Here is a 144179-nt window from a genome sequence, read left to right on the forward strand (position 1 = left end):
CAAAATGTATTGGTATAATGTTCACAACTCCTGACTCTAAAATCCATGTACATCCTCTACATATGTTTTATTCAATCACAAAACATCCTTTCGTAAAAGCATTTTGTTCTTTGTTCTTCTTTTGTTTTGCTTTCTTGTGCCTAATGGAAGCTTCCCTGTCTCTCTCCACCTGGGGAAATAAGTGCACTTCCACTGTTTCAGTGGGAATAATTACATGTGGAAGTATAAAGCCTTATTGTGTTATACAGTGGTGTTTTTGACTATAAAATAAGCCTTATGTATTCTGCCTCATTTGCTGAAATGCTAGTTACTGTATATTTCCACTGAGACTGGATTTAGTCTGTTTTATGGGATCTTTATGTTCAGATCTAAAGTCATTCTATAATTTAAGACATATAAAGCATCTGAAAGGTTTGGTTGGCTTGGGCTAAAAATAAACAAGACAGTTCACCATCAGAGCTTGTAGTTCTTACACAAATCCAAAAAGCAAGATAACATATGAAACTTGGAAGATTAAACATAATATTAAACAGAGTAAAACAGAATCTAAAATAAAAATCAGTTGGCAGTGTCCGAAATGTATTGCTTGGTTTTGGGCAGTGCACCGATCGATCCTTCAATGTGTCTTTTGAGCTCTTCAGTCAGTTTATCTTACCCCATTCACCGTGCAGAGATTAGCTTCAGTTGTTAAAATGACTATTGATGAAAGCGATTTTAGATAGCTTAAGGCTTGAAAAGGACTGCCATTAAACCTGACATAGTTGTTATTGCAATTTCTTTAAAACAACTTGATGAGATTATTCAACGTGTGTGTCTGGATATTTAAAAGTGCACTATATAACTTTTCTTAAGGTTAACATCCCCATGGAGATGTTATGCTTTGTTCCACAGTATGGCATTAGACAAACTATATGTACTGCAACTCCATGGAGACAAGCAAGTGACACCATCAAGCCAAGTTACATGAAATATCTATAGAGTCGGGCCTGAATGCATGTTTTTTTTTATATATATTTTGAGGAATAATAACATATAAATACATGTGCGATATAAATGTTTTATAAATTATTTTTCCAGACCAAGGTTTAATTTGTTTCCATGTTCGATAGTTGTGACTGCTCACTAGCGGTCTTCCTCTGAGTGGTCAGGTGATGTTGCTGTGACGTGTCCAATCAGCTTGTTTAAACAGGTTTTGGTGCCACCTTCTTGCTGGTGGAGGCAGGACGACAGCGCCACCTGCAATCTGACTTCTTCAGGACAGTATCCCAGGTGTGTGAGAGTAAAAAAGCCCCCTCGTCCCAGTTCAAAGTCCCGTCGACATGTTTTCTATTTCAGTTGCCTCCTTAATCCAGCCACAATGTTTGTTGTCCTCTATCTCAATAATGTTTGCTCTGTCACAGTCTAGAATGTGGTTCAGAAATGGTCGATTTGAGATGTTCGTGTTCTGCTTTGTGTTTTGTTGCTCAGCTGACCAGACATGTCACAGAAACATCATGTGACCACTCTAAGGAAGACCGCTAATGAGCAGTCAAAACTGTCAGCTATGAAAGCAAACTGAACCTTGGTCTGGAAAAAGAATCTGTTAAAATAAATGAAGGGAAGACCAGATGAACCTCATTTGACTAGATGTGTTTAATGCCCTACTGTTGGAGCATTCCAGGTAAAGTAATAACATTTCCATGGAGGCAAGCAGGTGCCAGACTCCCCACCAGAAAAGTTACATAGTGCACCCCTAACAGACTGTCCATATTTTAGTCACAGAGGCTTGTCCCCTTCTATAACGAAGCAGTGTGTAATGAACAGAGCTGGAGTCAGGCATGAGTTGCATTGTGCTTATCAGTGACAGCGACAAAGAGCCCAAACATTGGAGAGCACTCATTCTACAAAATAAGAATAAGCCACGAAGAGAGGCCCTTTGAAGTGTAAAGAGTCAGAGGAGGACACAGAGGTATTTGGGGTTATTGGAGAAAGGAATGAGATGATGTAACACAAGGAGGAAGTAAATTGGTGAAAAGGAAGGGCAGATAATCAGGACGGCACTGATCAAAGTCTGATAGTTAAGTGAAAAGGCTTGTCACTGATGCTCACGGCCATAATTTAGGAATAAGAAAAACTTCTCCCATGTATTTTTGTATTTTCATCTGAAGAAAAGCCAAATGTCACAGAAACATTCATGAGATGACTGATGCAAAATCAATTTGGGGTTTCAATTTCAAGTTATTTTAAGCTTGTGGCTATCATCCCGTCATTTTGCTACACAGACTAACCTTTACATTTAAAGCAACAATTACACAAGTTTTGCTCAATTATCCTACAGATTATTAAAAGAACACTGTTATTTAATACATTCTATTTATCGGGTATTGTTGTGCGTTACTATCAGGCTAACACAAATATGTCACTATTGTGGTTTAATTTGCATACAGCAGCTTACCTTTAGTAGTAGCCCGGTGATGACCCAAAAGACAAGCTCTGATAGTGTATTGCTATTTATTACAAAAACAGACATGCCATGGGTATTCTCTAAGCCAATGTGAGAAATACCACGAACAAAGAAACTCACCTAGATTTATAGTCTACAACTATAGAACTATAGGACGGCCCCTTGACACATGTTGTTTTCAGACGTTAGGTCCCAAGACTTAGCAATTCCCATATGTTGCACCCATACCTCTCAGTGTGAGCCTATGACCTTTGTCACCTCTGTGTCTTGACCCTTAAAAAAGGACAGGAAGGAGCACATGGAGCACTGATAACAAATGGCAGGCCAGATACCACACCATACACACATGTTGTACAATGGCATAGACCAGAATTACATCTAAGATTGTGGGCCAACCTGATCAATGTGTTTTTGAGAACACAGGTAGAACATACAAATTCCACACAAAAAACAATCAAACTCAGACGCTTCTTGCAGTGAACCATCGTACTACCCTCACACACACTCTCATTTACTCATCTACTCATCAAAATCCAAATATGGTTGAAGATTTCCGAGAATTTTTTTCATCAACAACACTGACTGTATCGTGCTGACTATTAGTGATAATGCATTACACAGTTTAGTTGAGTACTTAAGTGACTAATGATTTCTAATGAATCAAAGTGTTAAATGACAGACTTATCACCAGCCCCTGCTCCTTACAACAAATCTGTGAATGAGTAATCCTATACACACCTATGTGAGACATACGCACATCCCTACAGTTAATCTGCCAACATCTTAGGAGCCCATTATAGCTCTATCCTGGGCTGCCTGCCACCTTAAGTGAAAAAACCGAGGTGCAAATGAGAACATGGCCCAGAGCAGGTGTAAAGAAGTAGTTAGGGAATAACACAGTCATTCTGTTTGACCTGTGGTCCTGGGGGAGTGATGGTAGTTGGTATTTGTAAGCCAAGCGTTCATGGGTTAAGTCAAAGGTTGAAGTGCATTTCCGGAAGTCTTTCTGCTAACATCACCACTCAAAACGTCAGCAAGCATAGAATATAAGCAGAACTGTCATCTGTAGCAACGCATTCCTTCTCTCTCTGTTTCTGTATCTCTGTTTCTTCCTCTTTCTCTCTGCCCTTGAAAAATCCGCTTTCATTTGTGACAGAACCATACCTGCCTCGCGTCACTGTGCAAAATGAGATTTCTAGATAAGTATGCAGTTCATCAACATCAAGCAGCTAACATGTTTGGGTTTAGAAAAATAAAAAAAAAAAGTGAATATTTTGAGAAAAATATTTAGACTTGGCAAAGATTGAAGACATCTGTTCAGCGCTGACACATTGATGAATTGCGAGTGATAATTTGGGACTTTCAATGTTTTGACGATCTGAATTAAGTAGGATACAGTGCATTCATCACACAAGGTGACTTTGGCTATAGTGCGACTCTTTTATGTGAGCTGTCAGCCAGTGGACATATTACATTTGCCAGTGCCTTAATGTTTAATTTCTGCTACCATACAAGCAGTACTTGAATTACACTAAGGGCTATAATGTTGTCAGTAAGAAATAGTGAAAACTGCAAAGTAAACAATGTAATTCAGAATGCATCAGGAAAGGACAGGAGTGCAAGTGCAGGGGGATCTGCCGATGTCAAAACACCATCATGATAATCCCGGGTGGTCTATTTTAAGTACCTCCTATCATATCATTCACCATCTCGCTCATATTTGACGGTTAAAACTCTAAAACTGGGTTCATCGATTTTTGCGCCAGAAATGACATGAAAAAGTTAACTTGCAAAAACATGAACGAACACTGGCTGAGGCTCTCTCTATATTATGCAAGGCAACTTCTCGGCAACAAAGCAGAAAGCGGGTCTAGTTCCATCAATACTTTGCAATTGTGTCAGTTCCCTCTACATTTCATCCAGGTCAGACGCTTGTTAGAGGAAAGCCTATTTATTCTGCAGTCAGGTGACCTCTTGCCAGTTTCACGCTGCGTAAATTGCTCACAGTTAGCACTAAAAACGTGGACGGTTTGGCGACAGGCACCAACCGAGCTGATGGCGTTCCAGCTATTCCCTTCCCAGCTGGAGCAGAAACACATGCACAAAGTCATGCTGCTCACAGAGTTATCTGTAGCCTCAATTCAAATGTGACAATAAAGAAAAGTGTCACCAAACTCATCTCTGTCTCTGTCTTCAGCTATGGGAATATTATTTCTTATTATATCTGTGAACTGAGCCTGGACCATCTGCTTGAGGCCATCTGCGTAAGAGCCTGAGACAGAAAAGCAAATCCTATTTACATTCATACATACATTTACAATTATTCCCCAGTGTAATGTAATGAATTATACTGCTTAATTCTAAAGGGCCTATGTTTTACCCATTAAGACTTGGTATTTAGCATATCTCATTTCATTCAAATCAACTTTATTTGGTAACGCAGGCAATTGTTTCTGAATAATGAACACTGATGGCTTCTGTTTAACTTGTATTTTCATTTTTGGTATTAATACATTATTTACAGTTATTCATTACACATAAAGTTTATTTTCTAAGTAAAACTGGCTTTGTCTTCCAATGCATGGTGATCCAATTATATCTCTTGATTGTCTTCTTGCTCATCAGGCTTAGTGAATCATTATCCATTGATCCTTTTTCCAACCGCTTGTGCCTTGAGTTTCTGACTGCAGTTTGTAGTTCCAAAAAGAACACAGTGTTATGTTTTTACTATAGGTATGTTTGACTACAATTCCCCTGGTCTCATTAGCACAATAGATAATATGCAGGAAGCTTTTGTAAGCTTTTGTAAGTCTTTCTTTTTGCATCTCCTATTGTTTATCTTACACATTAAACACTTCCATTCATTTTAATCACATTACATTATTGTGGTGCATACAATTTGATGTAGAAAAATCATTTCCCCCAGGCTACATGCCGCAGTGCTGTGGACCTGTTTTGTTACAAATAAGCATCTGTGTGGAGATTCGTCTTGGCATTTCTCAGCAGGCTCCATCACGCCCAGCTGTTTCATGTTTCAGACCAGCACAAACTTTGAACATTTCTGGCCCTTACAAAGTTTATACAATCTTTAAAAAACTGCACGGCTACTCTGCGTTTTATCATGTGGGCTGCCGTATTCCTTTGGGTCGAAGCGAATAATGTCTGATGTTTATTTATAGCTTGTTTAATATTGTAAGGTGTAATCGCTCAGTTGGTGGTATTGAGTTATGTGTACACCAATGTCAGCTGGACTTGGCAGAAGAAAAGGCTAAGCTCTGGCAGTTTCCTCAGAGGGGCTGAGTCAAATGAGGTAGACGCTTCGCTGCTCAGGTCAAGCCTGGTCAGTCTGTTTGTGTTGCGTTGCTTTCATACATTGACTCCTGTTTGGGAATAGAGAAATGTTGTTAGTTTTTATGTGATTCAAACATTTACACTGTTGTTGCATTTTGATTTCAAAGGAAGCGTTCACATGACCAAATATGTCAGAAAACAGGTTCAAGACATTTGTGTTGTAATAGATATCGTATTTGAGTTATTTGAGGATGAAGATGAGAGAAGAATGGGAAATGCTACAGGCAGAACTCATTATTTTATTTTATTTTTTATTTTTTTTCTTTGGTTAGTTTGCTCTCTAAATATATGAGCATTGACCTGGAAGCAACAACACTGTCCAATTTACCTAAAGATGCTTTAATTGAATCAACTTGCATCAGATTTATATGGTACCTTGACTGTAGGTTCCAAAGCTAGTTTACTCAAATACTGAATTAGACTTCCAAAATATCTATTTTAAGAGGTCTATTTTTTTTTTTTAATCTAATTTGTCAACAATGTATGTAGGTGGGTATGTAAAAGAAAAATTCAAGTCTGTCAAGTGGACAAAAAGTTGTAGGAGTGAAGATGTTGCTCATCCATGCCGCCTTTTCAGTTCTGGTCAGATTACTTGTGGCCTCTGCTTTATACCCATCTGAAGGGAGGAGCTAACTGCACTCAAACTAACACTTCTATTGTTTACAGTATCTGTTTGTAGGCTGTTTGTAGGAGATAGATGATGTCTAATGTCTAATGCCCCCCATTCCTGTTCAGTATTGTCTTTCTTAACAAAAAATGCTCCTTTAACTGCCTTAAATTAAAATGTGAAAACTCTCCAGAGTAGGACATGATACCAAGAAAGTTTTGTCCTTGCAAACCCAGATAATCATTTTAAAGAACAGAACATATTTCTGCTTTGAAATGATCAGTACATTTTTAATATCTGTAATGTCTGTTTGGGGAAAACTGCTTCTATTTCAACCATTTGTACATTAAAAATAATTTCTTAGATGGGAGGGAATATTTCAGCATACTCAAAACACTCAAATGCATAATTTATTCTTACCCCACATTTGGAGATGAGGAGCTACTTATAGTCACAGCTGCCCAGTCTGGCTAGGAATACACTCCCAATGTGTGTCAATTACTCTCACACGCCACATGTTCATACAGGCTAGGTTGGTGATATTTTATGCTCAAGGACACAATGATAATGCTGGTCAGAGCTTGGATTGAAACAGCAACCTTCAGATTTGTTTGTGAGGGGTCTGTGCTGCCTATTGGATAAGCAGCACAAGTGCACATAGTGTATTGGACATTGACAGAGACCCCTTGTTTGTTCCAACAGTTTTTGCACCACACATGTCATATCTGTGATGCCAGTGCCAGCAGCTGCTTTCGTTGGCGCCTTGCGAAGATGTAATCCCCATTCGTGAATCCCAGCTCTCCTCAAGTAAATGTCTGAAGCTACACAACTCCATGGCAACACGTTTCAGAGGGGTCCAAAAGCAGCACCAACCCAACCTGTCCAACATCAGACAGCTTAGAGCGCACAGGAGTGTCTATAGATCACAAACTGCAGTGTCCTGTGGTGTACACGGTCAGTGTGGAGCAGAATTTACTGACCGAGAAATAATGTTTGTGTTCAAAAGCCTGTAATGCCAATATAATGGACAAATAGAAGGATTACACAATAGTAAAGGTCCATACACTCTCTGGCAGAGAAAGAACAAATACACATTGGGGTGGAAGAAAATTGTACTACAACCCAAAGACTCCTGTGTTACAGTACAGCTACAGTAGTGATATGAATTCACAATTAATACAATTTCTGTTAAGTATGGCCCCAAATCTCCAACATTCCATTTAACTTTTAATTTAATAAATAGACAAATGTGGTGTTGTTTTGAATATTATTTTGCAAAAAGTAATGTTGTATTCAGGTGATACCATTGTCTTGCTTATACCTACCTCTATATGCCTCAATTCCATGCTGGGTATTAATTATAACAGTTGAAGAGTTGAATTTATCTTTCTTTTAAAACCCATTGACAGGCAGACCTTGAAACAGCAGAGCACTTCAATTTAATTTACCAATCTCCAACTGTAACCAGCGTAATTTGATTCTCAACCTTATTTTTACAAGCACACAGAGGTTGCCATTTAAAATGTGTTCTATCTTGTTAGAGCTGCTTTCTTCATTGTGGCATATAAAATCAAATTATCCAAACAAACAAAATAAATTGACTGTTTTATTGTATGTGACTACTGGCAGACTACTGAATAGTTACTGTTCCACATTAGAAAGAAAAAAATGTAAATAAATTACAGTTACTTAGCGTAACTATAGCTCAATGAGTGTGTATGAGCCCACCTACAGGCTTCGTTATTGTTTACCTCTCTCTTGCGCCAAGCCAGCAGCTAAGAAAGAGGAGAAAGTGACGGGTCAGAGTGTCGCCACTTGTGCCCTAGACCAGGCCTGCAACGCTACCCAAGGATGAAAGTCCTCTGTGCCAGTTCTGCAGGCTGGGGAGGAATCAGGATCTGGGTGGAGACCACAGCAGCGAACAACCCAGACAGCAGGCGCACTGGTTCAGGGCAAGATGCCCTGAGAGATGGTGTAGAGATGTAGTAGAGATGGTGTCATCACAGTGGCTAATCCCCTCTGCAGAATATAAAGAAACACAGTAGCTCCCATCATCTTCTCCCCTCAGCATTGTCCAAAAGTGCTAGAGTGGTGAGCGAGTCATGTTTGGCACCCATGCACAGGGCCCATAAAAGTGGTGTTGAGCCTGATAGAGCCATACTAAACATATGAAACAGTGTTAATTCTGGAGTGGGGCGCTACAAGAGTGGCATCCGAAGTGCCTGGCAATGGCAGGTGATGAATTTCGGGCAGCAAATTCATCTTCAGTTTTCTCTTGAGACAAATGTTCCAGGTGAGTAGAATTCTATGTCAGAGGAGATGAACTTGGAAAGTTCTGAGAGGAGGAGTTACATGGCTAGCAGTCTGGTATTTATAGGGCATGGGGTTCGTGGGCATGTGCCAGGCTGTGGGCACGATTGGCGCGGGGACTGCTTTGATCTTTCTTTCAGAGGCTGGCTTGGCACCACAGAGACGTAACCAATAGTGAAGCCCATAGGTGGGTGGATTGGTTTACAAAAGCTAAAGGAAACACAGATATGTACTATAAATGATAGAACAATGATCTTTTAGTTCAAGGTTTAGAAGAGATGGGAGCACATTTTGGTCTATAACCTTTTTTTTAATTATTATTTATTTATTTATTTATTTATTTATTTATTTATTTATTTATTTATTTATTTATTTATTTATTTATTTATTTATTTATTTATTTATTTATTTATAGCGGACAGTGCATGTTGACCAACAGTAACTGTTTAACATGCCAGAATTAGCCAAGAGGCTAGTTTTCATCTGTTGTCCGTTGCCATGATGTACAGATGGCTCCTTGCAAATTTAAATAATTTAGAGAGGACACATAGAATAAAATAAAAATAAATGTGCATTTACAGGTGTGGTAAAAAGGTAGAAAAGCATTAAGTCTTGAGCAGTGAATTATAGCAAAGACAAGCGAAGTGAATCATAGCGGAGACAAACAAAATAATTAAAACATAATATTAAAACAGCATGCAATTAATAACAGTAAAAGATTATATTTATGAATGCATTTATAACTAAATGCATTCAAAACATTTAAAAATATAATGTTATTACTTAAGCCTATGCCTTTAATATGATATACTGTTTGCACAGTATATTCTTCCCTATTTCTCTCTAATGAAGCCACACAGTACATGTCAGAGATAACAACCTGACCAGAGCCGCTATAGTTCACTCTCTAAGCCCTGACACACAGTGTGTTTGGTCAGTTAGTCTATTTCCTGGTATAGAATAAGAACTAGACCATTTATGTTCAGCGTTTCATTATGAATATCCACACTAGCCAGACAAATTGTTGCATTGAAAGGCACTTACAATGGGATTCTCTCATCTATTTTTAAACCGGTCTGCTGGGCTACATTGTTGTGGGCTTGTGTATAGCAAAAGCCACAGAAACATAAATTTGTATGTGCAGCTTCTTTCCCTTTGGCCTCCACCTGACATCATGAAATACCAGGCTGCTCACTTGACATTTAAACTGGCTGAAGTCTTCACAGTTAACCTGAATGCACTTTTGTTATTGAAAAGCTAATGAGCCACAATAAAAAGCTAAATGCTAATAGCCCAGAACAGCACACTATTGTCTTTGCAGCCAGTTTCTTTGCAACAAACGGCGTTATCACTGTTTTGGGAATGTGTCTAACAACATAAGGTCACAAGCAGATAGATTTTGCATCAGAGAGTATATACCATGTGTGTCTTCCCAAAAAGGGTTATAGAGAAACAAGGATATACAATAAATCTAACACTAGTTAGAAAAATAAACAATATTGAGACTGGTTACACATAGTATCCTAATTACGTAGTATCCTAATTGCAACAAATCTAACAGAAGAAGTCACATAAGGTAGTTTCTTACTTTTTTGTCAGTACCAATCTTAGATAAATGTATAATGCAAAAATTTTTTTTTAAAAATCTCCGCAGCGTTGATATATTTCACCCGAAAAGTCAAAACCAAAATTAAAGAAAGACAGTGTGTGCTCAGTCCCATGCAAATAACTCTACAGCACAATCAAATTAAACATGAGTTAAATGTGAAAAAGTTATTGCTTATTAAAACCTTTTTTTCTGTAACTGCAGGCTCTGATTCTCTCCTGGTGCGGGTGAGCAGTGTGGAAATTAATACTTTCTCTGTGTTTCTGTTGGAGAGAGGAACACAGACTCACCCAGGCCAAGATAATCTAGCAATGCTATGATCAGACCTCAGTGAATCAAATGCATTTTTACTACTGAAAAAAACATTAGCTGCAGTCTAAACACAAATTGTGAATAGTCAAATATTCAACCAAGAGGTCAGCTATTTTTATTTATACGTACATTTAGAGACAAACCATCTCCCATACAGAGACGAGCTTGTCCGTTCCAATGAAAGGTGTTAATCCCTCTACAATGCAGTGCCTCCATCCTATTGAATTATAACAGGATTTGAGAAGTGCAGTTGTGCAGCGCTGGACTGACAGGGAAATGTTTGACAAGAGCAATCCACCTGTGCATTGTAGCTCAAAATGACTCATCAAACAAGTAAATAAGACTATGCCCTATGGGAAGTGTATGGATGTTTATGTTAACTAAAGGACCTAAAATAATTGAATGAATGAAAGAAGCTACTTGGATGAAGGGAGAAAAGTATTCACTATAAAACTTTGTCCAAATAAAAAAATGGCTTCTGGATGGGAGCTGAAATGTGTTGATCGCAAAAACAATGTCCAGATGACCACTGTTGACACTGTCTCTACTTTGCAGTTGACAAGATTCACGTATGGACATTACTGGATGACTGAAAGATTACACAGATATCTTGTAAAGCATTAAGTGAAAGTTATGTAACTTAAGCATGAAAGCTTTATTGCAACATCTGGGAGAAGAGATTTCTCCATACCCTCTTCATCAAGTACAATTAAACACTTCCTTATTTTCTGTAAGTGTGAACATTTCACTTATACTACACTTTGATGTTGATTTTCCTATCTGCTCCTTTCATCAAGCCCACACACATCCAATGTATATTAAGCATACTGTAGGTGGGGGAGCATTATGGAAAAAATATAAACTGATGTAAACTGGGTTTTGGTGCAGGGCCGTGCAGTACTTTAAAAGGTGCACTATGGTACTTGTCTATGGAGCTGTTATTGATTTGACTAATTCCACAATGTGGCATTGCTGTAAACAAAGCTATCTCCATAGAGACCAGAAGGTAACACCATGGGTAAAAACTGTGGAGAAGTGACCCCCCTCATGTTTTTCAAGGCAATAAACATACCTGTATTATAATAAATGTACCATACAGAACCTTCCAGGTTAAAGCAATAGCATTTGCATGGAGATAATTGTGCCATGCTGCAAGTAACTATGATTTAAATTTGCAATATTACCATTATCAGCTTATTCATTTAACCTTGTGGTTGCCTCCATTTTGCAGAAAACTGGTTTGAACTGTGAATCAGCAAACCAACTTAAATAGGCCATGATCTCCAATTAGCCAGCCCTCTCATACTTGGAAAAGTTCAACTGTTTACTGTACTTATTGTTATTGTTAATATACATTTCCAAACATCTTAAAATCAAAGTTTGAAGAAATTGACGCAAATGTGTAGGTGTCTTTTATTCATTGTACTCATGTCATTTTACATAAAGCCTCTTTCACTGTAACCTTTGAAGGATGATGTACTCAACAATACGCATGCTTATTACATAACCAGCATGATTCACACATACTCATAATGTACACTAGACCTTTTCTATTGTTGTAAACGCCATTTCATAAACGGTCACTGTTTCATGGCTTTAGAAATAGTGTCATCATTTGAACTCCAGTTAAATTTATGAAATATAATGGCAATGCACAGTAATTCATTTCAGAGGTTAGGTATTAATTAAATAGTTACTTAGCCTGGATCATTCTTAATAAACTTATCAGCTATTTGTGCATTATGAATCAAGTTGTTCTTAAGGCTAATTAGCTGTATTTATGGTTAAAGTGTTATTCAGCAATACCTTAATCCACACCAAAACCTATTCACCTCTTTAAAATAATGCACTTTGTTCTCACATCACACAGACTGCATTGTGGGACTTCAGTCTTACTTGTATTGAGACAATGCATGTACAATTACTGCAATTATCTGAAGTTCTTAATTACAGAGCACAGAGTTTGACTACACAGGAGGTCCACACTCCGCATGAAACTCAGAAGCAAAAGACATGCAGAGGTAGAGTGCAATGTATTTATCATCATAGACAAACGATCACTGGATGCCGTTGTTGAGAAAAGATTGTGTCCAAAGTGTGTTAAATTCAATCCACATGAAGGCTGATGCAAAATATTATAGTCACTTCCCCTGGCATTGTTGTCCCCTCATCCTAGTATACATACATGGAGTTGTATTTTTGCTTAATTTGTGTTTTAATGCTCTGATTGCATTTTGCTTGGATTGTTGCGTCACAGGTAAAAAATCCATACATCTCTAATGCAGTTTTTAAGCCCATAAACCATCTCCACATTCGTTCTGTGGTCAATTTTTGTTCACAACAAGCACATATCTTTATTAGCATAGCATGTGGCTTAAGGGCTTCATTTGTTTGTATTTCCATTGTTCATTCCCATTGGTGACAGCAGAGAGAGCTCCCACATCTAAATGTGTCATTGAAGACAAAGGTGTAGTTTATAAAGTATGTTTTCCAAATGTAGACATTTTTTTAATGCCTACATTTGGAAATGGGAAATACTGATACCCAGGTGACCATGGTGACCATGAAAAATGTTTAAAAGAGAATTAAAGCCACACAAATGCATAATATATTTTCTTCATATGTGTATATGAGTTCTTCATGGGCAAGTCATGTATAGTCAGGTCAATTAGCTCAGGGTTACATTTAACCTAATTACAATCTTTGTTGAACTGACCCTCCTCTTCAGATTCTACAAAACCAATTATGTTCTTATTTGATATCCCGCTATAATTATGCAAGTGATAGAACTGGTTTGCCTGCTGGTCACATTCAACCTCCCAGAGGAATTGGATCAATGCTGAATGTACCCAGGCCAACATGGGAAATGGCTGCCTTATCATAATAGTATGTTGATGAGTCTTTATTGGTGTTGCTGATACGGTGAAAGGTATTCGTGAAATGAATATTGACGATCATGTGACCAAGTTAGCGTACAAGAATGAAATGGAATGAAAAAAAAATTAAATGGATAAAAATTACTTGTATGTTTAAATTTTCTGTTGACGCAAACAGCACAATTTAAAGTCTCCTAGGTTTAAGAAAGAATTAACAAAATAAGCTACCTACTGGCCACACATTTGCTTGGACTAGGCCAGTGCAGCTAACATTTGACATAGCACGTAAAAATCAAAGCAGACTGGAAAATCATTTTGTTGTCATTTTAGCTGACCTAACTTTTGTAACTTTTATTTTAAGGTCACACAGCTGTCACAGAAAATGACAAGGTGTAGAAAATACAAAATGAAACTATCAGCCTGATCGCCCTTGACACTTTGACAAGTGTCCAGGCTCTACTTTGGTAAGCAGAGCCTGGTCTTCTAAATGCTTATCAGTCCTTGCTATGCTTATCATTGCATTAGGTCTGTATCTTCTGCCAGGCTCATGCTAAAGTTTGTCTTGCAGATGTATCAGTCAGAACTTGCATTGAGCTCAGTCAGCATTGCAAATTAAAAAGGATAAAGCTAATTAGATAAGGTGCTAATTAGCCCACTAAGTCTGGATATTAGTGCTAATCACTGCATCTAATGGCATTCAGCAAATGTACCGCTTTTAAATGCAAAAGTAGTCTACTGTATAAAACATGTATTTCTTGTATTTCTTTTGGCCCCTTAAAGTTAGGATTCTTTTTGATTTTTAAAGTAGATAGTAGATAATGACAGGATACACCTTGGACTGCACAAGCAATTACAGAAATAGCCAACAGTTCTTAACCCAGGATGTCACCTGACCAAAGAACTGCAGTGCGGATATGTATTTTCTTTTTTATAATTTTTGTCTTTGGACCCAGTACGCAGACACAACTTCTATGTCTCTATCTACCATAACAATCGTTGCTTCCTACTGGGACTCACTTTTCACTACAGGTTGTTAAGGGACTATCAAATGTCAACATTTGCGCAGGGGTGCTAAATGGTAACCACTCTGCCAAGATCGAACTTAACACACTATTGCAAATGTAAAAGCAGCTTGACTAATATGTGTATTTGTTTCTGTTTGGGATACATGCTCAGTTTGGCAAAAGATTGTCACGTTCAACCCATAAAGATGACAGATGTGAAATTATTAAGTGATCTAATTTTTGGAAGCAACAGTGCAATATATTGCTGAAGAAAATATATAAGATAAACATTATATTGCCAAAAATTAACCAAAAACATCCCACTAGTACAAAAAAAACATACCCATGATATATATTGACCCTCAAAGCGTATTGTTCTATCTATCATGTATTGAACAATAAGTCAATATAGTGATGATCGTGACAGGCCTACTCAACAGAGAAAAGATCAAAGGTTTACTGCTGAAACTTTATCTTTACTCAAGCATAGATTTCCCCTGGAGTACAGAGATGTAATTTCAAAGTAGATCCAGTTTTCCTAATTCAATGACAAGCTGCAATGAGCAATTTAATCTATTTGCTGCAGGAAGACTGTGTGCCCAAGAGCTGAGTGAAGTCTGGCACCGACCTCCAGTGCTCGGGTCCTCTCATAATGAAAACCTTCTCTGTGTTCAATGGCCGGAGTTACTAGCAGAGGGGCCAGGTGGTAGCAGGTAGTAGAATTAGGTAGTAGAATATCATTATAGCTCTCCATCCCTCCTTGCAGCCCTCTTTGTTATAGGTCCTCCATTAAAAAACAATCAGTGGGGATAGATGCCCTCATTTAAGCACTTAGGACAAGAGCCAAGAACAATGTGTTTTGTCGCTGCTGTTTGTCAGATACAACTGCATACATATATATATATATATGTATATATATGTATATATATATATATATATATATATATATATATATATATATATATATATATATATATATATATATATATATATTTATATATATATATATTTATATATAGGTCTATTTAAAGGATTTAAAGGTCTTATATTGCAAAAAAAAATGACTCTTGTGAGGTTTTAGCCATGTTAGAATGTTGTTACTTCCTCAAAAATATACCTGTGTTTTGTTTCATTCACAATTGAGTACACTTGAGTATCCCTTTATCATTAGTCTGTCTACATCTCCAAACCTCAAAATGCTCTGTTCCACCTTGTGATGTCATGTGGTAGTTTTTAAGTTAACAGCTACTTTTTACCTTTGTTCTGTAGAAATGGGCAATTCCAGGAGGGAAATTATCCAAATGATTGTAGTGAAGTTGTTTACTAGTTTAAAAACACACTGGAGCACTTCCTGTATTACCATATGACATCACAAGGTGGAACAGAGTGTTTTCTGTTTGAGGGAAGAACTCAGCCTAAATATGCAGGGTTTGTGTGTTAAACATGTGTGAATGAAACAAAACACAACTCCAGGTATGTTTCTGATGAAGAAACAGCATTATAACAGAGATCCCCCATCAACCAAAACATGAACGCCCTTCGAGACAACTGTTGTTGTGATTTTGGGCGTTACAAAAATAAATGAATTGAATTGAATTGAATAGATCAGAAAATAGCGTAACATGGGCCCTTTAAGATGTAGTTTATTTGCACTGCCAAGGACAAGATGCGTAACTGTTTTTCAAAGAGTGTTTTTCAAGAGTCACCCTTGAAAAACTTTGTCTGGGTGTTTTTCAAGGGATAAATCAACAACATAACTTTAACATAGACCTATATGATATGTAAGGATCTAATTATAAATAGTTTTTCACATTACCTTTATTTTTAAAGTCTAAATATTGAGAGTAGTACCAAAATAAACAGCCATGGAGGTGAGAGGAACACACGGGGAACACTGATGACCCCATTGGGAAATAGAGAGCAGTCTCAACCCACACAGTGGAAACAGACCAAAGTGTTTGTAACTCTGGATATGGGGAGCTGTCACAGAGCCCATAGTTTTTTACTGAAAATAATATAATATGTAAAGTTTTATTGGAAACAGGGCTCGTGTGTTCACAGCAGCCTAAATATCCCTTTCAAATGATTACACTTGTTTTTCAAGACTCACCCTTGTACTTAAGTAGATGTGTGCTTGTGAAGTCTATCTTCTACAAGTGTGTTCTCTGTATTTTAGTGTGATACCTTAGCATGTCGCACTTTGCGATGGTTTTTAAGCTGTTTGGCTGTAGAGAGACAGGGTGAGCAGAAGCCAAAGCCGGGGCAAGCGGATGAAATATGCCCACTGGCTCGGATATCTAGAGCATTCAGGCGCTTAATACCGGTGTCATATTTGGACACTAAAAACAACACATTTGTGAAATTTTTTCTGGCACATTTCTGATGTTGCATTTGATAAATAAATAAATACAGTATATCAGTATATAAACAAATACATACACACACACACACACACCCCCACCCCCACACACACACACACACACACACACACACACACACACACATATAGATAGATAGATAGATAGATAGATAGATAGATAGATAGATAGATGATAGGTAGATAGGTAAGTAGATAGGTAGATAGATAGATATAGATATACTCCGAGAGTTTCATGAACCTAAAACATGCATGCACATTGGCCACTTTAAGTAATTGATCTCTTTAAGTTATTCTGAACCAGGATTTTGGCTCTGACAGGTTTCCTCAGTGGCACTGGATGGATATTTCCAATGTAGGGGGAAAAATCCCTTTGGGGACCAGATGCATACCCTTCACAAATAACAAGCAACCCTCCACTTATCATGCTGAGTAATTAACTAGGGCAAAATTAATTAGTTATAACCTGTAAATATTTTCAATTCCAACTATTTTTGTTATGAATAGCTGTTCTGTTTACCTGGCCACCCATTCTCATACGCTTTGACATTACTTTACAAAAATAGTATGGTCTGGAACTGTATACTGACTCATCAATTTCCAACATGGTCTGTTTGTGTCAAAACAAAGACATAAAAAACAGAGAGAACACAAAGGACTGATTGGATTTCTGTTGAATCAACGAGTGAAGCACTAAAGTCTGCAGATTTTGTTTTGAGTATTATGAGGATATTCAAGAGGAGATGTCTTCAGCATTTGAGACAAATTACAAATTAGAGGCTGCGACTGGAATGGCCTAAAATTGGACACACTCTACATATAAACAGAAAGTATGAGAGGGTCCCTGTGTGTGCTAATTAATTCCAATTTATTTTCAATCAGGTTACAAAATGCATGATTTGGGTTGGTTGCCAGAGAAGGTTTCAAAGTTAGTCATCTCAACATGTTTCAGCTCCTCTCCAGAAATCAGTCTCAATTTGATGGTGCTAGTCTGAGACACGGGGAGGAGGAGTTTTCCATTGAAATGGTCCTGCGTTTTACATGCTACCTAGAGCAGCTTTGTTGCCAAGACAAACTGGAACAGATTAAAAATAAATGCAATCCATCCAAATCCATGCATAAGTGATAATATCTGAAGTTGCACATAAAGGTATGAAAGATGATTTTTGAGTGGAGCAGGGAACACCTGCTCCACTCATAATAGGTCCTTCACCACCTGCACATTGGCTTCAATATGATCACAGAGTGGACAATAAATGTATATTCTCTGTACCTAAGTCTCTGAGGTGAGGAGGAGGTATGCATTATAACATTACTGGACTCTGATCCAAAAGGTGTACCATTATTTAAAAGAATTAACAACAGTACTGATTGTCTTGAGGATCATAGATAGGACGATATCCGATGAAAGTTAGTATTAGATTAAACAGTGCTCCTAAAAAAACAAACAAACAAACAAACAAACAAAAGTCCCTTGGCAAATGTCTTACATCAGAGTAAATATGATTACATTTGTTTGTGTGTATTTTTAAAAAAATCTATAGTAGCAAAATATCTGCTGCTGCCTACATTTGCTTTTTAGCTGAGCATAGGTGTGGGCAGCTGTTTTACACCGGTGCAAGGTGGTTGAGGCAGCTGAGATACACTTGAATGTCTGTGTAATCCATGGATCTATGGTGTAATCCCTCAGTTGTATATTTGAATGGCTCTTTTACAAATTAGATTTAAAGTTAGTGAGCTTTAATTCATCTAAAGTCTTGGGCAATGCACCAAAAACACAAGACTACAGGCAACAGGTTGCTCCTGTTATCACAACAGTCACATTGATAAAGCACTGTCTCGTTTGCTGGACGACTGAATGGACTGTGAACGAGTTGTGACGTGAATCCATATTGTAGAGGCATATTAATATGTATTTATGAGAATTGTCTGCTAATTTTGTATGTAAATTTATGTTGCATTACTCAGCTGTTGAGTCTGGTCATAATATCTTGACCACATTTAGTCATTTTTTTTTCTCAAAGGTGGATAGTACACAGTTACTCCAGTCGGCCCTACGCGCCTCTCCATTTCATCATGTAAAAATAAAGCCACAGTAGCCAACTGGAACTGGACCTTGTGGTTATAGTAGATGTGAAATTCTGGATGTTTTCAGTCTGATCTTGGTCATATAAATACAAATACAACTGGTCGAGGTGATGAGAGCGTAGTCATAATGTTTCCAAATGTGATCAAATGTGAATCACCCATCGCTGAGCCAGAGTACATACACTGCAGAGGTCCTCAGAGACAAATTCAGCTTAGGGCCCCCTGAAAGCGATAGGCCCCCTGACTCAGTGCACTTGAGCTGAGAGAGAAGTGAGTAGTTTGCCAGGCAGTTCTACCTTCTGTGCTTTTATGTTTAGACCTGCTTTTCATAACCTGCTTTTTGCTTTGTCCATATTAGGGTTGTCAGAATTGATACCCAGATACTAATCAATACTGAAAACAACAGATCAAAATTAGACCATTGCTAAAGATTTCTATAAATGCACTGGTATTTCACATATAGAAATACGGCAAATTATGGTAACTACTAACATGATAATTTAAAGGTACACTATGTAACTTTTTTGGTTAGGTCTGCCACCTTCTTGTCTCCATGAAGATGTTATTGCGTTGCCTAGAATGTTCTACAGTATGGCATTAAAATAATATTCCATTGATTCATTGCTCAAAAATGCCTTGAAAAACATGCAGTTTACTTCTCCACAGATTGACGTGTAACTTAGCATGATGGTGCTACATGCTTGTCTCTATGATGATTGATAAGTTGAATGCCATACTCTGCAACATTACAGGCACAGGAGAAAGGCAGGTGGCAGACCCTCCAGAAAGTTCCATAGTGCACCTTTAAAAATAATTCCAATGTATTTAATTATTATTTAATCATTCTCTAATACTCAAACATGAGCTTTTGGAGCATTCAAAAATGCTTAACAATGCAAACAATTTAAAACACTTTACAGAACCAGTATTGTTCAGTAGAGATGGGAGCAGGCACAACTATTATGCAGATTTTTTATTTGTGTGCGTGTGTTTGCGTGTCTATATGCGTGGTTTAGTGAGACAACAGACCTTTTCACAATATAAATGATTAATTAATTAATGATAATTCATAATTTGTTTTGTTTTTTTGCTTTGTGATATTTATTATGAAAATCTGAAAATAGAGGTTTGTCAGAAAATGCCTTTTTCTTTCTGTTTTGCCAACTGAACATTGCAGTTTGTTGCATGTGGAGAGGCAGGTGGTCAAAACATGCTCACAAATTAGGATTGATTTCCAGCTCAATGCTGTAAATATAACACTTTTTAGTATAGGGAAAATTTGAGGTTTTCCTGAAGCTAGAAACAATTCCGCAGCCGGAGTGAACACCCACCTCCCCCTCACTACTCCTTAGTCATCTGTCATGATCCCAGCTCCTTACACATGTACCAGGCAACAGAGCAGAACTAATGAGAATCCATACATTTCTCTAAATTCAAACTCTGTTTGATAATGATCTTGTAATAATAATATCCTCAACAACACCATGCCTCGCACCACTGACTAACAGCTCAGGGCATAAAAGGAGATATTTTCTCTTATATAAAGTGTTATGACGGTCTACTGTTCACTACTGTTCCCACACCCTCCATCGAACATTTGGTTTGAATTATGCGTGCTTCTCTTTATATGCAGTCGTGTGGGTGGTGAAATAGCAAATTTGTTTTGGAAATAATAGTCATTGGTCAAACAAAATACTTGTCTCAATTCTTCATTTCAAGTGGATAGCTGTCATAATACAAATTTTGATTTACAATTGCAAAGAGGAGTGATATAGTTTTAGAAATTATAACTTTAATCAGGTATTTAAATGTGCGCTGTGTGACTTTTCAGGTTGACGGCATGCTAGTCTCCATGAAAATGTTATAACTTTGCTCAAAATAGTCCACAGTATGGCATTAAAATTGTCTATATTGACAGAGAAAGCAGGTGGCACAACCAGATTAAGTCTCAGGTCAAATTTGTGAAGAGGTGAACCAGCTCTCAATATAAATGTATGTTTTTAAGGTCAATAAAAACAGCCAAAATGAAAGTAATTCTAAATAGACACATTTAATGCCATACTGCGGAACATTCCAGGCCAAGCAATACAATACAAAGTTATGCAGTGGACCTTTTATCATGCGGTCATAAAGTTCTTAAAGATCAAGACCATTCTAAAACTATTAAGGAAAGGTCCAAAAATGTCTTTTTTGAAACCATTTATTTTTTCCAGTTTGATACTTGTTCAAATTAGTCATTAGTATCAAGTATCAATTAGTATCTGGGTATATCTTTGCCAGCCCTAGTATGCAGTCATTAAACCAATGTAAAGGCCGTAGGTGTGATGCTTTCACTATAACAGTTGCCGTGACAGACACATGCTGATTATTGAAATACGCGTCAATCTCAAATGTGCTGTGACTCACGGGAGGATGGCATCTCTGCAGGGGTGTCATTACAACTTAAGCATCGTATACCCCTCTGTGATATGTTTCAGCCCACACGATCAAAAGGGGCCCTGGTTTAACGATGCATCTCTATCGCTATACAGTACATCTTGGGTAATTACATCCTTTGGCGTGGTTCATACAAGACAAAAGCCTGTTAGATACAGGGTTGACACATGGACAGGCTGAACAACGATATGATGCAATCAAACAATCATATATGGTCAATTTATTAACTATCGATGGCGACGCACATACAGATATTTCTTGCTGGTCTTAGAAACCTTAGACTACTTTTCTGCTTGTCTCCATGGAGATATTATTGCCTTGCCTAGAATGTTACACAGTATGGCATTAAAGTTATACATCTCCTATTGATTCATTGCTCAAAACATGCAGTTTACTTCTCCACAGATTGACGTGTAACTTAGCTTAGTGGTGCTAAATGCTACTTTCTATGAAGATTGATGAGTTGAATGCCATACTGTGGGACACTCAAGGCAAAGCAATAACATCTCCAAGGAGACAGCATCATATATGACACCTATATGACAAACAATCATATAGAGTCAATTTATTAACTATAGATGGTGATACACATACAGATATTTCTTGATTGGAGTACCGATATACATAGTATTTAACTCTCAAACATCGGCTGCAATTACACGCACACTCAAAATCCTATTATTTTCAGATTCCTGGAGTCGTCCGATTATTAAAATGACTGAAAATCTGATGTGAGTAATCTGATTTCTTTCTGATCATCTTAAATTACTCATCAGATATTGTGGTTTGCATGTCATTTTAATAATCGGACGACTCCAGAAATCTCACAATAATCGAATTGTTATGTGCATAAAATGTACACGGGTGTGTCAGTGCTGTATAGTAAAACAGTTTGGATTCTACAAAGGTTTATTAGTTTGTAATTAATAGTGTAATTACTGAGTCTATTTGCGTGAAAATCAGATGTCGCAGGTTTCACTCAAAAAATAGCCTCTCAATCATTTTGTTTTAGTGCCACGTATCCCTGCAAATAAAGTTTTTAATTCTAGAAAGTGAGTCTAATGTCTGCCAAATTTTGGACAAACATGCAATGGATTATGGGTTTGTCATTTTATTAATCCTTTCAAATCCAAATAACAGCCTTAAATATTTTCCTACAAAATTAAAAGTGCTATAACTTCCTCTTTGATTAATTCATAAAATCTAAAAGTTGTTGTATTACACCACTGACAAGTGTTTTTGAAATATCATCCAGTCTTCAGGAAACCCATTATATTTTCTTATTGTATTTTTTCAATTGGAAATAACTCACTGACATTGCATTAGTTGTATTGGGTGCTCAAATAAAGCTGGCTCTAACAGTTATTATAATCTAGCGTTACCTTACATGCCCCTTCCTCTGCCACGTAACTACCAGTTTAAATCCACACTCATGTTAAACTGCTGCACAAAGCCAATACAATAAGAGTCCACCAAACAACACTGAATAAAACATTAGCTCCACAGAGAAAGGCCATCCGATGTAACCCACCATTTCCCTGACTTATTTTCAAACTATCTTAGTCAAATGCATTGACAATCCACAATGCAACACACTACTTTGCATGGCCAATCTGTTGACCTTGTTATATAATTTGCATGACAACATAGAAGTGAATAAAACAGGGATTGCAGCCGTGGGAGTACAGGCGTCAAATAATTGGCAGCTTTGCAGACGTTATACATCTTTGAAAGTTTGTCTGGGATATAATTTAAAGGGGACATTATGAAGTAAAAGTAGCACTTATGAAGTTTTAACCATATTTTAATGGCAATCCGTCATCATTAGGTTACTCAAAGTTGTATTTTGATTGATTCATGTCTTGACTGCTCAGAACATTTCTGTTTTCACCTACCCCCCATCTCAGCCCACTGCTCTGTAAATACAAAGCAGGGGGCTCAGTTGGTGGAGCGTTAGTCCACTGATCCAAAGGTGGGTGGTTCAAATCCTGCTCTCAACATAAACATCATTGGTTGAGTGGTCAGATCCACAAAATGAATGCTGTTGTCGTATCCTTGGGCAAGACAGTTAACAATGTAAAGTGCTTTGAGTACGTTGAAGGTGGAAAAGCGCTTTATAAAAATGTGATAATTTACTATTTAAGAGTGCCAATCAGTTCTGTAGATTGACCCATTTCTATTATTAAGCTGTTTTAGATCGATGTGCTATATAAATGAACTTGAATTGAAAATTGAAGTTGAATGAACAAAAAGTTAAATAATCATCTGTATTATAGTTTAATACATAGACGTAATAGTCTTCCTAAAATAACAGTAAACACACAAAATATTTAGAAGTGAGTGATCAGTGCAGCAAACGTATGCCTAATCACTTTGTAATGCACATGGATCATTAATCTTTAAGATAAAGCATAGCAAAATCTAAAAAAGCAATTTGGCTGAGTGCAATAAAGAGCCAGACATAAGGCAAATTGTGATCACAGTGTACTCATTTTGCCGCTTAATCTTCAAAAGTGACAAGCTAAAAAACATTAGTCATTGCTTAACGGCCTGACTAATTTCCCAATTAGGAGAGACTAATTATGCGACTTTACTGCAGAACGCCTGTACAGTGCTAGGGAAGCCACGGAGATTGCACGGGGATTATTGGAATGAGAAATGATGGATGAAATGTGTCTGCCAAGAGCAAAACTGCAGCTAAATAGTAACTCAATAGCCTCTTTCAAGTTTCGTTCATGGTGCCTCGATAAAGTGGGTAAATTCGGCATCGGACTGGAGTCCAACAGTGTCCCGGCATACTTCCTGTAGCAGCAGTCTTTTCAACCCGGCCTGGACTCTGCCTCTGCCATCATCATTTTAACAGCTGCAAGTCTCAAAGGCTGCAAATGAGCGCTATGTTCTGAACTGAATCGGCCAGTTGTTTTTTGAAGGCAAAGTTGGACCAATATCGATGTAGTCAGTTGGAATTCATAAACTTTTACTTTAGATGAGATAGTACCCGTGGAGGAAAGAGCACTGCAAAACTGTGTAAGTATAGCAACATAGCCAAACGTGTACTCAGTTACATGTAAAAGCACTAATTGAAAAGCTTAAAGTTTGCATGAAAAATATACATTTTAATACAATTTTAGTAGCATTTTAGGTCAGCCTTTTATACAAGAATTTATTTAAGTGTTAACTCTTAACATTGTCTGTGTAATCCCTCAGTCGTTCCGGTATGAGCCATAATAAAATTAAAAATTAAAAATCTATCAACTGGACTACAACTTTTTGTCCAGTTGACAGATTTTTATTTTTTTCTTTTACAATTAATTACAACCCAAATATTCTCTGAGTTCTGCAGAAGCAACTGTGATACAGAGTGAACTGGGAGGAATGGGACATGAATCGGTAACTCCCATGATTAATGCATACACTTTAAATCTACTCAAAAACTACAATTACCCAGAAGATCTACTCAAGTACAGTAACATGAGTATTTGTAATTAGTTACTTTCCACCCCCGGGTAAATTCGAGTTCATGTCATAACACTTGCAAGGGACCAAAGATACAAAACTCGGGGAAAGTTTAACAGTGTTTATTTACAAAGTGCAAAACGTGAACGTGGGTCAATTGGTGAGTCGGGAGCGGGGCGTGGACCGTGGTCCAGAGGCAAAGCATGAGGAGCAAAGTCTGAGACGGAACGGACTGTACCAGTTGAGAAGAGCTGGGTCAGAGGCGGGAGAGCTGAGCGAGTCCAGGGAGCGGGATCTGGTGGGAAGCAAAAGTCTCCAGTTTAGCAAGATCAAAAAACATAAAAACATGAACAGAGCCAAGCGAGGAATACCACAGAGGTACACGGACGATCTGGCGCTGAGTGTCAGGTCCTGGCTCTTCTTATTCTCCCCTGGTGCAGCTAATTGTCGATTAGCCCCAGGTGTGCACGGGAGGAGCCCAGCTCTAGACTCAAGACACATGAGGGAGATAGTACAACAAACAAGGCAGGACAGACCAGGATCATGACAGTTCAAAAGGAAGAATTTCTGATGAGGGTGTACTGACAGAAATTTTTAAAATGGCATAAATTTGCATCTCATTTGAGTCGAGACAAAAGATTTTCTCAAGTCAGGCTGCTGCATAAAATTAACCAGGAAGACTGTGTTTCCTAAAGTGTTCTGTTGCTGCCAGCCAATCACAGCCTGTCTATCAATCACTCGCCTTCAAGACACTCATTTGGATTCACTGACGCAGGTGGCAGCACTAAGACACATTACGGCAGGTCTGTGGAAAGGAAACCCTGTTCTAAGCAAGATTGAATTTTTTTTGAGCCATAAGCCACTAGATAGAGAAGTATAATGCCTTACTGATCCTTTAAAGTTTTTTTTTTGTTAAAGGGCCCATATTACTCTATTTTCTGATCTGTTATAATGCTCTTTCCTCATCAGAAACATACCTGGAGTTGTGTTTTGTTTCATTCCTGCATATTTAGGCCACGTTCTTCCCTCAAACAGAAAACACTCCACCACCTTGTGATGTCATGTGGTAATACAGAAAATGCTCCAGTGTTTTTCTAAACTCCATACATTTTCACTACAATCATTTGCAGGATTTCAGATCTGGAATTGACCATCTCTACTGACCAAAAGGTAAAAGGTAGCTGTTAACTTGAAAACTACCACTTTATGACATCACAAGGTGGAACAGAGCATTTTGAGCTTTGAAGATGTAGACAGACTAATAATTACTACATTTTTGATGAGGTAACAGCATTATAACATGACATAAAGCTCACAAAAGTCAATGTTGTGTAATATAGGACCCTCAAATATTGACTGAAACTATGCATGCAAAAACTGAAAGATTTGAAATGTTTACTTGAGCTGTTGTGCACACTAGTTACCTCCCTTACGGTAAGAATTGGATCAATCCACGCAACATTTGTCCTGTGTGGATTAAACTATTCCCTTGGTGAAGGTTCTCTTGGGGATCAGGTTAAAATAAAGTAGACGCTTGCTTTCATCAGTGTTACCTATTTTGCCGTATTATCAAGGGCTAATCCAAGTACGGGACAAATCAATGCATAAACAAGAGACGAAATGATGGCTGGCACTGACAGGTCTTGCATTTCCAATCCCAATCACGGCTCCCTTGTACTATCACACGTTCAGTTAGAAATTTATGAGGTGGTTTTCTTTAGGGAGGGCATCCAGTGCAAAATCCAAGCCAAAATGATTGTGCAAATGATTGAGCATGAAATGATAAATATTAGATCAGAATTTCCCTGAAGAGAAACAAAAAATCTGAAGAATATTGATCACAGTCAAACATGGTACTGAAGTATATTGACATTACGAATCAACATGTTGTGCAAGGCTTAATATTAACTTGTTTACTCAATAGTCACGGTGTCTAGTCTTTTTCAAGGTCTTATATGACACAAAATTGACTCTTGTGAGCTTTAAGCCATGTTAGAATGTTATTACCTCCTCAAAAATATACCTGGAGTTGTGTTTTGTTTCAGTCACACATGTTTGAGTAATCCTGCATTATTAGTCTGTCTACATCCGCAATGCTCTGTTCCACCTTGTGATGTCATATAGTGGTAGTTAACAGGTAGTAGTAGTAGTGGTAGTGGTAGTTAACAGTTACCTTTTACGTTTAGTTCAGTGCAGATGGGCAATTCAGAATGTTTTCTGTTTAAGAGAACTAAATAACCTAAATATGCAGCATTTGTCTGTTAAACATGTGAATGTGAATGAAACAAAACACAACTCCAGGTATGTTTGCGATGAGGATACAACATTATAACAGAGATCAGAAAATAGTCTAATATCCAGCCAAAACAACTGTGTATAATTTAGAATTAGAATATATACTTTAAGCTTTAGGTGAAAAATCATGTTAAAAAAAAAAAATCTGTATAGGGGGCCATAGCTATCTGAAAATATGGCTTATATAATGGTAGAAGAGCAGTTTAAGAAGATGATTTAAAGCAATTGTACTGTAGTTGCTAAGGGTGGCCTGTTTTAGTTCAAATCTACCAGTGTTTCCCTATATGTTTTATTTTGTTTGTTATATTATACTTGTTTCATTTTCATTAATCTTTATTTACACAGGGAGAGCCCAATAAGAGCACTCTGACTCTCTTTTTCGTGGGCGCCCGGTTAAAATACAGAAAAACTACATAGATCCATTTAAAACATTAAAAACAGATGTATGTGTGAGTATAAATGTTTACCACTAGATTATTAAATTGCATTAGTTACACCATGTATCCTTTTTTGCATGTCATTAAAATGTATTCCATTTTTGGGAAGCAAATTAACCAAAAGCTTTTTTTCCATTTCAGTTCTAGTGCTTTTTTAGACTTTGACAATCATGAGATCTTGTATTAAAAGTTCCCGTATCAAAGTTCAACGAGCAAGTGAGATATTCACGCAGCCCTCCCTTATAAATAAATCTTATACAGTTTAGTTCCCTTCTGACAGACAGTGATGGCCAACCTAGTTTTTCATAGAGTACAGTGATGGGTTATGAAATGAAGGGCTGAGAGAAAAAGTGTATCTAAAGGTTTCAAAGTAGAGGCTGAAGTCTGCATGTTTATATATCTCCATAACCTAGTACAGACAAAAGACTGCTTGAATAATTTATTTGCTGTAATTCTATGGGATACAAGATTTATTTCTATATATGTAATTATAATTTAGATTTTAAACTGTTACATAATTCCGAGAAAACATAAAATCCCACTATACCCTTGATGGTATTTTTCCCTATTGAAGAATGTCACAGTGCTGGAGGGGCAATAGTGCTCCAGTAAACATAACCTACCCTGAGCCTGTGAATGTGTGGGTAAATATTGTTTGTTTATCAGTCTATGTCTTTGGTGTCAGCCCTTTGACTTGACCCCTGACCCCTGAGGAAGTAGACATAAGAAGTCTTTTAATGTGTGCCTTCACAGTTCAAGGTTGAAAAGCAGGGTAAAAAAAAAAAAAACATGTTGCAAAATAATAAATAAATGATTAATGGAAAGTGTATAAGTGTAACGATACGATACCTCTATAGGTACTGAAAATCATTGATGGAAGTAAGTAAAGTACTGTATTAAGTACATTTTTTTAGGTATCCCTACTTTACTTAAGTAGATTTTATAGTGTATACTTTTTACTTTTACTTCACTACATTTGAGAGCAAATATCTGTACTTTCTCCTCCACTACATTTTTTAACTGGACTGAAAATTAAAAAGTAATTTTCATTTGATATTATGTTCATGGTAACATCCTGACTAAAGTTTTCAGGTTCAAACTTAGGCTTTGAGCAAACAAAAATAAATACACAAAATTCATAAGAAAAATTAAGAAACTGATTCGTACTGTTACTGTTGACCAAAATATGCATTGTGTGAAATACTTTTACTTTTTACTCTTAATCAAATCAAACTTTATTTATATAGCACTTTTCATACAAAAAAAAAAAAAAAAAAAAAAAAACACAAAATGCTTTACAAAGCATTAAAATCAGTCCCTTAAAGTACATTTATAAACAGGTACTTTTACTTAAGTAAAGGTTTACTTAAACAAAATTGAATACTTCATGCACCACTGCTGAAAATGACAAAGAACCATTGACATACCATTTTGAGCACTTTTCACAATACAAAGATAACATTTTCTTTTAAATTGTTAATTGCTATGGCAGCAATGTTCATTTTTCATCACTCTGGAACCACGAGTACAAAAAACAAAAGCTAGCTGGAAAGTAAATGAATCCTACTTTACTTATAGATGAAAATACTTTTTCTTCACCACAAAGTTAAGATATTTTGGTCATCTTATCAACACCTTTACAAGTGAACAGAGAAAAACATTTCTAGTGCAGCCCCCTTAATAAACTCCTATTATATTGTGCTTTACCTCAAGTGTCCGTGAAGTAGAACTCTCCATGGGAAGATAAGGACTCTCAACGCCCACTTCAGTCCACCGGGGGAGCAAGAACAACCACACGTGTATTTTAAGCACAATACAATTTTACCAGTGTCAAGATCCTGGCTGCCATAGAAAGGTATCAGTGCTTTAAACTTGTGAGTTGAAATGTTGAAGTTGTGGTATTTTGATATTCCTACATACATGAGTCATGATATCTTTTTTCAAATGTTTTGGAAAATAATTTTGTAAATCTGGGCACTGGATGGACATTTGGTTGAGTGACTAATATTATTGTGTTGCAGGCATCAAAACTTTTTATGGCTGTTAAAAGGTTTGGTCATGCTTCAAATTATCCCAAATGTGATTATAGCCCAGCTCATGTTAATTCCTTCCTTTACATTGAGTTACATAATATTCAAAATACAACTGAGTGTAAATGTGAAAATAATTCCTTATTGTTGTCTGCCTTTTTGGAGTTAGGTTGGCACCATAGAGTTTATAAAGAAGTGGACTAATGGACTGTGACATTACCCATAGCGTTCGGCTCCAGTCAAATGAACCTCATCCATGGAGAATTTGGAGCTGAGTTCCATATTTGAAATCATAGCAACCAAAGAGCCAGTCTGGAGCGAGACTATTGAAGCTGGTTTAGCAGGGAGCGGACGTTTAGCAATGGTGTCAATCAAACATGTTGCTAACGCTAGCAGTAGCAACCTCGGGGGAAGAAGGAGCCTGATTTGTCTGTTATTAATGTTCATATCTTGATTTACAGACACAATAGCAAAATAATAGGAAAATAAAATTACCAGGATCATGTAGAGCAGGTTAATATGAACATTTTAAGACCAAAATGACAAGCTCGACAGCAGAAGTTACAGAGAGAGGGGTGACAGATTTTCAGTAGAAAGTGAATTGGAGCCAGAGTCGATGGAACCGGAAGTGTGTCCATGATCACTTCCTATTTGAAATGCGGTGGCTAGTAGATTAACTATGTCCTTTTATATATACAGTTTATGGTTGCCGCATAAAAAACTGTTACTCAAGTAGATATAAGTTAGTGTACACCAGTAATCTGACCAGAACTGAAGAAGCGGGCGGATTGGATGAGCTGCGCAACGTCTTCACTCCTACAACATTTTGTCCAGTTGACAGATTTTATATTTTTCTTTTGCGATGGATCAGACCTGGATAACTGAGGTATTACACAGACATCAAATTGCTGCAAATAAAAACTAAAAAAAGTCATCACAAACTTTCACTCTGAAACTTTTGTCTAGTACACAGTATTTCATTTTGTTGCCATAAAACTTTTGTCGAGTAAATTTAGTTTTGCTGCACAAACTTTATACTTATTTGTCAAATGGATTTTTTGCCTTCAACGTTCATAAAGTCAGGTGATTTTTTTTTTTTTTTTTCAAAATGACAGCTTTTGATAACATTCAGCATCCACAAGCCAAACATTATAAGACCAATATACCCTCTTTCCATTTAAACTATAACAAATGTTCTTCATTAACAGCACCTCAAGTTCGGCACATTCCCCTAGCACCTGTTAATTGCCGTTGCACTTATTTCCCACTTCATATGAAACAAGCTCACTGGCATGTTGTGAACTAACTTTGCAAGATTCTCACTTATTCAAAAGTGCTGCACATTCACACAACCTCCTCAGTGGCATTCACTCGGGGCTGTTTTGCTCCAGTCAAAAGTCAATAATAAATACAGTAGCTCTTAAGGACTTCATTTCAAAACTAGTCATAAGCTTTACTAGATCTTGCAATAACGACTGTAACAAAGGAGGTGTCATCTGTGCACGTAAAAAAAAAATAAAATAAAAAAAATCAACGAATACGATCATGCAAAAAATATTACTCCGGTGACAGTTCACTAACAGACACTCCTTATAAACAATCTCCCTTCTGACAGATCTATGACAGTGACTTACCAGCATCCTGAAGCTACCTAGATGATAAAAAAAAACAAAAAACTAATTCACTCCATAACCTAGGCCCAGTGGATGCAATTAAATTCTCTTTTGTGAGTTTAAGAAATCAACACACACACACTGGCAAAGAGGAACTGTTGGAGTGTATATATTCTAAATGAATAATTAGGATGTTGAGCTACTTCATTGTAATATTGGAAGGCCTCCACATCTATCCATGTCAGAGGTAAAAACGAGACACGGAATTTTAACTAAGGCCCTTTGCAAATGAAAAGTTACATTGCTGATATGGAAATTATACTGAATTCCCCTAGTTTACAAGATGTCCATGTCTAATCCATAATAAAAGCCGAAGTTAAACTAGTCTACAAGGTTATACATGGACCGTTCAGGTAGGATATTGCTATTTTTCTATTTTTTTTCTATTTTTTTTTCAGTCAATTTGAAGTAGTAGTCTATGTCTATTCACTTATGTCTCTGAGAAGTCATGAACAGATGTTTCTCTGACTATTATCTATGGAGGTTTAAACTTTTATGAACTACTTTGAATATTCTCTTTGTACACGCTTAGTCCTTGGCTCCTACTGATCACTGTCACCATATGGGATCCTGATTTGGACGACATCAATTATATAGCGAGAAAGAAGAACAAGTCACAGAGTCAAAAAAAAAAAGGCTTTCGTCTCCGTTTGGGACCGGTGCGCCACAGCTTGTCTGCTTGTATTACAGCGCGGGATGCTACTGCGCGTTCATTGAAACCGCTCGTGTTCTTATTAGCCCCGGTTAAAGGAAAGCTGTTATTATTCTACCTCTTATCTTGTCTTCACACCTCCTCCTCCTGACTGACGCACCTCTCCCCGGTTTTCCGTCTATGGCCAAGAAGAAGCGCGCTCGCGAGTGTGGTGTGCGCGTAGCCGCTCTTCAGTCGAAACAGTGAACGGGTGTCGGCGTGAACGCATCTCTGGACATTAATAGGGATTGTAATATTCTCCGCTCTCCGGCTTCTTTCCCCTGTAATTTATTCACTCCTGTCTAAGTCTGGTAAGTTCATTTTCCTATTTGGTGATTGGCAATTTGTCTGATACCAGAGGGGTTCTTCAATTAAGAAAGCGAAGTAGTTTGAAGACGTGTCTAATAGCTGTATTACGCATGTGTCATTTTCACGTGTTCATAATTCATTCTTCCTTATTAATTGGGCGTGGTTTGATTTGGCACATGATGGAACGTGCATTTATTAAATCTAAATTTCCACTTTGTATGCAAAATCTCATCCTCGCCAAACTATTTTACGCGTAACTAAATCAAGTGCTCCGGTGCTCTAGTCCCTCCTGATCACGGTTAAATATTTATTAACGTCAATTTGTCTGTATAAAATGACTGATAAAAGTTTTTTTTTTTTCTTATGTGTTGTGAATACAAGTGTGCATCCTAATAAAGGGTGGCTTAAATTATATAAGAGTGAAAGACGCGAAAGGATGGAGAGAGCGGTGATTTGTATTGACCAAGGCAGAATTGAATCCAAATCAGTTTTAGAGCTTGGTAGATCAGCTTTTCTATAATATTAGGCTTCTATTTTCAACTTGACTGGTGATGCGTTTCGTTGCACCTTCTAGCCAATGGGCACTGCCTTTTTGTCAAGTATGTAATCCTTATTTGAATTGGAAAATCGACATCTTTTACCAAAATACCTGTTGGGATCTTCCTGTCTTGTCAACTTCAAAACAGATTGAGTAACCTTTTCAAGGATGGCCCCCAAGGATCAAAGATGCATCATTATATCATATGAGCGACAGGGGGGCTTAGTCTGTGATCAACATGCTTCATGACATCAAAATCCAAGGAGGAATTTTAAGGGTCAGAATTCAAAAGCATGACAGAATACAAGTGATCAACTGATAAGTCAAAACACCATGGAAATAAATAAATCCCCCAAAATATGAAAGAAGAATGAAAAGGAAATATCTAATTAGGGATGACTGTGGATGGCCTTGGATCACACTTCTAGTTGAATTTATGTGCCTTCTGGACTGGGATCAAGATCACAGGTGATCTGCATAATTTCTCCTGTTAATTAGGATAACTACGCCTTGCAAACAACAATATCGCTTAAATAATCCATATATCTGGATTTGGAAATGCTTTTGGGACAGCAGTGAGGCCAGCCAATAGAACTCATTCATAACAGATACACTGTTAAGTATCAATATTTTAACATGTTATATGTGTGTATAATGTGTGTTGTAACTAATTTTAAGTTACATGTTTCAGAGGAACAGGCATTCAAGTTTACCTTGCTTTTAAAAGCTAATTTGTTGAGACATTTTTAGAAACCATTTTAGTCTCTTATATGCTGAGATACCTGCTTGCACCCTCTTGTATTGATGGAGCTTATCTGTCCTGAGACAGGTCTGGTGATGCTAAAAAGTTCAGCTGCGTGTTGGGAATATGGTGTCTAAAAAAAAATCATTCAACCTTCTACAGCTCAAATATTATTGTAGGACAGAAAAATAATGAAAAAATCTGCACTAGTTTATTCCAGCTATCATATAGCCTATTGAATGATACATTGATTAATAGTAATTATTGTGACAGACCTTTTAAAAATGATTTTATTATTTAATTTTGTATAGCATTTGAGTTCAATATTTTGACTGATGTGCTTGACAAAACACTCTAAGCTGCAAGTGTAATAGTTTTCTTTTTCTTTCAATCTTTCATTATATGTTAACATAGCAGGGAGTCCTTTGTGGTGGTCCCAAATTTGGATACACCGATAGTATTGTGTTAAAGAAAGGGACTGGACTGCAGTCTTAAGGCAGGCAATTTGCAGTGGCCATCTTTGTCCATGTCTGCCAAAGATATAATGTTGGAGTGATTTTTGGCATATGTGTTTTCTAATAGTTGCATCTGGATTGCAGTTCTATTTTGTTCACACTTTGATACTACAAATTTGATACTACATCCTCACACTTGTAATACTTATCTTCCTCTTTTTTGCATGCCTTGATCTGGTGCCATATTGGTTTTGCTTTGGTGTTTTTAAAAACTGAAAAAACGAAATCCACTCTTTGTTTTAAGCTATTCACCACCTCCATCCTACCTGCTACGCTAAACCTGCTAATCATTTGAAGAACTCAAATTCAAAGCTAATCAAACCTGGGTTGTTGAAGCTCTGTAGGGGGTACAGGGGGGCTGTGAGCTGCAACATTCTAAATGCACACACCAGCTCATTGATGGTTACTTTGATGAACAGGAAAACAGCAGGAATGACAGGCTTGGTGGACACCAGACTCACTTCTAATTGAACACTTCTTGGTGTGTTTGATTTTTAGACAGCCACAAATAGGAGCAGGGACAGTGGTTTTCCATGATCAGCCTATTCTAGGAAAATATATTACACTGGCAGTGGATTTAGTATTGGGAGATTTAAAATGTGATTCAGGGTTCCGAGTTTAACCTCGTAAAGAACAAATAGATAATGGCAACTGACTATAGAATGAGCTGAGCATACATATATACATGTGGATGTCAGTTCATTATTTCCATATATTAAGTTTAGCCCTCTGAATAGTTCTACACAGTCTGGGATGGTTCTTGCTGAAAGAGATTTGAAAGTTAAATCTGCCAACCGGACAAAAAGTTTTCGCTGCTCATCCCTTCTTCAGTTCTGGTCAGATTGCTGGTGGCCACTGACTTATATCTATCGGAAAGGAGGAGCTCACTACACGGAAATTGTAAACAGCTATTGTTTACAATAGGTCTATTGAGCAACACTAAGTGTGCACGATGCCTTACTTAGCATAAACATTCAGCTCTTAACCTATTGGCATCCTGGCTAGCTCTATTATTCTCTTTGTATCCTTTGTTTGCTTTGGGTCTGAGGATGGAGTTGTACATGGGGGAAAAGGTGATGTCTAGGCTTCTTTAACTCCCTTCTCAAACCATTTCTTTTCTCTGGCTAAGATCTGTACCTCACTGTCTTCAAAAGAGTAGTTAGTGGCTTTGAGATGATGTACAGTGGACTGTGGTCCTGAAGAGATGTTGGTACATTCTCTTATGGAGTGGCTGTTTAGTTTCTCCAATGTAACGCTCTCTGCACTCTTCATTACACTGAATGGAGTAGACCACATTACTTTGTTTATGGCTCAGGGGTTTGTCTTTTGGCTGAACCAGTTTCTGTCTTAACCTGCTTGTAGGTTTGAAATAGACCGGAATTTCATATTGTCTGAAATTTCTCAAAAGTTTTTCAGACACACTAGCTATGTATGGAATAGTTACACCTTTCCTTATGGGTTCAGATTCGCTGTTGTCCTCTTTTTTAGCTCTCTTAGATCTATTGAAAGGCCCATTTTGGATATCCACAAGCCTAGAGTGCTTTCTCCACATGTTGTTCCTCCTTCACTTTTCCCTCTGTATTTGTGGAAACCACTTGAGTACTTGAGTGTTGTAGTGTATGGATAACTCCTTAGTTTTAACTCAAATTGGCGCTGCAGTGGTGTGAATCAAACAGCAGGTATTGGTCAGTGTGTGTGGGCTTCCTGTAGACTTTTACCTGGAGTTGCCGGTCATCTCCTATAGTTACTGCACAATCTAAGAAGGCCAGTTTGTTCTCATTGACCTCTTCCCATTTGAACTGAGGATGTTTGGATCCACAGCAGTAATATGTGCAGTAAAGTCACACTAATACTTCACGCTGATTGGTTGAAGCGTCACAACAAGGCAAAAAATCGAACTTTTGTTAAATCCAGTTTGGAGAAAAGCACGGGCATCTTACCCATCCATGAATGCACAAAGTACTTCCCTCTGTGCGTTTGAAGTCGTTGTCAACGTGTTGTTTTTGCTCGTTGGGCCAGTGCTGACCTGCATTATGACACAGATTTCCTGAAATAAATGTGTCTGAATAATGCTTTACTTTGCAGATACTCTACATATTTGTGATGGGCGATACCAGTGTTTCAATTCAATACCAAAACAATACTATGGCAAGCATCACAATATTGATCCATTACCAATTTTAATGAGTTTTGTTTTAAAATGAATTAAAACCCCTGTACTATAATGAAGTTTACACTGGTGTATTGAGGCCATCATTATTTGTGCTCCACCCCAGCTTGAACTGATTTACAAATGTGAAAATATAAAGAAAATAAAAAAAACAAATATTCAGTTCAATGTTTTGAGACATTTTAAGTATTGATACTAGTACATCAGACAGATTACATCCAGGTGCGTTTATTGTAGATTTGTCAATTCAAAATTGACCAAACTTCTCTACTGTTTAAAATTCTGTCTGGATGCACTGTCATCTTAACACACCGTTAATTGTTAATGTACTTACAAAAGCACCTGGTGCTACCATGCATAGCAACTAAGTTTTCACATGGAATATTAGTGATGGCACGTGTGGTCAGGGTAATCACGTTTTCTTTATGTTTCTTAATTACTGTGGGGCAGTTATCTATATAAAATAAATAATGAAATGAACCTTAGTGAGGAGGAGCAGAGTCAAGCCAAGGACACACAGTGGGAGCTGGAGATATGTGGGGCAAAGTGCAACACACATGTAACATTTGAACTGCTCGCCAAAGTGGACTTCACACGAGTCTAAATTAATTTCCTGATTGGTCTTTTTACAATTTTCAAACATTAGCAGTCACATCCTCCTTGAATATTAATTTATGCTCATACAACAGTGCTGGTTCCGCATCACTTCCAAACTCTAAGTGGGAATATTAATACCAGGCTCAAATGGTTGACTGTGGTATTTATATTCAGGACACCTCTGTGACAGGCTGCTTACTCCTGTTTATATTGTGCTCCACACACCTCTCTCTTATTTATATTGCCTTCCAGTTCAGTGCTACTATGCTTTTCCCCAGGAGATCACAACTCAACAAGCACAAGACTATGAAAGATTGTCAACTGACTTACCTATTCTTACGCAAAAGAATATCTAGACAAGTGAGTCAGTATAAGTCCTTACCAATTCATGTAGAATGTTTCCAAATTAATGAAAATACAAGAACTTACCCAAAGTGCTGCAAAAGCAATGGTGAAGATAAAATACCCAGACAGGCCAGTTGTAATTCAGGGTTAAATACGTCTGACAATATACTATGCAAATCAACTCTTTTAATTCTTTTGCCTTCTCATTGACCTATTCGAAGTTGTCATAATGATTCAAGCATGTCTGAATACTTTTTATTCTCCTGCAGTCAGAAATTCCAGTTTTCTCCTACCCCTAATACATGCCCAGTGCTACGCTTACTTCGTTCTCCCATTTTTTGTCTTAATCATTGGTAAACATAGGATTCAGCAGCGTCGCATAGTCATTTTCCTCCAGCAGAATGGTCCTTTTCTTCTTGTGGGGACGTTTGCAGTTAATGTAAAGAGGCAGACAGAACGTACACAGAATTATTTCTATCATTATGTGGTTTTGGATCAATTTTGCAATTTAAAATGCCATTATAACTAAAAGCAGAAGGCAATTCTATGTCTACTCCAGATTTGCTACAGTGATTTATAGGCGCATTTTAGTAAAGACTTTAAAGCTGAAATTCTCCTTTACAATGGACTAAAATCAATTGTCTCCTTCACTGACATTTGGTCGGATTTTGTAGCTCAAATTATTAAACAATTCTCTCAGTTTCGGGGATCATTTTTCTTGTTTATTTGATGGGGACAGATTTTCTTTTGAGAGCAATCCAATGCTGATATGAGTCCTCCTTCGAATTCTTCTCCTTAAACACAAACAAAGAAAATTGTAAATATATAAATAGCCCAGTGATAGACTGTGGAGAGTATTTAAAACTTGTGTAAATCGGCACATGACCTTAATATTTGCACCTCAGTGACTCTGGAGGACAGGGCCAAATGGAAAACTGTGAGGCTGACAAATCCTCTGCAGAGAAATATATTTTACATATAAAGCTATGAACTGCAGATATTAAACATAGAATGACTTGAATGTTAATGTCAAATCTGAATCTCAACTGTCATGGCACTTTAAACGAACTATATTATGGATTACATTACACTATAAGTTCCACTGAGTCAAATGTGACAAGGACACAGCTCAGGATTTGATTAGTAGCTCAATTGATAGAGAATTTGTCCACTGATCCAAAGGTTGGGAGTTCGAATTCCACTCTCAACATAAACATCATTGGTAGAGGTTCAATTCCAGCTTCCACATATAAATACTGTCATTGTGTCCTTAGGCAAGACACTTAACCCAGTGTCTACGTACTCTGATGTATGAATGTGTGTGTGAATGGGTGAGTAGTTCCTTGATGTAAAGCGATCTGAGTGCCTTGAAGCCACTATATAAAAATGTGACCATGTGTTTACTATTGTAACATTCGGCTTTGTTTCTTTATCATATTATTATACAGACACTGATGGTGAAAGGCTATTTTTCCCCTGTTTGAAAGTTATGTGTTTTTTTGACCCATTCTTCAATTTTGCAAGGGCCACCCATCAGGAGCAGTGGGTTTTTAAGATATCTAAACATATCTTATCGCCTATAGGAAGGCATTTTATTAGTTATCAATTCAAGTATAAATTTCAGCTGGAAATTGAGGTGGGCAGCTTTTTTAATTGGTTGAATCAGTCTATTGAATAATCAGTTAATTGCAGTCCATGATTATAAAAAATAACACAAACACGAATAAAACAATGAGTTATACTTTAAACTGTGTAATATTTTGTGTGTTTGTCTTGCATGAGGGAAAAAGTTGCTTGATGTTTGGAAGTTTGTTCTTGTTGAATACTTTCATTACAGCCTGTTGATACTTTGCAGTGACATCATGTTGGGGGTGTTCTACGTGGATCTCTATGGTTCAGCAGTTACCATGAAGACACAATGCACACATTAGCAAACACACTGTCAAAAATTTTAAGATAGCAACTCAAGAAAAAATACAGAATGGATGTAAACAACTTTCAGGAGACTGTGATCAATTTGAGTGTTCACCCCCCCCCCCCAAAAAAATAAATAAATAAATAAATAAATAAATAAAAGAATCAGAGTGTTGGTTAGTGTTAACTTATTTAAGAGCACAAATCATCTCACCTGTTGTCGTTCCATCTTAATCCTCTCTTTATGGTCAGATTATGTCAAAACTAAACTCAGATTAAAGTCTAACTGCAGAGCTTCAGTCAGAGCATTACCTACAGTCAGTATCACAACCCCAGGGTATCTTGATGGCATCAGCTACAAAAAATACCACATTTTTGGTACATAGTCCATCTCCTGCATGCTTTCATTTCATCTGCTCTTTAAAGAAGCACTACTACCAAGATTTTAGGTGGAGGGTATGAATGTTCCATGTTACAGTCTTTATAAAGACAAGCAGGTGATCACTGTCAAACCATGAATTTAGTTTAATGCCATACTGTGGAACCTTTCAGGCAAACCAATTACATTTTTAGGAGACAAGTAGGTGACAATCCGTCCTCCAGAAAACCAGTGTACCTTTAAGATCTGATAGACGTTGCTTCACCAAATTATGTCTTTTCTTTTCAAGTGAATAACAGTCCACAAGTAGCAAATTGGTTGTAGAAGTTGAAGCTACTCAATGAAAAGTCTTGTTCTCAGAAACCTAAGATTACCCTTAAAACAAGTTTGTAGTTTCTCCTTGTTCTTATGCCCCTGGCTTTTAACAAGACTCTGACAGATATCTGCTGCTCTGCTTTTCACTCAAATGTCAAAAAGGACAAGAGCTTCAATCACATTCTGACTGCATACATTTTACTTACTCTCCTCGAAGATCAAAACATGTATTTCCAGGCTTGCCCGTGAGTGTTGACAACTGTAGAAATAACACAATAAATCAGCTTGGCAATCTTAAGAAGCCCATAGCCAGTCATAACCAATGTTTGATTTTCACCAATCCATGACAGATGCGTATTCAAATTAGTGTCAACACAAGTGCCTCAAAGTATGTGAGTGACTGGCTGCTTTTATTGTTTTTCATGGATCTTTGAGAACATATGATCAAGATTGCAAACTAGCTTCCTCAAATTGTTTTGACTTGTTTGTGTTTGTCATGTGGAAGCTCATACAAAAACAAACAAAGGTAGAAGACATAAATTATTCAAAATACTGCCATCTAGAATCACTCAAGTCAGCTTACAGAAGTAAAAATCTTCACAAAACTACTTTATTTTCTTACTGTATTTTAGTTGTAGTATTGTCACATGTTTTTATGTCAGATGCCCTTATTGATGGGACACTAGGCCTGTCTTGTTGCTTTGTGACACATATGGCTTTATCATAGAATGTATAAATAGTGTGTAAGGGAATGTGACGTCACCCATAGCTTTCGGCTCCAGTCAAATGAAGCTCATCAAGGTTAGCAGTTATAGGAGTGAATTTGGAGCCGAGTTCCATATTTGAAATTCCGACTGCAAGTATCATAGCAACCAAAGAGTCAATCTGGAGCAAAGCAGTTGAAGGTAACGCCCCTTCACAGGTATGATTGACAGTGTTGCTAAGCGCTTGATCCGTGCTGAACCAGCAGTGTCATTCAAACCTGTTGCTAACGCTAGCGGGAGTGACCTCGGGCTAAGAAGGCACCCAATTTGTCTGTTATTGTTAATATCTTGGACACAATAGTGAAATAAAAATACCAGGATCGTGTAGAGTGGGGTAATAAAAACATTTTAAGAGCACAATGATGAGGCTCACTCCAGCAGTTACAGAGAGAAGGGTGACTATTTTCCAATGTCAAGTGAATTGGAGCCAGACTCGATGGAGCCAGAAGCGCACCTATTATCATTTCCTATTTGGAACACGACAGCAGGCCGGTTAGCTACGTCCATTTATATATATATATATATATATATATATATATATATATATATATATATATATATATATATATATATATACACACCCCTCCCCGAACCGCCACCTTAACGTGGTGGAGGGGTTTGAGCACCCGAATGATCCTGGGAGCTATGTTGTCGGAGGCTTCATACCCCTGGTAGGGTCACCCATGGCAAACAGGTCCTGGGAGACGGGTCTGACTAAGAGCGGTTCAGAAGCCCCCATGAAGACAGAAACAACAAGGCAAACTACGTCGCCCGGACTGGCGTTACCGGGGCCCCACCCTGGAGCCAGGTCTGGGGTGGGTGCTCGGCAGCGAGCGCCTGGTGGCCGGGCCTTTCGCCACGGGGCCCGGCTGGGCCCAGCCCGAAGGAACAATGTGGGGCCGTCCTCCCGTGGACCCACCACCTGCGGGAGGAGCCATGAGGGGCAGGTGCAGAGAGATCTGGGCGACAGTTGAAGGCGGGGACCTCAACGACCGGATCTCCGGACATGGAGACTAGCTCTGGGGACATGGAATGTCACCTCGCTGGGGGGAAGGAGCCTGAGCTTGTGCGGGAGGTTGAGCGTTACCGGCTAGATATAGTCGGCCTCACCTCCACGCACAGCTTGGGCTCTGGAGGGGTTGGACTCTCCATTTCTCTGGCATTGCCCGCGGGGAGCAGCGGCGAGCTGGTGTGGGCTTGCTCACTGCCCCACAGCTCAGCCGCCACATGTTGGAGTTCACCCCGGTGAACGAGAGGGTCGCGTCCCTGCGCCTTCGGGTCGGGGACAGGTCTCTCACTGTTGTGTCGGCCTACGGGCCAAACAGCAGTGCAGAGTATCCGGCCTTCTTGGAGTCCCTGGGAGGGGTACTAGATATTGCACCAACCGGGGACTCTGTTGTTCTCCTGGGGGACTTCAATGCCCATGTGGGTAATGACAGTGACACTTGGAGGGGCGTGATTGGGAGGAATGGCCTCCCCGATCTGAACCCGAGCGGTGTTTTGTTATTGGACTTCTGTGCTAGTCACAGTTTGTGCATAACAAACACCATGTTCGAGCACAAGGGTGTCCATCGGTGCACGTGGCACCAGGACACTCTAGGTCGGAGGTCGATGATCGACTTTGTTGTCGTGTCATCTGATCTCCGACCGTGTGCCTTGGACACTCGGGTGAAGAGAGGGGCTGAGCTGTCAACTGATCACCACCTGGTGGTGAGTTGGATCCGCTGGTGGAGGAGGAAGCCGGACAGACCTGGCAGGCCCAAGCGCATCGTGAGGGTCTGCTGGGAACGTCTGGCTGAGCCCTCTGTCAGAGGGGTCTTCAACTCACACCTCCGGGAGAGCTTCTCCCTGATCCCAGGGGAGGCTGGGGACATGGACTCTGAGTGGGCCATGTTCTCCACCTCTATTGTCGATGTGGCTGCTCGTAGTTGTGGTCGTAAGGTCTGCGGTGCTTGTCGCGGCGGCAATCCCCGAACCCGGTGGTGGACACCGGAAGTAAGGGATGCCGTCAAGCTGAAGAAGGAGTCCTATCGAGCCTTGTTGGCTCGTGGGACTCCCGAGGCAGCTGATGAGTACCGGCTGGCCAAGCGTGCCGCAGCTCGGGCAGTCACAGAGGCAAAAACTCGGGGTTGGGAGGAGTTCGGGGAGGCCATGGAGGAGGACTATCGGACAGCCTCAAAGAGATTCTGGGTAACTGTCCGACGCCTCAGGAGGGGGAAGCAATGCTTCACCAACACTGTTTACAGTGCGGGTGGAGAGCTGCTGACCTCGACTGGGGATGTTGTCGGGCGGTGGAAGGAATACTTTGAGAATCTCCTCAATCCCACTGTCACGTCTTCCGAGGAGGAAGCAGAAACTGGGGACCCAGAGGCGGACTCGTCCATCACCCTAGCTGAAGTCACCGAGGTGGTTGGCAAGGTCCTCGGTGGCAAGGCTCCGGGGGTGGACGAGATCCGTCCTGACTACCTCAAGTCTCTGGATGTTGTGGGGCTGTCTTGGCTGACACGTCTCTGCAACATCGTGTGGCGGTCAGGGACAGTACCACTGGACTGGCAGACCGGGGTGGTGGTCCCTCTGTATAAGAAGGGGGACTGGAGGGTGTGTTCCAATTACAGGGGAATCACACTCCTCAGCCTTCCTGTTAAGGTCTATTCTGGGGTACTGGAGAGGAGAATCCGACCGATAGTCAAACCTCGGATTCAGGAGGAGCAGTGTGGTTTTCGTCCTGGTCGCGGAACTCTGGACCAGCTCTATACTCTCCATCGGGTCCTCGAGGGTTCATGGGAGTTTGCCCAACCAGTCCACATGTGTTTTGTGGATTTGGAGAAGGCATTCGACCGTGTCCCTCGTGGTGTCCTTTGGGGGGTGCTCTGGGAGTATGGGGTCCCGGGCTCTTTGGTAAGGGCTGTCCGGTCCCTGTATGACCGGAGCAGGAGCTGTGTTCGCATTGCCGGCAGTAAGTCAGACCTGTTCCCGGTGCATGTTGGACTCCGCCAGGGCTGCCCTTTGTCACCGGTTCTGTTCATTATATTTTTGGACAGAATTTCTAGGTGCAGCCAGGGGCCGGAGCGGGTCTGGTTTGGGAACCACAGGATTTCATCTCTGCTGTTTACAGATGATGTTGTCCTGATGGCTTCTTCGAGCCAGGACCTGCAACAGGCACTGGTGCGGTTTGCAGCCGAGTGTGAAGCTGGGATGAGAATCAGCTCCTCCAAATCCAAGGCCATGGTTCTCGACCGGAAAAAGGTGGTTTGCCCTCTCCGGGTGGGTGATGAGTCTCTGCCTCAAGTGGAGGAGTTCAAGTATCTCGGGGTCTTGTTCACGAGTGAGGGAAGGATGGAGCGTGAGATTGACAGGCGGATCGGTGCAGCGTCTGCAGTGATGCGGTCGCTGTATCGGTCCATTGTGGTAAAGAAGGAGCTGAGTCCAAAGGCAAAGTTCTCGATTTACCGGTCAATCTACGTTCCTACCCTCACCTATGGTCATGAGCTCTGGGTAATGACCGAAAGGACAAGGTCGCGGATACAAGCGGCTGAAATGGGCTTCCTCCGTAGGGTGGCCGGGTGCACCCTTAGGGATAGGGTGAGGAGCTCGGTCACACGGGAGGAGCTCGGAGTAGAGCCGCTGCTTCTACACGTCGAGAGGAACCAGTTGAGGTGGCTCGGGCATCCGCTTAGGATGCCTCCTGGACGCCTCCCTAGGGAGGTGTTCTGGGCATGTCCCACTGGGAGGAGGCCCCGGGGAAGACCCAGGACACGCTGGAGGGACTATGTCTCTCAGCTGGCCTGGGAACACCTTGGGGTCCCACCGGAGGAGATGGAGGACGTGTCTGGGGTGGGGGGAAGTCTGGGAGTCCCTGCTTAGACTGCTGCCCCCGCGACCCGGGGGCAGCAGAAGAAAATGGATGGATATATATATATATATATATATATATATATATATATATATATATATATATATATATATATATATATATATATATATATATATATATATGAGTTTTACCTCTACTACTTCAACTACTATTAATGCTATTTAATATCATTACTGCCGCTACAACTAATATGCCAACTGATACTACAACTAACACTGATATTACGACTACTACTACTACTACTATTACTACTACTTTTTGGCTTGGATATGTTTATTATCTTAACAGCAACAACAGCAGCAACAAAAAATCATGTTATATGAATACAACAAAAGGAAAAAGGCATACTAAAATATAAATACATATCCACCTTCACTCCAGTGTATTATTATTGCTCACCCTTAGGTTACTGCTACCACTATGACACTACAGCTCTGTCAAAATTGTAACTGCAAATACTATGCTCTGTGATTTATGAGTTATATGCACATAGGCACTTTCCACCACCGTGACACAGGACTTATGGCAAAGAAGTTACTCTCTGGTCAGGTACAGATATTTATTCTCCAGGTTAAAAGGCCCATCCAAAGGTGAACACTGTAGCCCTTACCTCTGAGTAACCTGTAGGGGCTAAAGCAGAGCACATCCATCAGCTGAATCCGTCTAATAGAGAGGCAGGTCTGAAGAATGTTCCCTAAGGAGCTCTTATGAAATGGGACCATAATGGGACCTGACTAAAAGCCCAAAAGCAGCTGGACTGTGTAGGTTCATCAAATACAACACAATTTGTACAATGTAAAATTCTTAATATACAACCCTTGTGATAATGCTAGTGAACTTGACAGAGGTTATTGTTTAGTGGTATCGGGAGTCCTCGGGAGTTGAGGTACCTCGCCCATTGACTATATTGTAAATGCAGTACTTTTTTGGCAAAATCTGATTGCTGCACACTGTCTGCATTTAATAATAGTAGTATTTTCACCCATTGCACCAGGAAGTAAGTGCCGTAAGCAGCTCTAGGATTCACTGTGCTTTGGCAATCTGCCCCTGCTTCACTTCTTTGTCTGAAAAGATGTTCTAAGCCTGTGCACATGCTCAAAAATTCATCCAATAAAGTGTTATCTGATTTTATCTATACTGCAACAACACAACAGATCTGTGCAGTTCAATTAAACGTGTCTTATCAGCTCTTGTGTCTCCCAGTTTCTATAGATAGATTTTGAAGCTTGAAAACATATAGAAGGCAAGGACAGGATGTTGTACAAGACTCTTGAATCTTGCATGAATTCCTCGCTACAAAACACATTGCAGTAGAGCCTTTTCTGTCACTTATTGTAGAATTTGTGGACCCATATGCCAAGAGCTATCAGGCAGAAATGAGAATACGTTATGTGAATACTAAAAGGCTATAGGGTCAAAATACACGATTTCAAGTTTTCTCCATATGCAAAATACTAGCCGCCTATTACATAATACTCTGTAGGTGACATGGCAATTCATCTCACAGTTTTTGAAGGTTTACAAGTTCACTGCATGTTTTAAAGGGAACTGCATGGTAACACTATGCAACTTGGTGAAGGAATGGGCACTTGCTTGTCTCCGTGGAGATGTTTTTACTTTTCTTGGAATGACTTTGAACTTATTGATCTCTAAGGAGACAAACCATAAGGGATTAAATCCATTTCAAATAGTTAAAAACAAAACTGTGGAACATTTCAGATAAATTTCATTAGAACAATAAGGTAATGGAACACTCACCTGAAAAGTGATATAATTCATCTTTATTTTATACATTTTCCCCCACTTTGATAATTGGCCACTTAAGCCACTTAAATCACCCATGTCCTACGTTAAAATCCGAGTAGTCATGGTGATAAATAAGTACACTTTACTTTTCAGTGAAGTTCACAAAGGCACTTTCTGCACAGCAACAGCCTTGGACACCTCATATTCAAAGAATCTCAGTGGTGTGAGTGTTCAGAGAGATAAAAATCATGATTCCAGCAGCAGAGTTCTTCTCTGCAGATTGTGAATTTGCCTGTATAAAACATTAGGAAGAAGTTTGCGGAGGCTGACATTTAAACCACATTTAATATTTAACCTTTTGAGACTTGCCCATGGTCACCAACAGTTAATCCTCTGCAGAAATTAAAAAGTGTGAAGTTTGATGATTAATTGAAGGTCTGATGTCGGCATTATGTTGTATAGATAATATTAAAAATGCATAGTCCATATATCAAGAAACCACTGCAAATTAACTTTTAGTCAGTTTGATTGTGTTGTGTGATCACGATTTAGATTTTTGAATGATTCATCTACACATATAACCTTTATATTGCCTTGAAGAGGTCACTTAAGTCATGTGCTTCTTCTGAAAGTTCACACTTCACTTTAATTGGTATCCACCTTTTGTTGTGGTCGAGAAAATGTGTCTCTTTGCGCATAGTGTAGGCCAGTCACGATAATTACTTTATTGACTTATCGTTCTATATATGAAAGCTGGAATAATATTTTTGGGGGCCAGTAATTATCGTGTGTGTCTTTTGAAATATTTTGAATACTGGGGCATTTTTGGTATTTTTTTGGCTATATGATAAGATTTGAGCCATAGAAGGTTGAATTAATAACTTCTATGACTTATCACAGATGCAAACTAAGTATTAAATTGTTTTATTCTGCTGTTTATCTATTGCAGCACATGATTTTTAACAATATCGTAGATCTAGAATAGTTTTTGTGGTTTACATCATCTCTTGGGTTATTGTGTCCTCCTTTCAATATTATCGTTTATCGTCTATATTTACTTCAGCATTATATCAAACTTCAGAATTGGTTATTGTGAAAGGTGTAGCATAGAGCAGCAATAAACTGAAAATTTGTGATGAAGGCAAATATAATATCTTAAAATTACCACTACTGTAGAAGAACCATTGAAGTTTCTTTTACTAAATCTCACCATCTTGCTTCTTGCTTTTAGTTTGTCTTAGACACACTCTTTTCTCTTGCATTGTTCAAAGAATTGCTCCTCATTTCAGAACAAAGAAATGTAATTTATCTAAAGAGCTAAAATACGATGCAGACATTTTGCTTTTTACAGGTCCTATATCACACAAAATTGTTTCTTGTGAGCTTCAAGCCATGTTAGAATGTGGTCACCTCATTAAAAACATACCTTGTGTTTTATTTCATACATACATGTTTGAGTAATCCTTCATTATTAGTCTGTCTACATCTTGAAAAATCAGAATGCTCTGTTCTACCTTGTGATGTCATGTAGTGGTAGTTTTCAAGTTAACAAACTACCTTTTACCTTTTGTTTAGTAGAGATTTGCAATTCCAGGACTGACATAATCTGAATGATTCTAGTGAAGATGTAGGGAGTTTAAAAACAAGGTGGAGTACTTCCTGTATTACCACATGACATCACAAGGTAGAACAGTGTTTTACGTTTCAGAGAAGAAGTCAGCCTAAATATGCAGGGTTTGTGTGTTAAATATGTGTGAATGAAACAAAACAAAACTCCAGGTATGTTTGTGATGAGGAAACAACATTATAACATAGATCAGAAAATAGTGTAATATAACTCCATTCAATCAAAGATTTCTCAGCCTGTGGTATGTTAATGTGCATCTGCAGTACAACGCATACATGTTAAGTTTGGTCTGTATGTAGGAGGATTACATGTACTCATTCGCTCGGCTGTTTATGGCACGCTGACATCAAGTATACACTTTTCTTCTCCACATTCTCCTAATTTGTATGGGCAACATTTTATCCTGTGTTCTCTCAATTACAGTATATAAACATCACTGACAATGACATCAATAGAAATAGCTTTGTAATTACTAAAAGCCTATCTTTATGTCGCAAAGGTGTAGAACTTTAAGCCGTGTGTAAAACAGTTCTTATCGCATTTTGGTTGACATTTCCATGTACTGTTTTGAGTATCCAGTTGTAGTGGTTATTTTGCATTTTCTATATTACAAATGGGCAAAATAACAATACCTTCGCAGTGTTTATCCACTGATCTGAATGTTGGAGGTTCAAATCCCGCTCTAGACATAAACATCATTGGTAGAGCAGTGAGATCCAAGGACTCACAGGTTGGTGGTGCAATTCCAGCTCCCATAGATGAATGCTGAGTGGCTTGAAATGTGACCATGACCATTTACCAAAATCCAATCCTTATCTCACCATATGACAATCTTCTAAATTTACCTCTTAAACAAGTGCCCACTCTGGTTACTATATACTCTTGATTGTGCAAGTGTTGGTAGTTCGTGCCTTTGCCTATGAACATTAGGAGTTGAACAGTCAGTAGAATAAGAGAGTGCAATGAAATGTCCATAAATAACTGTTGCAGAGACAGTAGACACCCACCACTTTCTCTTGTTGCTACAGAAGAACATGGCCAAAAGCAATGGTCATCTACTTGTGAGGAGTTGGATGGCAAGAATTTGTGGTTTGTACTGAAATAAACTTTGTCAACTTTGTTTTATAATAGCTTATGTTTATGTTTCATTGATTATTTACAGCAATGCTACATAAAGTGCACAAGAGATGATCATTTTTAAAGGGACTGTATACAGCCTGCTCTAAAAAAGGTACTACAATCATAACTGAACCTGCGTTGCCAATGCTGTAACTTGCATATATAGGACACATACAAGTTTTTCTCATTCTCAGTGTGTGGACAGGCCATGTGAAAGCTCAGAATCTCCCGAATTCACTAACTGAGCTGCAGAGGATGCACTAACACTGATTCAGATAAGAGATAAGAGGCATTTTAGTTTTAAACCAACTGGATTTCAACATTAAGACTGGTGACCCAAATGAGAAATTGGATAGTTGTCTTGAGAACCAAAACATCAGATCATAACTTAAACAATGTGACCATTCTGTTTACATTGTACCTGGAGACACATACAGGTCAAGTTTATGCAGTTTGAAATCTAAATCGTACATACCGTTGCTTTTATGTGTGTATTGACATAAAAAAAATACATAAAAACACATAAAGCATTACTGGAAGATAAGTGTGGTGGTATCTGAGGTGTGGTCAGTAAAGCATATGACATTTTACATTTAAATGGTTCCAGCGACTGCTCACTCTCTCCACATGTCTCCACAGTAGCTTCTATGGCTATGGCTGAAAAATGAATATATATGAGTATGAGTAAAAGCAGGTCGGTGTGTATTTTACCAAAACTAACAAAATTAACGGAGTCAAAATAAATATTGCTAATGAGACCAAATATGAGACCGATATGGATCAAACTTTTTCTTTCAAAAACCATATTAAAAAAGTATGCAGCAACATATACTTATACAACGTCTCTTCCCTACGACATATGAGGAACACATATTTCAATGCCATTATTATCCCGCACATGACCTACTGTGTGTCCTGCTCGTCTCAGGCCAATGAGACCAAGCTCAAATCTCTCAGATCCATCTATAACCAGGCATTAAAGGCACTTGTTATCACCAATATCCAAAATACAAAATGCTCCGTTTGGACAATTTAATTCTGTGTTCAAATCTAAGAAACCGATTCAAAATGATTAATAATGCAGCTCTATCTCCACTGAAAAAAAAAAAAGATTAAACTCTGTTCTGAACAAACTCCCTGATCCACTCTGTTCTCTGTGAACCAAAACTGCATAGTTCCAAAAAGATCCTCGGCCTTTACTCAGGCGACCTTTTCTTTTCAAACCATCAGACAGTGGAATCAGCTTCTACACAGTCTGAAATAGTCTGTAGATTTTAATAATTTTACTAGAAATTTGAAAAAAACACAAGCACAAGTGTGTCAGAATCAGTCTAGTTTATGTGTACTGTTCTGTAGTCATTGTAAGGACTGTAGGAAACATAACACATTGGACATGGGGACATTTTACTGTTTACTGTTGTTATGTTAATGATGAACTGTTAGATTGATGTTATATAACGTAATTGTGTGTTTTTTTGTGTGTTCACCTGCCCAGGGACTGCAGATGGAAAGTAGCAGTAGTTAAATTTGGTACCAATCATCTTTTCTTATGTAAGATTAAGGCATTTGTACACCGTCCCTAACAAATAAAGAAGAAATAAAGAAAGAAAAGTAAATGCAGGTGGTGTGGAGCAGAGTTCAGACTTTGTAGAAAGAAGCTTAATTATTTTTGTCTGGTAAACAACAATTATGGAAAGCAGTTTTGTTTATGTCCAGGAAAGCCATTTAAATGCATATTGGTTTATTTTTAATGAGACGAAATATCAAATAAAACTTCAGGATCAATACAAGGAGCCGTAAACCACATCATTTTTCAATGAAACTGTTAAAAGCAGCCAACCAACCGATCTATACACTCCGTAATAATTCAATCAAGCTAATCAGTCTCTATTTGAGTCAGTGCCTATTGATCTTGTCTGGAATAACAAATTGTGTTATTTTTTAGAATTAGCCCTGACAGTATAAGGCTGGTTTAGACTGAAGGAAATTCTCTATTCCCTGTCTGCTGTCATGCGGAGATGTGCCGTCTTTATTCTGATGCCAAGTGAGAGCAGCAGCACCGATGCACCACTGACTTTTCATCAATGTTTCTCCTCTTTATTATTTGCTGTGTGCAATTTGGGTTGGAGCAGCGGCGCGCACTAATGGATTGAGGGTGAGGGGTTCTGCTTACTCTGTGTCAACTGCTACAGATAGTATCCAAAATCTGAACGGTTCTTTTATAGTGTGTCTCATTTGTAATTTATTCAGCCCCTACAGCGGCACACGGCTCTTCTTTGGTGAGCGTCAGAGTTGGATTTGGAAGTTACTTTTTGCTGCTTTGAGACTTTGCGGTACCTACATCTTAATCAGCTGTTTTCAGTGGAGCAGAAGTTAGACACATCAAAGGAACATTTAGCTCTGATCTGTCCCCACATGAGCGTACCGCCAAGTGCTACAATTTTGTGCGAATTCAACTAAATCTCGTTATAATTGTTTGTGTTGTAGATTCCTTCACCATCTCCTACGCCCACTGATATCTCGTATCTCAGTTGTATACGCATCATTTTAATGCTTTGAAAGGAGGTTTGTTGACATTTGAGAACAAGTATAATTTATTTGTTTATTTATTTGATTTTCCAGAAAGCATGTCAAATGTCAGCACTAAGACAAAATTATCCAAATCTCTTAAAATTCAGTAAAAACATTGAAATTATGTTTGCAAAATCACAGAATTATTATTTTTTTAATCAAATCTTCAATTTTCAGATTTTGAAAGATATGCAAATTTGCACACATTTGAGTACACGGTGTGTTATTTGCATCTTAGAATATTTCACTATGCCAAACTTGGTTAATACCAAGTTTATGGCAGCTTTTCACAAATGATGATTCCTTTAAGGGGCAGTATGTACCTTTTCTGGTGCAGGGCCTGTCACCTGCCTGTCTGCATGTAGATGTCATTGCTTTATCTGGAAATTTCCACAGTGTAGGCCTTGTCATTCAATATATTAAAAGATGGAATATTATTTTTTGGGGTCAGTATTTATTGTTTGTATATTTTGTTTGCACTACTGGGAAATTTGTTATTATTTTTTGGCTGTATGATAAGATTTAAGCTGTACAAGGTTGAATAAATAACTTTTATGACTCATTCTAGACACAAACTAAGAACTTCCTTCCTTTTATTTATTGCAGCTCATGATTTTTTAATAATATTTTACTTTCAGAATCGTTTTTGTAGTTTAAATCTGCTCTTGGATTATTGTGTTAGTGACATTAATTAGTTATATTATTATTTATCATCTATAGCAATATATCACACTTGAAAATGTGTTTGTAACAGGCCTATTGTGTGACACCACAAGCATATGGTGTCACCAGGTCATGTTACAAGTCAGGTCTGTGGAGAGGAGACCACACTGTCAGTAAGTATGCATATTTTCCACACTATGTTTAGCCACAACAACATCTGTAACTGAATATATGTGGGACATTCAAGGCAAATAACGTGTCCATGGATACAAGCAGGTGATGGTTCCTTCACAAGAAGAGCTGCATAGTGCACCTTTAATGTAATAAAATAATGAGATGTATTCGAAGAGCTCCTGTTGATGAGTAGATGCACCCCGACGGAAATGCATTAGCGAACCTATTACCCCTGCTGGTTTAAGGAAGTGCACATGAGGTACAGCTCAATACAATTAATTTACCTTTAGCATTAAGCAATGGCACCTCAATTATAGGCGCTATGTATACCACACCTCCAGTTTCATTATGTAGTATTAGATAAGCACCTAATCCTCACCACTAATGTGTTTTCTTCATGAATGGGTTTCTTACTCCAAGCTGGCTCTGTGCATGACTTGACTTGGCTGACAGCTTTGGCTTTGAGAACATCTCACTTGGTAATTGACTATTTAAGTACACATCCAGCTGCCACCTTCCAAAGATAGACATGTGTTTGGTAAATTAAGTAGGAAATGTCTTTGTGATTAAGAATGCATGCTATTTTTATGTGTCAGTCAGGAAAAAAAAAGGTTGAATAGTCAAAATACCATACTGGCTATTTTGTATCTGCTTGTCTTCATGGGGATCTTATTGCTGTGCCTGTATGTTCAGTACAGTACAGTACAACATTTAGATTAAATTTTTGTTTTATTGCTCAAAAAACCCTCAAAAAACAAGCATTCCTTAGATTCTTTACTTATCTGTAACATGGCTTGGTGGTGTCGCTTGTTTGTCTGCATGAAGAGATATATTTGCCATCTTTTTTAACTTTCCAAAGCAATAATATCTCCATGGAAAAAGTTACATTAGAATTTTGGGGGAAATTTAAGTCAATCTGGACTCCAGCTCAAGTACTACCAAAAACCACAACAGTTTGGTCTAATCATTTATATGTAAAATATGGTTCTGGCCTGAAAACTCAAATAACAAAACCAAGAACTAAATTTTCACAGACAAGGCATTCCATTACTTTTTGACTTGACCCCCCGAAATCATTAATCTTTTGTGTTTCCTTTGCCAAACTTTTGCTACTACTTTTGGGACAAGTATGAGTAGTTATTTCTATATCCGCTAGAGACCACAACACAGGCCATTCATCAATACAATCTGTTCAGAACGTGTAAAGACTACATCGAATTATTCTCTTGAGTCCAGAAAAGTGTGTAAGAAATCACTGGTACCCGTTATGGGGACAGGGTTCAACCAGCCGTGCAAATTCACCACAGAGTTCAAGCCAATTAGTCCTTAGCTCCTTTTTGTTCTTACAAATGAGTGAAAGAATAGAGCAGCTTTGTGACACCATAGCCAAATGTCTCCTTAGTCTTTCCAAGTAGCACCCCCAGACAAAAGACAAAAGCTAGCTAGGTTATTTTTCCCTTAAGAAACGTAGAAATGAAATCAACTGAAACATTGCAGTGCACATATTCAAATCTCAAATTAAAAGACAGCACTGCTCATTTTGTGGCAATGAAGTAAAATTGAATCCGAGTGAGTCTATTTGGACTAACAACACACGTTTGTGCTTTGATCAGACGATTATTCCTAATCACTGTAACACTTAACTAGCAGGCAGACGCTAATGATATCTACACAGCTACAGCGCCACACCACGAAATATTTAAATAAACATTCTCATTACCATGTCAGTTTCTTCAACCTCAGAATAAACATCCAAACATGTGAGGCTTGTGTATTCCCCAATCTCTGGTACTTTATGTTCAACAGCATGTAAGAAATATATATTTTTGTTTTATCTGTCTTTAAAAGTACATGTATTCCGCTTTAAAGTCAAATGCCCTTCCGGGGATAATCAGCTTTTTCTGCCCTTCTGTCTTATAGAATTGTAATATTTGCTGATTTATACTAAGTACACCATGTAGCTTTTCTGGTAGATGTTTGTCTTCATAGAGATGTTTGTACTTTGCCAGGAGTGTGTCACAGTATGGCACTAAACAAGTTCGGTTTAACCTAATCCATCATTTTGAGACCTCCCCCTTCCATACCTCTCTGCCTCTTTTCTGGAGGTTATTGCAACAGTTTGTGGATGTTGGCAGAACAAACTCATCAGTTAAAGTTGCTGTGTAGCAGCTCAAATGGTTAAAATGAGCCCGCTGTGTGCTGTCTGCATCTAATTAAGGGTTTTATCCTCAGAGAACCAGGAAGGGAGCTGTTAGCAAACAGTACAGTACAGCTGCCTTTTTGTACAGCAAAAGAAAACGAAGCAGAACCCAGAGTGACATAAGGAGAACATGCAAGCCTCACTCAGAAACCCCAGTAAATAAATTATGATGTGAATTGACTGAACCTGTCAGTACATAATATAGTATGCACTGGCTTCATCTCATACAGCAGCTGATTGATGTGTCCATATAAATGTGTGCAGTCATATTAAAGTCTTCATATGGGCTTCTGCAGCTGTATGTTGACTCTAGTGCAGTGTGTTAACACAGTTAAACTGACAGGCAAACTCAATATGCACGATCCAGGAAGTGAGTGCTGTCTTTATGAGAAAATGTTCATCCACACACGACAGGTGAAACCACAATACAACAGTAAATGTACCGGGAGGAGCACACAGTTCAACTGTTGATAGAGATTCCCAAACAAATGTAACCTACTTACTTTTGTACTATAGAGTTTATTTGAACAACTAAAATAACAATACTAAAATAAAAAAATTACAAATGAGCTACCATGAACAAATTTCCCAGAACTTTAGAAACCTCAAAAGAACACCAGCACAATTGTACAAAAGCCAAAATTATAGACACGATATGTAACTTTTCATGGTGATGTTAATTCTGTGCCAAGAATGTTGCATATTGTTTAACCAAATAAAGGAATAGGCTTTATATTGCATAAACTATTCAGTCAAATTATTGCAATAACTGAAACACATCTTGATTTTGCATTTGTTTTTACTTTAGCGTATTCAAAATGATGCAAACCTCTGAAATTAAAACAACCAACTCTTAGTTTGAAAAAATTCTGTATGCTTTTTTGGAATAATTTTACTTTTAACTCTACAAAGAATCTGTATTGTTTTCAATCTTGTATTTGATCCATGCATTTCCATAAAAAATGAATATTCTTGCCCTTTTCTCATATAACATTGTATAACTATAAAGAATCATACTCCTAGTGCTCTGTGCCGGACTTTAATATCACTAAACCATTACAAACTGACCATATTACTGGCAATGATCAAAACAAGAATCTGGCAAGACATAAGAACGTAAAACACAATTTGTGGATTTATGGAAGATGTGAAAAATTTAAAACTATAAATTGGTTGGAAGTTTAACCTTTGTCCCTGTCTCAGCTATGACCCATATTTTTCAAAGATTTTCCCTTCAATTAAGATCTGTAAAATGAACTGGTCTGAATGAGATAAATTTTATAATACTTACACACTGTGACTTAAAACTGCTGTGGTTAGGCTCCATCTCCCTTGGTAAGAGACGGCTTCAGACGCCTCAACTCTAGAGATAAAACTCATTTGTGATTCATAACCATTGCTCCTCTGCACTGTGACTCCCAAGTACACTACAATGGATCCTCTAAGGAAATGCATTTTATCACTGTGGTGTGCCTGTTATCTAGAGTCATTTTGTCTGGTTCAATTATTTAGAACATCTTTGGTTTGGAGTATTTAGATTTTGTGCTTTCAAAACATGTATTCTTCAAGGGGGTAAATCAATGTGACAATTATTCATTTTTAAATTGCACCCTGGTAGATTTAGGGTCTTTTAATGAAGTCTTCCATTTGTTGATATGAAATTGTGTGTCTGTGGGCGAGAGCTTTTAGTTAGCATAAAATAGAGAAAACCAGCATTGCTTGTTCACTATTTGCAGAGATTTTCTATTTAAAATATTGGCTGCATTGTAAGACCTGGTTCGTCGTGTTGGGCATCGCATTCATTGTGATTCGTGTATTTCGTGTATTTCGTGAGAATGTGGACCAACATTTACAAAAATTTAAATATTTGATCTATATTGCTGTATCGGACTGTTGTGGTAAAGAAGGAGCTAGAAGGGGCTGAGTCGAAAGGCAAAGCTCTCAATTTATCGGTCAATTTACGTTCCTACTCTCACCTATGGTCATGAGCTTTGGGTACTGACCGAAGGGACAAGATCACGGATAGGGTTAGAGATAAGCTTGCTTGGGTATCTCTTCCAGGTATGTCCCACCGAGGGAAGACCCAGGACACGCTGGCGGGACTATGTCTCTCGGCTGACCTGGGAATGACTTTGGGTCCCACTGGAGGACCTGGAGGAAGTAAATCAGCCCCAGATAAGTGGAAGAAAATGAATGGGCGGATGGATGATCTATAATTTACTGCTATCGATGTACTAATATGTTAGAAAGTGAACATTTTTGTAGATCCAGTTGCACAATGTTCAAACTGTGCAACAACCGCTGCTTTGTAAGACTTAATGTAGAGTTGTATCAATAACTAATATGTCTTTAATTTTCCATGCAACTTTATTAATTCACTTTCTTAATTAGAAAACTGTGTCCGTGGTTGTCCAGATGCACATGAGAACAGGTTGGCTTAGTGTCATTAGCTTCACAGGTTGCAGGCTCATCCTTGAGATAATGTGTTTGTATTTGTATTTCCAAATATGGTCATTTGTTCTGGCTTCCATTTCATGCAGTCTGCCTCAAAGGCCAATTGCCAGTTTATGGTTGACCACACAACTTGGCATCTCTCGTTCCTCTTCAATCTGTGGCCTAAATCCAGTGATCCATTCATGTTAGTGTAAAACTAACACACCTCACGATGGTTCAATATTGGTGTCAATATCCCTGTAAATGTTTCACAAGGTGGGGTGCCCCTCTGCGTGCTCCTGTGGGTACTCCTGTGGTGTAGTCAATCAAGTTTTTTTTTTTTGTTTTTGTTTTTTGAAAGGTTAATACATGTTTCTTTCTAAAGCTCAACACATCCCTGTAGATTAGCTCACAATGACTGGAAATACTGACATGATGTTTTTATCTTTGTGTAATAATAATCATAGTGTCTAATATTTAAACTTGATTTGTTGACGTAATTAATTGTGCAATAAATCTTGGTTCATTTCATAATGGTTGTCCATGGGCGTATTCTGATGCGTGCAATTTAATTAAAAAAAATATTAGTGTCAACAGTTTATAATGATGGAACATGTCAGATGAAACAGGATAAAATTACAGGTCTTATATTACACAAAATTGACTCTTGTGAGGTTTTAGCCATGTTAGAATGTTGTTATCTCCTCAAAAACATACCTGGAGCTGTGTTTTGTTTCATTCACACATGTTTGAATAATCTTTTATGATTATTCTGTCTACATCTCCAAAGCTGAAAATGCTCAGTTCCACCTTGTGATGTCATGTAGTGGTAGTTTTCAAGTTAACAGCTACCTTTTACCTTTTGTTCAGTAGAGATTTGACATGCCAGGGCTGGAATTATCCACATGATTCTAGTGAAGGTGTATGAAGTTTTAAAACACTGTGGAGCACTTCCTGTATTATCACATGATGACATCACAAGGTGGAACAGATTGTTTTCAGTTTGGGACAAGAACTAAATATGCAGGGTTTGTGTGTTAAACATGTGTGAATGAAACAAAACAAAACTCCAGGGATGTTTGTGATGAGGAAACATTATAACATAGATCAGATAATAGTGTAATAAAGCACTTAAAGTATTTGTTTCATCTGGGGGGAGTTTGGGAGGTTGGCAAATTAGCATGACAAACAACTCAAAGCTAACAGAGAAAAGAAACTAGTTCTTCAACATTTGTGGCAATGTTATTGATCTTTTCACATTTACACACCCAAAAACTTTAAGTACATTGCGTTCCATTGACCCCAGAGATGACATGGACCCACAGCATCTGGACTCACCCCTAGGGCCCAGGAATAGTCACCTCCGAGAAGTGGACGTGATTGGGTACAAATAACCTAGCACTCCGCATCTGAGCAGGTGATGCATGTTTGTAATGGGCTTTTGTCAGTACATATTGAACGTGCGTGTATATTTGTGCATGTGCTGGGACATGCTTCTGTGATCCATGAGTGAAGCGGACTAATCTATAGATCTGCTCTTCAAATGTGGAACCGTGGCTTTGTGCTTCGTCAGCCTGAGTTATCTGGAGACTGGGTATACGGCCGTCGTCTGCTGAGACATTATGATGGGGACAGTGGCTATTACGGCCTTAACAAATGATGCTGTTGATTTTGTACAGCTCTCATAGGTTTAACAATGGTGCTATAAAAGCCAATTGGCATTCACTACAAAATACACAGCAACCATTTAGTTGGTCAAGATTTTCAGAAAGGACTCCAGTGAATATGAGTATTGGACATGTTTTACAATTTGCACACAAAATCGGTGCTCTTCGCTTGGACTTGTAAGTTATAGATTTATGCAGCACAGTTGCACAAAAAATTCAATCATGTTCTTTCCCAAAGTTTTCATTTTTATCAAACTGCAGCTGATCTGTAGCAGTGATGTGGTTTTGCAGGTTTCTTTGAAATGCATCACACTGTTAACAAGACACAGATGTGAAGAAACTATACATTATTTGGTCAATAGCTCTCTGAAATTATTATAAATCTGGAATGGCGTCATTTGTGGAAAGGAGGGACTCTCAGTAGAGTTTCAGCCAATCACAGCAGCCATTTGACATGCTTTGATATTTGGATAAATCGATGTGTACTTGTTAAGGCTTGATACCTTTGTTTGCAAGTATTGATACAACGTTTTTGTCGAAAAAATGTGTGCTTTCTGCTTCACATCAAAGGTTGTGCAGACTTGAACTAATCAGCTCGACTGATCTGTCACCTGAGTCATATTCTGCATAATCGTTCATGACCCAATAAGTCATCTATTGCAGTTATTAGCATACACAGATTAGTGCTGCTGCTTGAATGAGTGGCACAACATAATCACTCTTTTTCGCTATAGACCCTACCTGAACAACTAAGGGATTACACAGACAGTCTATATTGTTTACAGAGTAATGAAAAGGAATAAATACATTTTAAAAAATGAAGTCTCAAGATTGTTCTCCACAGGGATAAGCAATCTGTGGAATTTTGATCTTGCAAGATAACTGCTTGTGAGTTGTTGGCAGTGGTGGAAGGTACAAGTCCTAAAGTACTGTTCTTTAGTAGAACTTTTAGATATACTTTTTATACTTTAGAGGTACTTTACTTAAGTAAACTTTATAATGGATACTTTTTGCTTTTACTTTGTTACATTTGGCTTTGAGCAAACACAAATAAATACACAAAATTCATAAGAAAAATTACAAATGTATTAGTGTTGCTACTGTTTTAACACTTCAACAACAAATTAACATTTGTGTGAAATACTTTTTTTTCTTTTTACTCTTAAAGTACATTTTTTAAATACCTTCACTGCATAACATTTCTAGTGGAGGGTCCGCCACCCACTGGAATACCATGGAAATGGTATTGATTGTCTAGAATGTTCCACAGTATAGATTAAACCTATCACAAGGGAGGAAGGTTAAAGCACTTTGCTACATTACAATTCAGATCTGTGGAGAGTGATCCCTATTCACAGAAGGAATTATTGTATTTTTGAGCGATAGAAACACCTGTAATGAATACATGCTAGATGGATATGTTTAATGTCATACCATGGACCATTCCAGGCAAAGTAATAACATCTCCATGGAGACAAGTAGGTAGCGGATCCTCCACCAGAAAAGTTGCTCAGTGCACCTTTAAGTAGATTTTTTCATGTGATACTTGAGTAACTTTTTACCTCTGTATCTGTACTTTTACATAAGCAACAAAATAGAGTACTTCATCCACCACTGGTTGTTGGTTAGATTCTTGAGCCAGATGGTGTAAGTGAATAAACGGTTGCCTCAGTGTTGCCAGCATCTGTCTAGCACTAAATTGACATAGCCATTAGCATAGTTGTATAGTTGGTGCAATAACACGTTAACATTTGTATCCTGAACCTAAAATAAACGCCTGGCAGACACATTTCATATTATTGCATCTCTCGCTGACTTGCGCAGTATTGACCAAGTGAATGTCCTACCAAAGTTACATTTTTGATACTTCAAACTTTCAGCATATTTCTTCCGAGCCTCCCTTCATTATTTATTGATCAGACACACATCGACTACACTGGTCTTGCTTTGTCCTCTGCTTGTTTCATGGCTTCTCTGAACTGTTTTTTTCCCTTAAGGTTTACTCACAGCACTTTTCTGACTCTGTACAGTTCAAACTACACTATATGAACCATGTATATGCCATTACTATAAGTGGTTTGATTCTCAGCAGGCAAACAGTTAACATCATAGTCAATATAATGTCTGTGATTGGTCTATACCCGTGATTAAAGCTATTGAAACGGCATAGCTGATACAAATGCAACGTAATGAAGGGGTTGACGTGATAAATAAATGCTGTCAATCATAGCAGCAGGTCTTTTCACACTTGCAAGCGCCTACTGTATGTGACTGTATGTTATGGCACGATTCACATTCAAGTGATTTTCCCATGCAAAGCTGAGAATGCATGGTTAGACTGATGAAGCTCAACAGATGTACGGCTGTAATTATCGTCTGTCTCTGTATGGAATCTCATTTGCATTTTATAATTCTAGCACCAAATCAACTATATAAAATATTTTGTCCATATTGTAATTATTTATGGTGTGAAGTGATACCTGTTAGACCGATCACACTGTTCTTTTATCCCCTGCTTTCCCTCTCACTCTCCCCATTGGTCTCTAGACACAGATCCAGAGTTTTGGATTTTTATCTTGTGTTAATGAAGACTCGTTCAGTATAGCTGGTTTCTGGTGATTGTTTGATTCTTAGTTTTGATGTATGTCTAGATAATGTATTGAAAATCATTATTTCTGTCATTTTAATGTGGTTCTGAACAAATAGGAGGAGTGATTAGGAGGGACATGGATTAAACACTGTTTTCGTGTTCTTGGGCAAGACTCTACAACCACATGGCCTATTCAGTGTAAAAAACAGAACATCCAATATATTTTCATTGGTGTGTTCTGTATAAAGAAGTGACCTAAGGGACTGTGACATCACCCATAGTATTTGGCCCCTGTCAAATCAAGCTCATCAGGGCTATTGGTTATACGGGCAAATTTGGAGCCAAGTTCCATATTTGGAATTCTGACCACGAGTATCACAGCAACCAAAGAGCCAATCTGGAGCAAAGCTGTTGAAGGTAACATCCTTGCTAAATGGCCGCCCCACCCTGCTAAACCTCCCGGGCGCTTAGCAATGTTCTCAATCAAACCTGTTCCTAACACCTCAGGGAAATTAAAAATACCCAGATCATGTAGAGTGAGTCAACACGGACATTTTAAGACCAAAATAATGAGCCCGACAGCAGCAGTTACATTAGAGAGGTGACAGTTTTCTAATGTAAAGTGAATTTAAGCCAGAGTTGATGGAGTCAGAAGCACGCCTATGATCACTTCCTATTTGGAACATCGCAACTAGCAGGTTAGCTATGTACATTTATATATAAAGTCTATGGTTCCATTGTGTAAGTTGTAATCTGTTATATACTAGGTTTAATATACATTTGGGCATCAACTTCTCAAATGTTTTAAGGTTTGAGAGGACGTTCGCTTTACATAATGTAAAACAAGCTCGCAGACAACTGAAAAATAGCAGTAATTGCCATGTATCTTTCCACAAAAACACTCATTTGCATTTTAAGTAGTGCATTGAACCTATTTCTGATATGCATTCTACCCCTGCAATGCAAAGGGAAGCAATTTTATTTTAAGACCAAACTTAGTCTTGTGAAGAAACTAAATAGTCCTCATTGCCGCCTTTTATTGGAGCGAGGCAATTTGCCCCAGAAAAGCAGTGAAAGCATTTGTGCTTCAAATGTGATTGGGCACAAAGGCGATATCATGTGTAAAGTGTACCCATGGCTTTATAACAACGTGTCAGCTACATCCAGGTATTTGGGCAGTAACGTTAGGAAGTCATTTTCTCATTGCAAGTTCATAAAATCAATTTCACTGCCGGAGCTCATAGATGACAAGACAGTGGGTTTCATACTATGAGGCTGGGAGGAGAAAAGGCAACAGAAATCAGAAGATTGGGAGTTAATTACTTGTGAAAAAATGTTGACAGAGCGTGACTGAGAATAAACTTCAAAACACAGCAAGAGAGAAAGCAAAAATATAAATAAACCATTGTGCAACTCCTAATCTTCTCTCAGTTTAGCTATGAGTTTACCAGATAAATTCTTAGACAAGGGGCTGATTTGCATATTGATTTGGGTTTTAAGCTGGATGCGGTTCCGAATGCAACTGTCTTAATTACAATTTAGGCTTGGGACTGACACAGTAAATGCACTTACAATTGAAGTGTAGTTTATTGAGCAACGTTGTGATTTAAAGACCCTATACCCATTTTTTTCTGTGTATTTGGGTAAAATTTCTCTTGCCTCAGCCATATTGTACCTATACGATGGAACTATATCCACTGCATACTGTCTGCATCTAATTAAAGCGCCTTATTGTCTGATAATCAGGAAGTGCACCATAACATACTAGTTTTTGCTAGCTTTACTGTCAAGGCGTAACATTGTAAATAATCAGGATGTGCGAAATGTCTAAGGTAAGTGAGGAATAACTTTAGACCTCTGCAAATAGTTTAAAATTGTTCTGTTGTTCAGTTTTCCATGTTTCTAGACAGTAAAAATCAGGTAGACTGCATTTAAATTTTCCACATCTCTTAATAATGTTTTAATTATAAATTTCCTCTGTTTACATAAAGTGAATATTTGACAGATGCTAACCATAAATATAATACGAACATATAATTTTGTTCAGTGTGGCATATCACTGTCCAAAGTGCCACAGCTCCAGCGCCCAGAGCCCTAACCTCGCACAGGTGTTCATATTGCGATAACATCTGTTGTGAAATACAATATAGACCTGCACTGGTCCTGTGGTTCATTCCTATTTGAAAACCGCCCCCAGGAGGAGTTATGTAGAGATTATGGTCAGAGACAGAAACCATTTATAGCTTATTATCTGCTTATTACACACTACATAAAATTAGCATTTCTATACATTTCACCATAAGTGACCTCATGCAGTGCACTAGAAGGGTATATGAGTTTACAGTTAAAAAAAAAAAATCAAATCCATCAGATGAGCCAACCACAAGCACAAACAAAGCAACCAGTGGTCCATATATTCTGCTAATTAACATACAGTATTTAGGAGTAAGGCTAAGGTTCACTTTGCTTTGGGACCATTTTGTATGGTTGAATCTGATCACCACTGAGTTAGTATAAAGTCTAATTCAGTGGGCATCTTTAGGCATCCACTTTTTTCACTTTCCTATAAGTCTCAAAGATATGTAGCAACATTTAAGGCACCTTCTGGAGGTGTTGTAAAGCCTTCAAACAAAGCTTCATATATTTCTGTTAGTCAGTTGGAGGACCCAGAGGAAATGTTGTCATATAAACTGGAGATTTAAGTCAGATTAATGTGCTTATCTGTAAACCATTATACACAGTGAACCATTGTAATTCACTTATTATACATAAACAACATTATAAATGTAGCTTTTGTTCAGGTTGACAGCATCCATCTCAAATTCCTGTACCCTTTGGCTTAGCCCTGGTCCCGCACAGGGGAATCTCGTTAGACCCTGTGCACATGAGTTTGGCTGCCTCTGCCTCATAACCACATTAACTAACTGTACTCCTGTGTTTCTATAGCAACAGTTCCCGCTCTTCAGTCTTCGGAAAATGGCAGAATGGAGAAGAGCCTCAGTGATGGTCATACCTGGGCATATCGATTCACTGACCTCCATGGGTTAATACCCTGACACACATTTGTTATCTGTATTGATTTAGCATATAAAGCGTAGGGGGCGTTGGTGAGGCGTTGGTGGTGAAATAGTGAATAGTGCTATTTAAACTCTAAGGGTTAATATGAAGTTATAGTTGAAAAAAAAAAAAACACATAGGCCTAATAGCAATGGTTTCTGGTCTGGTCTAGAGGGAGCTAAACATGAGTTTCTGCTTATGCTCTACTAAAGATCTACAGCGGTGTAGGGATCATCGTCCACAAGTGTAACAATTTGATTTTTTACTTAGAACTTGTAGAAATATTGAAAATGAAAACTATATTTGAACAGGTATCAATGGGCTACTGAAAGGAGTACATATGGGTCAAAGCAATATATTATATTATTTATAGTTCAAAAAGTGTAATCTAATAAAAATTAAATAAATTCTGCTAATAGAGCGTTATTTCACAGTAGTTGTAAATCTCAATGAATACATTTAAAGACACATTTCAGCACATTTCTGATGCATTGCCAAAATATCACCTGAATATTGACAGGATTGGTTTGGCTCGTGTTCATCTTGATCAGTGCATATGCCGTTCTATAGAAAACACATGGTACTTACATACATACATATTACATAACTTGTGACTCAACAGGTCTTAATATTTATAGAAAATGAGAGTTAAGAATAGTGGACTATACAAACCCTAACCTGGCTCATGCCAGATTGATATGTGTAGCACTCTGAATTGAGATCTACACACTGTCAATCTGGAATGGCTCTCGTTGAAAGCTTTCAGAAAATGCAGAACTTCATGGCGATTATTTGAATCTGATTGGTCAAAGCGACACAAGAGTGGAACAAGCTGAAAAATCAAACTTTTGTAACATCCAGTTCAGAGAAAAGCACAGACATCTTCCCTGTCCACAAATGCACAAAGTGCTTCCCTCTGTATGTTTTTCACAAACACAATAGTCCATATTGATGCTTAAAGAGGCTGAAGTACATCTGATGGTGTTGCCATGTTTGTTTAGATTCACTTGGGTGCTTGACCTTTGGCTTCTGCACAAACCACAATGCTGCTTTGTGATTGGTCCACCCACCCGATTAACCTTACTGCGGGTGCATGCCAAGATGGATTCTCATTAGTTTGGGAACGCACAAATATCGCGAGAATCCATCTTGCTGTGCAAGGTTATACAAACTTCTCTATCTCCATTGATCATTATGAACATGCCATGAAATATGGTGTGCAGCTGAAGCATTTAGACAACAAACACATATCTTTAATGAAGTCTTGATTTACTACTGACAACCACTTTGCCCTTCACTTCTCCACGACATCTCAGCACTTGCGTTTGGAGTGAGTTGTTGATATTCGATTTGAAGTGAACACAAAACACATGCTCCTGGGAAGAGACTCCCATCCTGAACCTGTTACTGTTTGGCTCTGATCCAGCATTTTGAACAGGAGCTGTCGTTCTGCTTGGATACCTCTCTAGTCTAAGGCCAATCTAACCACTTGTGTCTTGTAAGAGTATTTAGGGAGAAGATATAGGCTTTGTGACAATTTATTTACAAATGCATTGCTGCAGGTAAACTTGTTGTCCATGTGTTTTATTTTTTCTTTGATTTGAGATGAAAATTGATGTGATGTGTCTCTATTGATGTGCAATAATGTAATGGTAGATGATAATCAAATGCAATACTAGAATGTAGAAAAAAAACAACATTGTATCACATCACATGCTCAGCACTGTACATTTTCTTTAGTGCAAAAGTAGTAATTGGCTACAACAGAGTGTATTGGTCTTCTGCCTGTTAACACCTTTAAAGGTTCCCTCTCTCACCCTGGTTTCCCTTGGTATGTCTTTTAGGTGTTGATGAGCGAGCGCAGTAATGTGATGGCAGGGCTCACAGGCTGCACCGACCAATCTGTACTTCACTGAAGCCAGTGCACCCACATAGCCAAAACCTTGACAGGTACAATTTTGTTCTTTCATCATCAAAATGTTTTTAGAAAAGTTTAATAGATTTTCAAGGCTGCGATGCATTTAATGTTTTAGCACCTTCAGTACTGCCAAAGTCCATTATCTTCAGAAAGGCATTTGAGTGAAAACTTTCCTTTTTACTCCATATAGACAGGTTTTATAGATGATGTAAAAATGCTCTTCACAAAAGATGGAACAGAATTCTTATAACAGATTTGGGGTTTTCACAACTTACTCCATCAATTTTTGATTATGTTTTGTTCATAGTTATTAGCAGAATGACACTTTCACGCTTTTTTCTCATCATGCAACATCCTAAGACCCTATTACAATTTTGTGTAGACAGTGAGAATGCTCCACACACTGACAGACTCCGACTATAATAAGTTTTTCAAAATTCCAGGTGAACAATACGTAACCTGTCAGTGCTGCGTAGAGGGCACGGTGCTCTTTACTTCTATACAAATGAGATAAAGGTCACAGAGAGAATACCACACAGCAAAGCAGAAAGAACAAGGAAAGTCTTTGTCCTGAGCATAGTGTATGTGAAAAAATATATATACCCATCGTAATTGTGGTTGGCCTATACCCTATACATTGAGACATATATCTAGTGCACTGATGAAACTACAAACATTAAATAAAAAATATCAATAACTAATTTAGTCCTGGTTTTGATTCAGTTTTATTCATTGTTAAGTGAAGAGATTTCATTTGATTTATTTCTACTTTAATCACTCGGTAATTTCCAGTGTCTAAACGCTGAAATATTTCAACATTCCTGAATTAAAGGAACTGTACACTGCCTAGCCAAAAAAAAAAAAAAAAAAAGTCCGCACCTGGATGTACCTAAGCAAATAGGTACGAGCCTCATGCATTTGGTCAGGTCTAGGTTCAGTAACAGTCTGTGCTCAAAGAATGAGATCAGCTGACTACCTGAATATACTGAATGACCAGGTTATTCCATAAATGAATTTTTTTTTCCTGATGGCACGGGCATATTCCAACATGACAACGCCAGGATTCATCGGGCTCAAATTGTGACAGAGTGGTTCAGGAAGCATGAGACATCATTTTCACTCATGGGTTGTCCACCACAGAGGCCAGATCTTAACCCTATTGAGAATCTTTGGGATGTGCTGGAGAAGGATTTGTGCAGTGGTCAGACTCTACCATCATCAATGCAAGATGAAAAATGAATGCAACACTGGATGGAAATAAATCTTGTGACATTGCAGAAGCTAATCGAAACAATGCCACAGCGAATGTGTGCTGTAATCAAAGCTAAAGGCGGTCCAACGAAAAATGTGAAAAAAAGTGTGTGACCTTTTTTTTTTTTTGGTGATTACTTTTTTTTGGCCAGGCAGTGTATGCGCATTAACATCTCAACACAGTAAACAGGTGGCAGACCCCCACCAGAAAAGATGTCAGTGTAATTCGCCAGTCGCCCAGGTGTGATTCATAGCAAAAGAAAAATGAAAATCTGTCAACTGGACAAAAAGTTATACATGTTTTGCCGGTCATTCAAGCAGCTTTATATTTGTTTCTAATGCAATTGTTTCTGTCTTTATTTTTAGAATGGATTTTGCCAACTGGACCGAGGGGGTGTTCTCCACAAGCACCAGTGAATACGAGTCACTGGAGACCCCCGTCATCCCCACCAGTAAAATCCTGCTGACCCTCACTCTCTCCATAGTGGCCATCCTGACCACCTTCTTTAACTGCCTGGTCATCACTGCTATCGGCGTCACCCGCAAGCTCCATCACCCGGCCAACTACCTCATCTGCTCCTTAGCCGTGACTGACCTGTTCGTGGCAGTTCTTGTCATGCCCTTCAGTATTATGTACATCCAAAAGGAGCGCTGGGTCATGGGTCAGGCGGTGTGCACAATTTGGTTAAGTGTGGACATTACCTGTTGCACATGCTCAATCCTACACCTAGCTGCGATTGCTATTGACCGATACAGGGCGATTACAGATGCGGTGGAATATTCTCGTAAGCGCACCGGTGCACGAGCAGGAGCTATGGTTGCTGTTGTTTGGCTTTTGTCTATTCTCATATCACTTCCTCCAATTTTGTGGCGCTACTACAGTGGTGACGCAGAGCACGAAGACCAGTGCATAATCACGCATCACCACATTACATTTACATTGTACACGACATTCGGAGCATTCTACATACCTCTGCTACTGATACTAATACTGTACTATAAGATATACCGTGCTGCCCAGACCTTGTATATGAGAAGGGAAGCAAGCAGGGCAAGTCGCCACTCATGCATGACCAATGGGAGCATGATACCTTCAACTTACCCGGCAGGAGAGGGCGCTGGAGAGGTAGGAGCCCAAAGTCCGGAGCCAATAAGCCCGGCAGAAAAGTCTATCTCTGAACCATCGACAGAGGAACCCCCGAGAGTGCGTGTTTCTGTCAAGGCTTCCCATTTCAAATCTCGCCGGCTGGAATCACGAAGCGAATCCAGAAACGAATCAAGGCGGAGCCAGTCATCCCAAGGACCAAGGATCTCAGGAGCGAGGGAGCGCAAAGCAGCATCCACGCTAGGGTTGATCATCGGAGCTTTTGTGATTTGCTGGTTGCCGTTCTTCGTCAAGGAGGTAGTTGTCAACACATGCAGCTCATGCAGCATTTCGATGGAGATGGAGGCGTTTTTGACATGGCTGGGTTACATCAATTCCCTGATCAATCCTCTCATCTACACCATCTTCAATGAGGACTTCAAAAAGGCTTTCCAAAGACTTATTAGGTGCAGCCATTATCTCTGATGGTTACAATTATACATGGTCATATACGCTATACAATTTTCCTCTAGACAGGGCCACTCGCAAGGACAGACTAATGGCAAAATGGACAGAAATTATGGGTTGGATCATTTCTGAGAGAGTATGATCTCATAAAGGAGAGGATTGACACCCATTTCTGGACACTTGAACAGCCCAAATGGCATCAGCTCGACACTAGCCAATCCAAGTCCTTCTATTAATAGCATAGCCTGATCTCCTTGATGTTAATTGCTGTGTGTTGTGGCACACTGACATGTTGGTTTTTAGAAAATGGGGCCATGGATGACCTTTTCCGAGGTCTGCCTTCTGAGCTTTTGTCATCAGCCACATTTTAAGTCTTGAAATAACTAATACATGTGACCCTGGTTATGTACACCACACTGCTGAATACAGGACATCTGTAAAATACACCACAATATAACAGAATGTGATGGGTGGGTGCAATATTTCAAATAACTGTCAATATGATGGTTAACGGTATTTCATTTGGTTTTGGCACATACATTTTTATCATTACATTTTACAAGTTTAATATTTTTTTCAAAGGTTAAGTCTCGCATTTTATTAAACCTTATCAAAGCACCATGTGAAACTTTTCTACCAAGTAATAGTGTCCTTGCATCTCAATAAAACTCTAATATTACACAGTATGGTATAACACTCATCTATCTCCATGGGGAATGTTCCGTAGTATGGTTTAAACTTTCTGTTACCATGGAATCATGCTGTATCCATTTAGTTAACAAGATTGGCCAATGTTACAAGATCAAATTACAATCAATGTAATTCATATTTTTTGTATAACTTCAGTATTGATTTTTACAATATAATTATGACTGAATAAGCTTTAAAATGTAATACATTGATTTATCTGAATCCACCAAGTAACCATCCTTCACTCCTACTCCTATCAGCATTAATGACTGTGAAAGCCACCAGTGAGAGGTCCTCATTACACAACTCCTACTCATGTACTTGGAATAGAAGTACTATTTCTTTACTGCCTCTGAGAGGGCACATAAATGTTGATGAAAACATTGTGGCTGAGTCAAGTGTGAGGGTGTTTCTCTACAGAGAGATGAAGAGTGCCATTTATACTGTGTACATCTTTGACAGATATGAACAGTATTTGTAAACTGTTGTTTTTTTTGTCTTTCTCCTGTTCGAATAATCAATAATAAACAATTCACATTTAAAGTGGTCCTAGTATCTCTTATTTTTCTTCCTATAATAATTTATGGATTAAACGCTGTACAAGAAACAAGGAAAATCTGGATAGGCACCAGTCAGTCTCAATCTTCTTGCAAATGTCAACATCATCTTGGTATCTTGGCACACTCTTGTGGATAAAGAGGATACTGCAGTTAGCTAAAGCTAAATAACATGAACAACTGCCATCACGGTGAACGGGACATTGCAATGAAGCCAGTAGGTTTAACCTTAAATAGATGTACGAGAAGAAATGATCCACTAATCAGATAATATGTATGGCTACTGTTGGCTCCATGCTTGATTTAGTTAACTTGTAACGACAGAACAGATATTTTTGTGAACAATATTTAGGCTAAGTCCTAAAAGACTTACACATTACACTGATTTTCCAGTACAAAATCCATGCCCAAATAGCGTAACTTTATTTGCACCACCCTCCACTAGATGGCGCTGCAAGTTTCGTAAAAGACCAATAACTGTTAAAAGACAACGCTAAGGCATCGGTCAAAGTATTTGATGGATATAAAATAAACATGTTTGTGCATAAGGCTTAATTGGTGCATCTATTTCATGCACCCCATCCACGTGGTTTGACTAATTGGTATAATGAGTCCAGTGACTTAAACTGACTCATTTATTTTTGACTCATAAATATCCAATTTTCCAAGCATTCACACCAATTTACACATTTAAATGTTTAATGCACAAGCCATAAACATTTCGAAATACAGACAAATCAATACCTATTCAAACTTTTTACCAGCTGTTTTAAAAATAAAACTTTAAGTGATGAGGTTGCCATGTTGGCCGTTTCGGTCCCATATTGAAAGGAGGATAGTGTTCTTTCTATCTGGCAACTTGGGCTATGCGCCTGATTCCGAGTCCAGTATGGCGGACAGCGAGAGCGATTTGGAGACAGACGGGCTTGATTTAGCCCTAGAAACGCTGTGTAGCACGCACTGTACGGAGGAGTCGTTTCTCAACAGTAAAGCGTACTGTTCTGCGTTTTGTGAGGTACAACAGTCTCACTTTCCTTTGACTTTAAGCGGAACGGAGCTGTGTTTATAGCGCAATGCTAATGCTAGCCTCTCGTCAACTGCCCTCTGTTGTATTGTTTTAACCAAACCCGTTTTGGATTGTTCTTTGCGATGGTACATGTGCAACATAATCCCGCGTTTACCCCTTTAGGTGTACTCTAACAGGGCTGCAGTTGCACTTCAGATTTCACTGACATGTTTAGCATACCACTTAGCCGGCTGGCTATAGGTAATTTACCATCATCTATATAGCACCTGTCTCTACTAATCCTTATGCACTTCAGTAGTTTGGATATTTATTTTTATTGTGTTTTAACTATAACCATTTTTTTAAACAAAGAACCATAGTTATTTAAACGGAGAGCCTAATTTTGTGTTTAACTTTATCTGTTGATGAATGATGACAATGATGACACAACCTGCTAGCCTGCTTTACGTATCACATGTAGAGCAATGTCGGATCTCATGCTATGTGCCTAAAGTTGATGGTATAAACAAAAGGAAACAAATTGCATGTAACCATGAAAAGTTATATTGGCATCTGGTTCTTTTTAAGGCTGATTTTCTTTATATCCTCACAGCTGGTAGAAGAATACACTGGACAATGGCACGTTCCCCTCCCTCAGCTCAAAGTACTCCGGACAGCTCTATGCAGTTTCACCAAAGCCACTGCTGCCTTCCCCGATGACTGCCAACATGTTCATTATGTCCTCAGCAGTCTAGCCTTGTAAGTACTTATTTAGTTGAGTAAATTCTTGATGAATTTGTTAGGACAATACAGCTGTGTGTATCTCTAATCTGTTCTTATGTTGTCCTACAGGAGCTTCTTTGAATTGTTGCTGTTTTTCAGCAAAGAAGAATATGGGGAGCAGCCTCTAAAAGACATTTTTGATTCCTTTCTGGTAATTAAAACTCATGTTGTCTTTTTTACGTTGCATTTAGATTGCTATGATCTATTCTTTTTTATAAACATAATTGTTTTGTAGGAATGCCACTCTCAACTTTTGAGACACAGAAATATTTACCTCCATCATGTCAAGTTGACTCTTAAGTCTGGAGGCCCATGGGAGAATCCCATACTGCAGGGGATTCTAAAAGAGGCAGTTGTACTACAAAAACAAGGTAGGATTATTATTTTAGAAGTGCTATATCTAAAACAGTGGTCTTGTTTGTTCAAATATTAATTCCCGCTTTTTTCTTGTCAAACAGTTGAGGAGTACTTGAGTTCAGAGTTGCCTGTACTCCTTGAGCTGCGAGTTCGGTATTTGCAGGCCTGTGAGCGTTTACAGGAAGCGATGGCACTTTGTAAATGCTGCTTGGAAAATCAGGAAATGGGAAAACATTTGTTCTTCCATCAGGCCTACCTGACCTGCCTCTACAAGTCATCTCTGCATGAACACCTTCTTAAAGAGGTCAGTGTGAATGGTCTTTGTGAAAGTCTTTCTTGCACTAGTATCTTGTGTAATATGTGTTTTTTATGTTCAGATGGCAGAAATTGATGGTCGTGATGCTGTAGAGATAATCTGTAACACAGAGAATGTGGAAAAGGACGAGGTCCTACTGTCACTTTGTAAGACATTTCTTACTCAGCAGCTCCAAAATGGAGACATGTACTACATTTGGTGAGCTATATTCTGGAGTATGATTTGACCACAAATTTTTTTTTTTGGAGTGGCACAGTACGATAAAATATGTTGTTTATTTCTTGCAGGGACTTGGTGTTTATCTGGAGTAGGTTGTACCTCAGAGCCCATCCCTCGAGACACGAGTTTCTATCTGAGTGTTTGAGGCTGTCATCTTCTGCAACTAATGTCAGAGCCATCTTCCCCTTCATCAAACTGGTCCATACAGAGGTGAGCCATGGCATAACGATGCTGAATTTACTATATTTATGAATTCATTCATGTATAATGTGACAGTTTAACCTATACTTATTGCTTATATTTTGTAATGAAATTGAATCTTGCATGTGCATCTTGAAGCTTGGTGAGGAGGGGATTCAGGTGTGCGTGGAACTGTGTGCCAGAGCGCTGCAGTTGTGCAACCTCCACTCTGATGCTGTAACACGGTCTCTGGTGTGTAAGACTATCGCCTTCCTGCTGCCTCATGACCTGGAGATGTGTCGAGCCTGTGCCCTGCTGGTCTTCTGTCAGGAGCGCAGTCTGGAGGCCTACCACACTGTCTGCTCCCTGTACAAGCATCCTGATGATGAACTGCACCCCCACAACAGCCCCGTCAGAACCTGCATACGCTTCCATATTCTACAGGTGAGTCTTTTATTTTATATGCTGGCAGGCAGTTCAGTTGTCCACTAATCCAGTGATGACAGGGTCAGTACAATACAGAGGACAACAGTAGTTCAGTTGGTAAAACGTTTGTGCACTCACTGAGCTGAAGGTTAGCAGTCTTTGGGCAAGACACTTAACCCACCTTGTCCCCATTGTCTGCATACACTGGTGTAGGAATGTGTGTGTGAATGGGTGAGTGATTCATTGATGTAAAGCTCTTTGAGTGCCTTGAAGGTGGAAAAGCACTATTTAAAAATGTGACCATTTTCCATTTTACAAGCTCCCACTGTTTCATGCTTGTTGTGTAAACATGCATGGTTCCTTGATGGAAGATGCCTTTAGTTCGCAATAGAAGTAGAAAAAAACAACTTAAAAAAATGAATATACTTTGCAGTCAGTAGGTTCTTCTGTTAATGGTTAGAGCTTGGAAGCAATGACCCACTTGTTGCTGGTTTCCTTTTGTTGTTGGCACATTGTCTTAAACTTAAACTACATGTTATAGTTAATCAAATCCATAATTTAATCTTTCTTGTTTTTATTTTCTTAGAAACTAAAGGAGCATCTGTGTTTTGACCCTGAATTTTGGAACCTTCTTACTCTGCGGACCCACTGCTTGGAGTTGATCAGTGACAAAGCCATGCAGGCAGCTGTCCTGAATGAAATTGAAGAAGAGGAGAAATATTGCGAAGCCCAGGCAGCTTACAACTGTGCTGACGAGCCACATTTAGGAGAACAGGAATGTCTGAAATTTTTTGAGCATAGTGAAAATGTGAATGGTCCAAATGAGAACACAGACAGCCAGAAAGTCAAGCCTTTGACTGAAACTGAAAATGTACCAAAGAGAAGACGAGGGAGGAGACGAAAAGATGAAATGAAGAAGGAGACAGAGAAAGCGGTCAATGAGGGGACTAATACAGGAGATGATCCTGAAGCAGTTTATGACATTAAACCCAATTATTCAAGCAAGTCTAACTCGTATTCACTCAGACGAAACCATAAAAACAGGGAAAACGCTGCACCTGTTAAATTTCCATTCAATCGTAAACGAGAGTACTTAACCAGGTGTGTGAAGAGCCAGCTCCTGACACGGAAAGGACACAAGAGATGGCTGCAGGGTGTTCAGACTCTTGATCGAGAGGAGTATTTAAAAGTCAAAAAGATCATGTACAAAGGCAAGAAACGAGGAAGGAAACCATTTTATAGAGTTGAGCTGAGCTATCCTGACAATGAAATTCAGCGTGTAATTGAAATGGAATCTGAGGAAAGTATAATTGCTTCTTCGGAAGAGAAAGGCATTCAGTCCATAAGTGATAATTCAAATCAAGCAGGGAATACAGCAGAGGAGAAACTAGAGAAGTCTCAAACCGTACCAGATACCAGTCCCTCTAAAGAAGACCACTCAGTTCTTGTCCCAGCGGTAGAGGGGGATCCTGAGCTGGATGGACCGCCCTATGAATTGATGGACTCTGCTGTGGAGGTTTTTCATAATTATTGCCTAGATCCTGACAAAGCTGAGGATGAGGAAGAACAAACAAAAGACACAACTAAATCTAAAGAGTCAGCAAAATTTAAAGATGGTGCAAAGTCAAAAGACTCCACGAAATCTAGAGACACCCCTAAACTTACGGAGAACGCTGAAGTACCAGAACAGCCCAATGGAATTGAAGAAACAAAGCTATCAGCGGATACAGAGGAGACAAAATCCTATCTGGAGGTGTGCTTTTTTTCCTTTTTAGCTATAACACTAACATAGAATACCATTAAGTATATCTTCGAGGTGCACTATGCAATGTTTCTGGTGGGGGTTTCACCACCTGCTTCTTTCTGTGGAGATGTTATTGCTTTGCTTGGAATGTTCCACAGTGCCAGTAGACTTGGCTATCTTGGTCTGCAAGTGCTACCTGCTGCTTATTTCTGTGGAGATAATTTGATGCCATACCATTAAACTCCCTCTCCATAGAGGCAAGCAGGTGGTAAAACCTTCACCAGAGAAGTTACAAAGTATATCTAAGTTTTAATATTGATAAATGTTTAAAATAATGTATTTTTACAGAAAACTAATTTTAATAGCTAAAACATCTAGAAAGAGAATACATATATACTTGAATGAGTTAAGATGATTTTCGATTTTTGAAAATTGTAGTAAAGATGAGCCTTGTTGGAATTCATTAATTACAAGGCACATCTACAATTGGTATTTTTACTGTTCAAAATAAATATATATATTTCGAAAAGACTTTTAATAATTTCAAGTTAATTTGTTTAATTACTTTAAGTTGACTGAATTTTTGCTTGTTGTTGCAGGTAAAAGGGAGAAGTGCTTGGCAGGAGAGATTGTTGCGCACACAGAAATACAGCCACATCATCCACTCGTGCGAGTTCTGCAACAAAACCTACCGGGGCCTGAATGTGATGAGACACGCCCTCTCACATATGAAGAAGAAACGTAAACATTGTATCCTGTGTGGCCAGCGCTTTAGGGAATTCTCTGTGGCAAGCAAACACATCAAGGAGCATATAGAGGAAATGAGTAAACAGAAACCTGGTGGTGATAGTAAAACTAGTGAGGATAGCAAAACAAATGAGACAAATGAAGAAAATCACATTGGCAAACCAAATGACGATAGCATTGAGGAGAAAAAGGCAACACCAGAGAGCGACACATCTCAGCAGACACCAACAGCCAATGGTACAGAAATTCCCAGCCTCCCTGTACCTCTAGATGATGGCCTTAAAGAAGATGAAAACCTGAAACCATCTGAAACCAAGGACTCCAAATCAACTTCCAAACCAAAACCATGCAGGTTCAAATTCACTGAGCTGAAAAGAGAGGAGCGTATCGCAAGACATGTTCTTAATCTCTTTAAAAAGCGATACGTGTTCAGCAAATTTAACCAGAACATTATACCTCGCGACTTTGTATTGAGTGAGGAGCAGGTGGTGATTGATGGTGATTTGGTGATACTGAAAAATGTACCCATGCGGCAGGAAGGAGTGAATGGGGAAAATGAGAAAATGGACACATCAGTTGAGAAAGACAAAGGAGAAGAGGCAGAAAACCTGTCTGAAAAAGAGGGGAAAGCAGAAGATAGCCCAGAGCAAAGGAAAAACGAGGGAGAGAAGAAAGAGAAGGATGCTGCAGATGAGAGCAAAAAGAAGGAAATGAGTGAGAATGGTTTAGAGGAGGGCAAAGAGAAGGAGGGAGAAGGACAATTTGTCAGTAAAGACCTTGTATATTACCTCTGTCCTGGTGAAGACTGTGACAAAGTCTTCTACAAGATCGGCCACACCATGACAAAACATGCCATGAAGTACCACCTGAACGAGGAGAAGATTCAGGAGGTCATCTTCAAATGGTCCAAACAAAAGTGCATCCTCTGCCACAGGTACCTTTCCCCATGTGCTACGGTTCATGTTTATTTCAAGAACATTAATTGGTCATTATATTAGGTTGATGATGTGAGATAAATGTGGAGACTGGAACAGGTTTGGTGGAAGAATGCTAGCAAAATTCAAGTGGAACTATGGTGAATAAGTGATTAGCACTCTCCTCACAGCACGGAGGTCTCTGGTTAGACTGGACCACACGGTCAAGGTCAACTTTATTTTTATAGCACATTTACAGTAACCTATGGTGTCCAAAGTGCTTTACAGAACAGGACAATTATAAAAACTACAATCAATATCTGCCTAATACCTCCAGGTCTGATCCATAATAAAAGCCAAAGTTAAATCTGTCAACTGGGCAAAAAGTTCTTCAGTTCTAGTCAGATTGTTAGTGAACACTGCCTTATGTCTATAGGACAACTACACTGAAACTGTAAGTAGGCTAGGTCTATAGTGTAGGTTTCGTTTAGTAGTGTAGTATAGTATAATACAGTGTAGTGTTTACAGTTTACAGTGTAGTTGGCTCCTCCCTTCAGACAGATATAAGGCAGTGTCTACCGGTAATTTGACCAGAAGTGAAGAAGCGGCTTGGATGAGCAGCAAAATGTCTTAACTTCTACAACTTTTTGTCCAGTTGACAGATTAAACTTTGTTACATTGATTGTAGTAAAAAAACCTGTCCATAAAGGTGAGATATGCTCATCCTTTTTTCTGGGATGGGTTGCAGCTTTAACTTTTGATTTCACCCATGATCCACAAAACATTTACAGTACAATGCTCTGTATGATTCCTCTGACCTAGTGCGATTAAAAAGAAAAGACTTATGTGTAGAATCCACACTGATGTGCCTTGATCCCAACAGTCTCCCATTTTTAGTAAATACTATAACTGAGCTGAGACAGACTTGGTCCAGTATCAGTATCTATGTCTATGAAGAATAATAATTACTTGCAAAATTAGTTCTTGAAGTCAGCTGATTGTGTTTGATTGATGTTTTGACTTTCAGTTACATTAATAAAAGTGCCAGTTAAAATAATAGAAAAAAAAAAAAAATACTGTAATTAAGTGTGCATTGTCCTCTCTATTTCAGGCAGTTCAATCTTCTCCCACACTTCAAGGACCACCTGAAGCTTCATCTGGAGCACCCTCAGTACTTCTGCTGCCATCAGAGTTGTGGGCAGCGCTTTGAGTCCTTCCAGGAGCTGAGAAACCACGAGGCCCAGCACGTGCCCCTCAGACCACAGTGCATGTACATTGCCTGCGAGAACGTCTTCAACAATATATTTGCACTTGGCGATCACGAATGGAGACACTACATCCCCACACCTCTAAAAAGCGACTTGGAAACTGGCCCCAATAAAAGCAAGCGGCACAGCGAGGAAGCCCCCTGGAAGCAGAGGGTCAAAGTTGAAGAACTGTGGCTACAGAATAAAAATACACCAAGAGAGGAAATAAACTTGAGACAGTTTGATAGAGCAGAATTAAATGACTCAAAGAATAATGATGATTCAGAAACATGCGACGACGAGACCAACAGTAAAACCATTAACGGATATTATGAAAAAACAGACCCAGTGCCCAAACAAGCTTCTTTGAAACATAAAATACCACCTGAACCGGACCCTATAAATGTGAAAAACCGTTCGGAGGACACTACAATTGCAAGCGTATGTGAAGCAAGTGGTCCAGAGGTACCGCTTATTGAGGAACACCGAACATTTAAACCCAACGATCCCGCATATAAACCCTTATTCAAAGCTCCTCTACTGCGTCCCCCACCCTCCATGTATATGACGGAATCAGAGTTGTCGATGCGCAAGAGGAAAATGGAAGAGTCTACCGCTGCTCCTGTTGTTAAGAAGACCCTGCCATGGAACCAGCGGAAAAAAGAACCTGTTGTTGTAGAGACACCTGAACCTACGCCTGAACCAGAGCCCAAGATTAGGCACCGCTGTGAAAAATGTCTCTCGTTTTTCGGTTCCCCGGAAGAATTAAACAAACACAAATCGCTCAACACCTGCTCTGCACTTTTCGGTTTTGACTCAGACGATGAAAGTAAGTAAATCTCATGCAATTAATATAATGTGTATGGATATAGGAAACTAATGTACTTGCGTTGTCTTTTTAGGTTGATGAGAACTGAAGCACTGAGTGAGGAGGTCCTTGCACTCTTTATGCTCCTCATTGGCTGCCTGCATTGTTTTTCTTTATAAGTGTAATAGTTAAAATGGCACAATATCTTTTTAGTTTTGGTTTAATGAAGTAGTGGTGTTTCGACTATTTCATCAAAGGGGGAAAAAAAAAAAAAAAAAACGCTAAATGAAATCTCTGAACAGTTCAACTCATTTTATATTATTCTCAAGGAACCTCAAAAAATGCATCTCATATTTTGCATAGAAATCTTGTTATATATAAACTAAATGATCAGTACTGGATCATGTTTATAAACTGACTGTATGAACTTGAGTTCTAACAACTGGCACCTGATGAATTACTGAACAGTGCAAGTTGCAATAATCTCCTGTCTCCTGTTGGGCTTAGAGTCTGCATGGTTATTTTTTGTAGTCTTCCAGCACCATGGTAGTCCATAAAAGGTAGTAGTAAAATACTGTATGACTTACCAATTCTACGCGTGTAAAAAGTATTCACCTTTTTAAGCCAATTATAACAGGGAAGGTTGTCTGTAACCTGTATTTTTTTATTTTTTTCTAAACCTATGTACAGCTAAAACCAAATCACATAATTATTAGTGCCATAACTGAATCAGTGTTGTTTAGTGTTTAAACATTTATGTAAAGGTTCAATGATGATATGCTCCATTGGTTGATCACATTTATAGTAGTACATGCATAGTACATGCGGTTAACTTGTATGATACTAAGTTTGCATTTTTTTCTAAAGTTATTACTTGCCTTGGTTATTTATTTATGTAAATATGTGAATAGGCCAGATTTGTAAATTTGAAAATAGTCCATCTATTTTTCTTTAAAAAAGGTTGGATTTGTTTCAATAAACAAATAATGAACATTTGACATTAATTTATTTTCAGAAGCAGTTTAATAAAGGTAAGAAGTGTTACAAAGACAATACAGTATTGATAATTTGATAATAAACATTGCATATTTCTATTCTTTCATATTGCTTGTGAAACAAGACAAGTGTAGTCCGAGGTGCTTAAAGTTTTTGCATCACATGCCTGGCACAAAGACAATTATACATGAAAGAAATTGTTCATAAACTTCTTAGCTACTTTTTAAAACAATTGAATTATTTAAGCATGAACTTTTCTTAAACCAAAGTTTGAGCTACATTAACTTCTTAATTAGGTCTACGTTAAATTGTCTTCCCTATGGCAGATTTAAGACGCGCTCCATTACTCGGCGTATGCAGTATCATGCAGCTCATGCATTCCAGCTGTAATGCAATGGTGGACTCAACATGCAGCATCATCCTTGTTTCCTGTTAGGAATCATGTTTTAAATAACAGTAAGGCCAAGTTTTTCTTAAAAAGCTATCAGTATAAATGTATTTTTAAAAACAGTTTAGAACCATGCAAGTTCATTACAGGCAAATCCAACTGTTTTCCTCCCCCATAATTAAAATTGCCAAAAAACATTAGTAGCACTTATATTTTTTTAAATGGAAGACCTTGAGTATGTAGTACCTTGAGTAAAAGGTTCAACAGGAAAATATGTCATACATCTTTTAAAAGCTGTAAAGTTGATTTAATCTAAAGATAAATAATTGTCATTGCCCACCATGCACCAAAGCAGAATCAACCTTTATGTGAATGTAGATAGCATTTAATGTTTTGACTGCATTTTCAAAAGTGTAGCTCTTATTTCACTGTCTGAAAAACGGCTTAATAAGGCAAAGGCAGCATGCTAGAGGTCGAATGACTGCCTACACTGCATGTCTAAAATGATCCGTAATGCCCCAAATGTGCAATGACTTTATGACTCCTGAGTTGCTTGCTCTATGTATATAGTGACATTACATTTTTCATGTTTAAAGAGAAATACATAGATAATGAGAGTCTTAAACAAAACAAACATGAGTACAACGCACTGGACAGTGATATTATTGCATAAATATTTTCATGGTAGAGAACCACTTGATTTAATCTGATGTGAATAGACTCAACAGTGAGAATAGGACAAAGGGTGGTGTGCAAAGCTGGCTGTGTGTGTGAGCATGCTCAGTGGCTGCTGTTGTTGGTCCAGTCGTAGGGAAGGTAGCACACTTTGGTCTTCCCCGCAGACAGGACATCCTGCAGGCTGGACTTCTTCGGAGAGTCTGCCATGTGGTCCAGCACCCAGTGCAGCAGCTACACGACAGAGCAGGCAGGATCAGTCAGAAAGCAACACAGTATAATACAAACCATCTTAGATCTGGTGTCAAACCTGCCTTCTCATCTGTGCCTCCAAAGTCGGCCTTGTACCACTTAAAAATTTGACTGAGTCGAACTTCTTTCTTCCCAGAATCCACCACACAGGCATCATCGTTCTCTAGAAAGGCCTCTGCAGCGGTCCTGAGCTGGTTATCAATGTCCTAATGAAAAAAACTGTATTTTATTGTATTTTACTTTTCAATGTGCTTAAATTCTCCCTCTGGGACAAATAAAGTGATATAGATGGATTGATATAAGCTTGGCAATTAGACAGAAGGTGTTAAATGTTACTGTTGTACCTGTGGGGTGTATGTTTTAATTGGTGGACAGCCCTTTGCGCCACAATTCAAGGCAAAATGAATGAGAGGCTCAACCTCTGGCAGCGCCATCTAGCAGACAAAACAGAATTAGACTAATACTTGTCATAAGAAATGTTAGGAATGTAATTTTGATGTAACAAACCTGAAGTCGTGGGTCTGTTTTGGAGAAGGGTCTCCGTAGTTGTGCCATACCCTTTCTGTTTCCCCTCAAAACCCCATTTTCAATGTCCTGAAGCGTGAATACCTCCCCTCCAATCAGGTAGCTCACATAGTTGAAAAACTATGGCAGAAGGTTTTTAAATATACATTAAGTGATCAATATAATAAATATAAAAAGACAAAGTGCAGTTTGCTTCCCTACCTTGTACCTCTGCCACATGTTGGTGGGGGCCCCTAGCCGAAGAAAGCCGTGGATGACCAGTGCATTGTAGATGTTGATGAAGAAGGCCAGCTTCTCCTCTCGGCTCAGAGACAGCAGCTCCACTCTCTGCAGCTGAATGGCCAGGTCACAGTATCGCTCAAATGCAGGGTTAGCCGACATGCCTTTGTAGTCCACAAACTGAAACACAACATGATGGACACACAACATAAACAGGATTTAAATTGAATGAAATGCTCCACTCAGTGACACAAAAAGACAGTCAGTGAATGAGGACAGTACCTTGCCATCGGCGGAGAGATGCTGAGAGAACAGTTTCAGGATTAGATCCCGTAAAATCAGGGAGAGCTCAGCAGCTGAATGAGAATAATAAGGGAGGTTATATTCAGTATAAAGTATCTTAGCAGTAACACAATATACTTCAAATGAGTAGAAACTTCCTGTTAATTTTGAGATAAATCAGGCCTGGCAGCAATTGCAGACTATTACAGGGCAAATGCAGCTTTAACAATTTAGCAAAAAATTACTCATTTTAAACACAGACTGAAACACAGCACATTTTTGCATATCCTTAACATGTTAGGACATTAGAGGTGAGAGATATATCGAAAAATGAATTATATCTCAAAAGTTGCTTTGGAGATATGTAAAATTAGAGTATTAAGCATAACATAAAAAGGCTACTACAAAAAGAAAAGCATTTACAATGTTAGAATTACATTTATATGTTATAGCAAATGTCTGATTGACTGCAATAATATCTTCTAAATATTGTCCCTGGATAAAAATATTGAGGTATTCATTTTCATCAACATCAACCACCTCTTTTGTTTGTACATATACAGACAGACAAAAACATTCAGCATCTAACACTTCCACCACCAACCAAAGATTACACACCAAGCAGCGCCATCATCAGAACGGGTTAAAAGCATTAGCCAATCCCTTTTAGTTAGTTTCCTGGGTGAATTGTTCTACCTGGTTCTGACCTACCCTGGATGGGGCTGCAGGCTGCGGTTTGTCCTGTGTTGAGGGCAGAATGGGGGTCATCCTCCAGTAACCTAAACAGAGTCCCTCCAAAACTGTCCTCCTGTTTCCCTGAGCAACTCACACTCACCATGTACTTCTTCTGCAACAAAGCCTGGCCAGTGTTATACGCCTCTTCTCCAGCTAATACACAAAACATCATCAGTAGCCTTCTCAAAAATGTCTTCATGTTTGTATTGATAAAGGCTAGAGAGATCATTGCTATGGTAAACTTCAGGCTTTAGTTCAGGCAGCCATGTTGACAGATCAATAACTCATGCAAACTAAAAGGGAAATGAACTTTTTATTATAATTTGGACCTTTTTGTGTTTGTACTTTTAATGCCCACGTACTACCATATTATTATGAGCTCAGTTAGGTAAAAAATCTTCTTTTCCCCTGAATAGGCGTGGAGTAAGCATAACATGAATATATCAATTTAAACAATTTCATCAATACATTTTCTGATCCTGTTATTTTTTATTTATATTATTTGAATCATGTTCTTCCTCCACTCACAACATGGCTGTCGCAATTGCCACGGCAGCAGAACCCATGATCTCTCTAGCCATAAATAATACCTCATTGTTTGTATTAACCCAAATAAAGTGCCCTAAACTTACCCATGCCCTTTTCCTTCTGCAGCCAATTAAGCAGCTGGTCACCTGAGAAGCTCTTTTTGTGCACAGTCAGTCCTCTCCTGTGAGTCCCGATCACACTGCCATGTTTGAAGTCCTCAACCAGGTTTGCCAACTCATCTCTCTCACATTTAAAGTCTGGGAGCACAAGTGAGTAATGCCAAGTACAAACTCAAAAAAATATAATAAACCAAGGACACCTCCAGTTAAGGCTGTGCAGATAATCAAAGTAAAAAGTTCAGTTATTAGCCAACTGAAAAACTGTAATCGAAACTACGATGTTAGAATGATGTGAGCACTCTTTTCTAATCTATTTGAGACTTTTATTTATACACTACACATATATAATTTCTCTACTGGGTGATTCTGGCTAATAACAGTAGAAAAGTAATTGTTTTAAATAATTCTGATTTCATTTATGGGCTAAATAACTGTGATAATAATTTCTCCCAGTATTGAACAGCCCTACCTTTAGTTAGACTTCTTATCTGATGTTTGGTGTAATCACAACTGACCTCATTTAAACCTGCTTGTGTGGAATGAGGCACAGGGACACTTTAATGCTCAATACTATCATACTAAGTAGAGCAGGGTCCATGTCTCCAGGTCCTGTACAAACGGCAAACCTTCTGCCTCAGACATCCGGAGTCATCGGCCTCTCGTTACAAATCTAGTACTCACTGGGACAACATTTATTTTTCCGTGAGTAATTGGAAGAATTGAATATTGTAAAAATCCCACTTCTAATCAAGTTCATTGAGGCAGGTACTATAAAAATGAATGGTATTTGATTTGACATTTGAATTTGAAATAATTTGACTTATTTACTTAATTTAACTTTTTACGGCAATAAAAACATACCATGTTTGTATTGTAGTACACATATACATTTGTAATTTTCATAAATACAGTAGACAAGGTTTGGTTTATATTATCATTTTTCCCTGTAACATATTATAAATCCTATTAATCTTGTTTTAGACACTCAGTTGCACTAAATCGCTGAGTGCAGACAGGTAGTGTTTGCTCAGATGAAGGCCTAATACTCTGGCGCTCTGGGCTTATCCAGATCAGGTTTCTGTATCAACTGTCTCTGTCTCTGCGGCATTAGTGACTCTCAGCTCCTACTCTCACACCTGCTGCTCCAAACCCTCTCACTGCTGTCCACCTGCACCATTTCATCATCACTGCCTCTTTTTATCTCCACTTCCAACAAAGATGACTAAGCAACTCTACAGCCAACTACACAGTGTGTCACCACTTTTCAATCTGAAGGGAGGAATTACATCAATAAACAGAGGAATACAGTTGACAAAAATGTTAAATGTTAACTCTATTACCTCCATCAGACTCTGCCGCAGTATCTTCAGTAGGACTCTCCATAGGTAAAGGTGGTGCGTCTATGGAAACTGGCTCGCTCATCACCAAATTAACCAACCTCTCCAGCTCTGTGGGATTCTGTGAAGTTTAAAATACAAACAAAAACATATTAAATACATACATTCATAAATATTCTTTCATAATATGACATAATAAGATTAAATAAAGCAAACATTCCTTACCATTTTCTGCAGATCGTCATTCCCCCCGATATGAACACTGTTGAAAAATATCTGAGGGACAGAGGAGCGGCCGGTCAGCTCCTTCACCCTGGCCCTGAGCTCTGGATGTTTTCCCACATCCACCTCACACACTGGGACGCCCAGTCGCCCAAGGGTGGCTTTAGCTTGCACACAGTGAGGACAGCCCACGATAGAGTACACTGTCACCCGGCCCGGACTGCTCTCCATGTCCTCCATCTGCAGATAGGAGATAGGATGAGACAAGTGAAAGAGACAAGCTATGACATGTTTGTACACATTTTATTACATGAAATATTGCAGTCCAAACATATACATCTGGATAGTCATTTCTTTGTGTGGGCTTCTTTAAATAAACAAGTAAAATCACCTATGAGGAAATATTGGCACAATGTTTTGCAACTGCAGTTACTAAACCAAACATTTCCTTATGACACAACTGTTGCAAAACATAGGCCTACTTCTAATTCAAAATTCAGGTTCATTAGTAATATAACAGTGCGATAAATAATATCACAAACAGCTAAACTCTAGCCTAGGTAAAGATAATGAGATTATAGGATTTTAGAATAGCTTTACTAGGATAGCATTAATAAAAGCAATATAGATGCGCAACTTTGCTGAATATTAGTTACTTCTAATGTATTGACAGAAAGCTATTGACATGAAAGCCAGTATCAGTAAGAATGAAAACCAAAACCAATATCACATAGTAAGAAGAGATACCAGGTACTTATAATACGTTACCTTAGAGCGCGTCACTTTCTTGCAGCGTTTGCCAGTACGATACTAAAATCGTACGAAGCAATGGATATTCTTAAATCATATCCCAACGGTATAAAAATGATTACAAAAGAGACCAGGAAAACGCAAGGGACTCTTCGGCTCTAAATAATCCTGCGGCACTGTGCGTATCCATGAGGCTAGCGCTGATTCGTTCAGGGGCGGTACGTAAACACAGCTTCTACGTGCTATGCGTCCGTTGCGTTGATAATTCATATTCCTCTAAATGTTGAATCATGACAATGTAAATTATAAATTGCGGTTATATAGTTGTTGTTGTTGTTGTTGTTTTGTTGTTGTTTTTTCTAAGTATTGTTTAACAAGTATATAGTTTGTGTAAAATACCTTAAGTGTACTGTGCGTCCCGGAACCTTTTGTAAACTTGTGTTTCTGTACGACTCCATTCACGGACGGACTATCAATGAACCAGGGCTGTTTACATGTCAAAGCGTAAAAAATGACAGGACTATCCCTGACGGAGCGTGCAGAATGTACAAAAATATTAAGACAAATGACGCATGCAGACTTAATGTCTCTTAGCGATACCGTTACAAATAAGCTGATTGTTGTGGAGAGTAGTAAAGGTACGATTTCCCTTGAATATGACTTTCTTCTTCGTATGGACCTTTCTCTGGATATGAATCCGGAAGACAGATAATTGTTTTGCTGTTTATATACTGCCAGATTATGATAAGTTGAAAAGGACAAGTTTGCCAGTTTATAACGTTGTTGTTACATTTTACAGAGGCAATGGAAACTATTCTGTCTTTCACCAAATCTGCGGAAGAGCTCCTGAAGAGAAAGAAGGTTTTTCGTGATCTGATATTCAAATATCTGGCAAAAGAAGGGATTGCTATGCCTACAACAAGTGAAAAACACGTACTTATCAAAAGGACACTCGAACTTTGGTCATCTAAAAAGGTATGTTTGGACTATTTGAGCCACTTCCCTCTGGCAGGAGGCTACGGTCCATTGGGACCAGAACCTCTCGTCATAAGAACAGTTTCTTCCCCTCTGCAGTTTGTCTCATGAACACTTTATAATATTTGCACAAAACTGGACACTTTATAACACCGGCCACTTTAATAAGTCATGTTTGCACTGTTGTTCTGATGCTGCTGTTGTATATATTTTCTACCTTTAAGTATTTTATTTGATATATATTTGATAAGCATATCTTTTTTTTTTTTTTTTTTACTTCGTGCATGCCCTTATTTGTATTTGTATTTATCCACTGTGTTTTATGTTTTATGTTGCACTTTATCACCAAAATAAGTCCCTAGTTTGTGAACAAATGATGGCAATAAAAGGATTCTGATTCTGATTCTGATTTTTCTTGGTATTTGTCACCTGACCAAAATGAGACCCAGTTGAATATGTGAACCCTTTGGAGTACAGACAAATGACTGTTCTTCTGCTGTCTGATCTACTATTCGCAGAGGAAAATCAAATTTCAAATTCAGCCTAGATTATTTTAGGTAAATATAAGTATAAGTATAGCTGGTGTTTAAAGTGATCGTCTAACTGATAGTAGATTGAACATTTGTTGGGTTTTGACTATTTCCATGTAAAAGCTGAAGCACATGAGACAACCAAAAAATAATAATAATATTAAATTTATATATATATATATATGAGTCATAGGGCCCATGCCTGGGCCATAGTACTTTTTCTTAAGTGGATTTATAGGGGCTGTGAAAAGAGTAATTCACCACTAAAAAGAAAATATATAGACTTATTGTTTTCAGTGAGAGATTAACTGTTACTTTTTTTGTAGATGCATGAATCACAAGGACAGCGCAGTGACAGCCGAACCAGGCAGTACACAGAAACAGTGCCTACAGACCCAGGCTTTGATCCTCAAATACTTGGTCAGCAGTTCTGCCAGTGGTTCTTCGGCCTTTTGAATAGTCAGAACCCGGCTCTGGGACAAGAGCGTCAGAAGTGGGGACCTGAGCACTTTTGGCCTGATGCAAAATTTCATCTTCATGCCAGGTAGATACTTTGACTTGATGTCTTGGCTTCTTCTTCTTCTTCTTCTATATTTTGCAAATTAACTGAAATGTATCTCTAGGTATCACAATTCAAAGGCCAGTGTTTGCAGTTATGATCTACTCAAATAAGAGTAGCCTTTACACTCACGTGTAACTGTTGGGGGATGCAGCTTGGATCACTGTTGAAAAAAAAAAAAAAACAAAACATTCAGAAAACATAATTCTGACTTCTTTAAACTTTTTTTCCAGAACATGTGAAGAACAAGTGGAGGAGTTTGCTGGTGCAGATATGGTCAGTCTTCGCCTCTTGGCCTTGACTCATGAGGAGCGCTTGATTTTTAGTCCAAACCTGGATGCCAATGGTCTGAAAACGCTGGCGTCCCCCCACGGCCTGGTGCTGGTGGCTGTGGCTGGGACCATCCACAGAGACGTGTCTTGTCTGGGAATATTTGAACAGATATTTGGTCTTATTAAGTCACCGGTGGACAACAACTGGAAAATAAAGTTTATCAACTTGAAAATCCGTGGCCAGGATTCACTTAAAAACAAAGAGATGTCAGCTCCAACAATAAATTATAACTCCAGTGATTTACAGCTTCTCTGCAGTTGATACTAATTCATGATTTTATATCTTATTTGTTAAGTCATTTTTGAGATAGAGAGAGTAGAGTTTTACTTGCACACATTATTCAAACATTTTGCTTGGGAAATAAGTCACAATGCAAAAAGTGTTTATTTTGATGGCCTGTGCCTTATTGTACTTACTACACAGAGGTCCTTGTAAATACTGTTACATAATAGGGTTTATATTACTTCATCTATGAGCATCATCTACTGTTCTTTACATAGTGGTACATTGAAAAATTTTTGCACTACTTTTGTATTCTAATTAAAGCCACTCTGTTTTTATTTCTAAAATTTTATGTTGAAGAATCAGTTTAAATAGAGAATAAAGCAGTTATGCTCCTGAGCAGTACTAGTGTTTTGCTTTTAGGAAGAACAAATGTTTATTGTTTTTGCTATAAATCATTTCTTAGTTGGATTTCAGTTTTTTTAATGTAGTTTACTAATACCGTACCTTAAAAAAAAAAAAGGATAAATTGCTCAGCATTATTTTACAAACTAAGGTAGGCTCATTGGGAATTTTGGAAGTTATTACCTCCATGAACCCTTACTAAAATACACTAATCAAACTATTATGTTCAATACACAAATAAATTGTTGAACGCTCTAACCAGTAATGCCACTTATTCAGTTCTTCCATTATACAAAAAAATAAGTTTCTTATTATTAAAATCTGATTTGGGATTCTACTGAGTCATAGGGTATTATAAATGTTATAAATGGTCTGCTAGGGCACTGAAAAAACTGCTTTGACTATGGTTTTTGTGGCAAATGTTACATGTGGGAAATTATTCTTGGCAACCATTTCAAAGAGTTCTATAATAGTTAATATGTGCTGATGCGGGTCGGAGCCACTAGGCCCAGTGTGCCATAGTTGTGGTGAGAGCCAAACCGCTGCAGCCATTGATGTCAGTCTGTTCACCTTTCACTAAGAATAATGACAAGCTGCTCCCTTCTGTCTTTATGGCACTTGGCCTCTTTACATTTTTAATAGGTGGTTTGGCAGTGGCTTCTGCTCTGACGCACTACTTTCAAAAATACCACGTCTGGTGATGGTTTAGACTCTGGAGGCCTGTTTTCTCTAATGGCAAAGTGTCTTTTATAAGGAAATGTGTGGAAAGTTTAGGCTCACATGTCTTTGAAAGAGCTTATGGGTGGCAACCAGGAAATACAGCTTTAATTTTCCCACCTACAGTTAACCTAACAGCCACTTAGTTTGGTCTATTGTGGGTCCACGACCACACTACTGAGGCATGAACTGACAATCAATGGAAGTTTTACACATCAGTTAATGCTATATAGTATTATAAAATATTCATTCAAAGGATTTCTAAGGCTAAGAAAGTAGACACATTACCACTATTCCCCAGTTTTATTGCTAGTAGTTGTAACATGAAAAACGTATCTGAATAAAGGTGCAGTTGTTCCTTATCAACAAATCTAATCACAGCTGTAGTAAACATTGCACTTTTTAACCTATGCTTCGATTTTTTTGTTGGCTGCCCAAATGTATTGTACTTCCAGATCAGCCTGTAGAGGGCAGACAAGCCACACAATTAGGATGATTGACTTCAGATCCAGAGCCAAGGGACAATTGGGAAAATCCTTTTAAGACTATTAAGTGAGGAAATGTTATCAATATCTGAGTGCAGTCTGATGCTGCACTTCTAGCCATCCACTAAGAAAACTATAAATTTGTCCCCCATTAAAGTAATAGGTTTCTAAAAGAGAAATACATCCAAACGGTGTCTTTATAGGCACAAAAGCATGTTATTGAAGTGTGTCAGTAATTCATTTGTTCTTGTGAAGGTGTCAGAGACAGCAGCTATCTGGGTCCAGAAGATTATAAAGAACAGGATTTATGAACGACAGCAGAGTCAATCAATAAGCAATAATATTTCTCCTGGTGGTAAAAGTATAATGCAGTCTGGAGGAGAAGCAAATGAAAGTGTGAGTGGTTGGGTTCTTGAACTTGACCTGGAAGTGTTTCATTTGCCAAGAGCAGAGACTGAGGATTAACGCCTTTGTGGAATGGTGCTAAAGCATAAACAGCTCAAGAAAAATGTGCAGGGTTCTTGACAGTATAAACTTGCACACAATGAGTCATATGAGACTGGCCTACAGCAGGAAAGTACTCAATTTAGTTTCTTAAGTAAAAGTACAGATACCAAATACTCAAGTAGAAGTATCACATGAAAAATCTACTTAAGTAAAAGTATTAAGGTACCAGTTTAAAAATGGTTAAAAAGAAAAAAAAAAAGCTGATTTTGAGATCTCTAATAAGGTTTTAAATGCAGTGATTTTGATAAAGATTTGTGCTAAATTTTGTTCAAAAGAAACCCTTGAATCTATTGTTTTTTGTTTTTTTTTCTAGCTGTTTTTAATTGTACATTTTTGTTTGCTCAGAGAATGAACTTGATAAAAATAAAACCCTTTTCAGCAGCTCTCAAACAATAATAATAATTAAAAAAACAAAACAAAAAAACAACAAAACATTTCAGTCAATTTAAAAAATGTAGTGAAGTGGAAAGTACAGATAGCTGCTCTCAGAGGTATTGAAGTAAAAGTAGAAAATATCAGTTTCACAATGCGCTTAAGTAAAGCACAGATTCCTTTAGATCCTTAAAGTGTGTACAGTAAGTACACACTTTTAATTTGTTACGTCCCACAGCCCAAGTTAATACACTTTTACGTGAATAGACCTATAACCTCCATTCAGAACGTTTCTCTTCAGTATAGGTTTGCGGCGTTGACCAATAGTTGCAGTGAGATTAAGTGGATTACAAGGGATATAAATGTGTAAGACTTTAAGGGTGCATTCACTCTTGCCCATCCACCACATCAACGTTGGTACTAAACCCAAAACTAAACCTGGTCTAGACTAGGACTAAAGGACAAAATAAGAACTTGATCAAGGTCGACGTCCATATCAGGGAATAACTGACTCAATTTAGGACCAAATATCGACATGGGACTTCCCGATTAAGTAAAGGTATTTTGTAAATAAGTCTGAACAAAAGAAAACAATTACTGAAATGCCGCTGTCACTTCTGAGTAACAATTTTATAGAGATTATTTCCTAATCTTTATTTTTAAATGACTTGAAAATGTGTCACAACATGCTGCTCTTTGACCTTTATTCCCACTCATTATTCTTTGCCAACAAAACAGTATTAGATTTCTATATATTTTGAAAAGGCATGCACAAGGGAAGTTTGTTGTTTTGGTACAGCTCTTGTTGGTGATCACACTTTTGTTTTTTGAGCGTCCTTACATCTATTTGTTGGATAGTGGAAGCCCAAGCTGAGATAGCACCATTAAGTAGTTTCCTGGAAAGGTACATTGACTTAAGAAGCAGCAAAGGGAAGTAATAACATTTACATTTCAAGGGCATTACACAAGGACAAAGCAGGTTTAACAGCACAAACCCAACCTTAAGGTCAGCTTTAACTACAAACTTATGTCTCCCTTTTTATTTCAATGGACTTTTGCTTCTTAATGGGAGTGCACTTATGTCCTAGGATCTCGAAAAACCTCTCCTTATTGTTAAGTGGATTCCCCTGATGTTAAAAGCTAGGTAATGAGCTGTGTGTATATTTAGTTAAAGTGTTTTGAATACTTTGCACATATAAAAGTATAGTTATTGCATCTTATATTTCTCTTGAGCCGTGTTATTCATTTCACTGCAGTTTTTGGCTGCTCCAAAACTGACTCTTGTGAGCTTTTAACCATGTTATAATGCTGTTACCTCATCAAAAACATGCCTGGAGTTGTGTTTTGTTCCATTTGCACATGTATGAGTAACCCTTTATTATTAGTCCGTCTACATCTCCAAAGCTCAAAATGCTCTTTTCCACCTTCTGACGTATCAAAGCACAATAATAGCTACGTTTTACCTTTTGTTCTGTAGAGATTGACAGTTCCAGGGCTGAACTTATCCAAATGATTCTAGTGAAGCTGTATGGCGTTTAAAAACACAGTGGAGCACTTCTTGTATTACCACACGGCATCACGAGGTGGAACAGAGAGTTTTCTGTTTGAGAGAAGAACACAGCCTAAATATGCAAGGTTTGTGTGTTAAACATGTGTGAATGAAACAAAACACAACTCCAGGCATGTTTGTGATGAGGAAACATTATAACGGATCACAAAACTGTAGAATGTAGGCTCTTTAAGTTGTGAAACAGGGCACATTTTGTCATTGTGTAAATAGTAGTGTAATAATATATCAGTAAAATATCAATACTGCATCATAGTTTTATACATTTTTATTGATTAGCATTTTTATTGATTAGCATCTTAATTAAGAAATGCCTTCATAGGTCAATATGAAAGCATTCTTAATTAAGATGAAAAATGACTTGTACTTACTTGGGTGACTATCTGAAGCAATCGAATCACTTTGTAATTAGCCATAACAAAATGAACAAAGACTTAATTCAAAATGAAGAAATAGTTTATTAAGAATGATTTGGTCTCAGTAACTAATACGAAGTCCTAACCCAAAGTGCTGTTTAAGCCTGAGGTACAGTATATTTTTCTTATTACATCATCTTACATTTGTAACGTAAAAGTCCATTTGTATATTTTTTCTCTCTGATTATACACATTGGCTGTAGTTATTTTTTCCAACAAATACTCTTACCAAAATGCTTGCTTGTGTAATTACTGGTTCTGTCTCTCTAACCCTGGTGTTCCTCTGTGGTTCTCTGATTGAAACATCCTTGGTTGGGTGTACACTTTATATCCACATATCTGCTCTTATGTACACAAACACATTGGTCCCAGCTGTGCTCAGAAGCAGTCTGTTGTTGGTTTTTGTATTGACGTTAAACTCCACTGTCACTGTCTGGGATCTCTTCACTCAGACCTGGGCCCGTCTGAGCGTACTCCGGCACTCTCACGTTTCCTCTGTTTACGTGACATAATGATGCATGTGTAAGGAGACACCAGTCAAGAACACCACACGCCACCGTCATGGCCTCTCTGTCCATTCATGTTCAGTGAGCGATGATGTCAGCTCTTACATCTGCAGAGGTGGGCAGAAAAGAACATGTGCTCACTCAAGATTAAACAACTTTCAAATCATTTTACTCAAACTAAAGTATGCATGGGTTTAAGTTACGGCTGTTGCCATAGCAATTAGCAATGGAAAACAATTGTATCTTTTGAATAGGTATTTGGTAAAGAAGAAAATGTGTGCTATGCAAATTTTGAAATTGAATTGCATTGCCTAGAATGTTCCATAGTAAAGCATTAAACCTATCTATTTCCATGGAGACAAGCTGACATGACCAGGCCCAGATCTGGGGAGAGGCGAGCCAAGTCACAGTAGAATGTATGTAATGTTTAGTATTTTATCAAAAGAAAAACACTTACAATTGGCAAGGCAAGTTTATTTGTACAGCACAATTCATACACAATTCAAAGTGTTTTACAGAATAAGAAAGACATTAAAATTACAATACAAACAAATCAAAACATAAATAACCATACAATTAACAACTGCAAGACAGATATTTGCTCCATGGAAATTTGCTCCAGAAATGTTACATAGAGCACCTTTAAGCAAGCCTTGATCTCGCATCAGATTTTTCAAGTATGTCAAAACAATATTAGTAGAAGTCAAAGTATGCAGTGTCATATTAAGCTGCTCTTGAACTACACACAATGGCGTCCTCCTTCCCTCTTTATCTCTTTCTGTCTCCCTCACAGAACCTCCAGTGTGGCGCAGTGCTCTTTCATATGCAGTGCATGCGTCCTGTGGGTCTGCTCCGCTCATTCACACAGAGGAGGGTGTTATCGGGGCCGTGCCAGGAGTCTGGACTGTGCCCGGCTGCAGAGAGGGTCCAGTTGGTGGATGGGGGGATGAGTGCGGAGGCCAGATTGTCTCACTCTCCTCCTCTCATTCTCTCCACTTCTCCTCTTCTCTTCTTTTCTCCTCTCATCTCCTCTTCCTCTCCTCTCCCCCTCATCTCCTCTTCTCCTCTACTCCTCCTCCTCTCCCTTCATCTCCTCTTTCTCTCCTCTCCTTCTTCTCTCCACTCCTCCTCTTCCTCTGCTCCTCCATTTCTCTACTCCTCCTCTACCCCCCTACTCCTCCTTCTCCTCCTCTTCTCCCCTTCTCCTCTCCTCCTCCTCCACTCCTCCCACTCTGTCCTCTTCTCCTTCTCTCCTGTTCTCCTGTCTTCCTCTCCTGTTCTCCTCTACTCCTCCTCCTCTCCCTTCATCTCCCCTTCTTCTCCTCTCATTCTTCTCTCCACTCCTCCTCTTCCCCCTACTCATCCTCCTCTGCTCCTCCATTTCTCTCCTCCTCCTCTACCCCTCCCACTCGTCCTGTCCACTCCTCCTCATCTCCTCTTCTCCCCTTCCCCCCTCCTCCTCCTCCTCTACTCCTCCCACTCTGTCCTCTCCTCCTCCTCTCCTGTCTTCCTCTCCTGTTCTCCTCTACTCCTCTTCCTCTCCCTTCATCTCCCCTTCTTCTCCTCTCATTCTTCTCTCCACTCCTCCTCTTCCCCCTACTCCTCCTCCTCTGCTCCTCCATTTCTCTACTCCTCCTTTACCCCTCCCACTGGTCCTGTCCACTCCTCCTCATCTCCTCTTCTCCCCTTCCCCCCTCCTCCTCCCCCTCTACTCCTCCCACTCTATCCTCTCCTCCTCCTTTCCCCCTTTCCTGACCTCCTCTCCTCTTCCTCTCCTCCTCTACTCCTCTGTGGACATCTGCTGTAGAAGCATCTTAATCCTGCATCTCTCCAGCCCCAGCCCTGCCTGCTCAGCCTGCTCCACTCACACGCCTCTATTAATTGCCCTTGCTTGGCTCGCTGTTTGCTTCTGATTACACTCATTAATTTCAATTCCCCGAGAGTGGCTGCAGACTGTAGCTGCTTTTAGACACACACATTACACACAACATGCACAGACAGGCATGCTGGAATTAGATGTATATACAGGCAGCAAGTTTATATTTAGGTGTTTTATTTTTATTTTCAAAAAACTAAAGTGTTTCAGTATTAAATCAATAATGTTGTGGTGAGAGATGTTGCCAATAACCAAAAACAAAACTATTTAGATTAAACCTTAACATTTTGAAATATGAAGATGGTCTAAATCATAACAAAAGTTGGTTTTGAAATTGGTAACCAGGTGAAAATTTGGAATATAAAATAGATTTTACTATAGATCATACCTGGACGACTGAGGGATTACACATACAAGACAACTAAATATCTTAATCCCATCATTGCTCACCAAGTTTTTTGTAATTTGTCATTAACGTCTGGACATGTATTCGCATCGGACTGTTAGCCTCATCACAGTTTATGCTGTAACACAGGATCAGAAGAGAGCTACTTTGTCCTCTATAAGTCAGTGTCCTTCATGAGCAGGTGGACCACATCTGTGCATTCAGGGTGGGCGTGTAATTTTAGCAGCAGCACTACTTCAGACTTGGCTTAAAAATTTTGGAAAATCTATGTCAAAGTGGATTATTACGTTTGACTCAATACATTTCCAAGCACTTTACTTTCCAATGCACCATAACAGCAGCAGAACCTGAAAATCATTAAATCGCATTGGAGGGTCGTATAAGCCTATTTTATGTACAAATATAAAATTGACTCCTGAGAAAATGTCAAAGTGATTTCACTGCAAAGTGTCACAAATAACAGACACGCTTCTGGCTGCTGCTTTAAATGTTTCATTTCCTTTCAAATCAACATTGTTGAACTCACACAATGTAAAGAGCATGTCTGCAGCTTCATTCATTCAGCTATAATAAAACCTGATGCAAATTGTGTAATTAACTTGTATGCATTTACCTTTTTAAGTCTGGACTTGTGACTTCACACTGGTGCATCGTCATTTATTTGTCTCTATTCCAAACCTTGCTATATTGTGCCAGAAGTAGTAGTAAAAATAGTAATAGACATAAACATCAGTGTGAATTCAGCTTCCAAAGATGAATGCTGTTGCTGTGTCCTTAGGCAAGACACTTCCCACCTTGCCCCCAGTGTCTACATACACTTGTGTATGAATGTGTGCGTGTATAAAAATGTGCTGTATAAAGCGTTGTATAAAAATGTGACCATTTTCCATAGTAGAAGGAGGGTGACAACTCCAACTTCCACTATTGGTTGTATTTGGGTGCAGCTTAGCCTTAGTAGTGGGAGATTCAGTGTTGGTTGTAGAGTAGTTTTATTCTGCAGAGATCTGGAAATAAAACAAGTGTTCAAAACGTATTCAAGAGTAATACAATCTCATAATGCTCATATTCCTGTCCCAAGTTCTTAAATGATAAAACTTTGCAATTTATACATCATATAATTTATTGTCCATTTTGAATATTAGTTTTTTAAGTTGTAAAGAAATGCACCATTATTGTAGCAGGGATAACTTTTTTCCCCTAAGAAAGCTGCAAGAGTCCAGTAATACCAAGCAGTGTGGCCTTTGCCTTTTGTCGCCCTATCACCTCACAATCTGGGAAGTGTTGCTTCTGGTGTGACTCATTGCACAGCTGTACCTTAAATGGCCTCTGGGGGGCATCACGTTAAGGGGTCAGTGTGCTGGGCCGCGATTGGATGAGCGGTTTGTGTAAAAATCCCTGAAGCTTGACAACTTCCTTTCTGACCAACGTAACCCAGTTAAAGGAAAGGTGCACAGTTGGACCAAATGCAAACACGCCAGGCCACAATTCCCACATGAGTTGTATTCATTTATTAAACAAGTCATTTTTCCCCATCTTGAAAAACAAAGGATTTTAATGGTTCACCTAATGGCTTGCTCGGTAACTACCCCATTTACCCACTACCAATTATATTTAAAGGTGTTCTATATAACTTTTCTGTAGGAGTTTCCACCACTTGCTTGTCTGTTTAACATTTCAGGCAAGGCAATTGTGGCTATTAAGGGGTTAATAGTTTGGGATAGTACAGTACTACAAAAATATGAGTGTTGCAACAATGCCACCCCAGATCTAGTTTGGGGAATAGAACACAAGTATAAGGCGCACAGGTAACAGAATAAAAGAGCCACTTAATTTACATCATGTTTATTTTACATAATAAAGAAAATGTTTTAATTTTTTTAACAATAACTACAATATATAAAATATCTGTCCACCCGTACACACTCATTCAGTTCATTAAACGTTTACCGAGCCCAAGCCCACTGCCTGTCAGACCATGTACCGGGCCAAATCCAGCTCTACACACAGAGCTCAGGTGTGACCAGTCCGAGCTCAGCCCAGAACAGCGTCACTAAAAGGAGGTGATCTCACCGTGGACCGAAATAAATTCTAAATTGAGCAAAGCAAAACAAAACAAAGGTGAGGCAAGAAAGCAGAACAAACCAAAGAAAGACAAAACAAAGGAAGGGAAAGTAAAGGAAGGCAAAGCAAGACAAAAAAAACAAAGCAGCAGAGGCGAGGCAAGACAAACCCCCGAAAGGCAAAGCAGCAGAGGCGGCGTGCCCTGTGCCGCTGCTGACCACTGATAACACCTAAAATCAATGGGGAGTTAGCATTAATCCTACAGCGCAATGGAACTTAACCCAACTAAGGAGACACATGTACCACTGATGGAGTAAGGTGAGCACACAATCCCAGGTTTGATGACTGGGAGTCCGCTTCATTCACGCAACTCACTTTCTGGAGTTTGAAATGATTCTATGGAAGATGGATCGTGTCGTCCTTGGCACAATGCCAACTACACAACCAAACTAATAGTTCTCATGCTTGGAGATGAAATTACATTTGGGATGTGTTTACCTTTTTCTATTGATGAAAGCGCACCACTGTGCGTAATGGACCTGGTACAGCGGGTACAGCCGAGCAGCGGGACTACAAGGGACAGATGCGTAAGAATTTGGGAAATTTATGAATGAAGCGGTCCCACGGGGCATTACCTGTCACTGCAGATGAAGGCACAAAGTGACACGCACTTGGCTCAAGGTGCAATGTTATGGTCAAGCAGAGCAGCTACATGAAACATGGACTTTGAGAATTTGGACAATTTTGTGAATGGACAGGAGTAATGCGTTACCTGTCACCAAAGACACGAGGTTCACGAGAACGCGCTGTGAAGTTCAGTGTGTTGTGAAAGTGAAGGGGTGTCGAACTGCAGTCAGACGGCGGCACTAAAAGAAACGATGATTTAGAAATTTGGATATTTTCATGAATGAAGAGTAACGGATTAGGACTTTAACTGGGCATGGAGGACAGAACTGCCTATCATGTGTTTCTCAAATGCAGATGTCAGAACAATATAGACCTTTAAAGCATCGATTGTTTATTCTGCAAAAATCGGCACTTTTTCTCAGTTGTTTATGTTGTTTCCCCCCCCTTTTTATGCAAAACTACCATGTTTTTTTTTAATGACACAAATGGACTATGTGTCTCTCCGACTGGTTAATTTGCCTGCCAATCACGCCCTCTGACATTGGATGGTTCCAGATCCACTCATCTTTGTAAAGTTTTGTCCAAGTGTGGTTCCAGCTGGCCAGGCAAGTGGAGACCTCACCGGAAAAGTTACATGGTACACCTTTAAAGAATTTCTGGTATTAATGCAGCACATTTGTACCTAAAATTTATTTCAACATGTTTGAAACAATACCATAACCTGTATAACCAAGTGGACAAAGAGATTGTGACGTTACCCATAGCATTTGGCTCCAGTCAAATGAAGCTCAACAATGTTAGTAAATACAGGGGCGAATTTGGAGCCGAGATCCACATTCGAGAATTATGCCCGCGAGTATCGTGGCAAAAAAGCGGCAATCTGGAGCATAGCTGTTGAAGGTAACGCTACTTCCTGATCACACCGCTGGCTTAGCAGGGAGAGTGCGCTTTGCAACGTTGTCAGCGACCAGGGACAGAAGGTATCTGATTTGTCTGTTATTAATGTTCACATCTTGAATTATGGACACAATAGCAAAATTAAAATTTCAGGATCATATAGAGCGGATTAATACGAACATTTGAAAACCAAAATGACGAGGCTCAAGTGAATTGGAGCCGGAAGTGCACCCAAGATCACTCCCTTTTTGCAACGTGGCAGATAAAACATTAGCTATGTCCATTTGTATATATATACAGTCTATGAATAACCTGCAGAAATATACATTAAGCCTTTTGATGCCCCTAGTGGCTGATCAGACTATATGCATGCTTTTATCATCCCTCCAGCTATCAGTGAAGGAATGCCCTGAGTTCTCTGAGCTCGGCTTGTTCTTGCTGCAGCTCCATGAGACAACGTGTCAGTAGGAACCGCAGGGCTGAAGGGGCATTGGGTGCTCCAGTATAGAGAGTCAAATTGATTGCTATTGTAACACACGGTTTCCAGTGCATTGCGTTGTTGGTGGGATACCAAACTGCAGCCTGGAGGCCTGAGCACAGAGTGGAGAAACACAGTGAAATCAATGACTGTCTCAAACTGGGCACTTATCAACTCCTCCAATCATCTAAAGTGGCTCCGCAAGTGCCCACAGCCAAGCCAGAGGAAAACAAATAGTATGTTCTCTTTCAAAATACATCAGCTGTTGGGCCGTCAATGTCAAGCTAAGGAGAGAGGAAGGGTATAATATATAGTCCATTGATTTAGGAACAAGAACCGTTTTGAGACCGCGGCCATCTGATCACTGACACACACACACACACACACACACACACACACACACACACACTCTTCAGTACTACTCTCATGTGCTGATGGGATTGTGATATCTAAACTATATGATGCAGTTTTCGGTCGATAGGTTACTCAGCAGGGAGAGTTGAAAAGGCTGTTTGCCACGATTGATTTTTCTTTTCTTAAAATTACATTGCTTTGATGCTTCCAATCTGAACAAGGTCAATACTTCTACAGAACTGAAATAATGGCGTTTATTTTATTTTTTTTAGCAGGAAAGGTAAGCAGAGACACACAACGCAATTATGTGCTGGGACCAGAACTTTGATCCATAACTGCAGCACTACTTAACATTTGAAGAGTTCACTTTTTTATTTATTTTTGCAAATGAACTCTTTGGTTGAGTTTTCATACCGTCTTTATGCTATGTGCTTTATTCTCAAAGCTCACTTATCTTTTACAGGTATTACCAATTAAAATAAACTGGGAGTGGATTTGGGTTGGAATTTTTCTATAGGTTTCTTTTATGTGAATGCACAATAGTTATGTGACATTCATGAATGAGTCAGCTCTTTTGAACAGTTCCTTAATGTGAATGGTTGGAACTGAACTTTTATGCATTTACACAATACATATAAATTTATACATATACAGAAGCACAGAAGCAGAGCAGTAAACCCGAGTGAGAGATTTGTGCACACATTATAATAACAGTTAGTGTTTTATTATTATTATTGTAGTGTAATGCTTTATGTAGATATTCATCATTCCAATGGGTAACCTCACTCCCACTCTCAGTTTGAACCATTTTAAACAGATCACAGCCTTAGGTCATTTCTCTCTGTGATTAAATTGTAGATAATTGTAAATAAAAATTGAAGTTAAGTTCTCACATTGGCTTCTGTCATATAAATAAAGTAAAAGAGTCTAAAACAGTCTTTTGAACAGTTCTTTGATATGAATGGATCCAAAAGATTCAGATCCCCTAAAAGAGCTGAAAGTCTCATAACTAATGCACAGTAATAGGTTTTGCTTTTTGGCAACACTTTCACATAATGCTATGCTGTTTGGCTAAATGCAGCAGTATTTTTAAATTATTTTGACTGATATTCTCTTGAAACCACTTCCGAGATGTTCTTTCAGGATGTTCCCACAACACAAATCCAGTCTGTTTCCAACATTCCTGCAACATCCTGGCAGATAAAGCATATCTTCCACACAAATATCCATGCATCTCAGTCGACACAAAAAATGCACTCTCGTTTTCCTGTTGAGATTTCCAGCGTCTCCTCCTCTCTCCTCTCCTCCTGACAGCTCCAACCCGGCCCTCTGTGGTGCTGACAGCCAAATGTCCTCATCCATCCTCATCCAGGGGCCCACCGGCGTCATCAGTCCCGGCTACATCTCCCCAAAGTGGGATCCTCTCGCCCCGGGCCCAGGCAAAAGCAACAGGGCCTCGGAGGTTCCCTGTGGAGCCTCTGTCAATATGTCATCATCATCAGAGCGGCCAGTTGGCAGCACAGCAACCACTGCACATGTGTCAGCAGAAAATGGTTATATTCACTGTAAAACCAACATGTTAATTCAACTTATATTACTTGGTTGGGTTCCTGACTTTATTCTTATAAATGTGAATTTTGTTTCTTCCTTTGTAGAGTAATGTAAAAGCAGCTCTTTGTAAGTATTTAATTAATCAAGATCCTGGTAGAAAGTCATAAGTGTCCATATGACTAGGTGTTGGAAGTACACACCTTCTTCGCTTCGCCGACTGAAAAAAACTCTGGATTAATGATCTGCCCGATTGAAAATACCCATTTCATCTTTTAGGGCAAGTTAAATTCTAAAAAAAAAAAAAAACATTTAAGTTTCTACACAAGTATAGTTAAAGGGCTTTTCTATAGCTCTTTTCCAACTTCAAGGCACTCAAAGCATTTTACATCAAGAAACCACTCACCCATTCACACACATTCATACACTAATGTACGCAGAAACTGTGGGTGAGGTGGGTTAGCATCTTGCCCAAGGACACAATGACAGCATTCATCTACGGGAGCTGGAATTGCACCCGCCAACCTGTGGGTCAGCTCTGTGGGTCGCTCTATCAACTGAGCTACTGTCGTTAAATGCAGCACATTTGATCGGCAGGTTGCATGCCTAATATTGAGGCATTCAACAATTTAAATAGTATGCCTCAAAACAACATGAACAAAATGTCACCATGCACCATTGGGTTTTATATAGTGTAAGATTTATCTCCATAGAATCAGTGTAGACATCTTCTGTTTTCTGTTCGGTTCAAACTGTCAGTGGTGCGGGTTCCAGTGAAGTAGCTGTGATGAGCCAACACTACAGGGAGCAGTGGCAGTGTGCTTTCTGACAGGTTCAGAGCTACGCAGCAGACCTAAGCTCTTATTGTCCAGGGCGACCTCGCTGACAAACCAATTCCAGTCAACTCCCAAAGCAGTGATTCATAGGATTATTCTGTACAAAAGATGCATTATTTAGTTTTTCTTTGGATGTAGAAAGCGACAAGGAAAAATAGAAGGTACTATGGGACTAGAGAGTCATTCCATTTGTCACAGCTGAGGTTTTCACTGAAGAAAGTCTGTTAGATGAAGCTATATGAAATGTTGTAAATAATGCAATTCAATTAAACTTTATTTATATAGCATTTAAAAAATAACTTCAGCTGCCCAAGTGCTTCACATAAAAAGTTAACAAAAAACAAATATACAGATAACACGATAGATGGTCAAATAGCAATAAACCAAGATATCCTGTCTAGCTAGTATTAAATGCCAGGGAGAAGAGGTTGGTTTTCAGTCTAGTCTTAAACTGTGTTAAAGACTGAGAGAATCTGACCGGCAGAGGGAGTTCCATATTCTGGGCTCTGCCAGAGAAAAGGCTCTGTCACCTCTGGTCTTGAGCCTGGCTTTAGGTACAGCCAACAATAAGTATACATAAAATAATCCAGCAATTGTCTCTACTAAAACACACTGTGAAGCAAGATTATAGATGTAAACTTGTACACCCTGTATCTGAATTAATAATCTTAAAGAAGACCTGTTGTGCCTGCTATATAGTTATAATATGACACCTGTGGATCATTACGTTATAATTTGCACAATTGAAATCACAATATTCATCTTAAAACACGCAATACTGCCAAAAACAAAGAGCTTTGGCGGTAAAAACCAGAGTTGATAGGCAAAATGACGTCTTCAAAATAATCGATTAAAGATTGCTCAAACATGCACGAATCCCTCCAAATACAACTTTGAGAGGGTAAATGAGATAAGGAAACAACTACAGTATAGCTGTATAAGTTGATTTTGTTTTAATGGTTCAGAAATGTGTTGATGTTAGAGTTATGAAATTTCGATTATTACTATTACTGTTTATTTTAAGAGTTGCAACTCATTTCCTTCCTCTCACACATACCTCATTATGAGTCTACGATGCCACAGAGACCATATTGTCATCGATGATACATTACTCCATTCAATAAAACATAATTTGAGATTTTTGGTAACTTAATATGAGCAATACCTGTCAACGTTTACAGTAATATGTCTGTGTGTAAGCCCTAGCCCTGGGACTGTAGGTGCGGTTAGTGAGTGACAATGCAATGTGCTATAGAATGATGATGCAAACTTTGACCCCTGGCTGTTATTCTCTTCCTGGGTCATCCATCTTTATTTCTGGTGGTGGGTAACTCTGCTTTATAACTCTCCATTATTTTAAAGAGTATGAAGTGTTTGGACACACCCCACTTGTCTGCAGTGATGTCCATCAGTCACTGCTTTGTTGAAATAAGGGATCAAGTAGCTTATTGTACACTGTAAAAAAGACATCGGCTCTCCAGGAATGTGCGAAAGAAAACATCAAAATTCAGAGTGCCCTCGTAATTATACAGTTTGTTTTGATTGGATAAGTAAAGTAAATGCCACATAAAACACTTGATTTCCGATCCTAATGCTTTATGGACGTGTTCCCATCTCCCTAATCTTTAACTGCTGACTATAATTTGGAAATAGCCTTAAACAGGAAGACTGGGTGCAATGAAAGTCCAGAGGCTTTGTGAAAATTCTGTGAACTCTAATGACACCGCAACAAAAATCTTGATTTTAGTAGGTTTCGATTAACTTCTTTCATTTTACACATTCCCCTAAGCTAATCAGTGGTGTAATAGATAGAAAATAGACAATTCCATTTCATATATATTCAGATATATTTACATTTACCAATTTAATCATCTGGACTGTTTAAAATATAGCGGACTAGAGCATACACGTTCCTAGCCATGCTTGGGCCTTCCCCAGCTCTTTTGGTGCTCTAGGTGAGACCTCAAAATAAATACTAACTAAAATCTTGTGGGCTGTAGAACGTTGTTTTGGACTCCAAATTGTCTCCAGAGTCTTTGATTACACTCTAAATTTGATTATTAGATTATTAGACTCTTTGGGATTCATTATATGTCATTGCACACAATGCTATCTGGAGCTCCTCGTCAAGCAGTTTTCTTATTTTACTTATTTTTGAATGTTCGCTATCACTAATCGCTAAGAAGAATACAGCATGTGGAACATTTTTATTTCAACACATTTATTTTTTTATATATTTTTTAATAACTGCAATTTGGTGCCCTCTCCACCAGATGGCGGCCTAGGCGATTGCCTGGTTTGCCTGTGTCCAGAGCCAACCCTGCTTGGGCATTGAAAACTCCAATGTCCAAGTGTGTCCTCCATAAATCTGCAGTGTCTTTTAAAGTGAATGAGTGCTAAAATAAGTGTGTTCTGGCCCCACTCAACGTGCAGCCTTTCAAGGACGCTGACTGACATTTTATACAGTCTCTGCAGTTTAGAGCTATTGATGCCATTCATTTTAACAAGATCCTCTTTTAATAAGGATGCAGCACATTGTCCAGTGCTTTCAAAGTGCTGTTTAAGAGACACTGAAATAATGAGAACAAGGCAGAGACAAGAAACTAAAAACTATAGTGCAATGGCAGTGACAGTGCACAGTTACAATACCAAAAGGCTGGAGTTGGGACTTGAAAAAAAAATAAAAAAAAAATAAAAAAATTAAATAAAATTACCACAGCTCTTCACCCACTTGAAGATAACCAAATTACACCATTTAAACATTTTCCTTACCCCTGTATTTGTTTCTTTATATTTGAGAATGGTGATTGTTTTGCTTTCCCAACTCAGCTCAGTTTAGAAGTTGCTCAGGACAGTCCAAAATAGTAAATCATTCAATGAAATGCACAATGTTAATCAACTTAATTGTAATTGAATTTTTTTCCAAGGCACACCTGGCAACACCTCAAGCCACACTGGTCTTTCCCGGCACACTGGTTGAAAATCAGCGCACCATACTATCACTGACATAGAAACTCCGGGACTGCTGGAGCTGCTGATTTCAAATTGGTTCCTCTGCTCACCAATGAGTAACCTGTGTCCACTGTGAAGTACACGGCATGCTGGGTAATAAAATATGCAACAGCAAGGGGATTTTTTTTTAACAGGATTCAAACCCCAGGCTTGTGTGCAAACTCAATGCCTTATACCAGGAGGTGTCACAGAGTAAAAATGTTCAGGCAAAGGTGCTTCAAGGTTACTTTATTTGTCCTCACCGGGACAAATAGACATAATAACACAATAGGCACATAAGTAGGCACATATTAGTCTAATTAGATCTAATTCCCTACAAGGCTGAAAAATAGCAAAAGAAAAAAACCTACTTTGGACAATATAACACAAATCTGTACATATTTATCATAGAGCAGAGACATCACATAAATACATTCAGTTAAAGGCTATTGTTGGAGAGCCATTACAGTAACTTAATCGACATCTTTGCAGAAGTATGGAAAGCATTTAGTTAGGCCCCCCTGTAAACAGAAGAAAAAGTGTAATTTGTTTGTTTAAAGGTATATATCAGTAATGAAGTACTGTGCTACTCACATGTGATGGGTCCAACAGTAAGGGGCTGTATCGCTACACCTTCAGAAACTGAACGGCGAGCCCTTCCTGAGCAAACCTTATAAAAGAAAAAAATAAAATTCACAAATTTTTTCAGATCGATCACATTTACAGAGTGCCAGGTTTTAGGCTAGCACAATAAGGAAAAAGTGTTGTTGCAATGTGATAAGTGGAGAGACTTACTGGGACACAGTTACCAGGGTTGCACAGATTGAGGTGGCAGTGAAGGTAGACCGTCCTGAACTGACCCTGAGGGACGAAGAAGAGGGTAGAGAAACGAGCACGAAGAGACGTCCCACTCTCTAGCACCGCCGTCTGTTGGGGGTCAGAGGGACATCTACGAGAGAAACATCAAAATACAGTTTAATATGGAAGACGTATTAAAGTTATTTTCATGCAAACTCAAGTATAAGTAACAGATCAAATTACTAAAATGCAAGAAAATGGTTTATTACCACTTTTTGACATTACTTCTACCATACAGTTACCATAAGAGTTTACCTGCCACCATTATAACTGCCTCTTAGTGTAAAGGTGCTCCAATGGTACAAATTCTTAATGGTTAATCAGTACGTAAATTACTAAATAAAATTAGAATAGATGAAGGAAAGAAAATATAGGTTTATGTTATTTTTTGTTCTGTTCTGGTTTCCTCGTTGCAAGCATACCTGGAGTTTTGTTTTGTTTCGTTTCATTCACACATGTTTAACTCACAAACCCTACATATTACATACGAGTTCTTTCAAACACAAAATTGTTCCACCCTGTGTCATGTGGTAATACAGGAAGTGCTCCACTGTGTTTTTACACTCCATACACCTTCACTAGAATCATTTGGATAAGCCCTGGAATTGCCTGTCTTTACTGAACAAAATGTAAAAGGTAGCGTAAAAGGTAGCTGTTAACTTGAAAACTGCCACTTCATGACATCACAAGGTGGAACAGAGCATTTTGAGCTTTGGAGATATAGAGAGACTAATAATAAAGGGCTACTATATGTGTAAATTAAACAAAACACAACTCCAGGTATGTTTTTGATTATGTAACAGCTTTATAACATTGCTAAAAGCTCACAAGAGTCAATTTTGTGCAATATAGGACCTTTAACAATTCCTGATGTATACAGAGTAGGACACCTGGCTCTTATTTTAAACCTGATATTATAGTGTTTATAGATATACATACTTGTTTTGGATTAGAGGATGTCTCATTGGATCATTTGGGTTGGAGGAGTATGTGAAGTAGCAGTTGTCCAGAACAGTTACAAAAGTTAGGTCATTCTCCTCCACATATACTCCGACGTACAGAGGCTGGCCCACTGGCAGACTCACACTGCCCGATGGGTAAGGGCTGTTGTAGCTTGGGTCTGGGTACAGAGACATTAAGGTTCTTGGGACTCCACCTGATGCAATAATGCCACCAGTTGATCTGCAAAGATTAATAGACACTTTAATTAGACATAAAGATAATTTATGCTTCCTTTGATTTGATTTTGAGCTTTGTCAGGCTTACACTAAGGGTCTGAGAGAAACATTGAGTCTGGCGTTTACATCCAGGGGATACACACATGAGAAGGGGAGAGTTGCCGGGACATGGAAGGAGTCATTTTGGGCGTAGAGGAATAAACTGTTAGTGTAGATGACGTGTGTGCCGTTAGTCTGAAAAAACATGACAATAAATTGAATTACAAACAGCACTGATAATTTACAGTTTAAAACAGTACTGAGAACAGCCCTTACCCTCCTGATGTTCCCACAGACTCCCACTCGTGGCTCGATCTCATACCACACTATGTAATTCTCCACTCTGGTTTGAATGCAGCTGCGGTCCAGTAGATGACCAGACAGAGGGTCCAGACCAGAGGAGGACACGGTTACCCTGTTCATGGTAACTTTGATTTTATCTTGTCCACAGAGAAATTGGTAGACTTGGATTTCTGGGTCATACACTAGAAGACAAATAATACAAAAAATGATAAGCAAAAAGAGCAAAGAAAATATCCATCTTCACAAACAACCAATTTAAAGGGCTTACATTGACAGACAACACCAGCGTTTTCGTTATGACCACAAGTCAGATAAAGCACCTTTAGCAGTCACAAAAGTTTGAAGACTTATGTGAAGCCTTGCAGACACTCAAGTGACATAAATCACAGTGCATTGCGCTTAAGCCATGAATAATCACTATATACTGAACAGCCCAGTGTAGTATTTACCTTCACAGATGACACCAGCGTCTTCGATGTGACCACAATTGTGAATTCCAAATCCACTGTGGCGACAGTCTGTTACTGACGACTCAGATCCCAAACAGCGTACCTCGTCCATCCAGATGGGTCCTGTGCCCTGTCCAAAAGCTGCATTTGTAGGTGCAGATCGTGCTGTGCCACAGTCCAGCTGCCTGCAGACCACATTAGCATCATTCAGGTCCCAGGAATCGTCACACACTGTACCCCAGCGCCTGTCGTGGTACACCTCCACTCTGCCAGAGCAGCGGTCTGCTGAGTTCACCAGTCGCACCGGAGAGAGGGCTGAGGACACAAGCAGGCTGTGTTAAGATCAGAGATGCATAAGATACTGCTCACATAGTGTCATAAAGGACAGATAATCAATGAGTCCACACATTAGAAGCTGGTTTAAGACTTGTCTAATACTTTACCTTCACACACCACACCCGCGTCCTCACTGTGGCCGCAGTTATGGATCCCAAATCCACTGTGACGACAGTCGGATAGCTCAGTCTCCTGTCCTGTACACGCCACATCATCCATCCAAATGGGGCCAGTGCCCTGTCCAAAACGAGCAGCCATAGGAGCAGAGAGCACCCTGCCACAACCCAGTTGCCTGCACACCACCTGAGCATCCAGCGTCCCCCAGGAATCATCACACACGGTGCCCCACTGCCCTCGGTGGAAGATCTCCACTCGTCCAGAGCACGAGCTGTTCCCCCCATTGACCAGGCGCACCTCTCCCTCCACCCCAGTGCTGTTGTACTCAGGGGTGGGGATGGTGGTGGTGATAAAGTGAGGTGGAGTAGGAAGTGGAGCTGTGGGTAGAACCGTGTTGTTTGAACGTGATTAACACAACACACACACTCAGATTAAAGTAATGTACTGTTACTGCAATAACATTTCAAAACATAAAGAAGCACAATATAACGACATTCAGATTGGACCAACAATGCATCATATTTTATGATTATTTCATTTATCTTGGGAAGTGGGTCACACATGCCTTTATTCTATGAAGAAGCCAAGAGTAATACGAAAAGTAACATGACCATTTTTGATAACACATTTGGAGTTTTAGACAAATGTTGATTAACTTAGTTTCTCAAAGGTATGCTATGTAGCTTTTTTCTTGAAGAAGGCCTGCAATCTCCTTGTCTCCATGAAGTTATTGTTTTACCTATAATGTTTCACAGCATGACAAACTTATCTTTTTCCATAGATATAAGTATCACCAGCCGGGTAAAGTTACAGATCAGATCTATGAAGAGGTGAGCCCAATCACAGCAAGAATATACATTTTTTAAGTAGTTTTAGCAATAAAACACCTGTGATTTAAATACTAGCTTGATACGTTTAATGTTATACTCTGGAACATCTCCAGAGAAACAAGTAGGTAACAATCCTCCACCAGAAAAGTCAGATAAAGCACCTTTAGCAGTCACAAAAGTTTGAAGACTTATGTGAAGCCTTGCAGACACTCAAGTGACATAAATCACAGTGCATTGCGCTTAAGCCATGAATAATCACTATATACTGAACAGCCCAGTGTAGTATTTACCTTCACAGATGACACCAGCGTCTTCGATGTGACCACAATTGTGAATTCCAAATCCACTGTGGCGACAGTCTGTTACTGACGACTCAGATCCCAAACAGCGTACCTCGTCCATCCAGATGGGTCCTGTGCCCTGTCCAAAAGCTGCATTTGTAGGTGCAGATCGTGCTGTGCCACAGTCCAGCTGCCTGCAGACCACATTAGCATCATTCAGGTCCCAGGAATCGTCACACACTGTACCCCAGCGCCTGTCGTGGTACACCTCCACTCTGCCAGAGCAGCGGTCTGCTGAGTTCACCAGTCGCACCGGAGAGAGGGCTGAGGACACAAGCAGGCTGTGTTAAGATCAGAGATGCATAAGATACTGCTCACATAGTGTCATAAAGGACAGATAATCAATGAGTCCACACATTAGAAGCTGGTTTAAGACTTGTCTAATACTTTACCTTCACACACCACACCCGCGTCCTCACTGTGGCCGCAGTTATGGATCCCAAATCCACTGTGACGACAGTCGGATAGCTCAGTCTCCTGTCCTGTACACGCCACATCATCCATCCAAATGGGGCCAGTGCCCTGTCCAAAACGAGCAGCCATAGGAGCAGAGAGCACCCTGCCACAACCCAGTTGCCTGCACACCACCTGAGCATCCAGCGTCCCCCAGGAATCATCACACACGGTGCCCCACTGCCCTCGGTGGAAGATCTCCACTCGTCCAGAGCACGAGCTGTTCCCCCCATTGACCAGGCGCACCTCTCCCTCCACCCCAGTGCTGTTGTACTCGGGGGTGGGGATGGTGGTGGTGATAAAGTGAGGTGGAGTAGGAAGTGGAGCTGTGGGTAGAACCGTGTTGTTTGAACGTGATTAACACAACACACACACTCAGATTAAAGTAATGTACTGTTACTGCAATAACATTTCAAAACATAAAGAAGCACAATATAACGACATTCAGATTGGACCAACAATGCATCATATTTTATGATTATTTCATTTATCTTGGGAAGTGGGTCACACATGCCTTTATTCTATGAAGAAGCCAAGAGTAATACGAAAAGTAACATGACCATTTTTGATAACACATTTGGAGTTTTAGACAAATGTTGATTAACTTAGTTTCTCAAAGGTATGCTATGTAGCTTTTTTCTTGAAGAAGGCCTGCAATCTCCTTGTCTCCATGAAGTTATTGTTTTACCTATAATGTTTCACAGCATGACAAACTTATCTTTTTCCATAGATATAAGTATCACCAGCCGGGTAAAGTTACAGATCAGATCTATGAAGAGGTGAGCCCAATCACAGCAAGAATATACATTTTTTAAGTAGTTTTAGCAATAAAACACCTGTGATTTAAATACTAGCTTGATACGTTTAATGTTATACTCTGGAACATCTCCAGAGAAACAAGTAGGTAACAATCCTCCACCAGAAAAGTCAGATAAAGCACCTTTAGCAGTCACAAAAGTTTGAAGACTTATGTGAAGCCTTGCAGACACTCAAGTGACATAAATCACAGTGCATTGCGCTTAAGCCATGAATAATCACTATATACTGAACAGCCCAGTGTAGTATTTACCTTCACAGATGACACCAGCGTCTTCGATGTGACCACAATTGTGAATTCCAAATCCACTGTGGCGACAGTCTGTTACTGACGACTCAGATCCCAAACAGCGTACCTCGTCCATCCAGATGGGTCCTGTGCCCTGTCCAAAAGCTGCATTTGTAGGTGCAGATCGTGCTGTGCCACAGTCCAGCTGCCTGCAGACCACATTAGCATCATTCAGGTCCCAGGAATCGTCACACACTGTACCCCAGCGCCTGTCGTGGTACACCTCCACTCTGCCAGAGCAGCGGTCTGCTGAGTTCACCAGTCGCACCGGAGAGAGGGCTGAGGACACAAGCAGGCTGTGTTAAGATCAGAGATGCATAAGATACTGCTCACATAGTGTGATAAAGGACAGATAATCAATGAGTCCACACATTAGAAGCTGGTTTAAGACTTGTCTAATACTTTACCTTCACACACCACACCCGCGTCCTCACTGTGGCCGCAGTTATGGATCCCAAATCCACTGTGACGACAGTCGGATAGCTCAGTCTCCTGTCCTGTACACGCCACATCATCCATCCAAATGGGGCCAGTGCCCTGTCCAAAACGAGCACCCATAGGAGCAGAGAGCACCCTGCCACAACCCAGTTGCCTGCACACCACCTGAGCATCCAGTGTCCCCCAGGAATCATCACACACGGTGCCCCACTGTCCTCGGTGGAAGATCTCCACTCGTCCAGAGCACGAGCTGTTCCCCCCATTGACCAGGCGCACCTCTCCCTCCACCCCAGTGCTGTTGTACTCAGGGGTGGGGATGGTGGTGGTGATAAAGTGAGGTGGAGTAGGAAGTGGAGCTGTGGGTAGAACCGTGTTGTTTGAACGTGATTAACACAACACACACACTCAGATTAAAGTAATGTACTGTTACTGCAATAACATTTCAAAACATAAAGAAGCACAATATAACGACATTCAGATTGGACCAACAATGCATCATATTTTATGATTATTTCATTTTTCTTGGGAAGTGGGTCACACATGCCTTTATTCTATGAAGAAGCCAAGAGTAATACGAAAAGTAACATGACCATTTTTGATAACACATTTGGAGTTTTAGACAAATGTTGATTAACTTAGTTTCTCAAAGGTATGCTATGTAGCTTTTTTCTTGAAGAAGGCCTGCAATCTCCTTGTCTCCATGAAGTTATTGTTTTACCTATAATGTTTCACAGCATGACAAACTTATCTTTTTCCATAGATATAAGTATCACCAGCCGGGTAAAGTTACAGATCAGATCTATGAAGAGGTGAGCCCAATCACAGCAAGAATATACATTTTTTAAGTAGTTTTAGCAATAAAACACCTGTGATTTAAATACTAGCTTGATACGTTTAATGTTATACTCTGGAACATCTCCAGAGAAACAAGTAGGTAACAATCCCCCACCAGAAAAGTCAGATAAAGCACCTTAGCAGTCACAAAAGTTTAAAGACTTATGTGAAGTCTTGCAGACACTCAAGTGACATAAATCACAGTGCATTGCGCTTAAGCCATGAATAATCACTATATACTGAACAGCCCAGTGTAGTATTTACCTTCACAGATGACACCAGCGTCTTCGATGTGACCACAATTGTGAATTCCAAATCCACTGTGGCGACAGTCTGTTACTGACGACTCAGATCCCAAACAGCGTACCTCGTCCATCCAGATGGGTCCTGTGCCCTGTCCAAAAGCTGCATTTGTAGGTGCAGCTCGTGCTGTGCCACAGCCCAGCTGCCTGCACACCACATTAGCATCATTCAGGTCCCAGGAATCGTCACACACTGTACCCCAGCGACTGTCGTGGTACACCTCCACTCTGCCAGAGCAGCGGTCTGCTGAGTTCACCAGTCGCACCGGAGAGAGGGCTGAGGACACAAGCAGGCTGTGTTAAGATCAGAGATGCATAAGATACTGCTCACATAGTGTCATAAAGGACAGATAATCAATGAGTCCACACATTAGAAGCTGGTTTAAAACTTGTCTAATACTTTACCTTCACACACCACACCCGCGTCCTCACTGTGGCCGCAGTTATGGATCCCAAAGCCCCTGTGACGACAGTAGGATAGCTCAGTCTCCTGTCCTGTACACGCCACATCATCCATCCAAATGGGGCCAGTGCCCTGTCCAAAACGAGCACCCATAGGAGCAGAGAGCACCCTGCCACAACCCAGTTGCCTGCACACCACCTGAGCATCCAGCGTCCCCCAGGAATCATCACACACGGTGCCCCACTGTCCTTGGTGGAAGATCTCCACTCGTCCAGAGCACGAGCTGTTCCCCCCATTGACCAGGCGCACCTCTCCCTCCACCCAAATTCTGTAGCCAGGAGTGGTCAGGTTCCCTGGAGTGGGAGTAGGCTTTACTGTGGTTGGAGCCTGTGTGGGTCTGCTTGAACCTTCCAATTCTGTTGAAACAAGGAACAAGTAAAAACATAAGCATTGTCTTTTCGTATCATAAAAAAGTGATGGTTCAAATGAAAACTGTACCTGCACAATATGCAAGGGAACAATAGTTTGGTCTCACAAGTTTATAGACATAATATTGTCCATAGCAGCGCTTGACGTGGATACTGGGGGAGTCAAAGTTGCAACATGTGGACCGATATGAGGCACAAACTCTGCGTGTTTCGATGTCATTTGACTGAGTAGGATGAGGTTCAGTTATGAACATAGGTGCATGGGTACCACACATGTACTGCTCTACACAGCTCTCTGGTATTTGGGCATTGGTGCCATTCAAAAATAAACGATACCAGCCCTGCCAATGTACATGACGGTCACATTTGGCTGGTTCTATATATCTGTTATCTGTTGAACGCCATGGCTCATCCAAAACAGTGTAATACTCACAGGGATCACCACAGTGGGCTGTCCCATTGCGACTAATGCAGTCCATGCCAGGAGGACATACAATGCCTCCACACACAAACTGCACAGCATGTACTGAGGCACTTTCTTTTGTGAGAAGATCTGTATTCTTGACACATTCAAATGATCCTTCTGTGTTTTGACAGTGCTGAGACAGACCACAGATAGATGGCGTGAGAGAGCACTCATCTACATCCACACAGCCTTGTTTTGGGGACCACTTATAGCCGGCACCACAGCAGGAGGAGTCGCCCCCACATACTTTGACTTCATAACAGTTGATGCCATCACCAATGAATCCTTCTTTACACTGGCAGGACAGTGTGGTAGTGGTGGATAACACGTCTCCTCTCTCCTCCAGTTTCAGACAGGTGGCTTCAGAGTGGCACGCATCGCAGCTGGTCACGTGTGCACCTACACAATATCAAAACAAAAATAAATAGCCTACGCTGTTTTTCATTGAAATTTAGGTAACATAGTAAAATAGGGTCTATGGTGGGTTAGGGAAACTGCAGAAATTTGATAATTCTGACCTTTTTTGTCATTCTTTGTCTATTTGATAAGATTTAAGCCCTAAAAGTTTGAATTAATAACTCCTATGACTCATTATGAATGCAAACTAACTACTTAAGTGTTTCTTTCTGCTGTTTATTTATTTCAGTTCATATATATTTTTATTATTATTATTTTATTTTTATTTTTTTTTACAATATTGTACATTTGGATTTGTTATTGTGGTTTAAATCCCCTTTTGGGTGATCATAAATGAGTTTAAATATTATCGTTTATTCGTCTATATTAACTTCAGGAATAAGCTGTACTTCAAAATGTGATATTGTTCTGAGATAAATACATAAAACTTATAAAAATAAACCAAATCAAAGCCATTAGAAGCATTTGTACAGCTTAGAAATGTAGCAGGAATCTTTACCTGAAGCACATCCTGTACTAATCTGTAAAATTAAATACAGAAACAACACTCCAAACATCCTCATTTCTTCTGGACTGCAGCCAGGTTGAATTTTCTGCAAAAAAGAAAAAAAAAGAAAACTGTAATGAGTTGCACAAATCATGAATTCTGAATCAGCACAAATATGGTTGTTACTTACTCTTCAACTTTTCAAATTTCTGTTCACTCGCACTGAAAGGTCTGGGTATTTATAACGCTGAGTTGGCGTTATCAGTGCCGAGTGATGGGAAAACACAAAAGCACCATAAGAATGATTAATGTGACTCAACTCAAGTTAATTATTACAAAACAAACAAATCAAATAAAAGTGGAGTGTTCTTCATGTCCCACAAAGTACAAAGTGCCTCTATCTACTAAGACAGTAGACAGACAATAGAAATCAACAAAACCCCTTGACCTAAAATATTATGAGCTCTATAGAAATCAGTAGAGTAGATTTAGATTAGATTTAGTAGATTTATTTTTTTTTTTTTTTACCCAATATAGAAAAGGGATTAAAAATAGTGCACACTTGTTTTTACACAACACAAACCAAAAAATGATACCACTATACAACCTGTACATATTTCTAAGTCATTATTAATTGCAGAAATCAGTGCTGGTAAGATCTAATGTTATGTTCTATACTTTAAGACGACCTGTTGTGATTGAATCTGCTATATATTTATAATCTATGGCACCCGTGGATCATTATGGTACAATATGGACATTTTTAATTTATTTACCAAAAATTACTTAATAAAAGAAACAAGTCCGCTGACATCTGCTGAGCCATTCACATTTTTATTTATTTATTTATTTATTTATTTATTTATTTTTGTAGCAACATGAGCGAAATACTGCTGAATTTTAAGTATATCACAGAAAATAAAATTGTAAAACAAATTCAGAACAGATCAGTTGGAGTTTGCAGGTGGTGGTGAAAATGGGGATTGATTGGCAAAATGGTATTGTGAAAACTCCAAATACAGTTTCTGGTGAGTAAATGGTAAGAGGAAACAACTATAAGATGCTTAAAAAGTAGATTTTGCATGATAAGTCTGTTGTTTACTGATAGCAAACACCATTCATAATTTCACTAGTTTATCAGTATTTATTGCAACCATTCCTGTAAATCTGCAATTTCTTCCCCCCTTTATATTCCGACACGTTTTATGCTCCCCAGGTAAATGGTTGACGAGTTTCTTTGTTGTTGCTCATTAAAATGTGCCATCTTTACAACAGTGATATCAAGTGCTTTCATCACATTAACTTTCCCTAAGTTCAAGTCTAAGGAAACTTACTGAAGGAAGCAAAAATGTTTCCCGTAACTGAGCAAGTTCTCCATAAAAGCTGATAACAGTCAGTGTCATATAAAGAAATGATCGAAACCTGATTTCAAAGACGCTCGAGCTCATTAGAAACAAGACAGCAAAAAAAGTAGGGCAAATCACTTGAAGCAGTTGGAGGAGCTAAGGTCTTCAATGTGGATGCTCACCTAACATGTTCATTTAGAGCCTTTTAACAGTGGCGCACACTCCCTACCAAACAATTTTAAATCTAGTTAGCTCCCTATTGTTAATATATTTTATACAACCTAATATGGTTACGATATGAATATTGTTAGTGGAGATTGGATCCGCTCTGAAAATGGGTAAGCATCTTCAGGGGAGCTATGAAAGAGCATTATATATGGGAGACTAGTGCCCACTCAAGGTACATGAAACTGGTGAATATAATACTTTCTTTTTTTTTTCTTCTTTTTTTTTTTTTTTTTTACCAAAATCTAGATTCAAATCTTCCCAGTGGGTGGTTCAGGTTCATAGAAAATAAAATTGTCCATCAGATTACGTACATTCAAATCAAGGGGTGGCATATTAATTACGTCTCTATTTATTATTTTATTATTTAGTATTTAGTTATGATTAGTGTTCTTTAATACATTTATTCAACAAAAAAATGATAATTTTTTTTCTATATAAGACAGGAGCTTCTTAGGAATGAGAAGGATGTTATGGTTGCCAACGTATCCAAGGGTAACATAGAGGTTGCTGGGAGAATAATGTTGGGGACCACTGAGATAGTTGTTTGAGATCTAAGTACTCACATATGCAGTTCTCTTATACAGCTAAAGAGAAATTAGGGTTTGTTATCATTTGCATAATGTAAAATGGACAACTGAGGGATTACGCAGAATTTTTTTTATTTCTCTGCATTTTGGATTTAATATGTCTCTAAAACAGAGCAAACAGAATGACGAAGTAGCCTCAATCATAAATCTTTTATAATTGAGAGACAGCATATCGTTTGTATATAACCCTATAGTTTTCTCTAAATATTTCATACTCTCCGGCCTCTGCAGCAGAACACCAGCCCTGAGTCAAAACATGAGTCAACTTTCTGTACCTCAACCCCAACCTCCAATCACATCTGGGGGACAGCTTCATCCTCTCCCATGTTTTATTAATCCAGCGCTCCCTAAACTAGGCCATGCACAGGGAGTACACTGCACTTGTCCTTTGTACAGATAGCATTACCTTTTGTGCTTTCACTTACGCAGGTCAAACACCAAAAAGTCTGCCAGTGCGAGGAAAAAAGATTAGGAACATTTGAAACACAACTCAAGTTAGTGCATACTCTCAAACTGTTTACACCAAGTACTACTGTATGTAAGTAAATATTTGGTTTACAATAAACCAGGTCTAAATTATTGCTTGACATGGTCTGGTCATAAATAAGGGAGCTCTAAATAATGATTAGCCCAAAAGAAGCTAAAATGCTGATTATAAACCTTTTTCCAGATATATGCTTTCAATAAACAAAAGTTGGACTATGTTGTGATTGCAGGCTCATATTTTCTGATCCATGTTGTAATGTTATCTCCTCATCAAAAACATACCTGGACTTGAGTTTTGTTTCTTCACACACGTTTAACACACAAACCCTGCATATTAAGATCTTCTCTCAAAGGGAAAACACTCTGTTCCACCTTGTGATGTCATGCCGTAATACAGGAAGTGCTCCACTGTGTTTTTAAACTCTATCCACCTTCATTAGAATCATTTGGATAATCTCAGCGTTGCAATTGCCAATCTCCACCACTGTATGACATCACAAGGTGGAACATAGCATTTGAGCTTTGGACATTGAGATAGACTAATAACAAAGGGTTAGTCAAACACGTGTGACTGTGTGTGACATATGTTTTTGAGGAGGTAACAGCATTATAACATGGCGTAAAGCTCACAGGAGTCCATTTTGTGTAATATAGGACCTTTAATTTATGTCACTGTATTGTACTTAATTTATTCATATTTTTGTGTGATTCAATAAATGGGTTCAATACATTTCTGTAGTGTTTTCTTTGACTAGTGTAATGCTAAGAAATTATATATTAAAGCACATGTGTTAAACTCAAGGCCCAGGGGCCAAATGCGGCCCGCCACATCATTTTATGTGGCCCGCAACAGGGTAAATTAAAATGTATGACTGTCTTAAAACATCAGTTTATCAGGAGATATGCAGTTACACAGTCATATTTTTTTTTACATCTATACAAATTTGTGTGCAACCATTTTGCTCATGTGGCTTTCGGTGAAATTGAGTTTGACACCCCTGCATTAAAGGAACATTTTGTAACTTTTCCACCACCTGATTGTATCCATGAAGACTTAAAGGTCCTTATGGTGTATTGCTTGTGGTTATTCTTAGCCTCTCATTTATTTATCTTCGATGGTGGATGTTGTCTGTATGGGCGTATGTTGTTGACATGTATTTTGTCTGTGTTAAAGCATGTCACTCCCTATCCCAAGACAAATTTCTTCCATGAGAAACAATAAAGGATTATCTTATCTTATCCCGCTCAAAGCAATGATATCATATGGAGATTGTCAAAAGGTTCCATGGGGCAATTGAACACGTGAATTATTAGTGTTATTTTTAGCGTCTGACTTATAAGTTTTTGCATGATGGTATGATACTGTGACTCTGGTCTTTGCCCTCTCCTCAGCCCCTCCTTTGTTACTGTCACTGAGCAGCATTCAGTATAAACTCTGGACCACACAAGGCGACAATGCTCCAGTCCCCAGAGCACCGCCATCTGCGACTGTGCTCTGCTGCATACACTCAACACAACCAAATGAAGAAATGTGCTCCATGTGGCATACATTTGAAGACACTGGCAGAGATATATGACTAGCTAGAGTGCGCTGTCACCTAAATGAGCACCGTTTTAATTAAAGGTCTAATGATATGCTTTTAAACGAGGATACTTATCATCAGACATAATCACTTGGCAGTAGTTAACGCTGGCAGAACTGTGACCATCTGCTTTCCAAAGAGCACATTGTTGTCATTTTTTATGGCGCACAGTTCATGTACAGTATTTAGACTGGGAGACCTCATTATAGGGCGCTCTCTGGTTACACATTGGGGTGTAATTGTACGCATGTGTGCTCGGGAATGTGTCGTGTCATCATAAAATACTATGCATTTAGGTCAGTTGGTCAGTTCTTGCTTTGCTCTGCCCAAACTGGATAAACAGATTCATTTTCAAGGGGAAGGGCATCTGGTGTAAAACCCAAATTACCATAAACGTCCCACTACATTTTGGGCTCTGTAGTATTAAAACTACTGTAATAGTTTGTGCATGATTTTGCATATTGCTGTTTCTCAGTGTTGAAAGGTAATGAAGTAAAAGTAGTAAATTACTGTACTTAAGTAGAATTTGTAGGCATCTGTACTTTACTTAAGTACATTTTACAGTAGGTACTTTTTACTTTTACTTCACTACATTTGAGAGCAGGTATCTGTACTTTTTACTCCACTACATTTTTTTAACTGGACTGAAAAGTAAAGTACTTTTCATTTGATTTGACAGGTTATTTTTACCATGTACCAACATCCTGACTAATGGTTTCAAGATCAAGCTTTGAGCAAACAAAAGTAAATACACAAAATTCATAAGAAAAAATAAGAATTGATTCGTGTTGGTACTGTATACCAAAATACATATCATTTTTTATCAATATCACTAGATTTACACTTTAACAAATGAGCAACACTTGTGTGAAATACTTTAAATTTTTATTCTTACAGCACATTTTTAAACAGGTACTTTAAGAAGTTTACTTAAGTAGAGTTTTTTCATGTGATACTTTAACCCAAGTAACTTTTTACCACTGCATCTGCACTTTTACTTCAATAATAACATTGAGTTCTTCATCCACGACTGCTGTTTTTATCCTTACAACTAACAGTATCCATAAACACTTTTATGGATAGTTGAAAGTAATAACATTTGCTTAACAACTACATTTCTACCTCAATCTTATGATCAGCAGCAGAAGAAAGTGAAAACGACAGAACGTACACAGATAAACTTCAGATCAAATAAAACGTTTCTGAACAGTGACAGACTTGTTTACCAAAAGACCAAAGCGTGAGTATTAATTAGTGGCTGATAAATAGTTGCAGCTAACGACATGTGATACATTTTCATAAAACAGGACTCAATGTTTCTAGTTAGAGACAGATAAGATATCCAGTGGAGAATTATTTATTGGAAATTATACTGTGTTATGCTGTCACAGCCTTTTACTCACTCGTCCAGAGTTTAATACTGACCTTGAACCTGGAGTTAGCGTGCTCTGTCTCCTTGGCTTACCCGTGTACTGTGTGTGATCCTAACTCAGACTGGATTCACAAACAAGCTCTCTTTGGAACCAGGTGTCATTCAGTGGCCTGTGAAACGAACTGCCCTAATAAACTTATTTCAACGTAATTGTCAAACTGAACTAATTTATGAAAACTGTATAAATAAACAGCATTTTGCTATAGTTAAATTATGCCTCTGTTCCTCAACAACGAACCTATGTGCCTCTGTATTAGCTGGTCTTGGGCCCAATTAAATTATTGGTTTAGCCATTAGCCACAACATCAAGCTAAGCTAAAAAACCCTGGAAGACAATACAAGGTAAGTTTATTTCTATCACACAATTCATACACAAAGTATGATGTGCTCTAATGTGCTCTACAGAGACGTTAAAATCACAATACAACAAATCAAAACATAAATAAACACAAATAATCATAAAATTACCATTAAAAGAGAAGAGTGCAGAATAAAAACCTTTCAGTCATATGCACAGCTAAACCGAACAGTTTGGAGCCTGGATTTAAACATTGTCAAAGTAGAGGCCTGTCTCACATCTACAGGAAGACTGTTCCAGGTTTTAGCTGCATAAAACTGACACACTGATTCCCCATGTTTAGTCCTGACTCTGGGCACCAGCAGGAGGCCGGTCCCTGAAGTCCTCGAAGTGTGAGATGGTTCATATGGCACTAACATGTTGGAGATATGCTTTGGTGCTAGGCCATGGAGAGACTTGTACATAAGCAAAGCTGCTTTAAAGTTTATGCTCTGAGCCACAGGAGCCAGTGCAGAGATCTGAGCACAGGACTTATGTGCTCGTACTTCCTGGTTCTAGTCAGGACCCGAGCAGTAGTGTTCTGAATGTACTGCAGCTGTCTTAACGCTCATTTGGAGAGGCCAGTGAGCAGGCCGTCACAGTAGTCTAACCTACTGGAGACAAAGACATGGAGTCTCTCCAAGTCTGATTCTGCAATGTTTTTTAGATGGTAAAAAGCTACAGATGTTATTGATTTGATGTGGCTGTTAAAGTTCAAGTCAGAGCAACCTGGGTAACCTATAAAGGATGAATTTGCCATATACTACTGGGCAAGAACATATGACACACAGACTAGAACAAGCACAACTGATTTTGGGTCAAAATCCCCTTACAATGTGTTCTCGTAACTTGCAAAGCAGCTGTGGAGCCTGGTCTTGATCCAGATCCTACAGCAACTTTACTTTACCATCTGAACACAAACATAACACACTTGTGGTGGTGTAGCTGGGTCGTGTCTGATGTGTGCTGCCCACAGATGCAGCCTGACTCTTCCTTGTACTGTTAGCATTTATTGTTTTTAATCTTTATGAGTCAAGTCGATTGACCTAGTTACTTTAGTTTATCGTGTCACTATCTGTCAAAACTATTGGCCAATTTGGCACACACACTTACGCACAGCCACACACTTACCAGGTGCCTTGACCCCATAGATTGATATAGGGATTACTTAACTAACAGCTGCCATCTAGTGTTCAGTCAAAGTGCAGCTGTAACACTAAAAATTACAAATCTAAATGTACTGGCCTTTACACTGCTTTTAAACTGTCAAACATTTATTCATCCATATATTTGCTCTCAAACCATGCAGTTGATCTTATACAAGCTAATCTGGTTTCAATGTGTACGTACTTATTTCCTCAAGTTGGACTCATCGTTGTCCCATAATTACATTCATTTGTCCCATTAGAAGTCTGTCTGGCAACTGTTTAGATCTCTGCGATTATTTAGCACTGTTTTCCGTTTCAAATGAAATCCACTTATGATCCATGACAAACTGTATACAAGCCTTGTTCTTCACACCCGGCTCTTTACCAACGCAGCCAATCGCCTCTGTGTGACCCACCGAACTGCAGCAGATAGGGATCACGACTGGGGAGCACATGTGAAAGTGTGCCCCTGAGAGCAGCGGGAGGGAGGAGGAAGTGTAGTTTGTCTATCTGATGAAAAGATCAGAGGAGACGGGTAATTGAGTTATCACATCTGGGGTGATTAGACACGGTTTAGGATAAGGATCTATGGCCTGCGGAGGCACTCGTGGCTAAGTGAGCAAGAGTTACCACATCTACTGCTGGTATTTTAGTCATCTTTCATCAGCACTGACTGAGCTCTACTGGAATAACATCCAACCAGTGCTGGATGAAGTACTCAGTGTTGTTACTTAAGTAAAAGTACAGATACAGAGGTAAAAAAGTTACTCAGGTAAAAGTAAACAGCATCACATCAAAAAAATTGACTTAAGTAAAAGTATTTAAGTACTTGTTTAAAAATGTACTTAAAGAGTAAAATTATTTTGCACAAGTGTTGTTAATTTGTTCAAGTGTTAAATGCAAAGATGTTGATTCAAAAAATGATTCATATTTTGGTCAACAGTAGCAATACTCATGAATGTTGTGTATTTATTTTTGTTTGCTCCAAGCTCAAGCTTAACTCAAAAACCTCAGGAAAACTCAGGTAAAAAATATATGAAAAGTACTTGTTACTTTTCAGTCCAGTTAAAAAATACAATGGAGTAGAAAATACAGATACCTGCTCTCAAATGTAGCAACACAAATGTAAAAAGTATCCACTGTAAAATGTAGTTAAGTAAAGTACAGATACCGACAATTTATACTTAAGAACTTTGCTACTTTTACTTTGTTGCATTCAACCAGTAACATTTTCAGAAAAAGGCTGTTTATCTCCAATCAAATGTCTGTCCAAAAAAACAAAAAACAAAAAACAAACAAACATTAGAGCATAAGCAGGACCATAGAATGTCATTTTACAGATGGGTAGGAAAGTACTTTTTTGTCAAGTCAAGTAAAAAAAAAAGTCAGTCATTCAGACACCTGAGTCATCTCGTGATCCAACAATATGTGTGCCAGTAATGGGTTTGCTTATTTTTCCCACCACTAGTTTAAACTTTTGACAGTTTGCAGTGGAAAGCAAGTTCCTGTCAATTCATTTTATTTTTGTAAAGCCCAAAATCACAACAGCAGTTCCTCTTCGGGCTTAACGGCATCAATGATTTAACCAACAGAAAGTTAGAAAATCCAACAGTGAAAGAGACAGATTAACCAACATTCATAGAAAACAAGCAAATGGTGAACTGTCTCAGAACATCCTTGGTGCTTAGACCATCCCTCTCAGCAAGGAAAAACTGACAAAACCCAGTGGGAAAAAAGAAACTTTGATAAGAACCACAGTGAAGGAGAGATCCAGTCTCATGGATGGGTAGGCTGCAGATGTGTCTAGAATTAACATGGGGGATCATCTAGGATAGGGTGGGGTCGTCCAGTCTGGTATTGGGTCATGCAGCCAGGTGAGGGAAGGTGAGTATCCTGTCAATATCTATTGGTTAAACATTAGGGCAGGGGTGGGGAACCTTTTTGATACACGGGCCAGAATGGGTTCTAAAATTTGACAGAGAGGCCAGGCCATATATATATATATATATATATATATATATATATATATATATATATATATATATATATGTATATATGTATTATATATATATATATATATATATATAATATATATATATATATATATATATATATATATATATATATATATATATATATATATATATATATATATATATATATATATATATATATATATATATATATATATATATATATATATATATATATATATATATATATAAAACATTAGAGATTTGGCCTGTAACATGTAGCAAAGCATGAATATGCAAGGCTCATTGTACAAATTGCTTTCCAAATGCATTAAAATAAATTAATAATTAATTTATTAAATTTCAGCTAAATAAACATGGCAGAAAAATTCACATTCAGTTTTTTCAAGTGCTTAAAGATCAATAAGTTGTCGAAAAGGTAAACTGAACAAGGTTTACCCTTATCTGTTTTAATATAATTTGGTGAAGTTCGGCGGGCCGAATTAATAAGCCTAAAAGGCCATGTGTGGCCCCGGGCCATAGTTTGCCCATGTCTGGAACAGAGTCTATCTTAAATTCAATCAAAAATTTCAGTCACCACTCCACTAGCGTAGATTCGATCCGCAGATCTTTGGATGAGTGAACGAACACAAAACTGGGTCTTGGTAGCCAATGACACTACTTGCTTAGTGTCTGGACTTTCCATTTACCAGCAACCAGAGGCCAATGGTGACAGATGGACTAGTGTCTTGTGCCTTTATAAAAATCAGTTTTATTGTGTGAAACACCTGGGGAAAACATGACAGTGTCCTCACTCTGTCTCAGTGTAATTAACATTGTCCTCTGTCTGCTGTGAGCGCATAGACGCACAGAGCCCAGAGACAATGCAATTCATGTTTCCTCACCCATTTCTGCTGCTGTCTGCCTCGTATGTGTCGGCCTCATCATTACCCTGTCATGTTCGGTCCCGCAGACACATTTCATACAGCGACATCACCACGGCAACATCACCACGGAGACATCACCACAGAAACATGGGGACATAAAGTCAGCTTTTGTTCAGATGTCCCATTGAGTGTGTATGCTGTGTTCAACATTATTACCTCCTTGTCAGCTGTGTTATGGCAAGGGATTTGAAACTCAGCTCAAACTTAGATAAGATAAGGTGAGATAAAAGAATCTCTATTTGACCCATTGAGGAAGTTCCAGTTACAATGCAAAGTTCAAGAACAGCAGGAGAATGGACATTTGAAGTAAAACATTTCCATAAATAATTATTAAATATATATATATATATATATATTACACAAAATTTACTCTTGTGAGCTTTAAGTCACGTTATAATGTTGTTACCTGCTAAAAACATGCATGAAGTTGTGCTTTATTTCATTAGCACATGTTTGAGTAACCCTTTATTATTAGTCTGTCTACATCTCCAAAGCTGAAAATGCTCAGTTCCACCTTGTGATGTCATGTAGTGGTAGTTTTCAAGTTAACAGCTGCTTTTTACCTTTTCTTCAGTAGAGATTGGCAATTCCAGAGTTGAAATTAGCTAAATGATTCTATTGAAGGTGTATGGAGTTTAAAGCACAGTGGAGCACTTCCTGTATTACCACCTGACATCACAAGGTGGAACAGTGTTTTCAGTTTGTGTCATCCTATATATGCAGTGGTTTGTGTGTCAAACATGTGAACCAAATACAACTCCAGGTATGTTTGTGATGATTATAACGGATCAGATCAGAAAATATGGCAATATAGCAATGTAGGCCCTTTAATAATCAACTTATTTCAACACGATCTATCAAAAATATTAGAAATACTTTAAATAGATTTAAGATACAAAAGGGTTTTAAGATCATAAAATAAGCTTAGTTAAGTTAAGTGGCTATGGCTATAACATAAGGGCTGTAGACATAATGGCATGTACTTTGGTTACATCTGCATGTTATGTAGAGAAGATTTGGGCATATCAGTTGGTGGTCAGACAGGTATAGAGGGAGTTGTTCACTGAACATATGGTTTGGGGCTGAGTAAGTGCTGCAGACGGGCAGTGAGCACAGATGGTATGGACTGTCAGGTCTGCACATGTTGGTGGTCAAATACAAAGTCCTGGAATACCTCTGAGGAAGCCAGCTTTCCTGTTCAGCTGCTACCTACAATGTAGCACCACCAGACTGTCAGTTTACTTATGGTAGCACTCTAGAAGCATGAGTGAGTTTCAGCACTGCAGTATGGGCCTAAAACTAAATGTGTTTACACCAAAAGTTGATTTGGTGATTCAAAACCACCCAGACCTCCCAGCAGCCACTACATATATTTGTCATGGTTTCCCACTCATATAAAAAGTGATGGAAAGTCCCGCTGTGGCAATGGCAGAACTGTTTGCTGAAGTTGTTTTTGTTGTTCATTTGTAAAACCAAGTAATAAATTCATTCTACACCTGCATGTTGTCTACACAGATTTGGGAACTACTGACTCGGCTAAGTAAGACTTGGCACGCGATGTGTCGTCATAGGATCCCCCTCAGAGCTAACTCGTCCAAACGTTAAAAATTGAAGAGGAGGAGGTTGCTGTGGTTCTCAGGATAGCAGTTTGATTCAGACTTTTTATCCGCCCCTAGCTCTATAATAAGCAGGAACTGTCCTGTAAGATTAGGCACGCTCTGCGGCGCTCTAGCCCCACCCCTCAGCCAGCCCCGCCCATCTCCTGCCCAATCCTGTATCCCTGATCTGTTCTACAACTTAACTCATTGCAGACCACAAACACTACTAATGTGAGTTTTGGTATGTTTAAGGTAACTAATTAAAAGGCAGTTAGCTTTGGAGAAGACAGGTTCTATTTTCACTCCAAAATGTTGACAGAAATTCTCAGATACTTCGTTTGGCCTCATATTCAGAATGCTATTTTTTTTTTTTTTTTTCTACAAACAGCGACTGAGACGAGAAAAAAGAGAGAGACTCCTGAAATATTTAAACTCTGGCTGAGTGTGTTTGTTAATTTCCAGCAGACGGCTGTGAAGTTTCCTTTTATAGCTGGCAGCATCAAATATAAGGAAAATAGTTTCAAATATTCGTACGTTTGTTGTAAATTCATTTTGTATAATTTGGCATAGCTCTTTGGCATGCCTCTTGGAAAAAAAAAACAAAAAACTTTTAAACCTCAAAATCATATTGAATATTTTAGAAAGTACTAGTTGGACATATTTTGAAATTTCCTCCTGTGCTATGAATCAACCAATATTTGAAAAAAACAAATTGCCCTCCTTTGCAGATAGATGGTTCACCCTTGCAAAACTATGATAACTAGTTCCTCCATTTTAATTTAAAAATAGGATATGACAGTTGGATAGTCTCTTTTTATAGTAACAGATTTTAGCTCCATAAAATGACAGGACAGGCCTTGGAAACAGCCCTCTGCTAAACCAACAACTCAACAGCACATTGTAATATGCACCAATCAGCAATGGTTGATCAACAAACTATTTTTAATCTGAAAAGTAAAGAGGAAGTTTGTCTCCTTCTATATTGTTGTTTACATAATTTTCTCACAGCACCAGAAAATTGACCCAGGCCTCAATCTGAGTAAATAGGACAAGCGTTGCATATGTTGTCTGCAGTGTGTGGAGGTTACGCAAGCCTCCCTCTTTCACTGCTAATTCCATCAAAGCTTTGGGAACACTTTTAATTGGGTGTCTCTATTTTTGGGTGCCTTCCAGTGCGGGGGAAAGGAGCAAAAAAAGCATAGCGAATTGTGAGCTGCAAGATAACACAGACATTCGCCACAGTACTGAGTTTGACCCCACAACCAGCCTCCATGACGGATCTAAGATGATTTTTAGCCCGAATAGCTCACAAAATACACACTCACTCAATCTCTTTCTCAGCTTTTGCGTCAGTCTTTTTCTGTCACTGCGTGTTACTGTGCAAAACTGACTGAGTGTCATACACTGTCAATGTAAAGCTTCCATAGCCACCCACCACTCACGCTCTAAGCAGAAGTGAGTCATCTGGATCTGCCATATGTGTGTATACGTGTTAAATCGGCTGTTACATAACCCCGGTCTTAAGGGATATATGGGGCAATTGGAGATCGGTGCAACTGAAACCATCTACTATATGTTAGAGTGTCTTTACATTTGATCTCCATTATTGATTGGCTAGTACATGTACAGAAAAATGCTGGGTCTGGTTCTATATTATAATTCTGACAGATTTTTGTCAGTTATAGCTATTCCTATGACACCAGCGTATCTCATTTTAAAATAAAGTTCAAGAATTACAATTTTTACATACAATTTATTATTAACATGAGTCACATTGTATTTATAGTTTAGGCGGTGCAAGCTTTTTACTGCCACGGTTTAGAGTCCCCCTTCACATCTCTGCATTATTAAATCAGGCCTGAATTATGCACAGTGGTACATATAAAACACATTTTTAACTGGCAACGATTATACATGTAAATAGATGTAAAAAAAAAAAAAAAAAAAAACTATTGTTGTCAAGGTGAAAGTATTTGAGTCTGTTTTCTCAGACTGTAAATCTATACATGTTTGAAGAAGCACACTTTCAGTTGTCAGTGTGTTTAGTTTAGCTGTAGTGTGACAATACTGTATAGCTCATAAAACATTCATAGAAATTTATTATAGATTATTTTATGGAGCATTTTACCAGATGCACCGTTCCACCAGTACTGATATTGTGCTAGTTGTGCAGGTTGTTTGAAGCTTTTCCCACTTTTGTCTGTTGCCACTGTTCCAGCCTGGTGTACTGTACTTGTCATACAGTATATATACAGTACACGGTCCCCAGTGGTTGTCTCCTGGATGTTACCATGCAGAGAGTGTACAGTTGTTCAGATGCTTTGTGGGTGATAGGTTGAGTCTGGCTCGCCGTGATGACGCTGTGCAGTGATGGCGGAAGAGGGCGGAGGAGGACGGCCTGGTGCGGCACGGTTAGTCATGCTTCGATGCACAGTTTAACTCCAGGAAATAGAGCGAAGGCGCATGAGCAGAGGAGCAGGACACAGAGTACACTGAGATTTAAAAGGATGTCAGGAGACTGTACTACTAAGGCAAAACTTACAACACTGGGATCATTTGGACATTGTAGAAACCAGAAGAAAAAAAACAAAACAAAATATTTACATTGCCTTAAGTAAATAATAATAATAATAATAATAATAATAATAATAATAATAATAATAATAATAATAATAATAATAATAATAATAATAATAATAATAATACAATTCAGAATTCAACAAAAACACTACAAAAATATATAATTTATCAATATCTTTGATGCTTATTTAGACATGAATAAAAAAAAAATAAACAAAAAAAAAAAACTGTTTATCTGGTTTTATTTTTAGTGGTTGACATTTATTTTTATTTTTTATTATTTAAAAAAATATATTTTCTTAAAGATCGCTTGCAAAAAAAAAAAAATAATAATAATAAAAATTAAAAAATCTACCTAATTATATAAACAAATAAATGAATAAATAAATACAAAATAAAAAAGAATTAGTGAATGTTTGTACCTCTTCTGGCATAATCCCAAGCCCTGACAGATCTCAGCAGGCCCGGTTATTTCCCCGGACGATCATCTATTTAATTAGCAACACTGTGTCGTTAAAGTTATGTTCAATATACAGATAAAAAAATTAAGACAGTTGGTCTATTCTGTAAGACACAAATAAATGTATTACAAATTGCCATTACTGCAAAAACATAGATGAAGTCCACATATGACCTTGTTTTGGCCTTTTGGACAGTGACTTTAGACATTGTACTTTCCACATAAGATGGTTTTAATAAACTTTATTCAACATCAATTTATTTTGGGCCGAACAGAGGATTTTTGTAGTATTTTTTGTGGTAAATGTGTAGCACCCTGGCCCTGCGCCAAGCCTTGTCCCATGAGCTCCCCGCGGTGCTGTTCAGCCCTCTCCTCTCTTCTCTCTCCTCTCTTCTCTCTCCTCTCCTTTCCTCTCCTTTCCTCTCCTTTCCTCTCCTTTCCTCTCCTTTCCTCTCCTCTCTCCTCTTCTCTCCTCACCGCTGCAGTAAAGTTAAAGTCTCCTCGTGTGGGGGGGGGGGTTCTTTGCCTGTTTTTGCACTGCACTTTTTAGGCCCATCATTTATACATTTACCTTACTGGCTTGTGCGTGCGTAGACCTTCTGCATTTTTTAAAGCGCGGGCCAGTGAGGGATTTTCTGTCATGTTCTCTCGCTTTGTCCTGATCACGCAAGCTCTCTACAGGAACACAGGCCTAGCTAGAGTGGCACCACAGGCCAACTCGGGCAAATACAACACAAAGCACCAACTCAGTGCCACTCTGCCTCGTACCATCGCGTGATACTTTAGTAAACACAGGGGCAGGACGGGAGGGTGTGTGTTTTTGTGTGTGTGGGAGGGCATCAGGCATAGACGAGCCCCCGTTTTGCTCGGCACATGGCGGACTGAAACAGAGAGAGGGAGCACACAGACGGTTCCTGAACAGTCGCTCGAATGTTCTCTCTCTTCAAACTGCTAGCCACACATCGCTACACAAGAGGCTGCTTCCTAGTGCAACTAAGCCGTTCTATATGATTATTTACAGATGTACATATTCAAAATGATCTTTTTAACCATTTATGAACCCAGCACACCATGCAAACTCGTCTTTGCTGCTTTTTTAATATCTTTGCTACTTTGTTACCGACCCAGTTGAGGTACAATTTTGTAAAATCCTGTACGACTGATGGAACTTTCAGATCAGAATCTTTCATTTCAAAGGACGGGCTCTTTTAAAATGTATTTATATGACAGAAGCCAAGGTGAGAACTAATTTTAACAATGAAAAAATCACTGAGAGAAATGACCAAGGCTCAGATGTGTTTAAAATGGTTCAAACTGAGAGTGGGAGCGTGTTTACCTTTTGAAATTATGAATAATCGAAATGAAATGATAATAATAAAATAAAAATGTAAACAAATTTGAAAGAAAAAGATTAGGTCCCAGCTGTTCAAGAGCTGAAGAATCATTCACGAAAGTCACATCACTACAAAAATGAAGCATAAACAAAACTTTCTTGTGCAAAATATTGTTTGCGTGTCATTAAATAACACCCAAATGGAGCAGATGTAGAGGCAGTCCACTCCTCTTCCTCCTCTTCCTCCTCGTCTCCCCTGTTCGTGCGCTGTCATGTAGATTCTTTCTCTCACATGTACATTTAGGTCAGGCCACGGCTTCACTGCAAAATGTGGAAAAGGATCGCTCCACACCCCTTCATCTTATGGAGATAGAGAGAAAAGGGGGAAAAAAAACAAGAGGAGTAAGATAAGAAAACCTTGATTTTTTACTATAATGGGGAAATTCCAGTGTTGCAACGTAAAATATAATCTTCATATTAGCTCACACTGGCTAATGAGATAACATGAGATAAAAATAAATAGACTTTTCTTTTTTCTTTTTCTTTTTTTTTTTTTTTTACTCATTTCCTGTTTGTTAGTTTTGTTGTTTTACTATACACCAAGGACCAGAATAACTGATTTACTGCTGTCATGATACAATTTTTTTTTTTATTTTGATGAGGAAAAATCAGATTTAGAGTGTAATTTTCAATACAAAAGTTTCTTTAATGTCACGAGTTTAAATATACTTGTTTAAATATAGTTAAAAAACAAACTTCCAACTTTGTTCTATTAATGTGTTTTCTTGATACTCGTCAAATGAAGATAGTTTCAGTACTTAATGCTGAGTTTGCTGTGGCAGAAACACTCAAATACTTCAAAAAATAAATATATTGGATTTGTGTCATCATAGCTATAAGAAGCACATTTATTTGAAAGTATCTGAGTGGTAAAAGCAAATACACATGTAGGGAACTGTGGTCACCGTATGCTGCTCACGTCTGATGGTAGAGCTGTTTGCCAACGTTAGCGCTCGAGGTACTGACAGCGTGCACGCTAACAGACACCACATATGGCTTCATTATATAGCCCCCGCTCACGTATACATGATAATAATCCACTAGTCTAGATATACTCTACACAGGTGCAGAGAAGTGGAGGCAGAGTGTGACCAATCAGATGAAGGGAACACGTCGAGTAGTACATTCTCCTGAGGCTATCGGGACGAGCTGGCCCAATTACTGACACACACCCAAAGCATTCTGGGAAATCATCATCATTATCACAGACACATGGAGAGCAAATATTTGAATGTGCAGTGGAAGTGACAGACTGTAGGTAGATTCAGATAGACACATCAGGGAGTTTGAGCCAAGAGAGTATATATGTATAATATGGATTAATTAATATGTATGGACTTGCCAAGTGTTCTAACTAAGAGGATGGTCTTCGGGAGGAGGGGCAGTCGACCAACACAGATGAGGGTCCTATGTATGTTCCCTGAAATTGAGCTAAGTGGACATGAGTTAAACTTGACTACTAAATCAACTGACACAGGAAATGTATTAAATGATTTTAAATAATAACGCAATATAATTTAAGTATATTAAACCTAATTTATCCTAATCAAAATTTTATATTCAAATTCTCAAAGTAGCCACTGTTTGCTTATTAAAATTATTTAGTAATATTATATTTATTTATTTAACTTTGAAACCCATTGATTAATATATTTGATGTCTTATGTATGTATCTAAAATATAAAGTAGTAAAAAAATAAAAATAAAAAATAAAAAAATAAAAATACAAATAAATACAAATAAATAAATAAATAATACAAATAAATAAATAAATAAATAAATAAATAAAAATAAATGCACATTTTGTTTGTTATGTATAAATGTTCACATTCGCTGTAGCCAAATTCCCATGTGTTTGTCACTAACTGATTATATATATAAAACTGAAATGTCTGTTCTCATCAAACCATGTTAATGACGTGCCTTCATGGTGTTTTAGCATCTTTTTAATTGCAGACTCTCTTCTGGCTCTCAGCCCTGTGAAATCACCATGTTATTTCCGTATTAGCAGGAGTACAATAGTTTTAACAGAGTCATGTTGAGCAGGGAGCAGACATTTTGATCAGATGATGTGGTGCGTATGGATTTTTCTGTGGTTTCCCATTACACTGTACAACGCCTTATTGGATCTCACTAAGCATGTAATCCTAGCGACGCTGACTCCTCTTCATTTAAAATCACTTTGTAATTCACTGGACATTATTAGATTCCACTCATGTGTTATTCTAATATCATGATTTATTTGAATAGCTTGAAAACACATTGGCTGAGAATCATAATGAGATTGCATCAGGTTTTTAGTGCGTTCCTGCAGCTTTAGATTTGATTAAGGTCAGATTGGATTCACTGGTATTTCCTTTATAAACAGCAGAGACATTTGGTCATGTCCACACTGACCTCAAATGCGGCTTTAGGTCAGTGGTGTATGTAGTAATTTACCAGAGCAGGGATCTGGAGAAAATATTGATAAAAGGAACAATCATGTCACAGTCCTATAAACATAATGCCAAGTATGTTTGAGCTGAACTTTCTTTAGTGATTTAAGCAACACACCTCAGTAGATTATGTTGTACTAAAACTGTATTTGTTCTTGAAATTACTTGGATAATGAAAATAAATAAATACACGCTCTTATAAACTAATTGTGGTGAATAAGTTGGATGCTAGTAATGCTATTGGAAAGTCAAGACTTGGACCACTTGGACAATTTAATATTAACTAGTCTTTTTTTATTTATTTATTTATTTATTTGATGCTCCACACTCATCCACCTTTCAGAGCACTATCACATTACAATTAGCCTGCATCCTTGCTAATGGTGGAAGAAGTACTCAGTTGTGTTACTTAAGTAAAAGTACAGATACTGGAGCAAAAAAAAAAAAAAAAAAAATACAATTAAAAAAAAAAAAAAAAAAAAAAAATAAAGTATAAGTAAAAGCATCATATCCAAAAATAAACTTAAGTAAAACTATTAAAGTACCAGTCAGAGATGTACTTGAAAGTAAAAATGTTTTATAAAGCTTCAAATGTACTGACTTTGATAAAGAACTAATTTTGTTCAGTAGAAACAATTAAATCAACCATTTTTCCTAGTTGTTTTTATTTGTACATTTTTATATTTTTTGTATTTGTTTAAAAAAAAAATCCTCAGGCTTTTCAGCAGCTTTTAAATAATAATAATAATAATAATAATAATAATAATAATAATAATAATAATAATAATAATAATAATAATAATAATAATAATAATAATAATAATAATAATAATAATAATAATAATAATAATAATAATAATAATACTTTTCAGTCCTGTTCAAAGTGTAGTGAAGTAGAAAGTACAGACACCTGCTCTCAAATGTAGTGAAATAAAAGTAAAAAGTATTTACTGTAAAATGTACTTAAGTAAAGTACAGACACCTAAAATTTATTCTTAACTACTGTACTACTTTTACTTTGTTATCAGGTTTGTTAAGTTACTGTGTACAGATTTGTATCCCGCTTTTGTATATTTATGGCAAAAACAACCCCAGCATACTGAAGTAAATTAAAAGCCTTTTATTTCTACGTGGTATTCATCAGGACTTTATAATACCTTTAATAATCATAAATAAATATAGGTAACAGCCAGTGTAAACAGCCTCTCTCAGTGCCTTTGTTTCCCTGTGTCATTAAAATACAATCACACACATTGTACATATGCCATGTTATTATTGTGAAGAACAAACACGCTTTTCATTTAAAAATCACTACAAAGCCAATCCGTTTTCATCCCCGTCGTCAACGCACTCGACATTGTGTTTAATTTGCTTGTGACTGTAGTGGCCTCCTCAGACCGCCTTCTTCTTTTGTTCCTGTTAATTCATTTGGGCCAAGTTATAGAGCAGCTGACTGAGCGCTGATGAGTAGAGAATAGGCCCCCGCAGACTCAATCACTACTGGACCCCGAGACGACCAACGAAGGGGGTGGGGGGCGGAGCCTGTTGCCTGGATACCGTCCAGATCCGGTCTGGAGGTCCCGCTGTTTTATTGGACAACACGCTTGACCCCGGAGCGACCCCAAATTGACCCCTGACCCCGGTAGTCACAGCCAATCAGCGCGGGCCGGCTCAGGAGGCTACCTGCAGCTGGGCACACGCAGAGCTCCGACATGTGCGAAAGTTTAAACTCCCATTGGATGAAATGAATGGGGACCGTGTTATCATCAGTGTGACATTTGGTATCTCAAATATGCAGTTAAAATGATCCCCTACGTGGTCTGAGTAAGTAGGAAATTGTTGCCTCAAAGTACAAATAGTTCACATATTATTGTAATAGGTACTGCAGCCTGGAAATACCCCTTTAGCAAGTTGAGGAAAATGAGATGGATTTAAGCTAAAGTAACAGTATTTACAGTGAAGTGTAGGCATTGTAAGAGCGCTATTACAATAAGTTCAAACAGCTGTACCTGATTTTTATAAAACAATTTCAACTTCACATAAAAGTGCTTCACAAAAACTAGTCTAACCTAGTGTTAAAGCGCGTTAAAGACTGAGAGGATCTGACAGGCAGAGGGAGGCTGTTTCATAGTCTGGGCGCTACCACAGAAAAGGCTCTGTCACCTCTGGTCTTGAGCCTGCCTTTGGGCATAGCCAGGAGGAACTAGTTTCTGGGTGGAGTATCGGGCTAACTCCCTCAAGTAAAGAGCGCCCATTATATATAAACGTAATGAAGTAAAATCTAAGGCGTTTTCGTAGTCCACAAACCAGGAAGTGCAGTGTTAGCATGTTGTTTTTAAGCCAGAATCAGCTCTGGCCTCATGGCGGAGTTGCGAAATACGCTCATAAACTAATTGTGGTGAATAAGCAGGATGCTATATTTACGTATTTATGTATTTGAGCTTCTCCTCTGTCTGATTTAATTACATTTCTATTCATTTAAGTTGGGGTTAGGTTACAGTCAGTGACTCGTTAAATGTCAAATGAAAATTCGTTTGTGGATCTGAAAGGTCAGGGCCTTCAGCTGAGGCTCCCTGTGCCACATGACTTCACTTTAGCCTCAGGACTTTAATATGTCCCTTTTCTCTCCATGTCTGAGTGGAATCAATACAGCAAAATGTGGGATTGACAGAGATGTATGACTGTGAGACGGCATCCCCACAGGCTGCTGGGTGTTTCCTTTTACTTTTATTGTTGTTGTTTTTCTTCTAAATGAGCAAGAGCCACCATACTTTTTAAGAAATGGTTTTATACTTCATCCATATGTTCCACAACCAACTGCCATATATTGCTCAACTGTTTTGGCTTAAATTTTTTTATTTTATTTCGAAAAACAAAATGGCACCAGCTAAACATAAAATACTGTGAACCAAACGTCTTGTATGCCACGAGTGTAATATTTAAATGAGTACATGGGTGTGTAATCCAGATGATTTCTTCACTCAACCTCCGCAGAAACAGACAGAGACACGCCCCGTGATCTCCCAGAATGCTTTTCTCTGACCAGCTGTCTCACTGTTCATTCAGGACAAATTTGGAAACATTCGAAACAATGATTTGGACAAAGGGAGTAATGTCTTTTCCTATTTTTCCAGAAATATAGAGCAGCTATATAAGGACACTGCTGTGACGATCTAAAAAAAAAAAACTGAAAGTATTTTAATTTCCAAAGCATAAACATGTTGTAGCTACATTTCTTTTCCAACAACTCATTGCTATAATCCGATGAGGAGGATTTTCGTGTTCCTAATTGACTGGCATTGTACCTGCATGCGAGCCCTTAATCAGGACAAATAAAACTCAAATGATCGTAATGCGCTTTGCCAGAGTTGTCCTGAAAAAATGGCAAAGAATGAACGCATTTTTTCTTGCCATAATCTTTCCAACAATGATAATTCTGTTTGACCAAGAAGCCCAAACTGTCGTAGTCCGATGCCATCCCGTTTGCACCATTATCCTCCACGTATTTACAGCGCAGACGGTAAGAAGGGTTAAGTGCTCCACTCCACAGACTGAGAGGGTACAGATCTGAGGAGTTGTTTTCTGCAGCCAACAACTGTTTGTGTTGTGGTTTTGATGAAATTACACAAGCTTTCCTGAGTCGGATGGAATAGTTTAAAGCATGTAAGAGTTTCCAGTTATTGTGGCCGAACGGCAGAAACCGGAGCGGGAGCCGAGCGGGGGATTTGGCAGAAACGAACCCAGCAGGCCCATGTAAAGGCACAAACATGCTTTCTACATAAATATATGCAATGGCTGTGTATACATTTAGCTCAGTCTATAATGGAACCTATGACATCATGACTATAAAGGAAAAAAAAGGAGTGAGAGAAAAAAACAAGAAAGGCATGCTGTTGTATGACTTAGGGCTTATTTCTGAGTGCTGTTCTTGAAATATTTTTGTAACAAATGTTTAAAATTTATAGAAATATTCATTAATACATTTTAATTAAAGAGGGTGTATTTTACTTCTCTGGGGTATGAACTGCTTACACAAAACATATTTAGGTCATTATGTGTTTTCAAAATGCTATGTTCAATCCCCCTTCAGCATTACAATTAACATGGATCGCACTAATGAAACTACTGAACATCACATCAGGTTTTTGAAGTTGTAGTGCAGTTTTGTATCACGTTTTTGTGTATTTATAGCGAATTGTAGTGTGGGAGCATGGTTGACGTAGGCTTGTGGGCTGAGCGTTGGACAGAATCTTACAGCTAACCGTAAGGAGGATTTGAATAGGGCTCGAGAGAGGTCACAAAAATACTCAAACATGGGGTGATGACATCTAAAACCTATTCAGACATGTTTTTATCGAGGGAGGTACAGAGGTACAGATTGAGCAAGTGAGATGGGTCGACAGAGAGAATGAGGGTGATGTCAGCAGTGGTGGAAGGTGATGAAGTACAAGTAGTAAAGTACTGTACTTTTTGCCATAAATATACAAAAGCAGGATGCAAATCTGTACACACTAACTTGACAAACCTGATAACAAAGTAAAAGTAGTACAATACTTAAGGAAATATTTTAGGTGTCTGTACTATACTTTTAATTTTACTTAACTACATTTGAGAGCCCGTGTTTGTACTTTCTACTCCAACACATTTGAACTGGACTGAAAAGTACTTGTATACTTGTGTAATGATTTTAGGAGTATTTTTACCATGTTCGCGGTAACATCCTGTCTAAAGGTTTCTAGTTCAAGTTTCGGCTTTGAGAAAACAAAAATAAATACACAAAATTCATGGAAAAAAAAAAAAAAAATTGTATTGTTACCATTGACCAAAATATACATAACGCATACACACATTTTAATACATATCACTACATTTAACACTTTAAGCACTTGTGTGAAATAGTTTTACTTTTTACACCAAAAATACATTTTTAAACGGGTTTCTAAATACTTTTACTTAAGTAGATTTTTTTCATGTGTTTTGCCCCTGTTTCTGTACTTTTACTTAAGTAACAGTTGAGTACTTGAATACAATATTTTAATAGAACAGACTAAACCTGGAAGACACCCATTAAAAAGTTAAAACTATAAACACAAAACCCCCCACAAAATTAGCAATAATTATAGTCCAAAGTAAAATTCTGTCATCCCATAATGCAGTTTGAATAGCAAGGACATTTTCTTAATTAGGAAAACAAAAAAATCCTCCCACCCATCTTGGCTCTGCATTTGTACTGCTGTTTCAATAGTCTTTTATGCTTCTTTCCTCCATATAATAACTGGAGTGTTGTAAACGCTTCAGTCCAGTTTGCTCATATTCTGACATTTTGATGAATATTACTGGAAACATTATATTGCCGTATCCCCAGTGCATCACACAATCCACTTGTCCTTAAACTAACAGTCATTTCCTCTTGTATTAATTCAATTCACAGATCCTGATATTACTGACCTCCTCCTTCTCTCTGTGATACATTTCAGACATTACACTGGACGTAGGGTTTGGAAATACTCCTTTTTGTCTCCTCTGTCTCATTTATCACCTGTGTTAGCATGCACACGGTTATGATTAAAAGGTTGATCTTGGCCCGCGGGTGCAGCTAAAGCCACCCAATTTGCTCGCTGACCAATCTCTCCGCCTGACCACAGCACTTCCGCCTCCATAAATCAGCCGTAGTTTTGCACTTTTGGCTGCTGTATCATTTGTTTTATGGGTGTTTGTAGATTGGCTCGCTAAGGCGGTAAGACTATGACCAGATTCCTCTCTGAGACGTATTGGAGGTTTTGTGATCCTGGGTGTGCCCGAAAACATCTATCCCATTCATGGTCTGGTTGTCATGGTGATTTAGGGCTAACAATGACCATTCCACGAGGCAGGTCCAGCTATAGACGATTTCCAGTGCTCAAATTTGGTTTTGTTAAGGAAAACCAGGAGGATTAAAACTAACTCTATTATGTTGATTTTGTGCATGCTTGCAAGTCTGTCTCGGTATAGCTTTATTCAGGTTTTGATATAGGTTAGGTTTTTCCAGATGTTACAATAGGCCAATCGTCCTCAAAATGGCGCCATATAATAGGAAGGTGAAAGCCATAAATAGTAAAATCTCTAGAAATAAAAGTAGTTGTTAATAGAGTTGTAAACAATGTCAGCTAGTCTACAAACTGTTAGTTAGTTTGAGTAATAGTTGTATTGTTTTGAAGGAAAACTTTTTGTAGTACTTTATCCATTCCTGAGTATATTTGGAGTGATCCAGATTTGGGGATACACATTTTGGCATTGGCTGTTCGTCCTCACAAAGCCGATTTTGCATCAGCCGCTCAGACTGGGAGCGGAGCTTTGAAGTGCTCTAATCCTCTGTCTACCTTCACACAACCTTCTCCTCATTCACAGCCCAAACACAGACACAGTCGAGTCATACAACTTCACACGCAAATATTTAATGCATTTAATGATGATAGCATTTTTTTTTTAAGTGGTCTACATTTATGAGAGATATTTCTTTGTAGTGTAAGAAATGCAAAGGAGCAGGTTCGGAATAACCTCTATTTATATTTTTTAAAAGGTAATAGTAATATTTTCAGCTCCGTCACACACACAAAAACACATCAAATTTACAATCTGACTACAATTTTAACTTGCAATCTATGTTGTAATGAGGGCTGTGTTAAATCAAAGTATATATGAAAACTTGACTTCATTTTATACTTTTATGAAAATTTAAGTTTCAAAATATCTCAGTTATATCTCAGTCTATTTTAATGTAATAAAATAAATTTCTATAAACAATTAACACAAGTCAGGCTGTATATTTTCATGCTCTTTGCTACTTAAGCCACATAAACTGAATTGCAACAGTCAAGTCTAAGATGAGCAGAAAAAAATAGATACAAAATATTATTCAGAATTTCAAAAAAACAAAACAAGTGTCTTATCTTCTGGGTCCTTGTCAGATCGGTAAAATGTGCTCTTCATTAGGGGCTTGGTTCAGACAGTAGCAGGCCGCATGTTTCCTGGTGGGTGGTATTCTTTTCTGACAGCCCTGAGCGGCCCGCGGCTCCCGTTCTCACGCACACAACACCAACTCTCTCCTCTTCACCACATTTTACGAAAACCAAAAACACCCCTGTACATTACGCCCAAATCCAACTCCAAAAAAAAAATAAAAATAAAATACGACTTGCAATTGTGCCATGGTTTCAACTTTATCCAATAGGCGCTCTTGTTATTAGTGGGTGGTCTGTCTAATCCAATCACCGACCGACCATCTGGGGTCACCAACGCTTCACCGACAGCTTCCCATTGGCTGAAGGGTTGCAATGCTGAAACTGGAATTATGGTTTCCGTAGGTAACGTTTGCCAAGCCCTGTCCAGTTCAATACATGTCAATGCATCTGGTTTGGTTTAATAGAATAAATAATATGTTATGTGGTTGTGTGTATTTGAAAGTAAAATGACTATTACTTAAAATTTATATTACACAGGCAAATGCAATAAGAAAAAAATATTACTTATAAAAAAAACATAAAAAATCTGAGTGGCACTGTACACATTACAAGTTTATTTTTATTTATGTTTTATTTTTACTAGTTTTATTTTTTTTAGTTTGTTGTGTGTGTGTTTAGTTTCCATTCTCACTTCTTCCCTCTGATATTTGTCCCATGCCCTGGCACAGCTCTTTGAAAATTCTCTTCCTCTCTTTTTAGATGGGCCCATTGTACAAAAACAGTTCTAGCCTTTCAACAGGTTTTGCTCATCAAACCCTCTGAAAACAGTATTTTGTGCTGTTTTTGACTGCGATCTCTTTTTATTTTATACATTTACTGCCAGAGATCTGTCTTAGTCATGGTTCTATGTCTTCTCCGCATTTTGAGCATTTGTGGCAGTTCAAAAGCAGCACATTTTCAGTGCACTTTAAAGACGTTCTGATCGAATGTCACAGCTATAGTCCACACTACAGTTTCATCTTCAAAAAATATTTTCCTAAACTCTGTATTGTCCTTGAACTTTGAAGAATGAAAGGGAGGACCATAGTGACCTCCATAAAAGACGTGCAGCATGAATCAGCAATGGATGGAAAATCTTAGGGGACAAAAAATGGCAAAGGAACTAAATCCAATACCAAATCATCTTAAATATCTTAAATGTAATGGTGAATGACTGAGCTATGTGTCATGTCTTGTAGTGTTATTAAATGGTAAGTTCATAAAGACAATTGGATTTAAGTTTCGTTCTGATTTAAAGCAGAACTCGTGTAGCCTTTGAGAGCATTTGGCTTTGACTAAAAGAAGAGTTCTGGGGCACCATTCAACAAAAGCTGAGAAACATTACCAGTCCAGTATAATCAATTATTTAAATTAATTCATTAATACAAATTAATTAAACAATGCTCTGAAGGTTCATAAATTCTTGTATCGTATCATATCAAACGATTGGAAAACACTTTTCACCAAAGCAAAGTATGGTTTATGAATATTTATTGACCAAGTTAAACAGATATTTGAAAATGAAATGTGCGAGAGAGTGTGGCTCTAGACTGTGGTCTAAAGATGAAAGATTAGATACAGTCCAAGAGATCTAAGGTTTTGTGTTGAGTCTAAACAGATTAAGCTCATCTGTGCTGCATGCACATACACCCTGGAGGGCGTGGTCCAAGGAAGTTTCATTAAGCTGCATCGTCTTTTCTTTGTGTATGGTTATGTTTATTTGAATTTACTTCAGTCAAGGGCATCTTTCTTACCTGAAACAGACTGTCAATTGTTTTGTTCTTGTAGAAACCTTGTGGATCTTTTAAGAAAAGTCTGATCCAAAGTTTCAACAGTGTGTATTCATAAATCTTACAATGGAATTTAGTCGGTGTGATGGGGGCTGGGTGGCCCCAGGATGCATCTTGCTGTAGCCAAAGAGTTAAACATTTAGTCCATTACCATGGCAACAGTGAAGAAGTGCTTCTCACATTTTCAAAGGTCGATCTGTAATACTACAGTCTATGTCAAAAAGTAAACTGTATACATTTACATAACTGACAGTACTACCTGTCAGCTCTAGCACTGTGTACCAGACAACATATAGGATTAGTCAGACTGAAAATAAATCCACATGTTACAAAACAGGGCATAGCACCATGAGCTGCATATGTATTTCTCTTCCAATCAAATTAAACAGACTGCAATTAACCTATATTTGTAAGTGAAGAATTACATATTTTATACATACAAAGCAATGTATTTCATCATCAAGGCCAACACATATGTAGATCATACAAGTAACACAAAGGTATTATAAATACGCTGGTCTGTTTGGCAGTGAATCATTGGTGTGAATAACTGTATCTAGTTTAAGATAGTCCAGACACTGTGGTCATTGTAAGGGCCAACGCTTCCCGCCAAGACTTTGAACCCAATTCTCAATGACCCCATTTAATTGAAGCAAAGCGTATGAATAGTCTTTTATAATGGTGTAATGCGAGTAGTCAAGTATTTCAGAAACCTGTGAACAATGTCAATCCTCGTTCCTTCAAAACCACTTTCCAACTCAGTCCCACTCACATCCATTGCACTACCTATAAAGTTAAAAGAGTAAAATACTTACTGTGTATCTGAAAGCTCTTCAAACATACATTTATGCTTAGCTGGTTCAGAAATCCCGTCTCCACCAGAAGGACAATCAATATATCCCGAGTTTTTCCTCTCATTCTATGCACTCTGATGACTTCTGCAGACTACCAAAGGGTTATAGAAAAGAAAAGGTTTGCGAATCTTGGTGGGAGGAGAGGTAAAGTATTTGCAAGACGATAGCCGTTGATTTAAATCGCTTATTCCAAGTTGGGGCGGTAAGACGACACTTCCGCGGCTGTCGGAAAACTGAGGAGTGCTTTGTCATTGGCGTAATTGGATGTGATTATATTATAACTGTGGGGGAACCAACCCACTCGCTGACAGGGGCAAATCAGGATGCTTGTTCGTCCATGAATTTACTGCTCGCTGAATTAATTTCCACTGAATAAAAGTTGGCGTGTGTCGTTAAGAGACTTATGGCTGTGCGGTAGGTGGTAGAGAAGAGAGAAAGTATTGTCAAATAGGGTTCTAATGAGGAGATAAGTACACATGAGTTTATTAGTTCTTCCTTTTTTTTCTTTTTTAGAGGCATTCGTCCT

General features: G+C 38.6%; 5 protein-coding genes across 6 annotated transcripts; 3 read left to right on the forward strand and 2 right to left on the reverse strand.

The window, feature by feature from the left end:
- Window positions 1-32185: 32185 nt before the first annotated feature.
- htr1fa (5-hydroxytryptamine (serotonin) receptor 1Fa) lies at window positions 32186-70253 on the forward strand. Its single transcript, XM_033987025.2, has 3 exons — window positions 32186-32303; window positions 66146-66251; window positions 67837-70253. The coding sequence occupies exon 3, from the start codon at window positions 67838-67840 to the stop codon at window positions 69038-69040; it is 1203 nt and encodes a 400-aa protein (XP_033842916.1). The 5' UTR covers window positions 32186-32303; window positions 66146-66251; window position 67837; the 3' UTR covers window positions 69041-70253.
- An 873-nt stretch (window positions 70254-71126) lies between these two features.
- On the forward strand, window positions 71127-79896 carry LOC117389361 (zinc finger protein 654-like). 2 transcript variants are annotated; one of them, XM_055230820.1, is made up of 13 exons: window positions 71144-71284; window positions 71889-72034; window positions 72128-72209; window positions 72294-72429; window positions 72517-72719; window positions 72793-72929; window positions 73019-73160; window positions 73290-73574; window positions 74143-75309; window positions 75900-76761; window positions 76801-76981; window positions 78073-79037; window positions 79111-79298. In XM_055230820.1, exons 1-13 carry the CDS (start codon window positions 71159-71161, stop codon window positions 79113-79115), a joined length of 4437 nt encoding a protein of 1478 aa, XP_055086795.1. In that variant the 5' UTR covers window positions 71144-71158; the 3' UTR covers window positions 79116-79298. The 2 variants fall into 2 exon arrangements, with proteins under 2 accessions (XP_055086794.1, XP_055086795.1); XM_055230819.1 differs by having other exon boundaries at window positions 71127-71284; window positions 75900-76981; window positions 79111-79896.
- Window positions 79897-80020: 124 nt separating this feature from the next.
- zgc:152951 (uncharacterized protein LOC569013 homolog) lies at window positions 80021-86249 on the reverse strand. Its single transcript, XM_033987095.2, has 11 exons — window positions 86063-86249; window positions 85298-85534; window positions 85076-85193; window positions 83721-83873; window positions 83065-83241; window positions 82354-82427; window positions 82054-82251; window positions 81835-81972; window positions 81672-81761; window positions 81390-81533; window positions 80021-81309 (listed from the first exon to the last, which is right to left on the reverse strand). The coding sequence occupies exons 2-11, from the start codon at window positions 85532-85534 to the stop codon at window positions 81181-81183; spliced, it is 1458 nt and encodes a 485-aa protein (XP_033842986.1). The 5' UTR covers window positions 86063-86249; the 3' UTR covers window positions 80021-81180.
- A 251-nt stretch (window positions 86250-86500) lies between these two features.
- Window positions 86501-89064, forward strand: c21h3orf38 (chromosome 21 C3orf38 homolog). Its single transcript, XM_033986993.2, has 4 exons — window positions 86501-86682; window positions 86844-87019; window positions 87876-88093; window positions 88342-89064. The coding sequence occupies exons 1-4, from the start codon at window positions 86556-86558 to the stop codon at window positions 88700-88702; spliced, it is 882 nt and encodes a 293-aa protein (XP_033842884.1). The 5' UTR covers window positions 86501-86555; the 3' UTR covers window positions 88703-89064.
- A 17018-nt stretch (window positions 89065-106082) lies between these two features.
- LOC117389236 (deleted in malignant brain tumors 1 protein-like) lies at window positions 106083-115761 on the reverse strand. Its single transcript, XM_055230817.1, has 17 exons — window positions 115687-115761; window positions 115509-115602; window positions 114197-114991; window positions 113701-114114; window positions 113258-113572; window positions 112129-112515; window positions 111686-112000; window positions 110556-110942; window positions 110113-110427; window positions 108983-109369; window positions 108540-108854; window positions 108064-108272; window positions 107837-107982; window positions 107510-107752; window positions 106508-106661; window positions 106307-106382; window positions 106083-106233 (listed from the first exon to the last, which is right to left on the reverse strand). The coding sequence occupies exons 2-17, from the start codon at window positions 115570-115572 to the stop codon at window positions 106220-106222; spliced, it is 4536 nt and encodes a 1511-aa protein (XP_055086792.1). The 5' UTR covers window positions 115573-115602; window positions 115687-115761; the 3' UTR covers window positions 106083-106219.
- Between the last annotated feature and the right edge of the window lie 28418 nt (window positions 115762-144179).

The sequence above is a fragment of the Periophthalmus magnuspinnatus genome, chromosome 21, assembly GCF_009829125.3.
Source record: "Periophthalmus magnuspinnatus isolate fPerMag1 chromosome 21, fPerMag1.2.pri, whole genome shotgun sequence".
Lineage (NCBI taxonomy): Eukaryota > Metazoa > Chordata > Actinopteri > Gobiiformes > Gobiidae > Periophthalmus > Periophthalmus magnuspinnatus.

Coding starts and splice junctions, on each gene's coding strand:
- LOC117389361 (XM_055230819.1), top strand. CDS start 71,159: ATGGCGGACAGCGAGAGCGATTTGGAGACAGACGGGCTTGATTTAGCC. Junction 72,430..72,516: donor AGTTGTACTACAAAAACAAG/GTAGGATTATTA, acceptor CTTGTCAAACAG/TTGAGGAGTACTTGAGTTCA. Junction 73,575..74,142: donor TACGCTTCCATATTCTACAG/GTGAGTCTTTTA, acceptor TTATTTTCTTAG/AAACTAAAGGAGCATCTGTG.
- LOC117389236 (XM_055230817.1), bottom strand. CDS start 115,572: ATGAGGATGTTTGGAGTGTTGTTTCTGTATTTAATTTTACAGATTAGT. Junction 109,370..110,112: donor CGCTGGTGTCATCTGTGAAG/GTAAATACTACA, acceptor TTCTACCCACAG/CTCCACTTCCTACTCCACCT. Junction 108,273..108,539: donor CGCTGGTGTCATCTGTGAAG/GTAAATACTACA, acceptor TTTGTCTTCTAG/TGTATGACCCAGAAATCCAA.
- c21h3orf38 (XM_033986993.2), top strand. CDS start 86,556: ATGACAGGACTATCCCTGACGGAGCGTGCAGAATGTACAAAAATATTA. Junction 87,020..87,875: donor AACTTTGGTCATCTAAAAAG/GTATGTTTGGAC, acceptor CTTTTTTTGTAG/ATGCATGAATCACAAGGACA. Junction 88,094..88,341: donor AAATTTCATCTTCATGCCAG/GTAGATACTTTG, acceptor CTTTTTTTCCAG/AACATGTGAAGAACAAGTGG.
- zgc:152951 (XM_033987095.2), bottom strand. CDS start 85,534: ATGGAGGACATGGAGAGCAGTCCGGGCCGGGTGACAGTGTACTCTATC. Junction 85,194..85,297: donor ATGACGATCTGCAGAAAATG/GTAAGGAATGTT, acceptor TAAACTTCACAG/AATCCCACAGAGCTGGAGAG. Junction 83,242..83,720: donor GCAGAAGGAAAAGGGCATGG/GTAAGTTTAGGG, acceptor TTTGTGTATTAG/CTGGAGAAGAGGCGTATAAC.
- htr1fa (XM_033987025.2), top strand. CDS start 67,838: ATGGATTTTGCCAACTGGACCGAGGGGGTGTTCTCCACAAGCACCAGT.